The sequence below is a fragment of the Phalacrocorax aristotelis genome, chromosome 4 (assembly GCF_949628215.1).
Source record: "Phalacrocorax aristotelis chromosome 4, bGulAri2.1, whole genome shotgun sequence".
NCBI lineage: Eukaryota > Metazoa > Chordata > Aves > Suliformes > Phalacrocoracidae > Phalacrocorax > Phalacrocorax aristotelis.
This window is the reverse complement of record NC_134279.1, coordinates 36,109,997-36,254,175: the sequence shown is the minus strand read 5'-3', so window position 1 is coordinate 36,254,175 and position 144,179 is coordinate 36,109,997. Positions and strand designations below refer to the sequence as shown.

General features: G+C 39.8%; 3 protein-coding genes across 5 annotated transcripts; all 3 read right to left on the bottom strand.

Moving 5' to 3' along the window:
* Positions 1–35,930: 35,930 nt before the first annotated feature.
* Positions 35,931–56,015, bottom strand: RBM46 (RNA binding motif protein 46). Its single transcript, XM_075090989.1, has 5 exons — positions 55,811–56,015; positions 52,868–53,029; positions 47,701–48,168; positions 45,517–46,299; positions 35,931–37,464 (listed from the first exon to the last, which is right to left on the bottom strand). The coding sequence occupies exons 2-5, from the start codon at positions 53,016–53,018 to the stop codon at positions 37,439–37,441; spliced, it is 1,428 nt and encodes a 475-aa protein (XP_074947090.1). The 5' UTR covers positions 53,019–53,029; positions 55,811–56,015; the 3' UTR covers positions 35,931–37,438.
* Positions 56,016–67,509: 11,494 nt separating this feature from the next.
* On the bottom strand, positions 67,510–72,202 carry LRAT (lecithin retinol acyltransferase). 3 transcript variants are annotated; one of them, XM_075090988.1, is made up of 3 exons: positions 71,595–72,202; positions 71,053–71,140; positions 67,510–69,544 (listed from the first exon to the last, which is right to left on the bottom strand). In XM_075090988.1, the coding sequence occupies exons 1-3, from the start codon at positions 72,147–72,149 to the stop codon at positions 69,513–69,515; spliced, it is 675 nt and encodes a 224-aa protein (XP_074947089.1). In that variant the 5' UTR covers positions 72,150–72,202; the 3' UTR covers positions 67,510–69,512. The 3 variants fall into 3 exon arrangements, with proteins under 3 accessions (XP_074947089.1, XP_074947087.1, XP_074947086.1); XM_075090986.1 differs by having other exon boundaries at positions 67,510–69,712; positions 71,595–72,201; XM_075090985.1 differs by having other exon boundaries at positions 67,510–71,140; positions 71,595–72,200.
* Positions 72,203–75,964: 3,762 nt separating this feature from the next.
* On the bottom strand, positions 75,965–141,951 carry LOC142056347 (uncharacterized). The gene is made up of 20 exons (XM_075090984.1): positions 141,540–141,951; positions 141,118–141,218; positions 140,661–140,730; positions 139,630–139,760; positions 137,831–137,919; positions 135,022–135,121; positions 133,666–133,709; positions 132,441–132,518; positions 122,822–123,018; positions 120,444–120,508; positions 115,636–115,742; positions 112,623–112,734; positions 106,406–106,508; positions 94,883–94,922; positions 94,316–94,367; positions 90,945–91,056; positions 86,055–86,138; positions 84,396–84,519; positions 78,995–79,085; positions 75,965–77,920 (listed from the first exon to the last, which is right to left on the bottom strand). The coding sequence occupies exons 1-20, from the start codon at positions 141,706–141,708 to the stop codon at positions 77,846–77,848; spliced, it is 1,944 nt and encodes a 647-aa protein (XP_074947085.1). The 5' UTR covers positions 141,709–141,951; the 3' UTR covers positions 75,965–77,845.
* Between the last annotated feature and the right edge of the window lie 2,228 nt (positions 141,952–144,179).

Here is a 144,179-nt window from a genome sequence, read left to right as displayed (position 1 = left end):
TTCCGTAAAGGCCAAAGAGGCAGATAATGTTTAAGATTATGTTGTTTCTGTGTGTGCGCACAGATTTTCCTCTTTGGTCCCAACAGATTTCCCACTAATCTCAATTCCAATACATTTCTGTTAATGAATCATATGCTAAAATCCCCCTATCAATCTTACAGCTATGAAGCAGCAAACCTAGTCTGGCACAGTAAATCATAATACTCAGCATCTGAAGAGATCAGTCACAAAAAGAGACAAGTAAAATTCAGAATCACAGTTACAGAAGTAAAACTCCTGACATTTCTCCCTCCCGCTTCTCCAACTGCACCAAGTGCGAAATGATTTAAGGTCAAGTCCTCACTAGGCAAAGCAGTGTATGCTCAGTGTAGCGTGAAAACCACCACATTCATTGTGACAGAACCCGTTTAAGGTGAAAAGATGAAAAATGTCAGTAAGCGCAATTTTACCAGAGAAAGAACAACTAATTCTAAGGAAGTTCAGGGCTGAATTGTGCTGTTATAAAGATGATAACATTTGCCTCAACAGAAGCAATGCAGAAGCAATTGGATCAGTTCATTATCCCCCTTATCTGCTACCTCAAACCTCTTTCTTGTTATTTGCCTTCAAATATTACCATTTCTTTTCAGCCAACTAGACATGAACTTCAGGCTACTTCCTGCAGACATTAAATACATTTACAAAAAAAATTGCCAACAAAAGTCTCAAAAATGTGAAGGCCGTCTTTATTCTGAGTGTTTAACAAGGAACTACTTTTGCCAATTTATTTTTACTGTATTGTTGTCTAAGATGGTTTCATTGGAATTTTTTTCCTTCTGTGACCCTGTACCCTCTATTATTTTGTGCTTCATGGGGTCTGAGTGGATGCAAGGAAAGCGCACAGCCCCTGGGTGAGCGCTTATGTGCTCTAGTAGTACCTACAAGTGAAGCAATGAACGATGTCCGCTGGCTTCCCTAGAGTCTGTTACGGAAGTCATTGATTTCTTTACACAAGTAGCAAGCGGTGTTTGGGAAAAGAAATAAATTCTTCAGCTTTGTCACTTAGGAGTGAAACATGCTTTATGAAGAGCTTGGTCCATGCTTGAGATTTATCCTGAATTTTTTTTCCACTCTGAATTTTTTGGAACGTCAGTATTAGTGAACAAAATTCTGCTTCCCTCTTGATCTGATGTGAATTATTCTTAATTGGCTGGAGACCTACAGAGAGGTTCCTGGGCATTTTTGCACCTCTGTCTCTGCCAAGAGATGAGAAGAAGTGCTCTGGCTCCAGCATTTACTGGCAGAAGAAGACAACCATCACCCTGCTCCACCACCAGTTTGAGATGTGGTGGCACAGCCTAGCTGTGTCCTCCGCATGGTCTGCTGGCTTGCCACCTCACACACATCAACTTTTGCATACCCAGCTGCTGTGCCAGCTTGGTCCCTGCTGTGCACAAGATGACAAACCCAAGCTTAGGACATTCATTTACACCCTCCAAGAGCCATATGCTGTCTCAGACCTATGGACTGGCATCTCTGACTTACACGGGTAAATAAGGGAATGCTGAAGCCTAGCCCCCGCAAACCCGAAATACCCATATTCCTTGGTGAAGTTGCCAGGGTGTTGCAAATGACCCGCTTCTTCAAATCCTTTCCCATCTTGCTGTGGTTCACATCCTATGGTAAGGATGAACAGCAATAACATCCTCATTTATATCTCTGCGCAGGGGATGGCCTTGTTAGCAAATTACTTTTGCAACAAAATGTGATTTAATTGGACCAAAGAAGCAATGCAAAAGTAACAACAACAAAAAAATGGTGTGATGCTTACACCATTAAATATTTCCATATGGAGACACTCCATTATCTCTAGAATGTCTTTTCAAAGGGAACAGAGGAAACAACATATCCAGAAGTTTATTTTTCCTTAAGTGATCAGTGGACTTTGGGATTTTTCTTTGGTTCTTAACTTTATATGTGAGAATTCAGGATATTTTAATAAAACATGACATTTTATCTAGAAGAAGAATGATTTTACTTTAAAAATGAACCTGAGACCTTTTTCTGCTGCACAAATCCCTATAGTTCAGCATCCTGAATGTACCTTTTCTGTGGAGGGGTCAGAAAGTCAGGCTCATTTGTAAAATAATCCTGGGCAAAAGAGGAATCCCAGAGGTTTAATTCAGTCTTTTCTTAACTACGCTGGGAGCTGGACCAAGCCCTGTCCTAGACGAGCCATGGAAACAGACCCTCCTTGCATGCTTGTGCCTCCAGCAGAGGCCTGGAGCGACCTTCTTAACGCAACAGATTCAGTACCTTGAGCATCACAGCAGTGACTTGAGCACAGAGGAACCCTGGATGTAGCTGGACGTACTTTTACAATACAAGTTAGCGACTGTTGCGCAAAGCACCTATAGGGACTTGTCTTTCAGTGGATGTCGTTTAGGTTCATTCAGTGATATTCATTAAATGTTCTGAAGGTTTTGAAAGAGGCAACATTTTTCTTGTTATTTTGTCTTGCTTTCAGGACATGATTAATTACTGGCTACCTGTTAGAGCGTATGTGCTAACGTGTCAAACTGGCAGCAGTGTACAAGGGAAGCCTACCTCGACTGGCTGAACGAGCGCTTTCCCAGACTGTAGCGTGCAAAATGGAAGTAAATTGAGTCTGCAGCAAAAGTGCCTTCTGACATACCAAACACCTTCAGACTGACGAATTTTACCTGCTTTCTTTTCCTGTGTCAGGCTGCCACTTGAGAAAAGGTGGGTGGTAATTAAGGTAAAATCTAAGCAGGAACAGGCCTGCACTGACTCAATACCACTCCACTTCAGAAAAGCTTGTAGCCACATTGCTGCAGCACCGGTTCTGTGAGGACATGACGGCTAATTTAACAGTTAATCTCCCCCTCACTGCCCTGCTGCAGTTTCCAGGGCTGGCTGGCATCGGGCAGCCGCGGTGTGCAGGTAGGACAGGCACCCAACAGTGCTCACGCAGGTGTGGGTCTTCATGTAAATCACCTCAAAGGCTTCTGGCGTGGCTGGCACAAGAGGCTGCAGAGACTCCTATTTCTCTTTATGGGGTCAGCTCCTGGCTTCTTGGTCTAGCATGGGAGAGGAGCACAGCAAGAGCAGTAAAATGCCTTCTGTACAAACCTATTTAGCTGACATCATCATATCACTAACAATATCCAGAACATGCCTGTATGATTTTCAAGGAAGAAACAAGAGAAAACACAACATGGAGGAATGAAAGACACATCCATGGGAAAAAAAAAAATTGTGGTAAAGCTGTTACTAACCGTGTTGTATCAATCTGCACATCTAAACCTGTGAGCACTGAAAACAATGAGATGTAGAATGAGAGGCCAAGTTTTTTGTTATGTCTTATGACCTATCGATTTCTTATTAAAAAAAACACCCAAACTTAAAACACCTTAGAAAACACCGTATTTATTGCAGAACTTCCATATTTTGTGTCATTGGGATATTTTCATTCCCTTATCAGTGATTTTAATTTTCTGCCACATAATACTTTCTTTCTCTCTTCATTCCCTGTTCAAAAGTAAATATTTCTTGACTAATAACTTGTTCTCTGCCCTTCTCATTCGTTTGTCTTTCTATAGGGAAAAAAAGTCTGTTGTCAAAACACAAGCAATGGATAAGCCATTTATAAGCAAAGTGGACAGGCCGCCTAGAGAACACACTTCAAATTCTTATTTTTTTACCAAAAGGCTGCTCTTCATCAAACAATCTGAAATACTGACTCAGAAGTAATTGATTCATGTCGTAAACTTTTTTTTTCCTAAAAAATTTGACACTTCAACACACCTGTGGTCCAAATGGAAGGTGTTCTGAGGTCATCATATCCAATCCCAAATCCTCTGTTTCCCTGTGACTGGCACTGTCACTAAGCCATTCCACTGCATCTCAGTAAAGGGAGAACACTGAACTTCAAAAGAAAAACAATCGATGTCACTATGAAGTAATAATTTTTGTTAGAGCAAAACTTTGAAGATGTCTGGATTCAACAGACACTGCTGTTTATATACAGTATCCACATCCGATAATTTTAGTCAGGCAAAGAACTTCTGTTAGTGAACCTGCACTGGAAGAGATTAATTGCCATCCTATCACCCATGTGTCCTCTTTTGCATTATCCTATAGCTGGCAAGGAGCAGGCTTTGCTTTGAACTAGCCACTGACATTTGTGTAATGTGTAGGTGTTATCTGTCATTTCTGTTTGCAAGACCACCCTGGAGAGTGGAAACAATAAACTCCTAAGTCTCCAACATGAAGTTCTAATACAAACGTCCATGGATGCTGAAGTTCTGTTCCTTACAAAGCATATTTCAGAGAACAGAGCAGATTTATCAGAACTCAGCAGAAGCAGGAAAAAACGTAAAAAGATACAATCCACTAAATAGTTTTTTTAATAGTCCTGATTCTTTCGTTGTGACACTAGCTTAACCTACTTCTGAGAGCCTGTGGATGCCATAAATACTTCACAGGTACTGATAATTTCCTCCAGAATTACACAGTAATCACAGTACCTTTTCTATTGCTTTGAACACTTTTATCTGAATACTACTAATTCTTGCATAATGACCTTTTTATTGGCAACGATTTTGTCTAAGCAAGAATCAACACCATGTTTTAGCAAATAATTAGACTACTCAACTGCTAATTACAATACTGCATCAATTAAACTAACTGGACTCTTTTGCTAAGTGTATGTATCTGGAATCTTGGCCCTTTATATTCTTTTTTGTCATGTTTTTATAAAAATTACTAAGCCACATATGTGTGTATATATATGTACATATTTCTATCCGCAACAGTTAAGCAATTCCATTTGCCACTCTTAATAGACAGTCTGCAGTGATGGCCCATATGAAGGAAATAAACATCAGTTGCATATTGTAAAAGCAGCCACTTGAAAAAACGTACAGCAATCAAAGGACAGATCAACCCCAGACCAAATTAAGCCCCTAGGAATGATCAGTCCAGACAAGCAAGTGACATAAGCTATCCCTAATGCACTCTTGGGAGAAGTTAGGCAAGCCAAGATAAAAAATAACGAGTTACTGACAGTGGGAGGGGTATGCTAACAATACGTCACTCCCTCCACAGGAGTCACTGGAGATGGATCTCTATGGTCCATGTGGAGCCATCAGCAGCAGCCCCATGCGAACGCGGGCTTGGCAGGCACTTTCTGAAAAACAGTTTGCAGGAGGAAAGCATGCAAACCGGAAAATGAGAACCAAGGAGGGCAGAAGAGAGGGTTTCAAGACATTTTGTCCTAGAACGAAATCTACTCTTTTGAAACATTTCATAAATATCGACATCCCACTCCCCCAAGAAAAAAACAAGCTGACAGCAACAACTGGCTGAACACTGGTCTTTCTAGAAGCAGCTTAATTACAGCAACTTTTGATTAATGTCATAAATAGCAACACTGACAGAATCAACTTTGCTATGGGTTTTTTTGTATTCTACATAAAGAATAAGCTCTCTAACACAAACCTCATTGAGAGCCTGTTGCTGAATCTGTCTTCCCAGTTAAAAAATAGTGAAGTCAGCTGTGAGAAGAGGAAAACAAAATGCTTACTATAACCTTGTGTTTCTCCTGGTGCAGAAACTCTTTACAGACTCCATGGCAGTCAGTTTGTGGCCGAGGATTTTTACCATCAGCTGGTACGTTTATGGATTGCCATAAACGTGAAGACCAACAAAAGATCTGATAGCAGAGTCGTCAGTACATATCCCTGTACATGGGATCTATCTGGATGCTTAAAAATCTAGTATGGCGTTTTTTGAAAGGATTTGTCAGGGCCCTTGGCTGCCTCTAGTGGGACCGTGCTCTGCCATGGCAGCGCTGCCTGGCCCTGCCTGGCCCTGCCTGGCCCTGCCTGGCTTGCCACGTGGCTGCCCTTGCCTCCCTGCTCGCCCTCCCCTGGGGAGCAGCCAGCTCTTGCTGCCCTCCAACAGAATTTTGTATTGAGATGACTTCAAAACATCCCTTTAAATGTCAAAGCACTTTCCCTAGCTGAACATGTTATATGGCAACGCATTATTTCTCAGCCCTTGGTTCAAGGCCAGACAGTGCATTTTATGGTCAGTGTGGGAAAAGGAGCAAGATTTTTTTCCTGCTTTTTTTCTGCTCTGCTTTGCTCCATAAGCAGAGCAATTACTGTCATGCACCAGAGAAGACTTTCCAGCTGTGGAAAGTCCCACAGGAGAAATTTTGAGGAAGAAAATGCCCCTAGAGTATTCTGTTAGTGGGTTACTCTGCTCACTGCACCGCCAAGACAGGTAATTGACCCTTTGTGAAAGAGCCCTGTAGGGCTGAACTCCAGATGTGAGAGCTAGAAGGACATGGAAACTTCTGTAGCATTCACATGCTATCAAATAACTGACCCTCAGGTATCTCACCTGTCCCCCTATCTCTGGTGGAAACACGATAGCAGACCTGGCCATTCCTCTCTTGAGGAGGTCCAAATATGGGAGGAGAAAAATAAAGCATGGCGCTAGCAAGTGGAAAAATTCCTAAAGATATTTCCAAGAAATCCACTGAATACCGAAGATGTGTTAGGCTTCTGACAGTGGCTGTCCACATCCAGATGATGGTACAGGTAGAGTATCAGGACTGTGTGATTTACAAAATGGTTTCTGAGATGTTTCAGCCTTGGGCTCTGTGTTGATTCACTGCCTATTTCCTGACCAAAGAGCAGTGCTCAGAGCAACACCTGATGTGCTTTTCTGAGGACTTCTTACCATGGGGCCATGACAACACTTAATTAGGGGGGTTTCAGTGGGTTTTGCCCAAAGCCACTGTCAGAATATCTCGGCACTGCTCTCTTCAATGATTAGAGATACTGTGAGGTTTTTTCATGCGTATATAGATATATTCACAAATACAGATATATCATCCAAATTTATGGTGTTTGTAGCTTTGGCATAGATTGAAAAGCCTTGTGATAGTGTTAGATAGATGCAATTTGTCACTCAACTCCTCACCCTGTACCTACACTTGGGTCCCTGTCCCATCTGCCAGGGACACCACTAAGCATTTCAAATCACTCAGCAAACTCTAGCAGCTCCCATCAGAATCATGTTTTCTCCTTCCTCTCCAGCTGTGCAATTCACACACATCCACTGACTTTCCTTCCCTCAAAACCTCCTGGCATGAAGGCTGGATTCAGTCCATAAGCAACAGGACAAGGAAGAGCTACTGACCAAAGTGCAATTTTTCTCAAAGTTTTCCATGACCTGTAAGTCCACGTTGACATTGTGTCACCTGTTATTTAGTAAAGGACAGGCAGTGGGACACTGGCAAGCAGAGAGGAAAGGCAGGGGAGGGCAATGGTGCAACTAGAAATGATGCAGTGAAGAGTCCTATCTCCCGCCCGCCCTTTCTGGCTCTAAGCACAGCCTCAAAACCTCTGAGGCAGCATGAAAAATTAAGTCAGCAGTAATTTGTAGGGGAAATACAATTAGTGCATTAAGGTTATTTCACTAAATAATCCCTTTTTGTTCCATCACAATAGTGCCTTCCCTGACCTCTGCTGAGAAGGATTGTAAACTCGACAGGAGAGGGACTGAAAACCACTGCTGAGAGTTATTCGATGACTGTTTTTCTGCACAGAAGCTCTGTTGGAGAACTGTGCCTTTGGAGTAAAGGGAGCACACAGCTACCACCCTTTTAACCTTTCAGAGAGGCTGTGGAGAATGAAGTGCTGCCAGCAGGATACCTGAGCACTTTTCTGCATCCCAGGAATACTGAGGATATTTTCTGTTGTTGGGGTTTTTTTGTTTGTTTCTTTCTTTCCCATACGAAATTGCAGATTATTTTTAACCGGTAGTATGATCACAGTTCACCTAACTTTGCCATGTAGTGCCCGAGCCCACAGCAGTTGCTAACAGCAACAGAAGCCTAGGGCGACCCTAGAGGGTAGCCATGAGACAATCAACAAAGAGAGTATTACATCAAAACTGTGTTGTCTTGCACAACAATCTTGCGCATCAAATCTGTGTTGTCTTAAGATAAGTTTGTTCTTTAATTCATTGACATAACTCCACAGTTACTCTGCCAGCTTTGTTGGACTACTTGTCCTAGAGACAACATAAATTTCAGAGAGTTGAAATAATTGAATGCCATGTCTAGTGCAAAGTAAGTTTCAAACTTCATACGGGAATTCAAAATGTTTTAAGGGAATGTTTCAAGAAGTGACTATGTTCTTGCAAAGAGGTTGATGGTAATGGCTGTCTTCACACTACAGGTACCGCAGATATGATTATTTTTGCGTTGATAATCCTTTTTCATAGAAACAGTAGCAGAATCATGGAAGAAACCGAAGAAGTTCAATGGCAGATACTATCATTATAAATACCAGGTCAGCTGTCCCTTATAGGATGCTGCATATTTACTCTCCCTGTGACTGGCATCTGGATCTCAGTTTTCTCCAGCAGCACTGCAAGTTTTCCCTGTGGCTTTTTGAATGATCAGTTTAGCTTATAAGAACTTTCGAAGTAAGATCTATTAAATCAACTACATGAGAAGTGATTTATCATAGCTACCTACCACCTCTTCCTCTGCTAAAACACTGAAATAGATGCACTTCAGAGGAAAAAAACAGATTACAAATTCCGGCAGAAGGAACATGAGACAAGCTGCCCTCAGACACAGGAGTCCAACTGTAATTGGCAGAAAACCTTAGTATTTAGCATATTTACTACAGTTTACGTTTACTTAAATTTTATATTTATATTTATCTAAACCATAGTATTTTAAAATTGTATATTTATTTAGCTCTTATTGTTTAGTATATTTATTTATTTAGTATAAGGCATAAAACCTTACTATTTCTGATCTACATTAATAACTATTCCTCTTTGTTAAATATTTTCCATCACAACTACAGTAAAACATGTGAGTGACCATGCAGTCCTTTCACGCAACCCAAAGCCAAAGAATCCATCCATCCACAGGTCCCTGCAAGAGCAACTTAACTCTTTCACTGTTATGAATCTGTTACCTGGAAGGGCTCAGATACACTAAATGACAAGTAACGATTAAACCTTAAGGGCAAAGAACGTAAATAAATTTCCCCCCCAAAAAAATTGAGTGAATTCACCCATTCTTACTCTGAATTTGAGATTCAGAAGGGGAAGAAGGAAAGAAAAGGAGAGCAAGGAGCAGGTAGCACAACTTGTACGCACTGCTGGGTACGGGAGCATACTCGAATGGTTACCAGGGAACCACTGGAGTACTGGAGATCCATGTTTTAGCTTGGTTTATGGTTACTCTTCATGTAAGCAAGCCATAAAATAAATAGACTTGGCATGAGAGCAGTGAATGTTATTTGCAATTAGTGGGAGACAAACAAAGGGGCCTGGGCTTTGCCTATACCTTGGGCTAGGACTCTAAAACCTGTTTCTTTCTTACAGAACATGGTATCAAAAGGCTTTCTGTAAAACGAGAAATTCGTAAGAGTTAATTCCTGTGGACCCGAAAAACGCTTGAAATAAAATCCTCTCACCAAAGATGGAGACCGCTTGTCAACAGAAGTGTTGATTAATGATCTGTTTCAATCAAATATTCAAGCCATTCTTGTCTAAACTGCATAAAGATAGAAAAAGAATTATTTAAAAAGCTCTATGTGTTTCTTGGCAACAGATTATTTGGTTTGGCAGAGTGAAATGCATTTTCATGGGACCTCTGATGGAGCTTAGCAGGAAGGTAATACACGCAAAAGTCATTTGACTCGGCAGTATGAACTAAATGGTTACAGAGTGATGAATGATAACACTGCATTTATTTTCATAGTTATATAGTATTTATATTATTTATATAGTACCTCTTAAAAATAATAGCACTTTAAGATTTTCCGCAACAGAATCCTAAAAACTTATAGTACCTGTAGAAACACAGTCCAGGGCTGTACCAAACTGTTCAAGGGGAACTTATTCTTTGGTTTTTAATTCCATGAAATTCTGGGAGGCTCGAGGGAACAAATGTATGTTTCCTTTGTATTTCCTTCTCCCAATTCTTGAATGAATAAATGGTAAATAATCTTCCAAATACGACAAACACTGGACTTCACTGCACTTACCATGGAAATGGTACGGTAACAGTATGGTACGGTATGGCAATGAACACATGACATGATCATGGCTATAAACACTGTGTGATCACGGATACAGTTACACACATGGCCAAAGCAGAAAATCTTTGAAAACAGATCATTAATTTATTAATATATACTCCAAATAAGTAACTTTCAGGTATTTGAATATAAATATTGGTGGTGCAATAAGGCTTAATGATCTCCCACATTTCTGAGTAGCTCATTCCAAGACCGTAGGACTTTCAAAGAAATCAAACCTCTCATTACAGTGGGGGATTCAACACTAGAGGCTCCTTAGGTCTCCCCCGACAATGTACCTTAACAAATAGGTATCACACATTAAAAGGACAGACAACAGCCAAAACTATATGCCATCTCAGCCTTTCAGATTGTATAAGGAATGGCTGGAGATGTTCACTGAGAGCAACCTCTGTGCAGCAGTTGTTGAGAACTGCACCAATGAGAGATGCACGCTGAGTAGATAAGAAGAAAAGACATCACTGATTAAAAAAGAAAAACGAAATAGAAAAAACCATTAAAATAAGAATACCTCTCATCTGACTCCAGGAATTTGCTTATTAGCTCAGCTAGACAATTCTAGCAATGAAAAGCCAAAAATCACAAGCAACTTCTCTGGTCACTGAAACTTTAGGGTCAGGTCTGTTGTTGAGGTGAATTTACTTCACCTGGGTCACGCAAGGGAGGAACTGCCTCCTTGCACACCAGCGAGTCTCTTCGACTTAATAACAGCTCTGCCACCAAAGCATTTTGTAATTTTAAACCGATCAGCAAATTTTGCAGAGATGTCAGAGTCCCTGGACTCCAGCAAACCCTCCTGTGAAATTTAAACTGTGCACACAGAGTGCCAGAGAGCAGTCCAAGAAGAGGGGTGGCAGCAGTCTCTGTGCTGAGACACACAGCGCTGCAACTCCTCAGAAGGGCCGTGGCAGGCGGGATCGATTCTGGGCTCCTAGGGCAAAATGAAAACAGGCAAAAACACATTTGGGATCAATCCCAATGTTTCCCTCAGCCTGAAAATAAATATTTCACACCATCCTTTATACTTCAGACTTCAGTATTTCTTCCCCCATTTTGCTTTACAGATTTGAATCAATTTGACAAATTTGGTCTCCAACATTTTTTTAAGTTAAAATGTTTGATAGATAAAATATTGAAAGAAATGTTTTTATGTACTCATTTATGTCTTGAAGGAACCCAAATCTGCATTTTGATAAATAAATTTTGCATCTAAACCATTCTCACTAAACTTGTGAAAACTAGTCTAGCCTGCACATTAACGCTGACTTTCTATAAACACATAATTTAAAATTAAAATTTTAAAAATTTAGATTTTTTTTTCCCCGCTATGTTAAAGGAGATAGTTTGTGTATTATTTAAATGAATGACACATTACATAACTAGTAGAAATTCTATTATGTTACAGTTTGGGAAGAAAACAGGAAATACTGAAACCTCAGGGGAAATGCAGATAGCAGAATGTAATTAGTCATATTAGTTTCTGGCCAAAATATTAGATTTTATATCTAGGCACTTATTAAATTTTTTACTAAGTGATAGCAACTGGCAAAGACTTTCTAATTATATCCAAAAGACATCAATAAAGATGTTTGGCTGTTGCACAATGTTTTATACCAGGCACTGCATTTTCTGAAGTGCTGAGGAGGCTTGTGATGGGTCTCAGGAGATGAAGCATCTTTTGAAAATCCAACATCCATTCTTGAGCCACTCTGTTCTCCAGCAACAGTTTGACTGATTTGTGATATCTGATGCAGATATGTCATTAACTCACAGCAAGAAAATGGGAACACTGCCCTAAAAAAAGGAATATTGCTCAAAACTGGCTTTCAGTGAAGATGCACAACACGCTACCATTGGCCTCTGTTCATACTCAGCACCACTCGCTGCTTTTCCAAGAACTTCATTCCAACTGAGTGTAATCAGACACCGGAGAAAGACACCTGGCTGGTCATTTGCAGATAGTTTTCAGATATCGCCCACTAGTGTTTCTACCAAAGTGAGGCCTTGGCTCTTCCTCAGACCTGTTCTCCTGAAGGGAAGCTTTCATACCTGTGCAGCCACAGACCACAGTTGCTAACACTTGTTCATGGTCCAGCTGCACAGGGCAGTGGGGATTTTTCATCTAGTGCTGGAAAGTCTTTCAGATACAGCGCAACTACCGAAACCCCTGCAGCTGCTGTGGACACACCTTGGAAATGTTTCTCAGTCTGCTTCCCTGCGCAGGGCTGGGGAGCACTGGGAGAGTTCATGACAGAGCTGGCAAACAGCTTATACTCCCAGACCAGAATTTTTTCAGAATTAATTTCTTTCTGAATTTCGTACCGATAGATTTCTCAATTTTCATTTATCCTAGTAGATTAAGACCTAGTCTTAAGCAAATGTTTTCTCTGGAACAGATGCCGGGAAGATAAACTCACTTTATGAATACTGGTAGGCATGCCCTGCATAGCAAAAGACCCTTTTTTCCCTATCCAGAGACTAAATGTCCATTTACCTGGTAAGTCTTCATTAGACCTGGATGGTACTGCTTTACGGACTTTTATTTGTTGGGAAACACAGATGTTGATATATCTTACCAGCTTCATTTTTCTTCTTATATTTGTAGTTTCTTCTTTCACAGACTTTTCTTCAGACTAAAATAACTGTACTGAATGCAAAGGCAACCTGTGTAACTGATATAATTTCTATTCTTAGTGGTACTGTGAAGAAATATACATAGTCAGTGCTGCTGACAATATTGAAAACATACATACGATCATTTCTATTGGAAGGAAATCGGATGCAAACATATTAATGGCACTTCAAGTATAGCAGGGCTAAACACCAATATATGTAAGACTAGTTTAGGCCTTCAGACAGTGATGCATTGTCTTGTCTCTTTTTCAGACATACAACGTAAAAAAACTGGGCTAGCCATAATAAATGCAAAATAATGAGTGTCCCACCAGAATTCCTTGAAAAGCTCTTGTATAGAATAATCAGATTGCCTTTACCTATTTGAAGAAAGTTCCCCCTATGTGAGCAGAACCTTAGGGATTTTTTTTAGTCAGTATTAGAATTTCCAAACAGACTACCCAGAGCAGCTATCCCTGCTGAATAACACTGCAGCTTTTCCATGAACTTGGACCCAAAATCTGCAGTTAATATCACCATTTCCCCAACTCATAGCTCTGGGCAGAGGTACTAAAGTATACTAATTTGAGCTAACTCTGCTACAGTATTTCATGAAGAAAGGAGTGTTTTTCCGCTCCTTTGGCAGGTTATTTTAAGGTGTCAGTTCAAATTTTTGGCACTGACGTCAAATCTTTCTGCAGAAAAGCTGTTCCTATTCTCCACAGGGCTGTTAAATGTAGAAGCAACAAACTTCATCCTCCACTAACTGCAATTTTTCCACTATCTTATTACTATAATTTTCCACCATGCTCTTGACAGCTTTGTTGGCTGTGCCTTACCAGAGGAAAGGGGTCTATTTATTTGTTTTGTCTTGATGACATTTTCATCACGAAGGAGGAGGCGGCCTTCGGCACACACAGCTTGCTTTGGAGCAGAAAGGAGAGGAGCGGTGGCCGTGGCTGTATTGCGAACACATACATAACTCACAGCTGTATATTTCATGGGAATAATAAATCTAGTAACAGTAGTAATAATAATAATGACAATGATGTGTGCAGTGACATTTTACTATGCAGGAAGTTTTTGAGACCAACCTTGATTCTAAGCATCCCCACATGACACTAAGAAATGCCCCTCAACGCTCCCTATCTGGAAACGTCCTGTGAAGAGGAATAAGGACACAGATCTCTTCTCACAAAGACTGCTGTCTTACTGCAACAAACGCCTCTATTTCAGTGTGTCACTTTGTACAATAAGGTGCTGCTAAATGGCAGTCATACTTCATAAGCTCAGAAGAGTGAAAGTAGTAATACACCAATATAAAGCCATTCACTAGGAAAATGCACAATACAACAAACCTGTTCTCCATGTTTAAATGCCTCACTCCTCCTTTGCGCCTTACCCCAAGGACTGAACTGCTCTGGTACAGTTGATGATCCAATTACACTGGTAATCCCAGTTGGAGCAAGGCACTCGGAGAAGCTCTGACTTGAGCTGCCCAGGATTCAGGCTCTGTGTCCAGCAGTATTTTCCTTGCAGCGTAAGTTATTCCTATTGTGTCAGCTCAGGATGTCAGGAAAGCAAAACATTTAGAAATGGGATGTAATCTCAAACTTACCATCATAAACATTTGGGAGGAGAGAGCCAACTGCTCGGCTTTCTCTGTTTACCCAGGAATGAACCTGACATCTGGGATTTTAAAACCAATTAATCATGGCTCCAATCACTTTTGATCAGTAAGTAAATGTTTAATTCTGGTCCATCCTTTGTATTACTTTTTAGAAAGCAGGAGGCAGATTTTTAAAGTGATTTTTGTTGGTTGGATGTTTGGTTTCTGGAGCTATTGCCTTCCAGAGACGGCTGTCTTAGAGGTCTACGTGTGCTGACAAAGGCAAGCACAGTGAAATTCCCAGACACTGAACTGCAATGTCTGTCCTGGGGAGGTGGTTGTTCTCCTAAAGCAGCAGCAGATCACTCTACCATTGTATTCCTCAGATTTCCAGCCTTAGAGAAGGATTCGAACTGCAGCCCCAAAAGGAGCTCTCCCTCCTCAGAAGGCATTGAGAGATATGACAGGAGAGACTGGACTGGTTAGCCTTAGCTCCCTCAGCAAGGCAGTTTGAAGGAGATTTGCTGAACTTCCTATAACCAGGAGCTCACAGCTAGTTCTCCTTGTGCAAGGAGAAGGTTTTAATGTCTTTTCTTGGCCCTGTATATGCACAATATTCTGAACAGCTGGTAGGATTAAATGCTTACCATTCCTTTCTGGCAACACCAACAGTTTTTGCCATCTCTATGTGAGCTGCCTTAGCTTTATAACGTTCAGTATTATAATTGTCTCTGGGAGCTAAAAGATGAGTGAAATGTTAGCCTTCATAAATGACCATTTTCCAAACCACTGTGCCATGAAACAGTTACTTAAGCTAACTGGGGAAAAATGAATGGAAAAGACACCAGGTTGGAAGTTCAGGTGAACTTAAAAATTAAAGAGTAGATGAGTGAAAAACAGATCATACAATTATGCTGTAAATGTGTCATTATGTTCTGTTGAACCAATACCTCAGTGGGACAAAAGCCCTTCAAAACTATGCTAAAGAGCCCCAGAAGAAACCCAAATGTGTTCCAGATTCAAGTTTATACCCATAATGAGCCTGATGAGAGTTTGCCTGAGCAATTAAGTGCAGGACCTTGTTTTAAAAACGGTTATGACAGAGGATGATACTCTTCTGCCTATTGAGGGATCCTATGTACTGAAGCTGTAACTCAATTATCTGTGAAGCTTTTCAGAAATCTTCAGCCCTGCAGCAAAATTTAGCATGGATTAACTTCCAGCTGGGAAAATAGTAAGTGGAAGTTTTGTTCCTTTACATATGGGAGAACAAATACGTGGATATTTCTACATAAAATAGTAGCACTTTCTTTTCTGCATATAAATAATTGCTGATAACTTGATGTAGGGGAAGGAGCTAATGATTTTGCAACTCGGCCCTGTACCTACAACACTGCGTACCTAATCTTTTGGCCTTGCTCATGTATTTAGCTTCACTCCTTCAACCTTGAACCTCTTCTGTTTGCTGAGAAAACAGACTAGAAAAGCAGAGAAGTGACTACAGTGAGCATTTTCATTTGAAATCTCATTTCTAGGTTGCTGCAATATTTGAAGCACTGTAATGTTAGAAAGAAAAACAAAGGCTTGGAGTTGAATACCATGACCTGTTTCAGTCTTTTTGAATTATTGCAGATCAAAACCCTACGTAGCCACTGTGAGTTACACTGGAAATGAGCAAAAACAGCTATTGCCTTCTCCAGAAGTTTAAAATAATGTCTGTAATGGTTCCAGGAGAAAAAAAGCACTATGCCAGGTCCTTGGCACCAAAGAAGTTTTACCTCCCTGAGGGTCCTACAGGACAAATGACCCATTGCTGTCACCTGGGGCTTGGGGCAGATCAGGATCCAGGCAGGGGCTTGGCAGGTCTAACAGCTTACAGCTGAGCGAGGGGGTGAGCAGGACCCTACGCTGAGCTTCTTTGCTCCTTGAAGAGGAGAAATCACAGAAGCATATTTTCATATTGTACTCAGGGGATGTATGATGGATGTGAGTTCTTGGGAGCTCTGTCAGGTAAGGTTTATGGGTTTATGTGACTTATTTGAGTTAGCTTTGATGCTCAGTCCTGGTAGTATGATAATGTACATTAGGTGTCCTTGTTTCTTGTGGTGACTGGGTTTCACTGGTGCTTTAAATCCTATCTGTAATGTTTACCAGCAAGTCAGTTCTCACTATTATTGCTAGTGAAGAACATTGTAAGTGACGTTCTCATTCATGATATGGTCAAGCTGGTGGTTAAATTCTGGTTGCAGAAATCTTGTCGATGAAAGTGATGGGGGAGAAAATTAGAGCTTGTTTGTAGCTGACTAGTTTGAGCACAAGGTACTGGTAGCTTACTTGAGAAATATGAATGTAGCTGAGAAAGACTAAAGGACTGTGCTTTTTTTCTTTCATGGTTGTACTTTTTAAGCTGTTTTCCTAAGCTATTATGCTTGCACCTGAAAGTTCGTACTCTCATGTGGGAGGAAGCTATATGGATGACTAAGTCTGAAATGTAGCCCCAGAATATCCCCCTCTCTCAACATCTAGGGGTTCTTTCAGTAGGTGCAGGGAGATCTACTGCTGGGAAGGAGAGGAGAACAGAAAATGGTCTGCTCTAATATTTTGTCGAACTGGGGGAAGCATTGTGGAAAAAATAAAGCACCTGTGCAAGGGGGGGTGGGGGAGGAAAGTAGAGAGTGAAACAATCCACATACTTAGATTCTGAGAGGAGGAAATGAATTATATTCACCAACACCCTAGCTGATACTAACACAGTGGTAGCTGATTACAAGAGGAAGCATTTATGTTAATGATCTTATTTTGTGATTCAATTTTCTTTCAACTCTACCATCTGTTTTAAAATACATGTTTCTGTTAGGACACTAATAAGTACATGTGGTTTAATGCTGCATGCTAGTCACCACTCGCTCTCACTGATTTAAATGCAAATTGTATTTTGCCTGAATCTGGTCTGCTACCTCTGATGGTCCCTGCTTGTATTATGGTATCTGGGAAATGCTAAAGGGATGGAAATGCTCATGGAAAGATATGTTCATGTGTCTCTTCTGTTTTATTTGGAAATGGTCTGTCAAAATGTAGCTAAACTTTGTAATGTTTAGAATTGTGTTTTGAGCTGGGGGACCCATTTTTAGCAAGCAAGTATCTGGCTTTCTTCATTAGCTGCTGCTTGGCAGTTCTCATGATTAAAGGTGGCACTGTTTGGGCATTTCCTTCAGTTCTATTTAGTTAGAACCAGAGAAATTTAACTTATAAGTCTTCCAAAATGGGAAGTCAATTTGTTGGTGTAGTGTGAAGTTTCCTCCCAAGCAAGGAAGGCAGTCAGTGGTTTTGAACAGTTTAATGAAGCTCTTATCAAGGGGGTGATGGTGAGTGCTTTGCATTCAGGATTTGAGTGAAACTTTTAATACCTAAAAACTCTGAGGGTTGTGGCACAAAACTAGTCTGAAAGTGGAAGTTTTCAGCAACATCACCCTTGCCTCAAACCTGCGTGTTTAGTACTTAATGTAAGGCTTCTCTGCTCCATGATAAAAAAGCTCAAGTGAATGTGTGTGCATGTAAAACACCTACTCATGTGGCTGTCCAAACTGATGTCATGGAATAGGCAGAGAAAAGGTGCAAATGTGGGGTCCTCAGCTCAGCCATAAAAAAAAGACTTTTCTTTTGTAGCCACGTGGATCCCCATCACATTCCTTCCAGAGTCCATGAGAAGCAAAAATGGAGTTGAATGTTGAATTTGGCTGGTTCCTGGGGATCTGTATGATCACCTCTGCTAAAATGAGCTAAGCTTAATTTCATAGAATCAGGGAATGGTTTGGGTTGGAAGGTACCTTTAGAGGTCACCTAGTCCAACCCCCCTGCAGTGAGCAGGGACATCCCCAACTAGATCAGGTTGCCCAGAGCCCCGTCCGACCTCACCTTGAATGTCTCTAGGGGTGGGGCCTCCACAAGCTCTCTGGGCAACCTACTCCAGTGTTTCACCACCCTCACTGTAAAATTTTTTTCCCTAATATCCCGTCTAAATCTATCCTCCTTTAGTTCAAAACCACTACCGCTTGTCCTGTCACAACAGGCCTTTATTGAGTGACTTAATTTGTAATTTTTTGCTCAGAAACAAACAAACAAAAAAACCTAAAAGACAAATCAGGGACCAAGGGGTGGTGTTGATTTTGTTTTCTCAATAACAAACTTGAAAATTATTACCACTTACTGGTATTTCTGGTAATGTCAAGATGAACTGCGGATGAGCAAGCTACAGTATTTTGTCTTCCTCCCCGTTCTCGTCTTAGCCTCACTGCTGCCAACAGAGTAGTACATGAAAAATCACAACCCCTAAATAGAAGTTAGTGCTGCAGGTTGGACTCTCACTAGAAAATATATTTTTGTTTTATAGCAGATGCTGGCCAGTGTAAAAATGGGAGTTAATGTTAATCTTGCCCTTTTAGCTTTGTCCTAGTGCCAGATACTATAATAATGATTTGTTTAACCTAACTTAACAAACTTCAATACATACATATTTTTAATGTTAAGATCTTTAATGTAGTTTCATGTGTGGCCTTTCTTTCTTTGAAGATGGCTGTTGAGGTGATAGTTTTTTAATCTGAAATGACAGCTGCACTAGCCAGGAGAGTTATAACAGCTTTTGTGCAACTGAAAAATAGACACATCTTCCCAAAATGTGGATTTGAGTGACCTTTAACTCAATTTTAACTTATTTGATTTCATAGACGGACATTAATACTAAGCAGATGAAGAATCCCTCCAGATCTGCATTTTTATATCTTTTTAGTACCAAAAAAATTCATCGTGACTAAATTCACTTTTAGTATAGTAATACAAATTAATCAGAAATTGCTACCTTTCATTCTGGATGTTATATATCATATACAAGTTTTATGTCTTCAAAACTCCTTATTTGCAAAGAGCATTATATGGGAACTGCTAATCCTCATTCCATCTGTTTTATTAATAAACTATAAATATTCACTCTAATCACGCCATGCTCACTAAGGGCCTGATCCTGAGAGATGCTACGTATCTGGGACCAGATGGACCACTATTGACATCCTGCTCCAGTGTCACTGTACAAAGACAGGGGCACGTCTAGTCCTACAGTGGGGAAGTTTGAGGAAGTCATGGAGGAAGAGGATGGCTGGAAGCTGCACTGAAGGACAGTTCACCCAATACACCATTATCCCCTGTCTGCTCTTGAGTTGTCCCTAAGAAAGTGGGAGCTATTGCTCGAGATGGGATGGATGACATTGCATGAGAAGTTCTGGTGGTGGCCGACGCTCTTTTTGAAACAAACTAGAGGTAGTCATAGGCTCGGTAAGTCTGAATAAGTGCCCTTGTTGACTGAGGCAGGTTGAGCAAGACAGGACAGGGATCTTCTCTGTGTGTATGTGACTCTGCTGCTACATTTGACAGATGGTTCTGCTCAGACAACTTGTAAAGACAAATAGAGAGAACCTTGGGAAGGTGGGAAGAAAACAAAATGGATGAAAAACACTAAGTCCTGTGTTCATCAAACAATTTTTAACTTTTAACAACCACCTGAAAGAAAACACTGAAACTCATAATAACCTTCAAAATCATGCACTTACTGCAATATTACCAAACTCTTGAGAAAGACCCCTCAAAGAGCACTAAAATAATATACAATACGCTTTGTAGGTCTTGTTAAAAATTTAGTCTTCATCTTCTGATTTTTGAGATGCCAGAGTTCCCCTGAGCCATACTTACAAGATTTCTTTGTAACTAGCATCAGTAGGAAAACATCGCTTCATTGGTTAGACATTTTTTCCTCCCCCCTCCAGCCGCCAGATCTCAAAGTAAACCCCATGACAAGAAGTTTCAACAAATGGGTGAAAGTTGGTGGTGTTGGGTTTTGAATTGGTGATGAATGCATTAGAAAATACGAAGGTGAGTTTGTTCTTATAGTACAGTAAGGGCAGCAAGATTACTGCCTGCAAACTTCAGTGGGTAAACAGCTATGTAACTTGGAGAGTGGTGTCAGGAAAAACACAGGAGTAAAACTGGCCACTGGTAAACCTTGGTTGCAAAATGCCAGAAAGTCCTAATGAGCCCTTGCCATAGTAACGGGAGCAGCAGTGATCCTCTTCTAAGAGGAAGGTGACTTGGCTCACAGAGGGAATGGAGCTGAGCGCTCTGCTTCCTCCGAGAACATCTTAAGAGGGTTCCTGGTCTTCCTAAAAAGAGAAACCTCTGGCAACTGCCCAGCGGTGTTTATTTGAAAACAGCAAGGCACTTCTAAAATGTTTTAACTATTTCATTTTAACTCCACAGTAAGAGACAGTGAAATTTTCTTTGAGACATAAACCGATAATGATCTATACAGTACTTAACCATGTACCCAATAAAAGACGTAATTATATATGTTAGATCGGGTCTTTAGTTAGTGTCTCCCAGATCATGCTGGGATGCTGGCCAGGCATGATTTCAGGAAATTTAAAAGGGACCAAAGAGAAGTAACTTGAACTTGCTTAATTCTAGCTTGTGGCTGCTTTGTCCTGTGTTTAAAACATTAAACACTTCACAGTCTTTTGTTTGTTTGTTTTTCTTTTCTGGTCATCTCAAAGACCTTTTCTTTGATATAACTTGTGAGAGAAGAAACAGGATTTGAACCATGCCCTCTAAATGAAGACTTGTACAATAGTTTCCTACAGATTACAATGTAGTAAAATGCAATTAATATTTTAGCGTGACTCAAAAATGACCTTTCCCAGTCTCCAGCAGCAGGCTTGCTCTCACAAATGTACTGCTCTGAAAAGCTGATGCGTGTGCTGGACACACCAAAATGAAAAATATGAGCCAATCTCTCCCCCACACCCAGTTCTCACTGAACTATTACAAATCATTATGAAAAATGGTGCAGGTTCTCAGACCCTCGGGCTTGAGGTGTGCTGCTTGTTGGTGTGTCAGTTTACTGCAAAGACACCCTTACACCTTTCTGCCTTACATCCCTCGCTGGAAGCTAGTCTCTTCCACACAGACACCAACACCACCATCTTACCAACTCCTCACATCCACCCTCCTCTCTCCCCCCTCCCTCCTCTCCCCCCCCCCCCCCCCCCCCCCAAGCAGTTAGGTAGGGATGCAGTTCATAACTTTTTTGATACGTTAGGAGGAGCACACAGATGTGATTTTACATGATGTCTTGGTTTTAAAGATTGTGAGACTTGCTTTAATTCAAGTCAGGGTAAGGTTAAAGCAAACAAAATATTTTATTTATGGAATTCACAGAGCTTACGGAGGTTTTTGAAGACACAGGACAGAAAGGAAAAGAAACTGCATGCAGTCAAGATGTTACATGATGGAATCTTTAAAGGCTTCTTCTCCCACATCCCAGTGAGAAGCAGACTTACCTGACATGCATTGCCAGGACTCCTGCTGCGTTGAACATTCTCTGTCCTCAGGCAGCAACCACGGGAGGTATGCTCGGATGGGGGGCAGGGGGAGGCCTGATAGTTTCTCATCCCTTTGGTTCATGCCTTGATGGGAGAAAGGGGTGCAAGGGTGTCCTTCAATCTCAAGGCTTCCTGCTCTCACAAATGTTTTATTACCCAACTTAGTTACCCTCTGGAAATGCTGGTGACACTGGGCGTGGCCAGCTGCTGCCATCTCCCATCCAGGCAACTAATGGACTCTGGCTTACCTCATGTGCTTTCCAGTATTGTGGCCTCATTCAGGTTGGATGGGACCTCTGGAGGTCTCTAGTCCAACTCTCGCTCCAGCAAGACCAACATCTAAGTTGGATCAGGCACTGGGCATCTTGTCCAGGGGAGTTTTGAGCATCTGCAAGGACAGAGATTTGAAATCCTCTCCAGCCGTACTTTTGCAGTGCTTAACCATCTTCATTGGTGGGGGGCAGGGGGAATTAGCTGGAATTTTCCTTGCTCCTGCCTATGACCATTGCTTCTTGTATTCTCACCATGTGCTTTTGAGAAGGATCTGGCTGGAAGGGGTCCAGAGAAGGGCCACCAAGATGACCAAAGGACTGGGAAGCTGCCATACGAGGATAGGCTGGGAGAACTGGGTTTGTTCAGCCTTGAGAAAAGGAGGCTCAGGGGGGATCTCATCACCAGGTACCAGTGTTAAGGGGCAGCTACAAAGAAGATGGAGACTCCCTTTTTAAAAGGAGTCACACGGAGAGGACAAGGGGGAATGGACACAAGTTGCTCTTGGGGAGATTCCGATTGGACACAAGAGGGAAATTTTTCACAGTGAGGACAGTCACCCATTGGAATAATCTCCCCAGGGAAGTGGTTGACTCAGCCACGTTGGACACTTTGAAGAGTCAGCTGGGCAGGAGGGTGCTGGGCCATCTTGTCTAGACTGTGCTTTTCCTAGAAAGGTTGGACTAGATGATCCCTGAGGTCCCTTCCAACCTGTGATTGTGTGATTGTGTGACTGTTTCCTGTCCAGCCCTCCCCACACTAGCAGGCTGAGGATGCTCATCTCCCTCCATGGCTCCTCATGCATTATGTGCTGCAGCTCTTGACCATCACAGTAACTCTTCTCTGAACTCCCTCTCTCCTGTGCTGGGCAAATGCAGCTGGACACTGTTCCAGGTGTGGCTTCAAGTGATGGGTAGCAGGGGAAAAATACTTCCCTTGAGCTGTGGGCTAATTCTTACCTAACCCTGTATGAGCTAGCCTTAATCATCACAAGGATGTACTGTTGACCTGTTTGCCTGCCTGAGCTCTTCTGCAGAGCTGGTCCCCAGCAAATCCTGTGCTGCATGCACAGCCAGCATGCTGCAGCTCCCCAGCAGGACAGAGTTTGCTTTCCAGTTTACCACATAATCCTTTTCCCCACATGCTGAATCCCATTTTGCCTGAGCCACATTTTCATCAGTCACGTACTACGTCACTGTGTAGTTAAGATTAGCGCCTACCTTTTGCCAAGGACAACATTTGACAGTAAGGGAGTACTCCAGAGTGATACTGGGCGATTTGGGATGACTGAGCTCCTCCATCCTCTTGCTGGCATGCTATGTGTAAATAATACGCATTTGATATAGTATTCATGTATACAGTAGTTTGATAATGTTCCCTCAGTAGATCAAAAAGCTGTGACTTAATCCTTTTCCTAATGTAGCGAACATTTGACAAGTTATTGTTGAAGCTGAGTACTATTTATAGGTTGTTTTACTGTTTAGTTCTGAACTCCTGGTGACTAACGATAAAAATGATACTGTACAACCATCAAGTATTTTTAAATACTCTCTGGTAGGTCTCTCCTAACACTTTATTATTTTTTTCATGATGTAAGGAGTGGGGAAACTTTAAAGCAGTTGTATCTTTCCCTTTTTTTTTTTTTTTTGGGGGGGGGGGGGGGGGGGGGGGGGGGGGACGACACACGACCAGAGCGTATTTTTAATCCAATGCCTCTTTAAAAAAAAGATTGCATAATAAAATTTCAACATTGAAATATCAGCTCACTGAAGTCAACGGTATTTTTGCCAGCAATTTTGTTCCTGAGCTTACTTTACACTCTTTTTCCACTGAGAGAAGGTTGAATCAGTCAGAAATGCGAGTGTGTTGCCTGTGGGAATTCAGTTTGTTATAATTCAGTGAAATTCTTCCTTGAGCCAGAACAAGTCACTGCCTGTCTTGCCTCCTGTTTTTAACCCTATTTTTAGCCTATTTTAATTGCATAAATAGGTTGACGTTGTGCAGGTGTGATACCAGAGGAATGCCTCCACAGTGGCAATATTAGACTATAAGATGCTACAGCCAGTAAGTGTGGTTGTTGCCACTGGGATTCAGCCATCAAGCTGGGAGGACCTTTTCCAATTTCCTTCACAAGTTAATGGGAGGTGGGAGGTAGAGAAACACAATAGCATGAACCCTGCCACAGAACGCAATGTTACCCCTTCTTTCCTCACTGCTTGCATCCCATGAGTAAACTCCTCCACGCTACAGCAGCAGCTGTCCTCTTCCACAGCTGGAGGTACTTCGAGCCCAAGGAGAGTGGACTGAGAAGTAGGGAAAGGAAAAGAAGCAGGGGTCGGCTTTACTCCTCAGGGTACAACAGCTTGGATAGGTTTCCAGTAACCTATTTATGGCAGACTAAACATATAGAGAGGAGGCAAGTTATTAAGGGCACAGAGCTAGGACTCACCAAGCCACACACATCAAAAGGCTGAATTTGCAGTACCTGTGCTGAAACCTATCCATCAAATCTTTTTGGCTTGTGTAAGTATTCCTGATGAAATTTGAGGGCCAAGAGAAGAGGGAGATGCTGCTGCTGCTCTGTAGGGGAGCCCCTGGGAGGTGCTTCCTTCTCCCTGCCTGGCACAAGCCAGCACTCTGAGCCCAAGGATGCCCCGCATCACCCACACGTGCCTTGTTTTTCACATCACAGGCTACTGCAGAACTACAGTTCATCTGTCTGGGCCAATTAAATCAGATCATTAAAATGGCTTTTTTTTTTCCCCCTCTGTCAGATTAATCTCTTAGCCACAGTGTTAGAATTATGACTTTTTTATTCATCTTTTAAAAACTCATTTTCTGTGCCCGTGTCTTGAGACCGCGGTTCAAAGTACCAGCAGTGTAACAAAGAAAGCCAAGCTGCTCCTGCTGGAGAGAAGCCAGGGGAGTTATTCAAAACATAGTGAGAACTGATAGGATCTGGCTGCCTTAGTGCCTTGAAAGGCATTCTTAATTTCTTTTAAAACTGGAAGTTAGCCAAATCCCTACCTTTTGAGGAGGCTGTATGGCTGGAAGGAGAGTTTTTGCATGTTTACAGCCCTTTGCTGCCCCTGTGGCTCCCCAGTAAGGCTGCCCTTGGCTGCCCCAGGGACCTGGTGACAGCAGCACCCCCGGCCCCTGCTCAGGAGGGTAGCACCTTCTTCCTGCCCCAGGTTTTACCTGCATAGTTTAGGATGTTGCTGGCATTGTCCTCTCCCTTGACCTTCTCTGTTAAACTCATCTTCAATGGCAGTAAAAAAAAAAAAATTCTTCAAGCCAAGCCTTGCTTCTTTCCCCTTTGCCTCTTCTCTACCCTGCCTGGGCATTTCAGGATATGAAAATACAAGCATATGTCTGAAGTTTATTAGGTGTGCACACCTTTCAAAACCAGCTGTTATTTTGAACATTTGATACCAAGTTTTGGCTGTGGAGGTGTTCCGCTGAATGCAGGCTCTGATCCGCCACAGCTGAACAAAGCCAAGGCAGACTCGAGACTGATCTTGTCCTTCCATGATACGCATTCATGTGTAAAAACCAACGAATTAGTTGCAGCACAGAGGCTCTGTTCAGTGAAAACCTATTCTGAAAAGTTGCTGTTGCAGTGAAAGTCTCTGATGATGATAGCATGCATACGTGCTTTCGAGGGGGGGAAGGAATATTAAAGAAGTAGCTCATATTCACACGAGAACCTGTTTCTTGAAAGCCTCTAAAATTCTTCACTTATTATCAGGTATTGCACAGTTGGAGATAAAAGTAACTAACGCTAAAAAAATCAGAATATCTTTCATAAAGCTGTAAGTTAATTTAATAATCAGAGCCTTCATTGTCTTGGTAAATTAAATTACTATTCGTTGTCTTGTCATCATAGGCTGATATTAATAATGACTTACATATTGCTTTCTGTCTGGTACCTTGCACACACAAGCGTTCACCATGATACCACGTTTCATCTTTCATGTAACTGCTGCTATCAGTGCTGTTATTGAGCTCGGCTGCCTTCAAAGCCTAACCTGAGCTACTGACTTTGCTCCCGATTTCCATTAGAATTTAGTCCAACAGGGAATGTGCAATCATACCAGAAATTCAGTTTAATGATAACAATGTTTTGAAAACAGCGTTGGTTGAAAAGTAGATAGTTTTTTCCCTTGTCAGGCTTGCGCTCATGTTCTTCCCAGCTGAGGTGTAACGTGCCTCTCCAACGCAAGTCAGCATGTGGTGGGAAACTTGTAGTGCCAAAAAAAACAGGACCAGAAATTTCTAGAAGAACCTAACACAGAAATCAGAAGCAAGCCTCCCATTTTTTTCCCCATGTTTGTAGTTCAGTTGCACGAGACTTTAAGATCTGATTTAGATAGGATTTTACTAAGAACCGGCTTTAATGTTTCAAAGGGATGTTTGAATGACTTCATGTTGCTCTCCATAATTTTCATGTGTGTCCACTGGAAAATAAACTTCTCAGGGCTTTTTTTTTTAAAAAAAAGCCTGCTTCACCAATAACATTGACATTCTGTGAATTAAATAGTTGTAGATTTATCTCTTGATCCCTTATAAAATTAGTACTTAGTCTAATACTCATATTTAGCTTTCATAATCTTTCCTCAAACACTTGTCCCTCCAGAACCACAGTCCCTTTGATGCTTTTCTCTGAGCTCCATGTGAATGTCTTTGTTTTGGATTACTTTTCCCCAGAGGTAACAGTGTTCATATTTTCAAGCCAAAAAAACATGTTATTGTCTACGGCCTGGAACTGTATATTTTTCCATAACTGGAACATTTCCAGGTTGAGGATGCTTTGTAACTCTAATAATGCGTTTATTTTCTCATATAGGTCAGGGCTTAAGACACTTGTGTTGCCAGATACATGCCCCAAGTATTTTTTTCTGGTTTGGGTTGGTGTTTGATTTAAATGTTACTTGTTTACAGCCAAAGGGTTCCCAACTCCGAACTTACTGAGCAGAACAATTACAGAGGCTGATCTACCTTGAGGGCTGGTACGGGCTTTGCAGGCCCTCTGTTATCTCCCTCAGCAGGGGATCTGGGATTATCCTAGCTCCTCAGCACCCTGCCTTTCCTGCAGTCAGATGTTTGAAACCTCTCTCTTCCCTTCTTTGAACTTGGTGCATCAGGACTGTGTCTAACCCAGTCCAGGTAGCCTAACCTAATGCCTTTGAGCATGGGGAGCATCACACAGTCCAAAAAGGTTGGAAGCTGTAAATAAATTAAAACGTAGAGGCAAACGAACGCATGTCTTGTTGTATACCGACTTGTTAATTTGTACACTAAAAATAAAAATCCCACTCTGACTAATTGGACATCATGCAGGAATGTACATGAAATAGGTTGGAGATAGCGCTGCTGCTCTTTCCTGGGCTAAGTAAGAGACCGGCAGAAGCATTTGCAGTACAGCGGGGTCAGCTCAGGCAAGTGAAACTCTGCAGGATGGAAGGGAAATCACTGTGAAGCTTTCCCTCTTCCTTAAACAAGTCTTGCCCTACTGTCATAACCCTGGGTCTGAAGGGTGAAAAACTTCAACTGGATATCACTTAGCCACTCATTACACAGGAACGAAGTTTACAACACCAAAACTAAATAGCCATTTCTTTCTGTTGCAAATTCTGTTAGTATGGATGGTCCTTCATAAAAATAGTTCTCTGGAGAAGGGATTCCCAATGTGCTGCAGGAGCTTTTTGATGAGAGCAGCTAACGTGGACAGTGTGGAAGTCTGGGTGCGTCCTCGGTTAGGGAATCCAGCATAGGAGTGTTAGCAGTGATCTGGGCTTGTGCAGTCTGCTTCCCTAGCTCGAAATCTCACTTCAGAAAGCTGTTCTTCACTTTGGGGATTTTTACCCCATATACCTCTGCCACCTGGGGAGCAACTGAACTATGTACTTCTGTATACTTATCTGTACTCCGCTGCTAACGTCCTCTTGCAGTCCTCTAGTTCATTTTCAGTAGAGATATTGGTTACCCTTGCCAGAGTTTGTTTTATCCATCCTCCATTCCCTGTATCTTCCAGAACAGACCAGATAATGAACACGAAGACTTTTTCAGGTGCTTAATTAATCACGTTTGCACACTTGAAATTATTCTACAAAGATACTGTACTACCACACTACCTGCTTATTAGATATATTAACATAAAATATATGCAATAATAATATGGGGCCATTTTTCCACTGAGTAGGTATCTTCTTGCCAAAGAATTTGAGATGTGGTAGATGTTTTACCCCCTTGGTAAAACAGCACATGTAAAAGATTACTCATCATGAAAAGGACTGAGATTATATTCGATACTTAGCAGAAGTCTGTAATGTAAGCTTCTAACAGCACTCTGTTGCAGGCTCTGTTAAGGATATGAGAAAACATAACCAGTGACAGACGCAGCTGAGCTGGCAGGAGCCTGTGCGCTAGTGATGCTGAATCCATACTCAAAGTGATATTCTGGTACCTTATCTCAAAAGCACCCTGAAAGATGGACGTAGTCTGTTTGGAAATAGTCTGGAAACACACAAGAGGAGAATATTTTGATACCAAACAGTGTAACTGAGAGCAGTCAGCACTGCTTGAAGTAGAAGAATCGGAATAAATATGCTTGAGGGGTGTGCTGGGTTTTGTATTTCTTTTTAGAGAAAAACCAATGTGAGCTGACAAGGAAAAAGCAGCAGATAGTTCTCACTTAAATACAGTAGTAGACTGAAGCCTGTTGTGGAAGAGTAATTGATGAGCAAGGCCAGGTTGGATGGAGCTCTGAGCAACCTGATCTACTTAAAGATGTCCCTGCTCGTTGCAGGTGGGTTGGACTAGATGATCTTTAAAGGTCATCCATCCCTCATTCCAACTCAAACTATCCTATGATTCTATGACACAGAAAAATATCTGAGGGGGGGAAAATGCCAAGCAAGGTCCACAAAATGATGAAGTAGCAGTGAAGGGAGGCGAATCTAAAGCCAGCTGCTGAGAAAGGCAGCACAGTTTGAGATAACAGCTTGCTGAACTGTCTCGGAAATCAGGCCAAAAAGAGCAAGCTTACAATATAGTGAAAAAGTTGATCACAGTTCACTTTCAGGAGCTGTAATACATCTCAGTCTTATGTACAGTGACTAAGATTGTTTGGTTAGGATATTCTTATTTATAGTCAAACATCTACTTATCCTAGCATTTTGAAACCTAATAATCCAAGTTTTTTAGAAGTTATTAAACAGTTATCCATGTAATGCAATTAAAAATGCCTACTGGTACTCAGATCTTTATCCCTACTTCTCCCAGCTTCTCTGCAACTCCCTCCCATGCAACAGTAATTAAATTGCCTTTTTTTTTTCTGTTAATGAACTGTTAAACTGCCAACAGTGAATAAATTTAATGTAAAGTGGAATTTTTTAAGTGTTTCCCAAAAATCCTTCATACACTCTTTCATAAACTTGCAAACAAGATACTGACACGAAGCTTCCTTGAGTTATACAGTTCCTTTTCTTCAGGCTGCCGGTACATTCTTCATTGGTTAGATGCCTCTGCTGGCTCTGGTTTGACAAATGGTATATATGATGTGAGCACATAAAATATGAATATCTCTACTTTGGATGGCAAAAAAGAAAGAAAGAAATAGGCTTTTAAATTACTGCTAGGTAGTTTGTAATAATGAGGCTGTTAAAACCCTGGAGGAGTTTCTGATCAGGCTGTCCTTTCCACCAAAGGCTATCACTATCTAGAATTTTCTGACATCTTGGAAGCCTAACATGTATTCACTTCTTCCTGAAGCAGAAAAGCTGCACAACTAGTACAGAGTGAGGAAGGGATGTAGCAGGCTTAGCACCAATATAAGGACCCTCAAAATATGCAATGTGATTTTTTTTTTTTAGTTTTCTTCCCCTAATGCAGTATTCTCCCTATGCCAGTGGACTGCTGAAAATTTAAGGAAGAATAGCTTAGAAAAAGTCAAATCATACCTATGCAAGAGAGCAGCTCCTTTCCATTATGAAATACTGGTATATCGTGCAATTGAAATGGATTTAACAAGCGCAAATCCAATACAAAATGGAAAAACTACTTTTCTGGCAAATAATTCTAGAGTAGGAGAGCAAATGTTTGGCAGACACACTGCTACAGCAGGATTCTTGTGCCAGCCTTAAAGCAGCTATGCCTGCTTGCTTTTAATAGGGTTTGAAGTTTGGGGGAGGAAAACAGGAAGCTGAGCTTCCAAAAGACTGCAGTGTTACTCTATTAGCTAGCTTTGTACAGAAGCATTTGAGAGTTCGCTAAACTCCTGCCCTAACTGGCACAGTACGCACTATACATGCCTTACCCCTAGCATTAGAAGAGTCTACATAAGCATTAGTAGAGTTGTTCACAAAAATTACAAGATCTGATGCTCTTAAAGAATTCCTGTTCTACACTAGGACGGACAGATTTTGCACGTTGTTAGATTTTTTTAAATACATGTATTTGCCCAGACAGTCCCAGAATGACTTTCTCTGACAGACAGACATACTGTCCTTCTGTGAATACTTTGCATCCACATTCGCCCCCAAACTCTCCAGTGAGAGCACCTAGCTCCAGCTCCCCACAGAAACTCAAGAACCATGGGTCACCATCGGCTCAGCTCAAGGGACCCCATGAATTGTAGGAGAAATCAAGTATTTTGGCATTAAAGTACTGTATCTGTTCAAAGTTAGGAAACCCTGATCCAATTTAAGTTGCAAGGGTCGGCACCTTTCAAGAGTCAGGCTCTGCCTTTCTGGAAGATGTGCTTTCATCAGATGTTATTGGGTTTGCTCCAGGGGCACGTAATGAAATTCAGTGATGTATTTGGGCTCCTGGACAAACTGGGTGATACGACTGTTTCCTCTGGTCTTAGTCAACCACTTCCATAGCTTAAATCCTTGACTAGGATGAACGGATAAAATAAATATGATTTCATGAAAACCATATGTTTGGGGTTTTCAAGGAAAAATATGTAGTGAAAGTTTCATCAAAACATATGCCTTAGTGTCAAAGAGGGTTCAGGTAGCTGTCTCTCATGAATGCTGCTTTGATAGTGGAGGTGGGTTTTTTCGCTGTGATTTTTTTTCCTTTTAAAATATTTTTTCTACTTCTAAAATAAACCAGAACATTTAAACCTTTAATCAGTGTTTCTAAGATCATATTTTTTACCATAAGACTTCATGTTTGAAAGATGCTCACCACCTCCCCTTAGAAAGCTAGTGCTACAAATGAGCTGTCATCCATCTTCTGACATACCTCTGTTGCCTGCGTAAAAATAACCTATTAGCAACCAAACATCTCCTTGGAGTCTAGGAAGAATTTGAGCTTTAGTTGCCTAAAGTAAGAGAGAACTAAAATTAGGCACTTAGACATCGTTGTGTGGTCCTCAAAATCTATGTTATCCTGCAGGCATCTTGAGTTTATTTTTTTGCATGCACTGAAGCCCTCCTTTGCTCGGTTTCTGAGGAACCTGAACAACTCCTCCTCAGCCAGAACCTCTTAATTCCTGAAAGACCACAACAGCTTCCTCCTCTGAGTCCAGTTAGACCTTCCCAACAGATGTTATTCTGCCTAATCTTCCTGAGGCTGTTTTACCTACACTAAAGGTGCAGATGTTAAAGTACATACCTACAAACACTAGTGATCACTGTCACTTTTTTGTTTAAAAAAAAAAAAAAGGGGGGGTGGGAGGGGGTGTGTAGCAAAGGCCACTTCCCTCATCAGTCTGAATCCCACCTACTGCTCTGTTTTCTCTAGGAGTGTGCTGCAAAGTTCTGCCTGTGAAAGGTACTGGGAAATCAGAAGAAAAGTTCTTCCCCTCCCTTGCTGTTGTATCTGTAGAGCTGAGCAAGGGAGACATCGGGTTTTGGGACAGAAGAACCCTGTTGCTGCCAGGACCAGCTGAGGCACTTGGCACAAGTAGGGAAGGTCCCATGTGTTGCTTCAGGACTGCCCAGGATCCAGGAGTTCTGTCCTCTCCTCCAGAGGCAGAAATCAGTTCTGCAGAAAGTAGTACAGAGCCAAGATGGAAGCATGCATCCAGGGGAAACTAAGAACCTCCAGGGCCATTCTTTTTTAAAGTATTTTTTTTTCTTCTTCGTTAAGGGTAACAACATCAGTATGGCAGCCCAGAGGTAGACTCCTAAATCATAAAAGGGTAAAATTTAAGATGCCTCTTTTGTATTTCCCATTGATTTGATAAGTTTCCTTTGCTCAGAGAGCTATTTTACCCCTTGAAATGTTGACTTCTTAAAAATCGCGTAACTCAGTGAATGCCATTCTTGACATTACAGACTTTTCCTTTGCTTACATATAGAGACAGTTCCAGATTTGACAAAGATCATTTGACTCAGTATTTGTTTTTCATACACTAGTGAATACTTCCCTCTGCAGGAAACTGTAAGTCAGTAGCAGCCATAGCCATATATATAGCCATAGCCTGTGGCAGTGTAGAAAAAAAATGTTCAAGGCCTGAAGTGGTAACTCATATAGTTAAATTTACTGAAATGGGTACTTGTTCCTTGGCAAGCTGCCCTAGTGGTACAGTCATGTTTTACATTAAGTCTTCCATCAAGGTACTTCTATTGACTCTCTCATAGATTTCCCCGCCCCAGTGGATTTTGACAGCAAAAAAATAATCTGCCACTATCCACACAGAATATTGTAACACTGGTGCTTACAAATATCACCCTCCTTGGACTGTCAGAGGACAGAGGATCATCTTTTATGTCAGTCATACTCTGCCATGGCTTTCTAAAAGAACCCAACTTCCAACCTGAACTGAACTGTAGCAAACAGATCAGCCTCTGCGAGCCACGCTCTGCTTTCAAATATGCTTCTGGTTCCTGCGCTGCTTAATTTCAATTTCTGAGTGACAATTATTTTCATGACAGCCATAAACTCCTTTATGTCAATGCTTTCCCCTCCCCATCTAAAAATGGCATTATTGTGCCTTCTTTCTGAAGCACTACAGGTTTTAAAGTGCAGGGTACAATCACTACTGTTTGCTCTATAAGCCAGCGCTGTACTCAGTGGTTATTACTCTCGATTATTCACCTCTTCCAAGTCTAAAACTTTATCGGTAGCTTAGTTAAAAGTAAAGTATCACTCCATTCTCAAAATGTAAGACTGGAACAATCTTGGTTTTTGCAGGCTGATTTTTGCAGATATTTGTGTCCTTACACTCCTTGAAATTTCACCCACCTTCAAGCACTACATAAGATTTTCTTTCAATTCCCATGAGCAGGTATTTGCATTCTAGAGTCCTAAAAAATTTCACCTGGTTTGAAAGTGGTTACATCATTTAATTGGTCTATTGCTGCTGTTTACATTTTTGGATGCAGAAGAACTTCTTTTCAAGAAACAGACCAGCCTTACAAAAATTAAGCCCTTATGCAGTAAGGCCAAAGCTGTGTCAGTTAGATGGAAGACCATTCAAACAAAAATTAAGCTATTACTTAGGTATACTTAGATCACTTTTGGCAATTAATGCTTCTCCATAGGAGTTCTGCAGTACCTGTACCTTTGGAAAAGACCTGCCCTCATCCCGGTCCCATACACCTGGTGCCATTTCTCACACCCAGTGCCATGCTGGTGGCAACACAGGCTCTGCCTCCCAAGGAGGGGAAGCGTGTTGGTGATTTTATTCCTGGTGCAGCCTATGACATAGTGAGGTGGGCAAGCCTTTTCACTCTTCTGACTCAGGCTGAATAGTTCCGCCACAGACAACTCAGAACAACAATTTAGAGCTGTGGTGGCTGGTAACAGCCGTGTTAGCATGGTAGAAAAACTATGAGGCCTTGAGGAAGGAGCTCTAACTGACTGCTCTAAACCTTCCCTTTTCTTGGCTGTTTTCGAGCCTATTAGGGCTCTTTCTAATTACTAAAAAGTAATATTTAAGTAAATATTTAAGATTTAAGTAGTGCTGGATCACTACTTGTTTTCCTTCCTCTGGTCGTCCATTAAGTTAAACACTGAATAGCACAACAAGATGCTAAACTGGTCACGTTTGGTTATGCACAGCAACTGTGCCAAAAAATTCACTGAAAGAGAAAACTGGTTAACTCACTTATTGGGGGTTGCGTTTACCTCAAGACTGTGTTTTAACCTAGTAACTCCCAGATGACTTGTTCTTTAATAGTGTATCTTATTTGAAAGAAACTTCCATTAATTTAGTAACTCTTGTTTGTGTTACTAAATAGAACACTACCTCTTGATGACAAACAGATGGAGTTGGGGGGAACTAAGGCTACTGTTTTATTTTTCCCCATGAAAAAACAGGGGTTGGAAGATAAAAGCTGCTGTCTGCAACGTGCTTGTTCCATAACATTGGCCTTACTATCTGGCACCAACCACAAGGTAGTAATAATAACCATATTTAGGAAAAAAAAAAGCAAGCGAGATTAAAAAGGTACTGTAAGAATAAGGACCACCTTTTCTTACTTAGGACAAGTTTTTAACACAGTGGGTTTAGCACAAAGGAACAAGACTTTGTTTCACTAGTCAGTAACTTGTGCTTTCAGAAGGACTTCTAGTTTCTACACCAATTATAGAACAGGACAGTATATGGATTCACTTTTATCAGTTACACAATAGTACTGTAAAAATATACACAACACCATGTTCTCTCTGTCACAGCGTTTTTAGAAGAAATACATGGGGTTTGTTTTTTTTTTTTCAAAGGTTAACAAGCTCCAGTGAGACCATAAAAACATGAAAAATATGCTTCCAATTTCGCACACTGATTAAGAGATTTTAATTATGTGTTCTAAATAAACTTCAAAACCCCTGAATTACAGCTACTGATTGCTACTGCTGCTTCAGCTGCTTATTTCTTACACCTTTGTTCTTATCTACAAAACAGACCAAATTCTGTCTGAGGGCTGCATTTGGCTTACATCCATCCTCTACTCATTACACTCAAATGTTTGATCATGGTTTTGTACAGTCACACTTCTTGGGAATACTGAAAATAACTGCCAAGGCATATGCTCATGTTAGTAATGATGGGAGTTGCTAGTTTGCAGCAAAACTTCTTTTTGCACAAGACTGCTTCGAAGATGGGAGCATGGTGAGAAATCTGACCAAGTATGTTACACACCTGAAAAATACAATCCCACGGCTTTCTACAGAACTGGTCAGTACCTCCTCTTGTTCACTGGTAAGTCACCTCTCCTGCACGTATCCACTTTAATGCTGTGCAATCTTTGTGCAGCTCATCATACAGTCCCCTTAACTAGCGGACAATACCAATTCTACCTAGATTTCCATTGGAAGTATTACAGAATATTGTTGCATTAAATCTTTCTTGCACATGCGAAAAGTCTACCATATTTTCAAGGTGTCACTAAGGATGCCTATATGAAAGAACTTGCAATAAAAAAAGTGAGTCTTAATCAAGACACCCAAAAAATAAAGTTCATTTCAGCACTCTGTAGGCTGGAATTCTCACGCTGCCAGGCACAAATACTTTTAAATTTGTTCCCCCATACCTTATCAGAACTATACTGTTTTATTCTGTCGCAAACACTGATTTTTTTTTTTTTTTTGTCTTGGCCTCAGCGACCACTTAGTTTAAACATGAAGTAAAGCAAGCCCCCTCTTCTTTCTTCCCAACAGAGTTTCTTAGGAAATTATAAAAATTGAACAACTTTCAAATGCGACAGACACTACTAAACAAACTTGCTTTTTAAAAATTACTTTTTTTTGTTCCAAGGTTTCACTAAGCCACTTAATTACCCTTCCTCCTGTTCAGCAAAGCACCTGCACTGCAGCCTCTGGCCAAAGCTTAGTAGTAAAGCAAAGTCAATCCTGCAATGTAAGTTTGTGAAGGTACCATGTGTAAAATAATTTTTTTTTTTAACAGACAAAATATTAACAGCATAAATTTAATATAAATGTTAATTCAAGTACAGAAGTCAAACGCATGATTCCAACATTAAAAACTACAACACTTAAAACAACTATGTAGCTAATATCAAATGCAAATAAAATTAAACTGCTATAACTGCACCTAAATTAACATCAAAAAGGCTTTTTAATATGCTAATGAAACACGTTTAACTAAAATATGTAATGGTCCACAATAGTTGACTGCTTTCAAGAAAAATTATTCAACTTTAAATCTTTCCATTGCATTGTTTGCTGTCTACATAATATTCCTTTTTGACAAACACTTCAGACGAAACAACTTAGAACCAACATAGGTCAGGCCCTTAGACTCTTACCATATGCCACTTTGCCCATTCCTTACCCAGGAGTAGAAAATATGCATACCAAACTCAAAAAGCAGGATGATCCGCTGTATTAGTTTCAGATTTTAAAAAAGAAAAAAAAGCAAGCCTTTATTTTTTGTCATTTAATAAATTAAGCACTTTAATGAGAAATGCTAAACGGTGACAATAAAAATAAAGGTGGCTCACTCAAAATTACATATACCCGATTTAAAAACTTGTAAACTATTTTCAGTTTGATGCTAAACCATGTTTTTTAAGAAGAACATGGCCTGATTAGATAGTGAGCAATCTGCTGCTCAACATGGCTAGCAGAGGCATGCAGAAGTGCTGGTTATGAGGGACAGCCTGGATAAGAGTAAGGCCTCTTTGAACACAGAAGCACACACGTGCCCCAGCAGAGAAGTGCTAACAACAGGAAATGCACCTTAGTGAGCTGTACATAAAGTACATGTAATTTGTATGTGTCAAGATTTTTTTTTTTTTTGCCAATTTTTGTCTCAAAGAATTATCTAAGGTATTGAACCTCAATGTTATGACTACAGCAATATATCTCATGTAGCCTGATGGTACATTGACATAAAGCCCTTCAAAACACCACTCCTCCATTGATGTAATGCTATACCAGAAGCAAAGACTTTACTGCACATGTTCTTCCTGTAAAAATTTGCATCCACTTACAGAGTGTGGTATTTAACTTTCATATTACATATATTTCTGTATGAAAAGGCAGGGTTGCCAGGGTGGTGTGGTTTTGTTTTTCTTTAATGTTTGCTTAAGATTCATTACTTACAACAGAAGCTGTAAAAATTCTGCCTGCAACTCAAAATACGAGAGTAGGAATTGTAGCAAATTATTCCAACACTAAAAATATAAGCTACTGCTGTATAAACTATAACAGGTAATAAAAATCTTTTAAACAAATTATCATTTAAAAACAAATTTAATCACGCTAACCAAAATAATTTAACATTTAATTTCACTAATCTTTAAAGTGAAATGTTTAATGCACACATGTGCTTTCAAGACTTATTCATCAATAAACATGAAATGTGAATTTACGGTAATTACATATCAGTGTGGTGTTCTTTTTTCTTTCCTGGCAAGATCCAAAGCAACAAATTCCAAACTTTTCTTCTTCAGGTCAACTCAAGCCACATAGGGTGTACAGTTAGCTGCAGAAAAAGGGAGGGAAGCGGGGAAGAGAGACTTGATTTCAGCAAGCATACTATGTTACCTATTCCAAGATATAAGACTTAACTGTTAAGGAATTTAAGATAATAGTGTAAAGAAAGCATTCACAGTCTTATGCCAATGCTGCATTCTTCCCATTCCTCTGCACCCCTAACACTAACTCAAATCATTAAGGACTTATTTAGTCAACAGTTCAAGCAACATCAAAAAGGACCTAGTGAAAAAGAGAAATGAAAAATGAGAACATATTATCTCAGTTTCTTTCTCCCAAAAGCCTTATACTTTAAAAAAAAATTCTTCAGCACCGAACATAAGCATTTTCTCAGCCAATATGTATATTTTCAACCAAACTTTACAATAATGACCCTTTGCCTCACCTCCACTGAACACAAAATATTAATGAAGAAAACTTTAATGTACATATTAGATCACCCTTCGAGTTGTATTAATTTGTTACAGATACGATACATATCATAGCAGAATTCTTTCATGTTGCATATTTAACACTTTATATTGGGGTGTACTGTTAACTAAGTACGAAGTTATGCCAGACACACACTGCGTAAGCAAAACCCAACCTCACTATGGTCATCCATTGACTAGAGGAAGGCACTGAATTCAGTCCTGTTTTAAAGTGACTGACTGCTGAAGTCATTCAAGCTATTTCATGGATAAACATCATCCAACATTGTTGTATCTTTCTTACTTATTTTTCTCCAAGTTCTATGCAGGCCCAGATTTACAAATTTATGTTCCCTGTCCATAAGCAGCTGCAACAGCAAAATAACTGAATCTTCAGGACAGATACTGGATGACTCAGATTAGACGTTTCCAGCAGTAAAGTTAACACCAAGCATGGATTTAATGCCGTTTTCAAACTGCTTTATAAGCTTTTAAAAACCAATCTCATGACACTCGGAAAAGATGGTAATCCCCATTTTAAAAAATGAAAGAGGCCTCAGAAGTGACAGACATCCACACTTAAATTCATCCACAATAGTATATTCAAAAAAAGGGAACATCTGCCCTTGTACCATAAATGGGAGAAAGTTAATAACACATTTTGCAAATAAGAGGAGACATCAGTCTCCTTCTTTTACATTAAACTGACTACCCAAAGAAATAGTCCAAGTCACCAATGTAGTAACAAGTCTACTCCTCAACATAAATTTGAGCCCAAGCCGGAAACGCAAATAATTCAGAAGTGACTGAAAAATTAATCAGAGTCATTTTAGGACAAAAACCATAACCACCTGTTGTGCTGCACAGTCCCTGTGAACATCAGACTGGGTGATCCATCAGCAGGTCTACAACAGTAGAGCTATCATTTCCTTTGAGAAAAAAAAAAAACCCACAACAAAAAAAAACTGGACAGAGTATTTCTGGGAAAGTCTTCTCAGAGCAGTGTATGTGGGGAACTAATCTTGAGACCAACTTCTCTAACAGCCCAAACAGTGCAGCTAAAACAATGTCTTTGAGGGGGCAAACCCCAAACACAACCCTGGGAGGTTCACTCACCTCTGCTATCCCAGTATGCTGCATTCAGGGACAGCAAAGTTACATATGCTTGCTCAGGGGCCATGATAAAAACCATTCTATATAAAGTTACATGATAAATATTTAAGACTTCTAAATTCATACTGGTAAGTAACATCTTACACTACATTCTGAGCCTTTCTAAAAATCACTAACACCACCCCTCTGCCCCAATCACCACTTATCTGTATTTACTAAACAAACAAAGCCAGCAATTTCTGGGTTTAATAAAAAGATCTTTCTTTTTATACCAGGCTGTTGCTTGTTCCAACAGCAATATAGTTAATTTTGATAAAGCAAACCAAGGCAGTGCTGAAGTAAAGAAAATCCCTACAACGAAAACAGTAGAATAAAAGCATTTCACTTGAACTGTAACACCTTAAGTTTAACATCCAAAATCTAGGACAGCAGTCTACTGATACATTTGTTCTGAGACCCAGATGCTGAGCACAGACTCCTCAAGTAGTTTATACAAGTTTTAACCTTGACTTGTAAATTGCTACTGCATGCAGTATTTAAGAAGCTTAAACAGGTACATTCATAGTAGTAAGATACAATGCTTGCTCCACCTGATTCAGTACAGTTTACTATATACATTCTATGTAGTGAACTAGAATTAAACTTATTTATGTGCTATAGCTAGTTATTAAAATGATCTTTTTTTTTTTCTTTTAAATACTTTCTGTGAAATACTTTTAAATACTTTCACCTACTTAAAATTAATTTCTTAAATTGTGTCTCACTGAGATGCCACATGGAATAGCATGTGTGACTGAACAAAGAATACCCTATTGTGGAATACATGTCTAAAACCTGACAGATCCCCAGAACTGACAAAACTTTACCAAAACTTCTTCGCTTCTTCCCCATCACCCCGAAGTCAGACTCAGTAGGGAGAGAACTCCCCAGGACTCAACCTTTGCTACAGAGGGACTGATCTTAAGGACTAGAAAGAGGTTCTGACATCTTAATTTCCTTAAACCAGTGGAATTCCACCAGCAGTAAGTGAAAACAAACAAAAAAATCCAAACAAACAAACCCCCAAACCCCAATCATTCTCAGAAAAATGTTCTGCTTTTCCAGGGTTCAGATGTTTAGTCTCACTAAAGAAAGGGAGGTGGAAGTTCCTCTACAATTCAGAGCACATCTATGCAACTTCAAGTTCTCTTCTGCCTATACTTCGAAGTCACCTGGATGAGCCAACCTGATTCCATAAGCTACAAAGCTGCATTACTAATGCAAAAGCCCAGAATGATCAAAAATGCCACGTATTTTGGGACTGACTCTGCACTAACACTGCTTCTGGACCAGAAGTGGAATGTAGTCTGTGTTAATTAGCACAACCCTACAGTCTCCAAATTGGAGCTGCCTCACATCTAGTCGGGCTCCAGGACAGGCAACAGCAGGAAGTCTTATATGTTTTTCTAATGGGATACCACAATTAACAGCCAAGCACCTGTTTGCAAAGTGTTTGCAAACAACACTAAGGTGCTGTATAACTTATAAAGAAAACTTATTTGTGTTGAAGTGAGATTCAAATTAATGAAAAAGGTATTAATTTCTTCCACGGGCCATTCAGGTTTGCTCCTATTCTGTTCCCCGCACCTCTCTAACATTCACCTTCTTGACCTGGACAGGCTGGAGAGCTGGGCCCAGGGGAACCTGATGAAATTCAACAAGAGCAAGTGCAAGGTCCTGCACCTGGGGAGGAACAACCCCATGCACCAGTACAGGCTGGCGGCTGAACTATTGGAAAGCAGCTCTGTTGAGAGGACCTGGGAGTGCTGGTGGACAACAAGCTGACCACGAGCCAGCAATGTGCCCTTGTGGCCAAGAAGGCCAATGGTATCCTGGGCTGCATTAAAAGGAGTGTGGCCAGCAGATTGAGAGAGGTTATCCTCCCCCTCTACTGTGCCCTGGTGAGACCACATCTGGAGTACTGTGTCCAGTTTTGGGCCCCCCAGTTTAAGAAGGATGTGGAACTCCTTGAGCAAGTGCAGCGGAGAGCTACAAAGACGACTAGTGGGCTGGACCATCTTCCACATGAGGAAAGGCTGAGAGACTTGGGTTTGTTTAGCCTGGAGAAGAGAAGACTGAGGGGGGATTTCATAAATACCTATAAATATCTAAAGGGTGGGTGTCAGGATGATGGGACTAGGCTCTTTTCAATAGTGCCCAACAACAGGACAAGGGCCAATGGGCACAAGTTGGAACACAGGAAGTTCCACCTCAATATGAGAAAGAACTTCTTTCCTGTGAGGGTGCCAGAGCAGTGGCACAGGCTGCCCAGGGAGGTTGTGGAGTCTCCTTCCCTGGAGACATTCAAAACCCGCCTGGAAGGGGGTTGAACAAGATGATCTCCAGAGGTCCCTTCCAACCCCTGCCATTCTGTGATTCTGTAACTTCAACATATAGCTCTGCTCCCCTTCTCACAAATCCAGACATGTAATTTCCTTATATTTAAACAAGCCTGAGTTTTTTCACTTCCTTGATCTGTTCATGATTTATCTAACAATATTAAAATACAGCTTATTCATCTTTCAGTGATATCACAGCTTTCTGTATTTTCTCCAAGCATCATTTTCAAAATATTCAGGTGACACCAAGTGGTTACTTGCTGTACTGCTGTCAGTTCAGGACTACTATATGCAGTAACAACCAAGTATTCTGTTACATCAAAGTAAATACAGAAGTATGTACCACCAAAAAAAGCCAACAGAGTGCCTTGATATTATTAATCATAACAGTCCAATTTTAAAATTCTATAAAAGCAGCCCTTTGTCATTCACTTACCTTAGTCTGCTTATATGCTTTAAATAGAAAAAAGAACCTGTACACATCATCAAAAATTAAGTGGGCAAAAAAATTAAGTTCCTGTAAGAGAAGATAATTACCAGAAGGAATAATCCTGTGACACCTTTATACACTCATGCTTATAGTAAGTTGCTTCCAGGAAGAAACACTCAGGCTTGTCTCAGAATTACTGCCACTTACAAAAAAAACAAACCAAAACAAGCCCCCCAACAACACGGGCATCCATGCAGCACCATTCAACATGCCAAGCCATACCACAGACACTTCAGTGAAAAGGAGGAATCCTCTGTCACATTTAGCAACTCTTTTTTAGCCTCAGATGTTTCTTTCAACATAGTGTGTACATTCAAAACAATTTCTGTACATTAGACAGGGCAAAGAAAATTCTATTTCTATTTCTAGACTCCTTAGGGCTATGTTTCAGTATCACGGCAATGCAAGCATCAAAAAGAGGGTTTTTATCAACGTGAGAGAGGTGTATCTTTCAGAAGTCAGCCATGTATGTTTGCTTTGACTCTGCATGCTGTGTAAGGGGCCAAATCTTCAGAAACAAAAATGCAGAGGGGCCATCAAAAGAAGAAAATTTTTGTAGTTCGAGATAACAAGACAGCACTACCAGGACTAGGCCATTAGGTGGACAGCTTTAAAAAGCAACTTGGGATTTGGGAATTCTGCTAAGGAAGAATTCACATTAGTTATGATTAATGGCACACTGAAGTGCTAAAAAGCTTTAAAATATAAAAATCTCAACACATACTTTCTGCAATTTTTTTAAACCTGTTTGCATTTTGGATTTGACCACAGCTGTGAATAATCATGCTAATTTTTAACTGTTCTGATGATTCTTTCCCAAAGCAGTATAGGAAAGAAAATATTATCTTTAGCTAATGCTATCTGTAAGCCATAAAATAGGCAGGTAGGTAGGACAAGCATAGAATCTGAAGCTGTCTTCATTCTTCTTTAAAGGAGGAGAGCCTCACACCACTATTTCAAGTTTAGCATCCTTTTTATCTTTTGCGTTCAGGATTACACAGATTATAAATGTATGGCCCTAATTTTCATACAGTCGGTCAACCAGTAAAATGCCCCCACAGTATGTAAAAACCAGGCACAAATACTTAGCTCTCTTATTATTAAAAATAAGTAATTCTGATCACTTTGACCATCTGAAAGTATCGCCTTCAAAAGGTGACCTACCAATGCAAACCAAACCATCACTGCTGAAGTGGAGACAATGTATAAGGCTTTGAGTTTTGGAGATTCTTCATCTTCTAAGACCTTCTGGGCATGCAAAAACAAAACCAAGGAGAAGCAAGATTCTAAGCAAGAAGAAAAAGCTTATTTACATTTCAGTCATGCACTGCAAAAAAAGGCATCACAGTCAATCCTGAATAAATCTGCTACACACTGCATCCAAAAGAAAAAAAAAGAAAAACCTTACCACAACCTAAGTATCAAACAGACTTCCAGAACAAGTGTTAAGTAGCAGTATTAGGAAGAGGAGGATGGCAACACTATTTTAACAGTTTGCTATCCGCAGTAGCTTTTCCAATCCACCAAAACTATAACATGTGAGAAAAGAACAAAAAAGAAGGGGGGGAGAGGTGAATACGGGGAACACAGGGGAACAGAAAAGTCTTTTTTGAAGCACATCAGGAACAGAAGCAGTCATCACTAACACAGTAACCCCTTTAAGTTACTATTTCTGCTTCCATTTCCCTGAAAATTTTGTTTCACTGGGCCAAAACAATTAAGTAAACGCATTTTAACAAATACTTCTTTATCTGTTCTCATTTTTCCTCCTTCCACTCCTAAAGCAAAATCAAGCTTTAAATCTTGTGGACGCAGTCCTGGGCCCTGTATGCATGCACAGCTAATCAGAAAAGGATTATTTACTGTATTGCACAATCTCATTGTGCTTCTATCCAAAGCTGCACTACACAGGACCACCAAGTCTGATGCCCATGCACAGCAGGCACTATCCACAGAAAACGCCATTCCTTTCAAACCTGGAAGTCCATGGCTTAAGTAGGCAGATATTCTAAACTAGAATCTGAAAAATCACCGCAGTCTGCTAATAAACTAAAAAAATAGTAACTGAAGCACAAGCTTCTTTTAAAGAAGTTGCCTACCACCACTCCAAAAACCAAAAAACTCCTTCCCACACAACTCTGGTATTGCTCCAATTCTAAATTAGAAAAAAAAAGTCACCCAAAAGCACTACCACCACCCAAAAACCCCCAACTTTCTACACACAATTAGACAAGAAACTAGTATTATCTGAACAAGCTTATCACCTTCAACACAATTCTGCACAGAAAGAAAAAAAAAAAAACCACAAACCCAAAACAGCCAAACCTCCTACTCTACAATTCATCAGAAACATTTTTTTGTAATGACAGAAAAATATTTATGTTGTTCTACAAAAGACTAGCAAGAATTAATTTCATGATACAGCAGCTACTGATCTAGTCATGCTGAAAGAAACCATGCAACAAATACACAAGAACGTTACCTCAGCAGATCAGAGAAATTATGTGATGTTTTATAAGACTTGCAGAATTACAAAGATCAGACCTATCTCATCTTCAAATATACCAGGATGTAAAAGCCAGAAAGAGAGAAAGATCTAACTAAGCAGAAGTAAACTGTTCAAATGAACAAGTGGAATAAATTATATAAAGCTTTGCCTGGAAGTATGAGGAGTTTTTAAACCATCATGGTACGGCTCTCTAACAGCCTTCAAATCTGAGTACCGAAGAGATGAAATTCTGATTTCTTTAAGGATGAAGTTTGATCAGATGGTGACTAAAATTACTCATGAAACAACCTGGAACTAGAAATTAGTTTTGTGTTCTGAATATTCTAAAAATGGGGGGCAGGTACTAGATGGCTAAAGTGTTACGTTTTGTATTATTTATGTATTTCACTTTTCGGAGCAACAGCGATAATACTGTCAGAACTGCAGTGATCCATCTTCTTGTGAAAATTACAGATTTTACCAGAGCTTTTTATAATACAAAACTTTCCTTTTGCTAGTAGTTGCATTCTAATTTTAAGAAATTGAATATATATGAATGAAGATGCTAGACTTAGAAAGTAATTAAGAACAACTCTATCCCTATTTTCTCCCATTTTCTGGTTAAAAAAAAAAAGAAGAAAGATGACTAAATGACATCACTCTTTACCCAAAGATAATACATGTACAGCCATGTAATAATGTCTTCTATAGCCTCAAAAATGTCTATAAAGAAGAATCAAAAAAGCCTCCCAAAACTATTCAGCTGAACAGGGATCTACCACTTCTGTTTTCCTTATTGATAATAAATCAAGAACACAGACAGCCTTGCAAATAAAATTTCAGCACCATGATGATCACACAGATGACCTTATCCCCGAGTCACTTAACATGTCATCTAGGTCTTCCTTACAAACCATTATGGTAGATAAATGAAAGCAAAAATGACCCCAGCATTGCACTGAAGAGAAGTTTACACAGTGTTTCTTCAGTGCTCTCACCTGATTGTGCAGACTCAGCTGACTACACATGAAAAATTCTTGTGTAGACTTACACTTTATATAAAGATACATGCACAAGCCAAGATACATACACAAAGAACAAATTTTAAAGTAACTTTTCTAGCTTCAGTTCTTAAGAACTAACTGAAAGCATTTATGCTTACCTAGATGTAGAAGCGTGAACTGTGCTGCCAACTCCTTTGCACCTTCTACTGTTGTACAGAGTTTGTCTGGCATGAAGTAACTCTGGGAACCATCTGCAATACTAGAAATAAGCACCTTGTACACCAACAGTATTTTCCCATCCTGACTTGTGGTTGAATATAAGTAGTATTCTGGTGGCGCCCAGTTATTTTTATTGCAAAAATAATCCAGATGCATTGCTGCAGAACTGAACTGACTAGATTTTAAAGAATACATGCTAATTGGAGTAAGCTTTATTCCTGGAAAAAATGAGTATGTACATCTTTCAACTTCAGGAAGGCCTGGACTGTGCTGACCATTAAGACGAAGTGAAAGATTTGCTGGTTTCCCTAAGGATTTTTGATGACCATCTTCCTTGTTTGGAAACCCTAAGAGAGTTTCAGAACCGGGACTTATCTGACCATTAAAATGTTGCTTCCAAGCACCTTCTTTGTTAACTGGCTTTGCCAGTGTTACCTCAATACTAGCTCCATCAATGCACTTTCCATTCATTACAGACATAGCAGCAACTGCATCTTCTCGGTGGAAAAAATGAACAAAAGCATAGTCTCTCAGCTTCTTTACACGTTCAACTACTCCTGGCTTGAACTTGTTGAATTCAGCTTTAATTGTGTCCTCTGTAGTAGACATCATTAAATTTCTTACATATAATACTTTAACTCTCTGCATTGTTTCTTCATCAACTTCTTTCTCTGGGTCTGCCCAGTCTACTTGAATAGTATGACCCCAGAGTTGGAATGTTCCTGCAGCAAAGAAGATTTACATCAATAAGAAACACACAAAGGAAAACAAAATCATTCTTATCAACTACTTCTAGAAAAAGCAAACATGATACATGCGACTTGAATCGGTGTTTTTTGTTGCCTCCATCTACTCAAGCAAAACACATAAAATATTACTACTTGAAATTATTAAAGAAAATAAGCCTCTGCAAAAATTAAAAATGTTCCGTTTATTAAGCACCATAAACTGTCAATACACAGACTTTGCAATTTTGTGACGTGCATATACACACATATACAGTGACCACAAGCAATATATTATTTTATTAGTTAGTAAACACAGCATCTTCCATATTAGTTACAACCTTAAAAAGTAAGGTCAACACCTGGAAAAACTCATCTAAATGCGTATGCACTAGCACAAGCCTTACTCTATGTAGGAGCAGACACCAAAACCATAAACTAAGAAAAAATAAAGACCCACCTTGTTACTCATTTCAAGCCAACATTTTGAGTATCACACAACTAGTTTATTTTACATTCAGTGATCTGCCCATGTTTCTCCCATTACTTTGCAAAGTCTCAACACTCCTTCCCAACACTGTCAGTGATTACCACAAATCTTTTCTATATCATAGCCCTATAAATATAGGGAATTTTGCCATTCATTTCAGCAAGACCAATGCTGTATTATCTATTTTAATGACTTCACTTCTCCAACTAGATTATTTAATTTCCTCCCTATTTAAGTTCTCTTCCATTCTCTTCCAGGATTTCCCTTTTTAACTGTACCTTTACCTATTCCCTCTTCTTTCAGTATATTTAATCCCTTCTACTTCCCTCCCCCTCAAAAGGCATAAAATAAGGTGCAAAGAGGAAGTCATCTTCTACTTGTTAAACTCTTAGAATTATTTTCTAGTAAATATTAAAGACCTACTTTCAAACATTTTAAAATGAGACATAACAACATCACTCATGACACTCAAAGAAAACAAGGGACACATTCCAAGCACTATATTTTTTAAGCTCAGCTTTAAGAGAATTCATGTGCAAGGACTGGTGCATGCAAATGAAAACTGGACATGTGCCCAAGCAAATACCTATCTTGGTGTAAATTAAAGTAACTTGTGTTTATAGAACAGATGTCTGCTCTTTCATTCTCAGAACTGCTTACGTTTCAGCTTCTTTAAAAACAAAACAAAAAACCTGCATCCCAACAAAGAAACAAAAACCCCTAACTCATGAACAAAAAAAAAACCCAAACAAAAAAAAAAAATCCTCTTTAGGTGAAAGACACTACTGCAGTTTTGTAACTCCTGAAATACATTAAAGAAAGGAAAACAGGGAAACTCACCACCCCCCACAAAATGGAGACAGGCACTCCCCCAAAAACCCAAAACTATTAATTACAAATAGGTTTACCTGGGATTAGCCGCCTTCTAGCCATGGCAGCTGCTCTGTGAGATTCATATTCTACAAAAGCAAAGCCACGATTTTTAGTTTTGTCAGTGGCATTTGGATAAACAATGACATCCACCACTCCTTCTGTAAATTTTTTCATTTCATTCAGTATTTCTTCTTTCTTCTTTTCTTTTGGAATTGCTCCAATAAATAGCCTGCAGTTGTCCAAGCTTACGCAGACGCCAATAAATTTCCCTGGACGTATTTCATAATTATTAAGAATCCTGATGGCTAGTTGGGCTTCCTCTTTAGTAGTGTACATCACAAAAGCATAGCCTCGATTCTCACCACTGAATTCCATCATCAGTCTGAACTCATAGATCTTTCCAGCTCTCTCGAAAACAGGAACTAATTCATCTTCATACATATCACGAGGAATCTTACCCACAAAGACTTCACACCCACGAGGTGGTGGAGGACCTTCCCAACCTTAAAAGAAATTGTCCAACAACAATCTTAGTACAAATGCCAGATAGGTACACTTTCCCCCTACTCAATTTGGTGGTGGGAGTTATTTAAACTGAGACTAAAAATAAATAAAACTGGCATATTCTCATCTGTTATTTTATTCTTATTTTTTGCTATGTTTAAATATAAATTGCGGGCTTATGGCATTTTTAAATTTAATTCTGTCTTCTGTTTCTTTCACTGGAATCTTTACGACAGCCCACTGAATCTAGATTTATTTAAAACACCAATAGGTTTTCTAGAAGAGTCTGCATTTCAATCATTTTTTGCCCCTTAAAATTATGTATCAGTAATTAATACAACTGATAGGTGATAACTGAGGAAGAACTTAAGCTGTATTCTCTAATATTGTAAAGCTGCAAACGTTTCTCTGTACTTTTTTTGCCCATATTTTACAAAATTTTGGTCAGGGTCCCCAGTGCAGTATTTTTTTTTCCTTGACATCATTAAAAAGGTCCAAACATTTTGCTTCCACCTTCTCCATTCATCCACTGAAACAGGACTCTCTAAAGAAGGTAGGATATGGAGCCATCCTTTCTTCAATAGCCAAAAAGACTGAACACTCTTCCTCTAAAAAGAGGCCCCAGTTTTCATGGGCTGGAGCTGGATGGTAGGAAAGAAGAAATAAAATAAAAATCCACAGAACAAGTCAGTCCCTAGTTCACATCTAAAAGATACAGGAAGAACCATGCTTCTGTCCTTAAGCCAAGGACATTCATACACTCTTTTACAAAAAAAAAAAAACAACCCACAACAAAAACTCTGCCATGTATGCTTTACTTTTTTCTTATATATGCATTATCTTACAGATAATGTAAAAATGCATACGTACATTTAATATTATGGAATTACAGCCTGCAAATATGGTACTCCATTTTCCCTAAATAGGCATTTAAAAATTAAACCTTGGTGGTTTTTGGTTGGTTTTTTAAAACAAATTAGACAAATAAGGCAGAAGTTTCAAAGGCAGACACACCGTTAAATCGTAACTAACAGCTTTTTTCTAAAGCTCTGACAAGAAAGTTTCTCTGCAGTAGAGAAATCAAGGAGTACGAAGTCGGCAGGGAAAAAAAAACCAAAATTTGGTAAGTGAGTACTAGTATGAAATGACAAAGCATAAGAATGCCAGGTACAAAAAAATACTGTTGACAAGTTAAAACAAGAAGATAATTAAATATTTTACTTTGGCATGAAGTTCAGAATAAATTATATTTAGGTGATTTTGTAATTAACTTAAAACTTTTTCCTTCATGTAAGTATCATCAAAGAGCACGTAATTTACTCATGAAAAAAACTTTTAACACAATTGGGAAATTTTTGCCTTCTCACAGAATAAATTTTCATCTATAAGCTGTACACTAAGAGCTACATGGTACACAAGGAAACCACCAAGGCATCAGAACTGACATGCATTTGGAGCCACACTGCCATGGCTTAGCTAGGAAAAAGTTTTGCTCTGTTCACACACAACATCCATTATCTTTACCATTTTCAGCTTTATAAACACTTATGACCACCTCAGCTGAGTTCTGACAGGACATGGCAAGTTACACAGTTTGCAAGTTAGTACTGCCATCACATCATGCCATCCAGTTGCCCACATAAAAAAAAACCATAAACCAACAGTACATCATTTAGGAACTCCAAAGACAAAAGCAACTACATACCTTCATCAGGAAAAAAGGGTGGAGGCTATGCTTGATTGTGTAGGGAAGTCATGAAATTAAATAGCAATGTTCATTTATTAACTAGACAAACTTTTACCATCATTCTCAGCCTGGTAAGTAAAAGCAATCTACCATTCACAAAGCCCACCTTCTAATTTTAAAGCTGCATACTAACTTAGTATTACAGCACATTACTGCCAACTAGGAATAAGTTATGACTCTTGACTTAAAGAAAATCTGGCCTGTGGCATATTTGCCAACAAGCATTTTTAATAGAGCAAACATGGAAACAGTTCACCAAAAGCACCATTCCTCAAGTAGTTACCAAATGACCAGGGTTTCCTTGACTGGGTACTTGATTCATCACTGGGCAATAGATTATGGGATTCCTTTTTCTGCAACAGTTCAAGTAATCAAACTGCAATCAACATTATAGTTATAATCCTCCCACTGTTAGTGAGATCCAGGACACCTCAAATTTTCTTCCACGACTGACTTACCTAATGACATCATTATGTCTATAACAACAGCACCCAACTAAAGCAGTGAAAATCACTTTCTATTCACTTTCTTAACTTTTTTTTTTTTTAAATACACTCTACAGATGCGTTTTCCACAAGTGGCATAAGTTGAACAAGAAGTAGTCAGCAACGCCCTGCAGTTCTTTCAGTGCCATTTTCAAAATAATTTCACAGGGCACCATTTGCCTATTTTACGTAAGGCAGTAAAAGAGTGTACATAATTTTAGACAGGAAAAACTGCCAAAGAGAAATCATTTTGATGCTGCTGTATCTTGAACTACCTGTAGCAATGGGCAATACAGTTCATGCTTACAAGATACAGGACTTATAAAGATACAGGCCACGAGTGAGAATGAACTGAAAGAGTGGCACAAAGATTCTTCCTTCTTTCTGCTTGCCTAAGTGCATAATTTGACTTAGAAAGAAGCGCTGTTGTACTCCACATGATACAACCAGGACTAATGGCAAAATTCTTGTACATTGCTGGTGTCAACGTCGACACTGGAAAGATTATTCAAAGTAGAACAAATGTTTCATTTTAAGGCATTTGATCCATTTCATCAGAATAACAAGAAATACTAAGATAAAGGTAACTGACAGTGCTATTACAGAGAATTACAGGTACTACATATTTCATCAAGAAAATTTAAAAAAATTATTTCAGACTAGAAATAAAGCCCAAATTCAGCAGGAAAGATGCTCATCATCTTAACAAGATAAGTGTAGGAATACATAATCCACCTTTTAGAGTTCTCTAAATCAAACCCAGGTACTTTTTTGAAAATGTGTCTTAGCCAAACAAAGTCATCAAGCTCAACAAAAAACAACTGAGCAGAGAGTAAGTGTTTAAGATACACAGAAGTTCAAACTAAATGATCTAGAAGCCACTTATTGTCTTACCATAAGTTTTAACTCTTGAATAGGGGAATGACAAAAAGATAATTAGGAAGAAATGTATATACCTACTGAACTACTCCTCCTCCTCTGTTCACGTGGCTTCACTAAAAACAATAACAGACCCAATCATTTGGTCTTTTATCCATTTATTTCACAAACTTTTAGCCTTTCCAGCACAAGATAAACCCACTAGTTTCCAGCACTCATACAAGAATGCATTAAAATTGAATGATCTTGCAACATCTTCAAACAAAAACACCGTAGACCAGTCCTGCTTAAAACTAAGAGTCATTTAAATTTATTTTGGAAAGCAAATTTAAAGTGCTGAACAAAGGCTTTTCCTTGCATTACCTGTGAGTGTTACTCATTTTCTATAAACTAAATCCGAAGCAGCAGTTTCAGCAAACTTATTTGAGCAGGGGATAGAGCTATTTCAATAGATTTATTATTGCTAAGTTACTTCATCACAGTATCAGACATGTTTTTGAAATAGCATTTAATGCACAAGAAAAAATTAAGTCTTCTGAAGCAGTAGCATCATGAAAAGTGTTTACTAAATTCAGTAGCCACTATTTCCAAACTGCAATGTCCACATTCCATATACTGCAGGACTTAATTTTACTTTTTGTCACTGACTTTAGTGGAAATATAATTGGGCATACAGAAAAACATCTTAGGGACAAAGGTTGTTTTCAATGCAGCAATTCTCCAGTTCAAGTGTGTAAGTCTCCCATTTGCACCGTGACAATAAATCCCAAACCACCATAAATTAACCAAGAAGATGACTGTAGTTTTTACAGCATCAATATAGTCTCCATTATTCTCTGAGACTTTTATCAACCGTTATCTGTTTACACATGGATACACACTCAGCATTTCTGTTTTCCTGTGTATTAAATGAAAGAACAATAATACATTAATAATAAACCCTGACTGTCGTACTTTGCTGTTAAAAATACATCCAATGAATGACAAAAATTCCAGGAGCTCAGCATTTATCAGTTTTTCTTCTCAGAATGAAAGGTTGGGAGGGGGAGGTTATGTTAGACATGGAGAAGAGATTACTCAGCTCTGAAAACAATGGAGTTAGATTATCTTCCCTGGTGCTATGTTAGAGAACAGAAGTTTGTAAAAAAAAATGCTTTGGCCAACACAAGTGGTAAGACAAGAAATAACGCAGGTTATGCCTGCTATCAGCAACTTGTTTGTCCCTTCCATGCCACTAAACATTTTCAAGTGTATTACTGGTCATATGGAACACCCTAGTGTTTCCAACTCCACAATTGTTTTGCTGACAACTTCAGCAGCTCTTAAAGCTGTGACTTCTTAAATCCATGAAGAGCAAACGTTCAACATAGTCCAGCACAAGAAATCTTAAACTACTGAAAACTGTAAAGTGTAAAGTGTATCAGGATGCTGTATGTGTTGTATTTCTTACACTCTTTCCCTAAACATCTACTACTGGTCACTGTCAAGACACAGGCCACAGGGCTACACAAATTTTCAACCTGATTTGGTACAGCTCTCCTTACAGAAAATAAACTCCAACCTTGTAATCTCAAAAGAAATGCTTACCTGGTGGAGGACCACCAAATTTTCTTTGCCCATTTTCTTGAACCATGCTGTATCCAGTCTTCTCCATCAGGGCCAGTAGCGCAGCCTCATTCTGAGTGCCACTTCGGATTTTGCCACATCCATTTGCTGCAGCTTTATTTTCCTCATGCATATCTGCAACAGCTTCAACAGAACATTGCAGATATTTTGGTTGAGATAAGTATACAGAAGCTACCAAAGCACAGAAAAACAACTTATGCTATACTTGCCTATTTACTGTGACTTTGTTTGGCATAATGCTTCAATCCTACATCCAACTACTATCACCTATATATTTGCTTTCAAAACATTGTTCTGTAGCTGTAATTATCTTGAACTTTAAACAGCAACTATATATTCTATATACAAATTTTCATAAGTGGTACCACAACTATTTGCTAATTATGCTGCCCTTACAAGTACAATAATGCATTCTTTCATAAATCATGTTATCACGGTTGTATAGAGACCTGTATGTTACTCAGTGACAAGTTCCACTTTCTTATGACTACATTTTATAGAATTACCAATGGCTTTAAAACTGTATCTTAGTAAAAAATACTTAAAAATACATTAAGTCCATGCCTAGTTAATATGAAGAATTCAATTCATTTGGGAACAAAAGTAACCAAATTAAAAACCAATATATAATAAATCTAGGGGGAATGTCTTGCAAAAGTAAGGGGTTGAAATAATCCCACCTCTGGGGTCCTTACTTTCATGCCTTTATCCATTTTCACAATTTCCAAAACTAAAAAAGTTTATCAGTGTGGTTGTTGCTGCTCTATTCACTATTTCCCTGGCATGCCAAGATCTTGTACAACAGCTTTAGGTTTCTGTCAACTAGCTGATGGGGGGGGTGTGTGTGTGTGAAAAATCACACCAAGGAACCCATTTGGTAATTAGCAACTTTACTAGTTAAGTAAAAAAAAAAAATTAACTTTCAAGTCAGATTTTTTTTTTCACTGCCTCTTTTTCCTTGCCCAATTTTTATCTTCTTTTCCCAAGATGATCTGCCTTAAGGTCTGCAATACTTAGACAAGCAATCTGCAACACTGCAATCCTTTGCCCAAATGGTATGTCCAAGTGCTATGCCACTCATTCTCCAGAAGAAATGCTGCCCAAAAAATCACCACCACAAAAATAAGCTGCAACTCTTGATTGTTCTTTAATGTCCCTTATATTTTCAGCTTGCTTTGTCTTCAGGCTTAGGCTCCAACAGTGTCCTGAGACCTCAGCAGTTTATTTTTTCCAAGAAAAAGTTAAAACCAGCTTCAATTTCACACTGATGTTTCCTGTCAACTCACTATTATTTGCTGAACAATGAGGCTTCCTAGTTAAGGCCTCAATTAATAAAGTATCTGGAAAGCAGAGAATAAAGGAAACGAAATCAAGGACAGTAAAGAGTGCATAAGCATTCACATGTCTGTCTCTTCATTGGACTTCCACTACTCAAGGTGTCAAGAAACCAGTCATCTCAAGCACTGCAGTAAATTCAAACCTGCTGCACTAAACTGAACACTGCCAAAGGGCAGGGCAGATGAGTTCAAAACCAGTTACTATTGCATGTTTTTTCTACAGTCTGAAGTCACCTTCTCTTCAGCTTGTCATTTCTGGTGCGTTTGTACAAACTACACTATTACTTTTAGCTTGACTATCCAAACGAGAACCATCATCTACGCAGATTATTTTTTTTACCTGACAGTTGACTGTATAACTCCCTACCACCAGCAGGCACAAGAATTAGTAAAAATAAAGCCATACACAGTAGTTAATGTAGCAAATGTTATCCCACCCATCTCTTCTACCTAAAGGTTTTCAGATGATTGCTGGTCACACTAAGCAAGCTTTTGCCTCCGTCCTCAAAACATTAACCACCCCCATGGTTGCTAGTCTTTATTCTTCACTTACACATTCCACTGAAACTACCCTGGTATCTCAACTTAAAATGATTTTGCATAAACTGAAGTTTTTTGAAAGATTATACACTACACTTATGGAGTGATTAAGCCCCCTCCACTGCCACATTTATGCATGTCATGCAATGAAACTACTGTCCAGAGGTGGACTTTTCCCCCCTGCCAACAGCTTAGTCATTTCAAACATGCTTTTAATCAAAGTAATAAAGAAACTATTCTTCAGTTCATTCCTTTCACAGCAGCCTTCATATGACATTATGAGACTCTACACATCCCTTAATTAGAATGATGATAGAATAGGCACACTGCAACTTTTCCATCCTAGAAAAATAAGCCTTTTGGTGCAGATACAAATATTTTGTCCTTCCTATCAAGCTGGTATTCATTTTGGAGCAGGAATCTGTGCAAGCAACCACTCTGGAGAAGTTCAAGTTTTTATGACACCCATCACTGGTCATTAAAAAAGGCAATCCCCAAACAACTCCTGGCTTCCTCAAAATAAGATTCCAGCAAGGAAGCAGGGTAGAGCACAAAAAAATGCCCTATGAACAACAGCAGTAACAGCACGATTCCTGTCTGCTATAAATGGTGTCCCATCACCTTTCAGCAAGTTAATTCCATTTACTGTGCTTCACAGCCTATAAACTACATGGAGATTCTGTAATAAGGAAATCTCTTGGCAGTTTCAGACCTAACAAGGTATGGAAATAAACAACAAAGTTGGGGCAAGGGAAAGATAAATCCATTTCCATTTTCCCTTTTTCTCAGCGAGCTTCAACATCCAGCCAAGAAGACCGTTATCTGTAAAAGCAGCAAGGGGACACCAGATTAAAATCGTGCGAGTTGTTGAGGGTGCCCACAGCGCTCCCAGAGAGGCCAAGAGGCACGGAGGAGCTCGGACGAGAGACCAGGGACGGGCCCCAGGGCGAAAACGCCACCTGCGGAGGCAGGACGGGCATACGGGACAGGGAAAGAAACGGGAGAGAAACAGCCGCCCCGGAAATACCCTGCGCTACTCCCGCCGACTTGCACGTTGAGGGCGGCCGCCGCGGCCCCTTCTCACGCCCTCGTCCCGCAGGCCGTCTCCGCCTTTGCCCACAGCAAGGGCCCGAGGCCGCCGCTATCCCCAGGGAGGCGAAGCCGCACCGGGAGAGCGGATCGCGAACAATATCCCCACCGACGCCCCCCCACCGCCACCAACCACCGCACTCGCCCAGAGCTGCCGCCGCCACAGCTTTCCCTCGCTCTGCCCCGCCTAGCCAATCACCAAGCGGCCAGGGTGGGCACAGGCATAATTGACAGGCAACGCTAGCCAATCATAGCAAGGGAAGGAGCAGTGCCCGGCAAACGAGCTTTTTTAAAAGAGGCGACCGTTGGAAGAATACTGTCGGTGCGTGTGGCGGGGTGGGGGACGGGGGCTGTTGGAAGGTCGCGTGCTGGCGGCGCCGCTGCCTCAGAGCCCCTCCTGAAGGAGGTTTGCTGGCTGCCCGCCCGCCGCCGCCGCCCTCCTCCTTCCGAAAGGAGCGCCATTTCTTAGGCTCGCCATTAGCTCTTAAAAACTTGGCCACTATATTTTGTATCTTTTTGGCTTGTATCCGCTCGTAAAGGGTGCATTTGGGCCTTTAGAACATGCTCCAGTGTGTGCTTGTGCTTCAGGGAGCACTCACGCTTGTGCAGGTCCATGTGGAGCAGTAATACTTAAGTGAAATAGGCCTGTCTTCAATCCCTGCTGTTCTAGTTAGTATTTCAGGCTCTTAGAAATGAACCACGTTAGCTTAACAACAGCCATTAGCACTTCTCAAGCCAATTGGGCTGGAGGACTTGTGGTTTTAGCAGGCTCCTGAACTCCCATCAAAACCACTTAGGGGTCACAGCTGTTGGGCTGCTGTGTGGCACTCTGATGGGCCTGTGTCAAACGCACTGGGGTCAATAAAGAGTATGGCATTAGTTTGAGAGTTCTTCAGCTTGTTACCAAAATGTGGCCCATTTCCCCCCCCATTTCTAGCAAATGAAAGTCTCTCCAAGCCAAAATACTTTAACCAAAGACTCCTTCCTTTCCCTTTTCCTAAGATTTAAATGCTCAACTGTACTGACTCGTAAGGCAGAGAATCGCAGAAACTTTACCTTGGGGACATGCAAATTCATCTTTATTATTAATATGTTACAGGGCTTTTAGCAATCTAGTTTTAAATATGTACTTCCATAAAATTGTCACAATATCATAATAGACATTTACCTATTAAAGTTTGCTTATATTTCAAAGAGAAGGCTTATTACCCTTTTATTAATAATGGCATGATACACTACTAATGTATTTTACAAATTATATGTTTCTATTTAAAAGTTCTGAATGGCCAGCATACCAAAGCTATTGCCTTCGAGGTTAAATTTTATTACCTTTTCATTTCAGGTGCCTGCTTGTTTTTTGACCACATCTAAATCAACCACAAAGCCTCTAATAGGAATGAATTTGGGGTATATTAAGTTAAACAAAGTTTGGGGCTTTTTGACTGCAGTTCTGTGTCCCTGTTACCTTGGAAACTGCTTGCTCCCTGGCAAAGAGCTCCATGCGTCTCAGTTGTTATTGCTGGTGGGAAATACTGAAAGAATGCGGACAATCTTTTCTAAGTGAAGAAAAAAAAAAAGAACAAACCCACAACTCCTCAGCATTTTCTTTGCGTTTCGTGTAAGTGACATCTTACTGGATGGGTTACTATGAACAGCCATTTCTGGAGTACAACTGACTGCTGGAGCTGAACAGCGGCTCAGCTGGAAACATTAACCCATTCCAGCACTTAACAGCAGAAGGTCTTAAGGAAAACATACAAAGTTGTCGTCAGGTTTTTCACTTTACGACATGACAGGAATAAAAGAGAAAACCAAAATAACCAAAAAGTATTCAACAGCTGCATTATCATCACTTATTAAACATCAAAGACAGACATAGGAACTAAAGACTTACTTGGTTTTCTTGCTGACCCCTGCCACTCTAAAAGACATTAATGATCCTTTTCTTCCTTTGTTCCCCATGCACTAATTGGGTATCAGAGTTCTCACTAACCCCCTGCCCACAGGTGCTAGCTGCTTTTTTCTCTCTGACAGTCTAATTGTTCAGTATAATTAAGTTTTACTAAGGACAACTGTTTCTATCCTGTATTTGTCTTGGATTTTGCTGTAATTCGTGATAAAAGTCTGAGATTAATATTTCTTTTCTAATAAGATTTACAGGGGAAATATAATATTTGTATTCAATCAAGAAGTATATCTGATAACTTCAGGCCTTCAAAAAAAGAGTTTGCACACCTGAAAGCTTCTCATGGCTAAACCAAAACTATTTTTTCACCTCAGCACTCTCTGAAACATTGCTTTTCTTGTATTACAACAAGCAGAACCCTCACCAAGCAAACCCTTCAGTCAGTCTCCCATTTTAAAAAGTTAGACTTAGTTACTTTTCACCTTGAACACAATGTGTAATTCTATGAAGTTGGAACAGTCATAGGGGATAAGCTGCCCCTCTCCTCCTCCAGGTAGGCACTTCCCCCAGTGAATTCCACCTTGTTTTATTTTCCTTCGTGTTCTCTCACATAGCACTTGATTGCATTGGGCATTTGAAAGACGTATCTCACTCATTTATCGGTAGCCATCATCTGGATAAGCGTTGTAATAGGAGGACAAATAACATTTTAATTCCCTTTTCTAGGAGTGACGACTGTTCACAGCAAAGGGACAGTTTTCACAGTTGTGATTTCTTTCTCGCTCCCCATACCTATATAAGTACTGCTCATCCGCATTAATGCCATATTTTAATTCACTTATTTTTAGTGAAGATTTACTAAAGGATAGGAAAGAAAACCAGGCCCAGAACAATGTTTGTTGTTTATCACGGTATTTAGTATTTTACTGCTTTATTGAATCACTACCTTAGTAGAAAACTGTTTAACTTTTAAACCTGATAAATAGAAACCTACTTTATGATTATTTTACAAGAGTTACAGCCTCATTTACAAAACGCATTTGGCACAAATTCTGGTTAGAAAATTATTTTAAATTGCAAATAATATGCTATTTGCCCTAAAGAGATATATAGTTCCTACTAACACTGAGTTAGTTTCCTCACGAATGTCTTTCTGAAGCTGTCACAAATCTGATGGATGAGGAATGAGAGCAGAGTCCTGCCAAGATTATGACATTTATTCCTTTGGCTAAATTTGAAAATGTGAAAGAGGTCCTTTTCCTACATGTTTTATTTTATAGCACTGCACTAGACAGTTGCTTTTCTTTTCCTTCAAAGTTATTTTAGGTAGCTGCAACACAGAAGTCCTTGATGTTTTTTAACTTCTGTTTCACTAGAACACTAGCAAGCCCCAGCATATATATTCCTGGAGTGGGCTATTACTGCAGTTGTAATATACTTTAATAGAAGTGTAAGCTTTTTTGGTCAGTGTAAATTTTACCACGGCCTGGAGCAGGAAAAGAGGGTACATAGTATTTCTGCACTCTGACAGGTTTGATATGTAGGGTAGTGGAAATACTTTAAAAGGAAGCAGACGTCCTTTGAAGTTTAGACAAAGGTCTCTGTAGGAAACCTAGACATAAAATGATTGTAAATCTGATTATAGTAAGCTGTCTAGAAAGACTTAATTTCAGTCAATCAGTCCATTTTATTTTGGGTCTCATTTTATCAAGCAGCTGCGATGCCTGTTTAGTAGGATCCTCCTAACAAGACATCCTATAGCCTAAAGGGTATTTTTCTCAAAAGTTGCTGGTTGCTCTCGTTCAGCTTTTTGCCTCAAAAGAGCTAGAATCTTTTTAAATTATAAAATTACAAAATCTGATATTGATGGAATAAGCATTTGGGGGAACAGAATATTAATTGTAGAGAAAACATCATACAGAATTGTTGTGTTTTTTTTTTTTTTAAACCTCTGAGACGCACATGCCACATGATTTTAACATGCAGATATGCAATGAGTAGGAAAAAATGGATCCTGAAGCATGTTCTGTCTTCACTTAGATATGAATATCAACAATTTCGCTGATGTAAACTGAATTAAATCAACTTTAAGCCAATATTGCTGAGTGCAGAGTGATGTAAAATGTGGATAACTAAGTGTATAAAATCTCTTCGCTCGTTTTTCCCCTTGTTACCTCCAGAACTATTGCTTTCTTCTGTCTCTGTATCTCTGTCTAAAAACCTGGACGCTGTGTGACATAGCCATACCTTTAATCACCAGGCGAACCAGCAGTTTTCTGGCAACACAGCTAACCCCCAGAGGTAAGGAGCAGAGGGGACTGCTGAAAAAAGTAACACTACAAAGGGTTGGTGGAAGAAGAGGTGAATGTCAGGAAACAGAAGGGAAGAAAGAGCAGGAAGGAGGGAAGGGCCAGGGGAGATAGAAAGTCCTGTCCTGCAGTACTGTGGTCTTCTGATGCTCCTCTGGTACAGAATACTTTCCCTTCTGCTTTTTAGGCAGACGTTTTAAATTAATTCTGTAATGGCAATATATCCTCCGCACATCTGTACAGCAGCAATTAAAGAGGTTTGGAGTTTTTAGTGTTTGTGAAAGTGGCTACTGCCCCAAGAACCTTGAAACCAAGATTTTCTTTCCACAAGGATGTGAACACCAAGAGCTACAGAGCAGGCTTCCTGTTGTCACACAGCTGGTGTCCCAGTCCTCAGCGGAGGGCTCAGAAAGATCAGAGACAGTCCCCTTTCAGTCACTGCTCAGTTTTTTGTTTCTCTGCAAATATTGTCAGAAAACAATTGGATTTATGGTAGCTTCCCTGAAAGCCTTGGAGCATGTTTCAGCCTTGGAACCAAACAGACATCAGACATCAAACTGTAAGGTCTTTGGTCATACCTCATCTGACCTAGACATTAACTGGAAGTTTTCCAGGGAGGATAAAGATTTTTATATCACATTACCTTTTGAAGATTTAAGAGTTCTGGAAATAAATTACATTAAGTGCAACAGCAGAGAACAAGATTTAGGTTTTACTTTTCCTAGATTTAAGTATTTAAAATAGTTTAACTGTAGTCTGAAAAGTGGAAAGAGTCCACTCTTTTCTTTAGGCTGTTCATACTTGGCTTGGAATTCCAGCTTATTCTGAGAATCCTAAAAGGCATTGATTTATCAAGCTCACATCCTTTTAATTTATAATCCAGCTGCTGCGAGCTGCTAACTAGCTTTTAAGTCAGGAAACTCTGGACTGTCAATACCAATTATAGTTTAACAACTTACAATGCTTGCATGTAATTTTCTTTATATTTTTCCTGAGGCTTTAAGGATATAATGCTATGCTTGGAGACACAATTAAGAAAGTCTGAAGCAATGTAACCTGTGTTTTTGTGTGTTTCTTTCATTTATATATGTATACACACACACATATTTATATGTATTTGTATATTATACACACCTAGAATCCCATGACTTATCTTTGGGGGTTTTTATGGCATTCATTACACACCACTAATGGAATGATTTTTAAATGCTTTTCTGTATCTATCGTCTTTCCTACAAAGCCTAGTGACACAACCAAAACTGCGATGAAAACTAAAACAAGAATCACTACATTGTGGGCAACTAGAAACAAAATCAGTGTTATGCAGTTTAACTGTGCCTTCCTGATTTCTGGTTGGATGTTACAACGGTGAAACAGGAATTCAAAATCGACATTTCTAAGCCTACTGAGCAGGTATGTCAACTTAGAAAATATCTGATTTCCCCGTTCTTTAAATGCGAGTTTCATAGTTGACTTCCCAGTTTGCTGAGGCAGTGCATTTTCCTGAATGTTAGAGAGCCACTAGGTGGGAGTATGTTATCTTAAAAGAAGGTTTGTCAAACCTGGCTGTTTTTCTTTTGAGGGAGCTCTGCACCTCCCGTTTCCCAGCACCCAGGAGATGCTGCAACACTGTCCACACCATGCCGAGTTGGTGACCGATTTGGGATTTTTTGATGCTCGTGTCCACACTGGATGATGGGGAGACACCATTCGCCTTCCTGTGCCTTCCACCCAGGAGGACTCGAGCAGGGGCAAGGAAGGCAAAGGCTCACTAGAAGCACCACCCTTCAAAAAGTGGATCTTTTACCCAAACAAGAAGCACAAGCGCTCTGCATAAGCCAGTTACATCAAAAGCCCCAAGGACCTAGGTTAAAATAGATTCAGAGGATCACCTTGGTAATGTAAAAGCTAATAATGAAAAAAAAAAAAAAAGCTCTGTTAAAATATATCAAAAGCCAGGCATTTGCCAGAGAGAAAACTGACAGATGATATAGAAAGGGCCTTTTGAGGAACTAGCATATGAGGGCAGGGGCAGGAGGCGGGGGCGGAATTGTGGCAATATTCAACACAAAAGTGGTAGAGAAAGTTTTCAAAGTAAGCCAATTCTTTTTTACAGGCAATGGAGCCTCACATTAATCCTAAACTGACAGGTCAATACAATAAAAGGCGTTTTAGGACAGATGAGTAAACTCAAACTAACAAACTGGCAAGGCTGAGTGTAATCAAGTCTAAAGAAACTCCAGGATGATGTTGTTGGTCTGAAAGGTGTAATGTGTAACAAATTCCTGAGGGCAGCCATGGTACTGGAAGGGTGGTGCCAAATGAGCCACTTTCCAAATAATTACAGCACAGATTTTTGGAAACTGCAAGAACTCTGACTTCCACATCAGGAATATCTGAGTTGTAAGACTGTAAGTGGAAAAATGAATACAAAATGATTATTCATTGTTCCCTGTAGTACAAGAATGGGAGAGACAGCTAATGAAGTCATCAGGCAGCCAATTTAAAATAAAGTGCTTTTTCATATATCATAATTAATCTTGCCATAGAACCTTGCAGAGGCCAGACAGATAAGCTAAAAAAGGAGTAAGTGAAGTTCACATAGGGTAAGAGTGTTAAACATGATGAAATTAATGCAAGCTTTAAAGCTGTAAGTTTGTGACTTGTTGCTTATGGAAACCTTTGAGAATACATCAGGACTCTGTCTGCACCCGTACCCTGTCCCCATGTGCTCACTGTTGCTTGTTGGTGGAGAATCATACAGGGCTAAACTGACCTTTGGGTATTGCCAAGTTCATTCCTGCATTCCTGTGATGCTGAAAAATTCGGCCTTCCATCTGTAAGCTCAAGGCTCTCAAAGGAAGATAAGTTGTTAACAGTGTCTGGTTGTCTTGCTGGAGCTCTGGACTGAGAGTCCAGTTTTTCTAAAAATTAATGGGAGTAGTTGTGTTCACAGAAAAAGATCTCAGAAGCCAGATGAAGAGTGCGTTGTCTAGACCAGCAAAAAAACTAGGGAGAAACACTGGTGGCAGCACAGAAGCAACCATCTGTAGGCAGCTATCTGAATAGATTTGAAAAAAAATACAAAAAAAAGAAAAAAGCTGTACAGTTCATGACCTGTAAGCTTCTTCAAATCATAATTCAGTGTAAAGTTCATAATGATCGGGGGTTCATTTCTGAACATAGTTATTAAATTTCCACAGGTACAGGATGTTGGCGAGGCCAGGGAATGGGTGGAAATACTTCATACTTTATTTTGCTCCCTATGAAGACAGTGACAAAGCTCCTGTTGATTTTATCTGGAAGAAACGTAACCCAATGATGCTGCTGCAGAGAAGAAGCTGGGAGTACTATGTACTCAATAGTAGATGTGGTGAATTACTGAGAACCTGTCCTAATGGGATAATTTTTAAATACGCAGTGCTAGTGAAGTGATTTAAGTAACTTCTCTTACCTTTTTTATTAGGATCAAGTGGGTTTTGTATAAACAGCTGTCTTGCTCACATCCCACGTTCCCTTCCTGCTCAATTATACAGTGAGCTCACAATTTATGTCACAAATCCAGTGTCTTTCCCATATGAACAGACTGTTGTTGCAGGCACAGATTTGTATTTAATTGCAGGATTGAGTACTGTCTGTAAGACAGCTTTTAACACAAACATTCCCCAAACTGAAAAATGCAAACTAGAAAGTTACTGAGGGAAAGTAATTTCTGTAACTGGTTTGGGTGGATATTTTCAGTTTGCTTTTTAAAAAAAACACTTTGCAAGTCATAAAAACCTCATTATAATTTAAAACACATTTCATGACTATGCATCAGGTCTATTGCCTGTGCAATTCTCAATGCTTTAACAGTATTAGGGTTACTGGAATTGCTCAAAGGCATCAGAAATAGAAATGCTCTGTTCCTCACTGGAATTTCAGTTCATTGGCCAAGGAGAATTACTGCTTTCTCCAGGGAAGTTTTTGAAAAGGCATTCCCAGTCTACGCCCTGTCTGTCCGTACATGATCAAATTGTCATTCTAAAATAGTTACTTGTACAACAGAGTGGTTCTTTCTTACATACAGCATGACCAAACCTACTTGCTGTCAGAAATTGGGAGTAATAACTAAAGGAAAATAAAAAGCTGTCTTTATCATGCAACTGTCAGTGCTAAATGGCTGATGTACTACTGCATGAAGAGATGTTACTTTTGCCTCTATTTGTCAGGGCCACATCCTAGTTTATTACACATTTGCGTTTCCAGGGGAGCTGAGTTTTGTGCATGTCCTGAGCTTGATGAAAGACTGAGAAAGGGACGTGGCAACATGACTGTGGGTATCACAGGCTACATCTTCATGTATACTTCAGGCATTGCAGCCTTACATGCTTGGCAACCTCGGGTAATTCTCGGCCCTGAGTGAGGCCTTCAGGCTCCTCTTCCAAAGCCAGGGAAGAGTTCGGTATGTTGGGAAGGACTCCTTAGGAACCAGCAAAGCTGGAACGTGTGTAAAGTAACCCATGAATAAAACGAGGCTTGGGATAGAATTTAAAGTTAGGGGCATGTCTGCATGATTCAGAGCTTTTGCTTCAGGTGAGTTTGGTACGACCACAAAACAGGACAGGATCATGAGGTGCTATCTGGTCAGGCTCCAAAAGTGAGAGACCTGTGATAGCATGGTGCTGAACCAAACAGCCTTCTTCCCCTTGGGCTAAATGCAGTCCTACATTTTTCACAGCTATGCTGTTTCTGGTTCTGGAGGCACCCAGGTCATCCTCAGCTCCAGGCTACTCCTACAGGGCACCACCACGTTGTTCAGACAGACCCTAAATGAATGTGGTTGCAACCAGGTGCCTCCCTCCTCCTAGGCATTCACTTGGAGCTACGTACAATCTTGTCTGCAAACAGGAATAGCAAATGCTCGTCTGTTTAATATCTAACTCCAATCTTTCCACCAGGGGTGCAGGAGACCTCTCATTATCTTCACACCCACATTTCTTCACTTCTGATCAAAATTAATTACTAACTTTTTACCTACTGTGTGGCAGTAGCAGATCCACCCCTCCCTGTGTTTCTGTGCAGTGCTACATGGAAATGTGCAGGTACTTTCTGCAAAATTGCAAGGAACACAGGTGCAAATCTGGGTCGCGTCTAAGACTATGCAGAAGCAGAAGATAAGGTGGCTTGGCAAGTTTAGCAGAGCATAACTGTTCATTGGCATGTATTCTTAATTATGTAAAATAGTATACCTCCCTAGCCTCACAGAAAACTCTGGTTTCACACACAGGGAAGTTGCCTTCTGGTAAGGAACTCACATGTTATTTATTTGGTATGTCCAGTGGAAGGAACCCACAACCTCATGCAAATATTAAACAAGTCTTGCAGCTGGCCAGAAAACAGATGATTATTGTCATAGTTATAGAAATGGGAAAGAATTAGAGAAACCAAAGGGAAAAGTTGGAGAGGTGTCTGCTTTAACTAAAATAACGCTGCAGCAAAGCGTTGATCTAACCTGACAGTCTCTCCCTTACCTAAAGTTTTCTGAATGGCTCTAGTTTGTGGTGTGTCAAAGTCAGGAATGTTCCAATTAGGGTTTAGAAACCCTGGCTGCATCTAGGGATCTGGTTCCCACTCACAACCTCACTGGGCCACATAGACCATGAGAAGTGACACCCTCCTTGGAGGGGGCAAATTTGTGGAGCCCAAATAGAGCCTGTTGCAACACAGAGTGGCCAGAGTGCCATTTTCTCGTCTAACTCCAAGGCACAGGTGTTGCCTGACTTGATAAAAAAATTCAATAATCACTCTTCTAACCATGAGATAAAATTAGAAAAGGTGTGAAGGGTAGCCACCTCGTAGCCTTATCCAAAGTCTGGTGAATCTCCTGCACAATGGTCTGAGGTCATAGAATTATTGAATCCTTTAGGTTGGAAAAGACCTTTAAGATCACCAAGTCCAACCATTAACCTAGCACGGCCAAGTCTCCCAAATCCCCAGAAACACTGTAAGCATCACATTTTTGCACCCTCTATAAAATTGTATTGATATTTCTATTCAAAGCGCTGCTCAATCAGGAGGGGACTCAAGGTTTTGGGTAACAAATGGGGATGCCCACCCTAAAACACTGGCCAGGTTAATCAGCTAAACAAGGTCACAGAATAGGTTTGTGTATTTGTACATGGTCATCCATACTTCTGTTTGCACAATCCCAGATGCAGCCCCTGGTGCTCTCTTGGAGCATGCTGTGGGACAAGGCAGGCCAGGGACCACCACCCGCAGCCGCTAGAAGCGAAGCTATGCTGTACCAGTAAGGGAGTTGAGCTCCAACATGAGCCACAGTGTACCACCACATAGTCAAAAGATAGACGCCAGCCCGTTTGATTTAATAGATTAGGTTACAGGAATGGTGTACCTCTCAATCGAAGGGAAGGCAAGTTAGTCTGTTTAATCTCAGCCCTAACATGCAACCCCATCTCAGGTCCCCTAAACTCCAGCTGGGGACAGGAGAGCAGACACATCACTGTACCCAGCTAAGCCAACTGGGTCTTCACAGGCACGCACCTCTGCGTTCACTGACTGGTTCTTCAGCACACTTAACGCGCCCTGCCTTTGCAAGTAAGAGAAACCTATGTTATCTACCTCCCGCACTTTCATTGCCTTGTTTAGACCAAGCACCTAGCTGTAGGTGGTGTGATGTAGTTGTAGGGGCCTATGCAGCTGATTTGCTCCAAATCACACTGTCACAGAGCAGCCAGTGACTCTTCTCCCATTTGCAGGTATGCTATAGAGAAGAGGCAATTACTAAAACAAGGTCACAGGGCTAAATAGATTTCCTTAATGAACACAGAAAACATTAAAAAGCTACAGACCATCTCACAGAAAGGTTTCTACCCTGTGAGACACAGTGACTGTAAATCACCAGGTTTGTCACAGGCAGAACTGCGGTACTGCAGCCAAGGTAATTCTGATTTAAGCCTCCTGAAGGTCACGCCCCTTCCCCCCCTTCTCCTGCAGTCTCTGACCACTCAGGACCATATGCTAAACGTTCCCCTGGTTTCAGAAGCGAAGCTCTGCCACAAAACACAGCCCAGAATCGTTTTTTAAGAACTTATGTCAAAAATTAGCCCCCAGGTACTTTTAGTGATATATTCCTACAGCAGAGGAGATAATTTACTTTACCAGCACAGCTTTCTGAAAAATTTCTGTAAAGCTTACAGGAGAGTGCAATGCACCTCAGCAGATAGCCTCAAAACTAGTAAGCCTTTGGATCTCCATTTCCCACCAGTAAACCCATTTGTGACAGTTCAGTGCTCAGAGGGACCAGATCCTAAGCTATTACAAAGCATAAGGAGCAAATGGCTCCTGGAGTCACCTGAGAACTTTTTTAAAAAAAAAAATCAGCAGAGAAAGGAGATACTAAGTAATGACTGTCTAACACAGTTCTGTATCACTCAGTGGTGTGTGGCGCTTTATTTAATGTGAGAACATGCAATAAATAATACAACACCATATCATTTCTAGAGATCACAGTTCTAATGTTTCTGTTTGCTGCAGCTTGCTTTCTAAAACTTGCCTGGACGATGTCAAGTCACACACAAGTTTAATTCCCCTTCCCCATCCCCTCAGACTTTAACAAGTATTGCTATGATTTTGTTTTCATTAAAAGCCTCAGTGGTATTTATATGTAGCATTCTCCTTCAGCACAAGAGGACCCAAAGGTGAAATCAAGAAGGGGATGACTGTTCACCACAAAATGAGTAATCATTTATGTTCCAAGCTAAAATAAATACAAACAGAAAGCTCACTGTTCTAATGTCTTCATTTAGCAACTTACTTTTTCTTTTTTTCCTTTTAAACACAGGTTTTGTAAAAACATTTTGAGCCTCGTGAATGCTCATTTTATTTTTGTTTTCTTTGGAAAGCCTGAAGTGAAACGTCTATCCCGTTTACTCGATGTCTTCACTACTTGCCTTTCCCAGTGGCACAGGGGTGATGGCTATACTCCTCCATTACATATTCTGGTTTAACCACATGACTTTTCAAAACAGCCCCACCACTAAAGTGAGCTGCAGCTCTTGATTTACGCTCACCATCACTTACAGTTACCGAAGAACAATTTTGATTCTAAGCGCCCACATTTCTGAACAGCTGGACTGCTCCAGAGTTTTCTGTGTTTTCTCAGCTCGTTCATTTCAATGGCATCACAGCTGAGCTCAAGTCTGAAATGCAATGCTCCACCTAGGGCAAGTGCTTTTTTTCTGTAATTACTTGAGTAAAAATAAGTTGACACTGACATTTACCAAAATATTTCAGAGCACCACCACCACCCGCTGAGCTGAAGATGAGAATTCATGCCTGCTAGCCTGGTCTTTCCCCTCAGAGTATGACTGATTTGACTCATGCCCTACTTAACAGAATTTCCAGACCTCTGCTAGAATTATAGTTGGTAGGAAAAACTCCTCAACATGCAGCTGAATTTCTCTTTCCATGCCCATGTTATTACTTGTCTCTGATGAAAGGATACAGCAGGACATTCTAGACCATTTCACATTATTTCATCAGCTTAAAACTTTGCACTTTGAAGGAAGAGTCTCTAATACAGCTGGAGGTCTGCAAGGAGCTGCTTTCATTTCTCTCATAGACACCCCTATGAAATTCCCAGCTTAGTCCCCCAGTCTGATCTGGATGCTTCTTGCTCAACAGCACGAGCAAAGCAGGAGCACTGGTCCTTTGACAGTGAAGCTAGAAGCAGGAGCATTTCTCTGCCTTCCAACAATCCCACTTCTGATTGGTAACTGGTCATGACCCCGTTGTTTATTGTGTAAGTCAATCATAAGAATTACTGGAATTCTTATAAATCCCAAGTAAATAACGGGGGAAAGAAAAGCCCACCTGTAATCAGACACCATGTAAGTGCATGCTAATGGACTGTTCGGTGCCCTACTGGGATATGTTAGAGAAATTCCATTGCATTATGCTCAATTTCAAGAGGCCGGTAGACATTTTTAAATGGATAAATTCTATTTATGTAATGACAGTAATGACTACAGTTCATACCTTAAGAACAGCAAGTAAAAAAACCACACGGGAATTTATGTAAATATTACTAATGCGTACACTATGAAAAAGCAATTCATGTTAATTAAAAAACACCTTAATTTGAAAAGTTTACCAGAAACAGTTACACGGAGCGTTGCAATCTTTGAAAGCAGAACAGAAGTTGTTTACAAGGATCCAAGAGTAACTGATGCCCAGGTGCTCTGGGGCTGGGCTGGAACCTGAACATGTACTGAAAGCTGGGCTGAAATCCCCTCGGTTGATGGCAGCAGCAGTCATGCTGCTGTTTCTGTGAGCCTGGAATTTCAACCCAGTCTTTACATTCTTTGTCGGTTATAGTGGAGCAGCCAGAAGACAATTAGAGAGCAGCCAAGTAGACTCACAGTTCAACAATCCAATCTTCGAGCAGCTGTAAGGTCTAGGGGAAGGAGGAAGGGGTTTATAGCGCAGTTAAAGGGAGTCTCTCTCTAAAAATGGGGAAAAGTGGCAGTAGCAGAGCTGATGACAGGACACTGAACACCACTCAGGGAGAGAAGTAAATCAGAGGTTCAGTCCTTGGTGAAGACACCATCGTATTCGCCTTTGACTAGAAAGGAAGGCAAGCATAGCACATGAATGTAAGTGCATACATCACATACAAGGCATTCCAGGAGCTGAACAATTTCTCTGCCTACATCAAGACATTGCCAAGAAGAAAACAGCAAAGGTTTTTAGCACTCAAACAATGGGCTAGACAAATTTGATTTCAAATCCAACTTTACACATTCTTGATAAACAGAAAGGCCTCAACACTGAAGAGGAAACATTTTTAGCACCAACTGCTGGCTTGCAACCAAATACTTATTTGCAAGAGATGAGTCTAGAAAGACACGTCATCTTTCACTGAGAGGCGTCTTGTTTTAAGGCAATATCCAGAATGACGATCTAGCCACCACGGGAACTGCTCCAATGGTCCCTGATGCTTTACGGCACCCACGTGGGTCCGGCTGCTGAGGGAAGGTATGAACTAAGTTGGCATCTGTCCTCCTCCTCCCTGCCACGTGCCCTGCAATGCTGGAAATTGCTGACGTTTGTCACTAGCTGTCATAAAGCAAGCACGTTTCTTCCTGTATCCCCATAACCTGTCTGTAGCCGTTCGCATTAGCCATGCTAACCACTATCAGTAGCAAGTAAAACGTTGAGGAATCGCTGCCTTTCCTTACCTCTAACCCAATCAAAAAGTTGGTCGATATGATAGCAAGTATTTACGCCATGAATATGAACGAGAGATTTGCGGGCACTTCCCAGAAGGGAACTCAAAAAGGACTGGAGCCAATCCAGCCAGATGTGCTACTGCAGCAGAGAGCACCCAGCCTAGCGTTGTTTCTTCTTCTTTGCTGTCAAAATGAGTCAGTTTACTTACTTGTATCTCCACTAAAGCATATTTGAGGAATGCAGATAGTAGCTTCTGAATACACACTACGTCTGTCAAAGTAAGAGGTAAGCAGTTTGATGGGGTACTCCATCATAAGTTTTTATTAATAGTTATGGCACCCAGGTATGCAGCTAAGAAGTTGGAGAAAATGAAGGATATTACCAGAATCACCTATGGCTAAAGGCAAGGAGCAGAACTGCATTGCAACCCTACTTTTTTTCATGATTTAAGGGTGTGTTAGAATGTACCGAGATTTTCAGGAAATCTATCATTTGGCTTACACAGTAAGCTATGCCTTGTGCACTGTGTTCTAGACGAAGATGTATTTAAAAACGGCACACAAGGTTAAGAAACTTTACATGACGCCGATGAGTAATCTGTGCCTTCATAAATACAGTAGTATACATCCTATATACAGATGCTGGCCACGAGCCTCCGGGAGGGCTGTTAGCCAGCCATCCACAGAAAGAAGGGAATAAAGATAGTTGGGAGCGTGGTGGAGGGCGCCAAACCTAGGCAGAGTATTGATGCCAATCCCACAAGCACTGAAGCAAGGACGCTCCTCTGGTCCCGAATAATCATCTTCACAGTCTCACAGAACTGAAAAACACAAAACCCAAGGAAAAAAAAATAAAGTAAAAAGGGAAAGATCAGGGTCAGAGAGGAAAGCTGCAGCCGGGCCGCCCGCGCCCCCCGTCGCCCCCCGGCCGCCCCGCAGCACGGCGCGCGGCGAGGGGCGCCGCCTCAACGGCCCGAGCTTCCGCGCGGGTGCCGCCTGCGCCCGCCGGCACGCGCCGCTCCGCAGCACCTGCAGGGCGCGCCGCCTGGCTCTGGAGCGCAGCGCCGCTCCCCTCGCCGCTGGAAGGCGAGGGGGGCCGGCCCGCCGCGGGGAGAAGGGCCCTGGGCTCCGGCCGGGCGGGACCGGGCAGCCGCTCCCGGGGCCGCCCGGCGGCGGCCGAGCTAGTTTCGGGGAGCCGGGTGCCCGGCGAAGGGTGAGCACCGCCCCGGGCGCCGCCTCCCCCGGGGCTGCCCGGCGCCGCCGGCCGGGCCGTACCTTGTCGGTCTGGAAGCTGACCGGGGCTCCGTATCGGCAGTAGGTGACGAAGTGCTCGCAGTTGTTCCAGAGCAGGCTGTAGGCCGTGGCGCCCACCAGCTTCTCCGCCCGGCGGGCCGCCTCCTCGCTGCCCAGCACCTGGTCCTGGAAGAGCCGGTCCATGTGGTTGACGAGGATGCTGCCGCCGTAGGCGAAGTCCTCCACCGTGTCCACGCGGATGCTGGCCGTCTTGGTGATGACGCCCAGGATGAGCCGCTTGTTGGTCACCACCTGCTGGATCTGCCGGCGGTCGCCGGTGAGGGCGGGCAGGATGTCGGGCATCAGGTGGGCGACGCGGTTCTCCCCCAGGTAGATGCCGAAGTGGATGAAGAGGGTGCGGGGCACCTCCAGCAGGTCGCCCCGCTTGAAGCAGCTGGTGTCGTAGTAGCCGGGGGCAGCCGCCGCCGGCGGAGCGGAGGGTTCCCCGCCGGAGCCCGCGGGCAGGGCCCGGACGTGGACGAGGAGCAGCAGCTTCTCCAGCAGCAGCGAGGCCGCCTGCGGCACCGGGTTCTTCATGGCCGGCGGGGGGGGGGGGGGGGGGGGGCGGGGGAGGAGCCCTCGCTACCGCCGAGCCGCCCCCGCCGCCCGGCCCCGCTTTTCTAGGCTACCGGGCGGGGCGGGGCGGGCACCCGGGCCAGCCCCCCGGGTGAGCGGCGTGCGGGGAGCGCCCGCCCCGGGGAGCGCCCTGCCTTTACTGGGGGGCGCAGTGAGCCGGCTCGGCGCCCCCCCCGGACCGAGTGCCGGCCGCAGCGCTGCCCCCGGCGCTGCCCAGGTAAATGGGCGAGGAAAAAGCGGGTTCGAAGCCCTTCGGCCGCCGCCAGAGCCCAGCGGAGGGGCCGCCGCCCCCGATGGGGGGGATGCCGCCGTGCTCGCTCGGCGGCCGGGAGGGAAGGGGAGCGGCGGCTGCTCGGCACCCCTTTCCTCCGCGGAAGAAAACAGGTCCCCGAGGAATGGGAACGGGGTGGGGTGGGGTGGGGGGTGTGTGTGTGTGTCGCATTTATAAATTAACCAGTCCGAAAGGTCCGCCAGCTAAGAAAGAGTGGGAAAAGGCGGAGAGGCATACCCGTGCGTTTTGTTTCGTGCTAATCCATTATGTAAATGGATAAATCCCGGCAACAGAACCCACAAAAGAGCGGCCCTGTCAGGTCAACAAAGCCGCCCCGTCTGAGCCTAATAAGTTTCAGTAGCCAGGCAAATTCCCGCCCCCCCGGGGACCGCGGGATGATGGATGGGGCAGGCATTCATCTTACCTGGGAGATGACGGGGCCCGGGGAGCGGCAGGGGAGGGGGCCGCCCGGCTGCGAGCCCCCGCCGCCACTGCCCGCTCCGGCTGCAGGGGGAGGCCTTCGCCTCTGTGAGACACGCGGAGTGGGGAACGGGGAGGAAGCAATGCTGCAGTAGTAGTTTGTTACGAGCATCTCCTCCCCGTCCCAGGCTCTAAAGATGCCAACGTGCCCGATCTGTCGCCGTGCAGGGTGTGGACGCTGAGGCAAACATGGCAACGTTCGCCATGCCCAGTACGAAACAGGGAAGCAAGAAGAGGAGTGCTAGTGCACAGGGAAGAGGAGGCTTATTTATCAGTGAGCCAAAGCAGGTTTTCCACTCCTCAGTGAGGAAAACATTTCAGGGGACCAGGTTACCTCACTGCTCGCCAGCAAGAAATGATGGCTGTTGTTGCCCTCCTGTTTCCTCCTGCTCTGAGCAGAGAGCAGCTTCCTGGGGAACTGAAGGTTATCCTAACCTTGCTTCACCTGCAGAGAGGGGCCCACAGGAACCTCCTTTGGTCACTGATTACAGGCCAGAGCCCCAGCACTTCTTACCAGAGTGATAAGGCATTTGGGATTTTCTCTGGAAGGTCTCGGCCAAATTTTTTACACAACAGAGGCTTAGCCCTCTCAAGTCCCCTACTTCAAATCATGCCACTTACAAAAGAGAAAGTACCTCATAGATTTGGCTCACGATGCTGATAGGAGCTCTGAGGATTAGCCACCAGCCACACGTAATTATGTACTTAAACCGGCATCTTTTCAAATCCAGGTGTTTAAATATATTTGGAAGGTTTGAAGCTTTTGCTTACACTTACTAGTAACTAAAAACGGGGAGGAGGGAGAGCTTTTAACTAGTGCATTATTTTTAAGGGATGGGAAAAATAAAAGATTAAAACCCTTCAATGTGATAAAAGGTCTCACCTGTTTGGAGATGGTCACAGCAGCTGGTCCAGAGCTGAAGCATGATGCCACAGCTGGACGGCTATCAAAGTCTGCACAGAAAAGTCCCGGCACAGAAAGGTCCCATCATCCTCCAGGTAGGAGGAGCAGGGGTCCTGCCCTGTGCTGCTATCTGAACACCCCCTCCCCCTTTCCCAAAGCTGTCAAGGGAGGGTCTGGATGGTCTTTGGTGAAGTAGGTGTTAAAAGATGCTTCAGTCCCACAGTTCAGGTTTCTCTCCCCTGCCCAAAGCAAGGTGGAGGAATTCGGCTGAATTTCCTGGCAGAAACAGACATTTCCCAACGGGACCCTTTACTTGGAGGCATCTTCATGCCAGTTACCTTTAATATCGCAAAATCACCAGGGTCCATTTCAAGTCAATCCAGAAAGGAAACCAGGATGAAAATAAGAAGAATTACAACGAGGAGACTCCAAGTCTCACTGCATGGGAGGGTTTCAAAGAAAAAAGGTGAGAGAAGGGACATTTCTGCAGTGTAATCTCCCCACACCTGAGGCACTAAGGAGCCTCTTCTCTTCACCCCTCCCCAAACCCCAACGAACAAGCGCAAAAGGCGTTACACAGCAGATCGGCCTGCGAAACAACTTCGCTCCTCCAGCCAACACAGTTGCAGCAAGTGAAATCCACCCAGGTAATGCTTCGCCACTACCTTGCAACTGTTGTGAGCACGGCTGTGCAAAGCGCTTAATAGAGCGTAACAGAGTCATTTCTGAATGGAACCATTCAGGTTCTTGAAAGGCCATCTGCAACCCAGCGCTTTCCGCTCCCAAACCTTACGGGCTGCACTCCCTATTACTTTCAAACTGCCATGATGCAAACCAAAATTTAAAAGGTATACTTACAATTATTTTTCCTCTGCTCTGAAGGGGAAAAACCACCCCCTCTTTCAGTGGAAAACCAGTTTCACTGAAGATGGCCAAACTGAAAATATACTTTGTGCCTCAAAGACTTCAGGCACGTTCTTTACCTTGGGTCACTTTTGTATGGTAACTTTTGTACCTTTAGCACACAAATCGCAGTGTGGAAAAATCACTTCAAAATATTAAATATAACACAGCAAACAGTAAAAGTATTTGTTTGGACTGCCAGGTGCTAGAGGACAATTTCATGATAAAAAACCCATGATGTATTTTCGAGAGTGAGGTGCAATGCAGTAAGAAGGCTGCAAGAGGTAAGAGAATGCAGCCTTTGTTTTGTAGTGCAGATGAGCCACAGCACAAAAACTCGCCAGGTAAGAGGTATGAGCCAGTTTTCCTTATGCTGACACTCTAGGGCATTAGGTGGGTCCTTACTTTATGCGCTAGGCATTGCTATTTGCATCCTGCCTGCACAGCTAACGCAGTAGGGAAAAAGCAGGAAAGAAGGGCAACTGGAAGGGTAGGTTCTTGCCCATCTGAGGAACAGCCCAGGTTCAACAAGCCAGCAAAGTGCATTTTTTTAACTGACTGAAGTTAAAGCAACGCGGACTGCAAACGTGCTCACCATCAAGTACATTTTACATTTTACCAAACTTTTCTCAATCGCTCCGTCTCTGCCGTAGATTAGGAAACAAATGCAGCTTTAACAAGCTTTCAGGGCAGCTGGGATTGCTGGAACAAGTACAGGTTCATGAATTCAAAACATGTTAAGGAGGTCAAGGAGGATAAAGTCTTTGGATAGGGATTTTTGGAGGCTATAATTTGCAAGAAAAGTATCTGAAAAGCAATGCCGCTTGGTTTAAGCTGGTGCACTGAAAGAAATAATGAAAACATGTTTGTGAAGGATGGTTTCACAGCATCCAAAAGGGTGCTTCCAGAGATAAAAAAGTAACACCTTTGTATTCCCATATCCACTCCATTTGAACTCAGCGAATCTTTTCAGCAAATTACAGCTTCTACTGTAGAGCTGTAAATGACCAGCTCTCTGGAAAACAGTAAAATTTACTTTTTCAGTTTTTGTATTTAAAAAAGGCTAGGGACAGAACAGACAAAATCTGAAGGAAGAAGGGAACCAGCGCCACAATGCACGAAATCGCAGGCAAGCGAAACAACCTCAAAACAAAAGAACCTTTGAACTACGTATCGCTCTCTTCCAACAGAAGAAACAATAAAAATGACTAAAACAAATTTATACTTCATAAATGTTCACTTTTATTCAAAAGTTACTGCATACACATTTACAGAGTCACTTAAGCCGTGTATTGAGTGAACTGCAAATATTTACTGTAGCCTTTTTATCCGTGTGCGTTTGCTACCAAGGTCTACCGTTTTTTCATTTCCTCTCAATACCTTTGTCTGTTTTCCTAAACAGGCTTCCAAATTATTAACAACAGTTTTCTAACGAACGATGACTGTAAACATAATAAAAACAGCATGCCATTTTCCCTTTAAAATTATGAGTTGGATATTTTCCGCAATGAAGTAATGACTCATTTTTTGTCAACCAGACTGAACCATGCTGTACACACAGACAGTACCTATGACTCGCTAAGAGAATAACATGTTTAGACAGATAGAGCGTTCACGTACGACACCTTTAATTCAAACGAACAAAACCACAGAGAAGGCAGGAACCACTCATTGTATAGTCCTCATTAGCAAGCAACAGGCCAGGAAATTAGTAGTAACGGTAGCACAGACTGAGATTTAGGAACAACCGACAGGTAATCTGTAATTGTCACCAAAACTATTTTCATCATTTTATCTGATATTAGTAATGTCTCATTTTGTCAGCACTAAACAATTAGTACAGTCTCCCCAAAATAAAGGGAAAGATTAATTTCTGAATATAAAATGCCTGAACATGCAGAGTAATATTTATATGGCTTCTGTGGAGGAAATACAGACAGTTATTGGGCCAGAATTTCCACCTTGATATTGTCCCAGCAAGTATGATACGGATTTTTAAGTCTGTGCTTAATCAGGTAAAGAAGTTTAGGACTATCCTAATTTGAACATGCTAGTAATATTGTGCAGGAAGGAAGATGGGGAGGTGATAACTGGGAGTGAGGGGACGGAGCACACTGCATTCACCACAGTATTCCTTCACAGCAAGAGACAAACTTTTCTGTGGGATATTTGTGGACCTTTCTGTGGAAGAGCAATGCGAATGACAGACAAGCAAACTTAATCCAGGCAGGACTCTGCTGCCCAACATGAGGAATTGGCAGCCAAGAAACAAAACGAGGTATCCCTCCGCCTCCTGGCTCCCCTTCCCCCCTGCCAGGATTGCACCGTCACAAGAGAGAGCGAGCAGGTGGACCAGCTCACAGCACTCTCCCTTCCTCATCCTCAAATTTATTCCCACGCTGCGATCTGCGATTTACTACTAGTCAGTGCTTTCAACTGATGGATTAATTAGTAGGAGATGTTGGAAACTGTAATAATAGGAGTCAGTCATTAATTGGACAAATTGTTGGAAGTTTGATGGATCACCACCAAAGCTCAGCATTTACTACCAGTCACTCTATAACAGTAACAATGATTACTTTTCTTTATTGCCCGGTGGGGATAGCTGTTCCCTGGTACCAGACAGTGCTGGCTTCATAGCGATGCACAGCAGGTTACCCAGCCTCACCCTAGGCACAGGACACACACAGTTGGCAGGAGCTCAACTATATCAGTCCATTTAATTTTCAAATAAAGATTGAGAGAAGGAAAAGAGAGATGCACTCAACAGGAGGTAATTTCCATCTTAAAACAAAAGATTATCTTGTCTAATAGTTAAATGTTATGTTGCAATTTGATTAATTCTATTTTACAGGAAATAAATTAATTCTTCATCCAATGTATTATCTGGGCAGGAAATGTTATCAGTCACAGACAAAGCTATTAGTCTGGTATTACTCAAAACATTTGCTAATCTGTGCCATATAGCTAAGCCTCTGAGAGATAACTGTCACTAATTTCTACTCTGACTTTTAAAAATATCTCACTCAAGAAGCCAGTTCTTGTTTATAACATGTTTTTATACCACTCAGTGTTAAAAGCATAGGTATTAAACACCTGTTACTCTATCAGTGATTTTAAATCAGGAACATTTTTGATCTGGAAGTCCAACAGCATCTGCCCAAGTGCTTTGCCCTGTAAGAAAAAAACCAAACAAATCAATGTTTCATTTTACTAAGTAAATATACCACCTTTGTAAATTAAGATTTTAAAAATGGTTCAACAGGGTATTTTTCCTATAATCAGTGTAATAATTCGGTATGTTTTGTAAGTTTTATTAGTATCTTTACATATACTTGTATATAAATTTTGGGTGAGTTTTATCAAGCCTTGGATTGTAGGTGATCCAAAGTTATGTTTTCCATTTATTTGGCTTTCTTACTTGTGAATCAATGTAGTTAAGTAAGGAAAACTATACAATTGAGCTTTCAAGCACCTAAACCTGAACAGATTGAGTAGTTTCAGTTTGGTACACCTAGTGCTAAAATAAATTTTGGGGGGCTCAGTTGTGCTATACGATTCATACATAGCATCGTCTTATTTTGTGAACAGTCTTCTTGGCTGTGCTGAGATGATTTGTACACTTAAGCTTTTCTCAGCCTATGGTGGCAGAACTGTGCTTTGCTGTAGCCACAGGATTGCCACATTAAGTGGTCTCATCTTCAGGTTTAGATGTTTCACATATTTAATCCTCAAATTGTACACTTGCAAAAAATGTTAGTTTCAGATTCCCATAATATGGTCAACACAAAAGATCTTTCCATCTATTTTTCAGATTTATATTGATGATCAGTATTTTAACTACAGGAGTCATAGGCTAAGCTAGAGGAGTAGTTGTACAGTTAATGGTTCCTGTATGTACTAGTAACCACTTAATCTGAATTGTCTCATAAATCTGCACTCTCCAAAATGTGGCAGCCTTTTTGAGAAGCTAATTTTGCCGGTGCATCTAAAACCACAGGTAGCGCATCATAAACTGATTTGAAGACACTCTTATTAGTTTCTTGTGCATGTCTTTTTCACCCGATATTCTAAATCAACTTTCTACTTCCCTATGCTGTTTTCAAACCTTAAAACAATTAAGTAGATAATGTACATTATAAAGAGTCAAAACCAAAACCTTACAGTTCCAGCCCAAAAGTTGGTTATATTGGGACTGTGTAATACATAGCTATAAAAGATAGCTACATTAAAATCAATGATACATGCCTGTGGGTCACTTCTTAGGGATGCTACGCCGCCACCACCAAGGGAATTCTTCAGAACGAAATTTAATCCATGGATTCCTGGCAACTCGTATCTGTAAAATAAAACCTACACGTTGTTTCTCACAAGATTTTTTGAGAAACACTTGTACAGAACATGAAGCAAAAGACACCATTCAAAAACTTCACGCTTGTGATGGCATCCCCTACTGCTGAGTCAAGACAAAAAGCTAACTGAAGATTAGCCCGTGCCCTTCCCTGCCTTCTTGTTCCCTCCCCTTACTCCAAATCAACAGACCTTAACAGTTTTAAAGTAGGACCATAAAGTCGTCATTCTGCTGTTATTCAACTTCAAAACTCATTCAATTCTAATGAGGTGGTTTTCTACTTTTTCTAAGTGTTAAAGCCCACATAGAAAGCTCCATAGGCAAGCGGTTCAACATCTAATATGAACTCAGGGAACACAGTGGACAGAGGGAAGCATTTTTAGTATTTCCTAGTTCTGATACTGAAAAATACAATCGCGTAATTCCTGGAACTCACTTTTGCTAACAAAGGCCGCCAGCTAATTGGGAAGGCATCCTCTTTATTACCGGGAACTACCTATGAGTCACTATATCAAACTGTTGTGACCAATTTCAGATAATTTTATAACACATGAAAAGCAGAGCTATATTTCAGTGCTTTCTTGGAGCCATGTACTTTGTTCAGATAAAACTTTATTTTAGTGTGACAGACCTATTTTTCTGTTCCATTGCTTCCATGTTTCCATTTGCCTCTCCTCTTGCACAGTTTTTTAGTGTTTGTCATCCTTCCTTGTATTCTTCTTGGTTTTCTTCGTTTTTGCTTTCCTCAAGTATTTTCTTTGTCTAAGGACTCTATAGCTTTCTTTTTTTGATAGGAAGGGATTTAATCAGAACATCAGCAAGACATGAGGAGCAATGGAGAACGACAATATCCAATTCTTGCTCTGTCTCCAGATGTGATTTAAATCACATGAGTCAAACGCTTCCTCCAACACCACCTATTTTTCTTTAGTCATCTATCTGATCTTCCTACGTTTGGGGCACATTCTTCAAATCTCTCCTCTGAAATAGCTGCAATTTCTTGCAGTGCTCTTGTACTGCCAATTTTGTCACTCTGAGGTTTATCTTTTTCAGCTCCTTTTTAGCATTGTGAAAATTATGGCTGTTGCTGATATTCACAGCTCTGTATGCCCTTCTATCTTGGTCATACGACCCAAAACTTTCATGGATAGAGACATGGTCAGCCTATGATTCTGCTCATCGGTCTGGCAAACATTTTAGTTCTCATTATGCAGGCAGTAATCATGGAGTGTCTGTGCCTGTCTCTCAGGTAAGGAGTTTTTACTGGTTGCTCCTTCTACTTGTCCATTACCACACTCTACTTCAGTATTAATACTATTAGTTGTTATTAAGAAGAAAACTGATGTTAGCATTCCATTGACCTTCCGTGAAAACTGGTTGCCAGGCAACATTATCACACTTAAAGGCAAATCCATTGGGAAAGCAGGCAATTTTGATTAATCCAACAGTGCCCTACTAGGCAACAGGAATATGAACAATAAAGCCATTTCCACAGTAAGTCATCTACATAATTTACTAAATTTAACAGCATAATCAACTAGACAGCAGGATCAGAGGACCCCACAAAATTTTCAACTAAAACCTCAATATAATTACCAATAACTGTATACTGTGAGAGCTAGAGATCTACCAAAATACTACACTGACAAGTTTTACTCTGAAAAACTGGCAAAGACTTCCAGGCAGCAAGCGATTTCACAACCGGCAGATCTCTCCACGAGAGCTAGACTAAACGAATATGTATTCCAGAAGATAGTACCACAGCTTTCAAGAGAAGTTTCATGAAAATCAGTTATTTAAAAAAAACTCAGGAGAGAAGTTGAAGAGTATACAAAGCAGAAGCAAATGGAAAAAAGAGTGGAATAATTCAATTTCACTTTCTCCAGTAATTCTGGCAGAGGGAGCACGTAATACAAGCAACAGATCTTAATTTGGAAGGTCACAGAACGGCACATTCACTTCAAGTACTTTGAGGAAATATTTACAGTCAGATACTCTAGCTGAAACTAGGATTACAAGTATACAAAGGGCAGTGTTTTCAGTATTTTAAGGCCCGTTTGAAGCACCTGAGCATCCAAAATATTTCTGCACAAAAAATATACTCCCACAATAAAAAAAAAAACAAACCACTATAACCATCATAATAGTCTTAAGCAACAGCAACATGTCAACCAAAATATTGGCATGCATTTACCCAGCATAATTAAAACAATTTAACTTTACTTAACTGACATCTAAAAGGAAGAAAATACTATCTAATTCTACAATCAGAATTTTAAGACCAGCTTTTAAAAAGCACAGAAAACAAATAAACCCTTCAAAGAATACTAAGGCTGTGACAGAAACCAATAAAGCAAGGGAAGTTCCCTGTTCTAGCTGAACTCCTATGCTTACGCACAATGGGGTGCCTGCTTAACTATTTCCTTTAAAGCGTCGTCTGTACATATTCAAAGTCGTCAGGTTTCCCTGTGAATTTCCTGTTAAAATGCATGGAAATAATAATGATACAAAAATTGTTCACTGCATTTAAATCAAGAAAAAAGAGTATATCTCCCATCAGAGGAAAACAGGAACTTAACCCATAGGCTGAGAGAAGTATTTGCATATGAGATATACTGTAGAGAAGTAATTCCCCCCCCATAATAAATATACATACAAAAAAGTAATCTAGAAGCATCAATATCCACATTTATTGTTCTTCAGTTTTTAGTAAAAATATCCCATAAGAAGGAACCAGCTGCCATATTTTTAGTTCTGAGCACTGGAATGCTCTCAGAACAAAAAGAAGATAACCATATTTCAGAAGATGAAACCAGCAAATTCTCACACGATAATTTTACCATCTTCCTTAAATGACTGACCTAATGCCACTAAATGAAAAGTTTCTTATTTCATTTCTGAAGGTTATCAGATCTCAAATTTTATAAGTCTTGTATACAAAACACCACACAGATAACCTAGTATTAACACAGAGGGCAAGATGGCTAAAGGAAAAAAAAAACTTAACAAAAAAAACCCACAGCCCAAACAACCCCCCAAAACTAAGCCAAAACCTCCCAAAAAACCCTTTCACATGCAATATGATCTTCTAGCTACTCATCTTACTACAGCACTGATGCTATTTTTAATGATGGCACCAGTCAGAATTTGAGAAACTAAGATCCTTTTCTAAACTTCAAGCAAATCTCTGTCTGAATACTGCTATCTCTTCCTTACCCTCACTTAGACTGGTCTGACCTTTCATGCTGAGCTTGTGCATCACTCCTATGCCCAAGAAAAACTGTGATTAACTGTTAAGAATGTACTCTGCTTAGGGGGAAGCAATTGCATAGGTTTGGGGATTTAGGGTATGGGGGGAAGGGTTGAAAGACCATCTTTTGTTACTGTGTTACCTGAAAATCTGAAAGTTTGAGTTTTCAGTGTTCTCTATCAAAATGATCCCACCTTTTCTGTTTAGTACCCCTATTTAAAAGCTTTAATTAAAAAGAATGAAAGGCAACTGGCTGACAATCTCAGTTCTGTAGTGAGTTAGAGCCATGGTTGGTATGTTTTTAGTAGCTAAACTAATACATATTTTTTTAATCACTCACAATTTAAATAAAGAAAATAAAGGAAAATAAAAAGAGCTATCTTACTCCTTCATGACAGTTAAAAAATAAACAAGTAACTTAAAAAGAAACTATACAATCTGAAGCACATGAGCATAATCCTTTTAATCCTAAATATTTCCACAAAAGGATTTATTCTTTTTCCCCAGTAGTTTTTCAATTCACTCACAGAGCTCCATTATCACATCATTAAAGGAAGCCAAACCCAGGAACAGATAATCTAATTAATCAAAATAAATTGGCTTCATCCAGACACAGCAAATTTCACCTTTTATTTATGAACATAAACAGCATCAAGAAAAACAATGAATCGATTTTTAAAAGTATCATTAGGAGGCACGACATTTTTGATGTCTTCCTTTCTTTTCTCTGTTTCAGAGGAAATTCAATTACATCTCTTGGTATCACAATTTATTAGATACATAGAATTGTTAGCACTTATGAAACAGTGGGTGAGATCTGCACTGAGCTGCTTATGAAGGCGAAGACCAGCACTTACAACTCAACGATCAGGAGTTAAAATAACTCCAAGCTCGCTCTGAGCTTTGAGCTATACTTTTCTGACTCCAGCTCTTTGAACAAGCCAAAAGACTGTTAACAGTTTATCCATCACCCATGGAATTATATAATGGTTTCGACAGAATCTCCATATTTGCAGAATAACTGACTGTATCAAAACAGGTTTTAGAAGAGTGAATGGTTTGTTGCAATATTAAGCTTTGGTTTGTTTTTAAAGAGAGACAAAGGTTTAAATCTGTTGACTGTTTCATTGGATAACCTTAGGAGAATGGGAGCCTACCACCTCATGCTACAACAACAGAGTATGTCTCACTTGCCAGTTCCCAGGAAGGACCCTGAGCATCAGACGAAGACACCATGAAAACAAAAATGTTATGTATGCTGTGAGCTGGCAGAGGATATTCTTTTGTAGATGAACACCAGGTAAAAGTGTCCTGTTTAGGATGTATTCTCTTTTGTATTTTAAAAAGGAAAATTAGCTATGTGTGTTTTTGTGTGTGTGTGTGGTTTTTTTTTTTTTTTTTTTTTTTAAATATTCTGGCTTGGTATATGTGGCAAAAAAAGTGGGTGAGAGTGGGGTACTCAAAGGAATATTTTCTCTAAAGGGAGTGAACTTCATAGAGATTAAAACGTTTTGCAGAGAAAGGGATAGGATGTTTCTGCTGGAAGATCAGGTAAGTTTGGGGCTCCAGTCACACTGGCTGTGTGAATGTCTTCCAGGTGGTGTTTTAGGGATTCCAAACTCTCAGATCTGCAGCGGCTCTGAGGCTTGGGAAGCTTCAGTTACTAAGGCTCCTACAGCCTCCAAATGGTTCAAAGAAAATGGAGAGATACATTTCTCAAAGGACATTGGAAGTTATTGCTATTTTGTAGACATTCTGTACTGGAACAAACCAAAAGAAATATCCCCAACACTAATATGCTAATTCTGGGAGTTTAAATGCCTTCACTTAACAGATTCACTGCCTTTGTGCAGCTTCAGGAGAGGCCCAAGTTCATGTTTTTTTCAATGACTATTGCTCAAGTTGTAATTTTAAAAGGCAAAGAAAGATACATAAGAAGAACTGAAGACAATACACACAGGTTTGCAATATTCATGTTAACATACTTTAAGATAACTTCTGGTATCATCATGTATCTACAACTGTGGACTGAGCAGCAAGCTACTCACCTTGTTACTAGTTCTTCGTCAGGTTTTTCTCTCTCTAAAAGGTGTTGGAAGTAATTCTCCAGGGCTTGAGCGGTTAAAGTTTTCTTGAGGTATGGATAGTAGAGGGGATGCCGTGCTATCACACCTGTTAGGTATAACTAGTGTTAGGTGGAATAAGAGCTGTTAAAACCAATTTGCATTTAGACTGCTCAAAACAAATTTGAGATCCTCCTCTTAACTGAAACTGTACGTACGGATCCTCTTTAATGAGCTCCTGAACAAAAAACCAATTGTACGACAGCTTTTTCTCTGTCAGTGGAGAGGTAGTGTGGAGAGTGACGTGAAAGAATGTTCCCAGACTAAGTGATTATTGGACTTTTTCTGGCTGCAAAAAGTCCCTGCCAATGAAAGACATGTGCAGAACAACATCATCACAACAAACAACCTACATGCAGAGCATTTATGTGAAGAGAACTACAAGGCTTGGACAAGTAATTGCAATTAACCATAACAAGGCATGATCAGTGACTGAAGGTTTGTTCCTTGCCCCACTCCTTGCATGAGACCCTGACGTAAGTGTGAGAAATCACAATTACATTTTTGTTGCTGTAAATATGCTTTCATAAGCTTCAGGTAACTTTAAGCTGAAGCTGAGGTTCCACAGCAGGATCAGGAAAGCAGATCTGTGTCACATGGATCTCTTTATCTGTGGACTTCAAAGCTAAATTAATCTTAGAGGTCAAGTTTGTTGTTGCTATTGTTGTTCCTCAGTAAAGCAGTAGGGTCTTTATGTCTGAGGAAGCCTATTAGCTTTGCATCATTCATGATTTGGCAACAGTGGTCAACCACAGGGGAAGGGAAAAAAAAAATAGAAAAAAATTAACATTCCTTCATTCTTCAACCCAAAAAAACAGTTTCACAAACAAGGACAAGAAAACTATATTCCTAAATATAAATGAAGAAAATTAATCAGTTTTAGCACGACAGCTAATAGCAAATCAAATCCCAAACGCACCTTTAATTCATACTGAGCTTTGAACAGCACACACTCTCATCTTCCAACAAGTAAGAGAGCCAATTGTTGCACGCAGAAGTAAGGAACAGAAGGAATTATTAAACAATGCAAGAAGCAGCACAATCAATGTGAAGAGACTGCACACTGAAATATACCATTTCGATTAACAATACAATTAAAAATGTTCTCTTACATCCAAAACCACCTTTGGTATTTCCTAACACTGTCAATGTTTTAGCCATATACATGTTACAAAATTAATGTATGGAAGTATTATATATGATTAGACAATCAAGAGATTATATTACATACACATGAAGGAGTAGTAACTAGTGTGTAAAAGAAACCTTAAAAAGGCATTTTTTAACTTTGGGGAGCTTGACTTTGCAACCCTAAACAAAGATCTTTCTTTGTAGTGTAACATGCAAGACTTTTTCTTAGTACCTCAGATTTCAACAGCTGCTAAACAGGAAACTACAGAAATTTCATTGGTAAAATGTGTGTTTTATATGGATTAGTTTTTGTTTCAGCAGAGACACAATTAAAAAAAAAAGATAAAAATCAAGCGATGTGAGAGACTTCAAAAAAATTAAGCGCAGCACTTGGTACATAACTCTCATTTAAGAATCTTATGTCACTTCAGAAAGCAAGAAAAAGAAAAATACCTATATTTGCAGAGTTGCCTTTGTCTCCACTTCTAGTATAGGCAAGATCTTCTAAGCGGTAAGTATGTGGACCACTTGGCAGATCTATACAATATAGAAGTGAATACATTACATTTTAATGATAGCTACAAATAATAGTACATTTTGAAGAAGTAACTGTCACTAAGTGTATACTTTCTGCATTGTTTGTAGTACTCCTGAAAACATTTCCAAAGCTTTCTTCCCACAGGGACACCTAGAGAACATGAGGTGAAGTTGGGGGCCACAATTATGAAACTGATCTCTCCTGCTCCCTCTCCCAAATCCCTTTTACCTTTTTACAGCCGAATGCTGTGGCAGGCATCCCCTCTTCCACCACCCTTGAATATGAAATTCATCTTGGTTTTAGCAATGTGGTATCTCTGAAGGAGGCATAGCAGCTACTTTTCATTTCTTGACTAGCTGATAACTTTTGTCCCCTTAACAGACAGATCTCTCTGCTTCCAGTGCAGGTGGAAAATACATGTAGTTGCTACTGTCCTGATAATTCTGTAATGTCTCTTTGTTCTGATAATGTCTGTAGAAAACAGTCACAATTTAAAATGCCTTTTCATGACGTGTCTCTCCTACACACTGTTGTAAGTTACTTATTCAGCTGCATAGAAGAAACACAAGATTTCTTATTCAAATTACTAATTTTGGAAATATCTTAGTATTATATAGGACAAGGTCATAAACGCATGCTGTATAGGAAGCCAGTCGTCATTTTTTTAACTTGTTGATGTCTGAGTATTGGACTTTCAAGCCTTTAGGAACATAGAGATTGTTGCATTTCACTGAACCAAGTTCACATTAAGTATTATTTTTATCCATTTACATATCAAAAAAAGCAAACCCACTCCTGCCCAAATCTAGAATTCAATTTTGTGGGAACCATACAGCTTGTATGTGAGGTTTGATGGTTAAGTTACACAGTCCAGACCTCTTGCAATCACTGATTACTAGTAGTAGGCTGTCACCGTCTAGTTTCTGTTCCCTAAAGTGAGAGATGAAGTGTTTACTTTGCCACTTTCAGTTATTCACAGATAGCAGCAAAATACTGAAATTTAAAGCGTAGGTTATATCCCAGTTATTAGGCAGTGAGAATATAGTAATTTCCAGCCACTTTTGCTTCTGATCCAACTTCCCTATGGCCATCGCAGCTCTCCCAGCGTCCCTGGCTTTTCAGTCCCAGCATCTCTAACAGACTCACCTACGCTCCTGACTCGCAGTAGTCTTCTCACCCCTCAGCTGCCCTCTCCTCTGTCCCTCCTTCCTGTCATTCTCTCATCCTTCTGTACCTAAGTGGCAGCCCTCCCCCCCTCTGCTCCTTGGGCACCACTATGGGGAACATTCAGAGCAGGGAAGCGACAGACTTCCTGCTTTGCTTTCTGTCACAACTGCTGGTGCTACAGCTACTGGTGTCAGCCACAGGAAGCAACTGACAAATGTCCAATTTTTCATATTTTTTTGTAAAACACCAAATAATTCAGCCCTGTGCACATGCTTGTCACAGAATTCAGTCTAATGTGTTCAAAACTGTCAAATTTTAAGGAATTGAAGAGATGGTCTTGTAAACCAATTAAGTTGGACAAACTTCACATTGCAAAACACAATGCAATTTGAAAATGCAGTCTACCTTTTCTGTATTGTTATTGCCTCTGCTAAGGATATAAAGCTACTGTGGTTTGGTTTATTTATTTATTTTAGGGAATAAAAGACCCAACACTATTATGCTCTAAATGTGCCACGTATGGAATGCTGGCCAAAGGCAAACTATATTAAGTACATCTACACTGATTTCAATTCAACCACAAGATACCAATGAATGTCTAAGTTATACTTAAAAATAACACTCTGGTAAGTCCCAGTGTGATTTAAATTAAAGTGTACCTACTATTAGGGCATGGATAGATTGCACTTTGTGAACTGCATCAAGTGATGAGGTAAATCCAGCCCTAGCCAAATCGCCATTACCTTCAACTCCTTTCTGTCCACAGAGAATTGCTAATCCTCAGACATGAGCCAGACTGACAAAGAGCTTTAGCAAAGCTGGGTAAGAAAGAAATTATGTCCATGTCCTGCTGGCTGCAGTTTTTACTGTGCCTATCAGAAAGGGAGGCTGCAAGTCTATGGCAGCAGCAGCTGGACAGACCTCAAAAGTTCATCTGGGTATAGTGTGATACATACTATGGATGACAAAAATCCCTCACTCCAACACTGACACGTAATTTATATAGTGTAGCTTAGTTCATGGTACTTATTTGGTTGAAACAGATCAGGCAACACTTACAAAGAGTAGCTTTACTGGCACATTTGAGTGGCATTAAGAGGGAAAACAGTAACCAACAACTAGGGGCTCACCACAGCAACCTCTTCTACTGGCACAGCTGGATCCGATCTTTCTGATCCATCTACTCACACCCCAAACAACATATCAAAGTTAAACTGCTTTAATTGGGACTTCAATTTTATAATGTAGATCAAGTTGCTGTCAAAGATGAGCTGAAAGAGTGATTATAGTTTAGTCTGACACAACGGTTCTTCACTGTTAGTCATGGTAGCACGAAATTTGAACTGGTGAAAGCATGCAATGAAGGAGTTAACACTGGAGGGTTGTTTTGAGCTTGATGCTTACAGTCTTTTCCATGTTCATTTCCATGAAAAATGCAAGCAGGAACATGCCATGAAAACTGCCAGAAAATATTAAAGGTTGTCTTTATTTAATTGGGGAATATTATTTTTGATTAAACATCTCCGTCAAGAGAAGTAGTCCATCTAAAGCTCATTGTTGATTTTGGACAAGACTACCACACTTCACAGACCACAGAAATCACCTTATTTTTAATAGGATTTTTTTTGGATACATGAGTCAAGAAAAAAAACGGTAGCGTTTCTTCAAGGTTGAAGTATGACGATGTTTAAGCTCTGTAAGCTACAGAAGTCTCTTCTCCATCAGACATTTTACACAGGCAGTCTTTGACAGCCCCCCTTTAAACAAAACCAGTTCAAGGCAGTGCCCTGGTGTTCTCATTTACTATTACCCTAACTGATTTATCCTTCATGATCTGTTTATCAGGAAATTGTTTTCATTTAATAAACGTCTTAAATCTACAAAAGAATTCCCTTCAAAGCTAGGCCAAATGGTAAATTCAAATTCCACCCTCCCAGAACCACATCTAGCAGCATTTCTGAAATCCATTTTCGCATATTTCTCTTATCTGTCCAAAGACGACTAACAGTCCCTCACACTTGAGATAACCACAAAACTGAGAAAAATACTTCCCTCCTTATTAAATGCTGACAGAAAATGTTTTAGCAGAATTTACTCCTCCTACAGTACTACCCATTTGTCTATTTCTCATCCATGCTGTCCATGTGTTAAGCCACAAAAGTAGGTATTTAGTCACATGCAGAAAACATTTCTGTTTACAACTAAGGGCAAAAGTTTAGAGATCCTTCTTGGGGTAAACAACCAGAGTAGCTCTGCTGTCCCTCAAAAGCAGGGTTTTGCCTGAATAAAGCCTGAAGAATTCAGTACTTAAATGCTGATGTCAGGCTCTTCAGAAAGTTTTCTCAAATGATGAGAAGGCAAAAGGGAGTGTAATTGCTTTTTGCTTCTCCAATATTCAGCATTGCAGTCACCTTGAAAAAAAAAATACCAGGACCTCTGCTAACCCCTGTATTAAATGGAACAATAACTTCCTATTCCTTAACTTGCCCAGTCTGATAGTGTGAATCTCCCACTGTCCTCCTGGGAACTCCCAGGTATCAGGAGATTCTGGTGTGACATTAGATTTGTAGCAGACCGAAGAGCTGAAAGTATGAGTTGAAGTTGTTTCTGCATGACACACAAATCATTGCACTGAAGAAATGTTCGAGTTGATGGGGAAAATCAGGCATCCAGTATCAGTCACTTTCAAAAGGCAATTAACACAGTCATACGTGTACTTCACAATTTCTCTACATGATACAGAATGTTCCCTATTAACTTATAATTAGTTGTTACACTATTCTATTACCAGTTTTGAGAAACACAACTCACCTGTTTCTGGAATCCAGATTAAATCTTAACATATTGGTGCCTTCACAGCATTAATTTTTTTGAGTACACAGGCTTAAATACCTGAATTACTCTTTCAGCATTAGTATTATTTTTAGAAATATTCCTGGTGAGCAGGAATAAGGTAATAAAGATTTTGTTTAGACCAAAAAGGAATTATGAAGTGTGCTATACATTAAGAAATACTGTGTATAGTTCTGCCATTAGAAAGAATATAAAAATTTTCAAGTGTCTAGCAGTTTCAATCATCTGTAACCTAGTACCTAGCTTGTGTGAAAAACTGATTAAATTTTCACTGCAGACGTCCTGACCTGCTCCATTCAGCTCACTATTTGCTCTTCTCAAGTTTCTTATTTTCTTTCTGCAGAGAATTTAGTAAGAGAAGTCTACCAGCAACACAGGAATTATCCTGGTGGATCATTAACCTAGTGTTTTCTTTAAAAGTCACCAGTTCCAGGTTGATCTAAGTGTTCTGTAAGTCTGTCCTCCATTCTGAACACAATTATTTTGATGTAATGTAAAACCAACTATTTCCAGGATTAACAAAGTAAGACTGCAGTATACTTTGAAACCACGTTCCAATTTCAAGCCAGCAGCTGCCTTCAGTTGTGTCTAAGGCTTAGGTTTTATTGAGTGATGCTAACCTCCTTCCTTCCAAGAACAGTAGCTTAAGTGTTTTGCACCAGACTTAAAAATATATAGCATAAAGAGGTAAAACATTTGCATATTTCACAGACAAAATCTAGCACATGACTTTCCAGGGACAAAGATGGCAAGCAATACATTCGCAAATAGAAAGATGAACTTACCTTTCAATTCACTGCTAATCTTAGGTGGATCAAATGAAACAGCCTCATCTGATGTAAATGTGAGATCTTCCTCAAATGTCTCAACATGCTGTCCATTTAAAAATAGGCTGATCTGCAAAAAATTACCCATTTTCAAACCATCAAATTAGAAAGCCAGTGCAACATGAATAAATAAAGCATATTTCCAATTAAGTATTGATCTGGCACATTTTCAGTAACAGCTTTACAGATAAGGTTCCGTTATTCCCTTTTAAAAAGTCCAAGTAACAATAATGATCCATTATAAACCTAAATGAAATCTTCATGTATGCCAAAAAGCATAAAAAACCAAATGCTCTATCCAGTTGGGTATGCTTTAAAGGAAGACAAATCTCCCTCTCCATCTTTCTCTATGTACAGCAGCACTACATGGAATTTGTGTCACCACTCTTGACAGTCGGATTCCGAAACTTGAAAGCTTCCAGCTCTTCCATGATGTAATCCCCTTTTCTTCTTAATGCCACTGTCCATATTAATGACAAACTTCTCTTTGGATCCTATATTAATCTTCAAATACATTTTGTGAAAGCAACTTACAAAAAATAAATTAATACTGGGTATTTTGCATTTATGTTGAGATGAAAATATGAAATAAAAAAATGCCATGCTGTTCATCTTGCATGATGAGCTCTCTCTACCTGCCCCTCCCCCTGCCAAAGAAATCTGAAAAAAAAAAAACCCAAAACATGGTCAACTGTGCTACTTCATTAGCTGATTGGGCTGTTCACTTAAGATGTAAACAAAGGTTTCTCTGGTTTCATAACACAATCATGTAGGAAAAAAAAAGCAACTGCATCCATTTCATCTGCATTGGAGGACTCCCAGTACTAAAGACTCAGACATACCGTCAGGTTACACCACCACAACACCACACACCAACTTAGCTGCAGCAGCTATCAGTGCTCAGTTGTCAGCAAACGCAAGATAGTTCTACTCAGCCCCCTGTCTTAAGATTGTTCTTAGAGAATAGCTAATAGTGACAAAGGCCTCCAACGCTCATGCAAGATGAAGATTAAAAAAACAAGATTTCAGAAAAGCCATTCTTGCCTTCAGTAGGTTTGCTAGAATTTTTCTCCCTAGGGAGAAGCTTTAGGTTACTTTTTAAACGTGAAAAAGCACACATGGAAAATAACTACCGTTCACATTGTAAAACCACTAGTGATCTACGACAAAAACTGGGACAATTGCACAAGAGCAGTGGAAACAACAAACAAAATATTGAATCCAAACTGACACCCAGAAAGGTATTATCAAACACAAAACAAAAGAACCTACTGTGGCAATGGTAACATATCCGAAAATCTCCTTATGGAGTTTTTTGGGTTTTAGGTCAAATGCTGAACTAGAGCAACTAGACTCTTTGTAATTGAATTTCCAGTCTAGAAAAAGTAGTTAATTCATACCTTCCTTACTCTGTAATCTCTAGCTAGACCATTGTTGTTAATACATGGCTAAAACTTTGAATCCAGGACCTGAATCACTTAACACCACACTTCTACATAACCTTTAATATTACTGCAGTACAACAGCGATAGGTCACATGGCATTTTGTTAATAGCATATCAGTGCATTCATCAGATTAGTTACTTAGAGCAAGGATTTTGATTTTCTGCATTGAAAAGAGTAGATGAGACAGTGCTTTCTTCCCTTGCTAAATTAGATTACTATTTAATCTCAACAGCATTTTACCAAGCCTGGAACACAGTGCTAATTAGTAAGTTTACACTTAATTTGACGAACAAAACAGTGGTAGGCTAAAATTCCATGAAGAAGATAATTTCATATCACAGTTGCCAAAGAAAGTAATTTGTATAAAACAAAATATAAGTGACAATAAGTACTTGATCTTTTTTAAATAACAAGAAAGCGGGGTGGGTGGGTGTTAAATGCTTTTCCACCATGCACAGTTTATAAACTTAGTTTTAATAACTAAATAGCATCTCCTCTGTAAAAGTAATCTTAAATTATTTCCCACTAATGCAGAGTACTACTCAAAGAAAAATGAAACATTTGGGCTTATTTGTGCTAAGCACTGCATGCACGTTAAAAATGGAACACTCCTTTTCTGAAATGCTTAGAATGCTTAAACTGATTACCGATAATAATTTTACAAAGTTGTTTTTTTAATCAATTGGGTTTTGTTTGTTTGTTTTCTCCCCTCTAACACACTTGCTGCCTGTGCTCCTAAGGCTTCCCTTCACCACCCTAAGCAGAAGCCTGACACAATACCTGTGGCCTAACGTACACCAACATTCTGGCCTTTGGCCACTTTCTTGATGGTGAATGAGTGAAAAGACTCTGAGTGAGAAGCATCATTATTAGGATGCCTTGGGATGAGATGGATGCAATAGCTGAAAGTCAGTTAAGGCCTCTGAAAAAGAAGGGCAGCCTCCAAAGGATAAATTAAGTATCTGATGGCATTCAGAAAAGCAGAGACCAACATTTGTAAATCCAAATATTTTACGTTTTCAGTAAAACCAGTTTATTCAAGTTTATCTTGAAGACATCAATCTACACAGAGGTACATGTGCAATAGAAAAGAAGCTGGGTTCTAGCTCAACGTTTCATCTTACACTCACTTATGACCTAGGGCTGCCTAGTCATCTGAACCGTAACTTCTCGGACTGAAAGAAACTATTGTTATGAACTGAATAGGGCCACAGAGATAGACCTTATTCACGGGCTCCTCCATCATCCACTCATCGCAATAGTCTCACAGGCTTTCACAATTTTATAGCTTTTGTAACATAGGTAAGAGCAGAAATTACTACTCCCATTTTTATAGACAGGGCATTTGAAAGGAAAAGGCCCAACTCTCTGTTAAGGTAAAATCTGTATGAATCAGAGGAAATTCACTGATTTTAATAGTTGTTTCCAGTAGTCTATACAAAAAAGTAGATAACCACCCCATTCCCGTTTACCCACCCCAAAAGTCAGATGTGTCCAGGTTCACAAGATTAATGTCCAACTGTCTGAACACCCAATCACCTTCTCTTTAAAGAGGGACCATTAACTTTCAAAAACCACATAATTTTCACGAGCACTCTTTGCAAATGCAGCAAAACCAATTCAAATCCTAGGAACATGAAAAGTTCAGTTTAGATGAAAGATACTCCAAAATTCGCAGCAATTAAAATGTAAGGTTGGCAAGTTTGACTGTTGTAAAACATTCTGTGTGAACAACACTAGTCTCTGTGAAAATATTTTTTTAATCAAAGTTACCAAAATACTCTGCAGTTTTAGGACTCAAAGTCACTGAAAAATGCCAGAGTCAGCAGAATTTTTCAAATTACTTCAAAGAGTCAGAGCAGACTTTAAGCAGTAAGTCTTACCTGAACATTGCTTTTGGGATAATAGAAGAAAAATGGCTTCAAAACTGGAGATCTAGACACACAAAACAAGAAGACCAGAAATTAATGAAAACATCCCATCATACATCTTTAGAGTACTCATATTACAGGCAAACACTTGGGAAAGTAAGAACTATTTAGCCACGATTAGCGATGGTTTTCCAAACAATTTTGGAGTGCAGAAATTCCTTAAATTTCATTATTAGAAAAGTAAGATTTTGTTAAAAAATACAGAAACACACAACACCCCACCCCTCCTCCCAAAAAAACCACACACACACAAAAAAAACCTACAAGAAAATTTTGCAGGGGAGTAGGCAAAATAGCAAAAATATTTTCTATTTCTATATTCAATAATTCAATAAAGAGTTTTACCATTTGCATATGTATCTTGTAGCACTCACTATTAGCTCTTATCAAGCATAGTGTGCAACGCAAAGACTTCAGTTGCTTCTGTGGTTGCTTTTCCAAGGTGGGGAAGCTTGTGATGGTGAGTGGCAGAAACACCACCGTCACATGTTACAAGTTAATGATCAGAAGTTAACTTACACTCTGGGGCGCCCTCCAACAATTGCAGTGAGGCCAGGTGCTGGAGGGGGAAATTAAATTCACAAAAGAACTGTTAAAGCCATATTCAACACACTAGAGCTCATACCTTACCACAACTTGAATCATTCCTATAATGCAGACTTAATAAGTATTATTAAGGATAATAAGGTTCTTAATAAGGTTCTGTGACTTAAAAAAAAGAATTTGTTTCAAAATGTGCAAAACAAACTGCTTTGGAAGAAGAACCTAAAGATTATTTTGTATACCAATAGTATCCAGGCAATACATTTGACAGAAAAAGAACTTAGCTTTGGGTTTTTTGTTGCTGTTGTTTTATTTACTTTTAAAGAGAGCAAAGAAACAATTCCGATCTGAACCATGGTTTGTTTTAATACTTGTTTAATATGACTTTTTCTTATTAGATTAACTGTTTCAGATTAACTTCCATCTTCCTCTTTAGCATTATCACTGGCTAACTTCACTTTTTTTAAGGTGCTGGGTACTGCAAATCCCATTCTCTTTGATACATAGATAATTTAGGGGCATAAGTCACTAGCATGATCCTAGATTTGCAGTAAGTCAGCACTGTGATTAGACTCTTGTTTATTCTCAATATCAGGTTGCCAGGCTTTACGACCATTAAACCCACCTACTCAGCTCAGTATTTCTGAAAGAAACAGTTCTGCTCTCTCCATCCTCAGCACAGCTTCCTTCTGGCATGGATAGTATGCATACAGGATACATCAGAGCTCCATACTGCATTGCAGGGGAAAGAAACTCTGAAGTGTATACATTAGATCAGTCTAAGAATTAAGTTTATTAAGCAGTCCCTTAGAAAAAAATGCTGTGGAAAGGTGCCCACATGGTATATTTACCCACATTAATCCTTGCTAAAATGGGTTTCATGCTTCCTCCAGCTGTTAATTCTGTTTGTACTCCAAACAGACTAAAAGCCACGTAACCTTGCCGTTGTGGTACTAAGCTCACACTGATAACTTCTACTTCTCAGCAGCCTGTTTTAGCTTGGGTTCAGTGCCTTGGTAATGTGGACACACATCAGTGGCAGAAGAGATGGTACAACATAGCACAGATTAAATCTGAGTCTTGCCATATTCACATTCATGGGAAGTGATCTCTCTGGAATAGTGGTTAACAAGGTGTTTTAATGAAGTTTTCAAAGAGGGATGCTGTTATGTAGTCCTTGTATTGATCACACTGCTCTATAATTGGAGACATATTTGGAATCACAAAACTAAAATTCAGCGTATATGTGAATGACCGATTCAGAGATGGTAATTATAGTAACTAAACCTAAAGTTATGGAAGAGGTCTTTTGCCTAAGGCTAGTCCATAATCACTCTGCCAGCTTGGCCAGGGTGCTACTACAGTACTCGCACATTATAACTAGTTCACAAGATAAACAGACTTCACTGGCTACATTTTTAGCCAGAGGCTGGAAAAAAACCAAACCAACCAACCAACCAACTTCAAAACACAGCAACCTTTAGAAGGTGCTACAGTTAGAACAAATGGAAGGGATTAAGGGTGTTAGTATTAACTCCCCCTTCCTCCCCCACCCCCACCCCCACCCCCCCCACCCCCCCAAAAAAAAAAGCGCCTATGATGTTTTTTAGTACAGGAAAAAAAGAAACCCTTCAACAACAACAAAAGCCATTAATACCCACCTCCCTACCCATTAAGTTCTGCTGCAAAAAATGCGGTAGTGGATAGAATGTGAAAGAATCCATTAGTCTTACACAATTTTAAATGATCTAGTGAAGATTCAGCCCTATGCATATTACCCGTGGACTCTTTCAAGCAGAAAACTGCCATTCAACATTAACTACAGTTATTTTACTGAATTACATGTCTAGTTTCTTTATTTAGGTTGTTGGAGAGGAGGCTGGATATGGTAAGGTCATGTTGAAAATATAGGATCATAAAGTTAATTTTAAATTATCTGTGGATTGTCAGTCCCATGGCTTGCTTCCTGCTAGGCAGCTGAACTGCTCATTAAGGATACCAGATTTTGCTCTGACATCAATTTCAACTTCCTGAAAGCTCTCAAAGAAAGCTCTTCACTTGCCTGCTCTCACACAATGGAACTTGGCTCCTACAACAAAGCAGTCCTTTAAACACTGACAAGAAAACAATCCACCTAAGAACAACCGCTGCTCATACCTTGAGGCTACAATAACCTTCTACTGGTGCTTACTATTGCTAGCCTTGCGAAGTTCTCCAGCATAAGCTACTGTAACGGCAGATCTGTCTCTGGAGATAGTACAGCCCACCCCTGCACATAAATGCAACTGCAGAGCAAAGCTACACCAATATCCCAGTTGCAATGTTATTAATTTCTATCTTACAATTATTCAGTCCTTTGTTTATATTAACATAGGTAAGATGGGAGCACCTGTGAGTATAATTTAATTTTAACTATACGCAATTCCTATTTAGTCTTCAGGCAGAGAAGATAAAGCAAATCTTAAACTGATTCTTGATTACAATCAGTGATTTGTTATTTGTGTAAACAGCACTAGAGCACAACACCTCACTTCAACCCAGGGCTCAGATCCCCATTACACTTCTCCAGTAAAACAAAGCTGGCAATGGAAGGCGAAGCACAACCAGGTAAGAGTGGGCTGTTAAATTAACTGCAATCAACTTAGATCAACTGTTGTCCCAAGACATCATCTTTAAAAAGATCTATTCATGCTGTGCTTTATGCATACTTTACATTGCGTGCTTAAATATCTGCACAGATGCTCTCCCTCCTTCCTTTCTGGAAGAGACTTATAATTATCTACAATGACATGAATAATTTGTCATACTTGTAGAGAGTACCAATCAGGCTGCAGTTATCAAGTTGCTAAGATTATCAGCTAAATTGAAGCTGTTGATGTCCTTTCCCAGAAACTTTACACGATCACTTTTTGCTGTCAGAGCTCCGTTCATTAGTTCCTCAAGGCAGATAAAGTATCACTAAGCACAGCGTCATCCTATCTGCCACCAGTCGCCCTCTTGAACAAGTTGCTTCACTTCAAGTTGACGAACAACTCACCACCACTATCTGCCTGCTCTTGTGCTCAGAATGGCACAAAACTGATGCACTGCAAGATGATCTGAATGCCTTTAAGTTGGAGACCTTCCTTTTAATCTATTTATATTCTGTTCATGTTCATCTACAGGTACAGGATTTGTCTGGCGTAATGATCACACTAAGTATCATCATTTTTATTTTGCTTCAAGAGTATATGATCCAAAAGCCCACCACTTCTGAGATTGTTTTCCCTCTCAGTGTCTGAGGACCTAACCTGATAACTACAAATTCTCCAGGTGGCCTTGTATTTAAAAGAAAGGAATCAGTACTGGGGATTACACCACTTGAATTCCACTAATTTCATTAACTCCCAAATATATGGCATGATTAGAGAAATGGCAGGTACCAAGCCCACTAAATTTACTTCTTTCTAGGTGACTAAGCACTGGTATAGGACCCTTCCTTTGGATTCTGTGCTTAAAGGTTTGAATCTACACTGAATCCACAAAATAAAGAATCAATTATTTAGCAAGTGCTGCTCTGGTTAATCTGCACCACTCTTCATGCAGTCTTAACCCTTCTTTTCGTTTTATGACTCTTCCCTCTAGCCTACTTTCAATCTTACCCATTTTCAGCCCTATTACCTTATGAAAAACAAACTATCATCCTCTGTGTGTACATGGATATATATTTTCATCTGCCAGGTTTTCTCCTTTGTGCTCATCATTCCTCCAGCACACCTGCAAGATCCCAGAGTTTGGGTCCAATGACAAATTTCCCCCAAATCTGAAGGATGGAGAGGAAATCTCAAGAATATCAAAGCATGCTAACACCCCACGACCATCGCCCCCTCCATATGATTTGGCAGCCATGTGGTGACAGATATGCATGTAGATAATACAAGATGAAGTCCACTCAAGATATACTCTTCGATACAGCAGTTCAACCATTTCTGATCCTCCATGTGTTTTCACTCTCCAGCTGCCTGTCAATCTTTTTTATTTTCTTACTCTACAAAACTCATCCAAGAATAGGCTTGCAAATACCAATACTTTTAAAGGTCATGTATGATATGCTGGAAAAGACAGCAAGTTTCTGATAAATTTCCTCAGTAGTGGTAGCAGGCAAACAAAAGAGCACTGGGAAAACCACTGTTACTCTGTCGGGGCTATCACAGCTTCCCCCCCGCCCCATCCTTTGTCACTCACAGTTCTCCCCCACACCAGTTCTGATGTTCACACAAGCATTTCAGGGAGTGGATCCACTGAAAACCAGCTTTGGCAAAAAAAATTTGCTTAAAATCAGCCCAAACAAGCACCTATTTCAATATGCAGAACCACCATGTTCTAATACATTATAATCTATGCCATAGATATGGCACCCTGCAAAACATCCCATGGCAGGAAAAGCTCTGGTTGGAACCCACGAGCAACCTATGAGACGCAAATTTCCAGCAAAACAAGCTTCATTTCTTCCAGCTCTCGTCATTCCCCACTGGATTTTCTGATGGTGGGAGAGCCTTATGTTTTGCCCCCTTAATAGTTCCTCCATCTTATTCAAATCCTACTTTAATGGCCAGACCCGATTTTGGCTTCTCACTTCTTGTTCTTTAATCTACTTCTGTCAAAAAAAAAGTATTTCTGTACAAACCTGTAAATTTTCAACAGAATAAAACATTACTCAACATATGAAAGAAAGATACAAAATGCTTCATGCAGTCTAACAAAATGTTTTGGAGGAAAAAAGCATGAAAATGCTCTGATTACTGGAAATCTAAAAAGCTTTAAGTGCTTTAAATTCAACAGGTGACACTATTTTTTTGGAATCTTCACTGGGGTTCTAAAATTCAATGCCTTTTGCTCACCAACTTCCAGTTTTTGACCCTAAGTGGTTTGTCTCTTATACTTCTGGTGACTGAATTAGCTAAACCAAAAGGTTATTAATTTATTTACCACATATTCTAAGGAATGATATATATGATATATTTCTATGTAAAAAACAGACAAAGAAGCCTACTTCTCAAGCATTAAGTGATCGAACTAGACAAATCTGAAATCCAAGGTTTTATACTCAACAGTTCTTACAGTATAGTTGAGTAGAAGTACAAAATACATGCAGCCTTTGTTTACAGGAGTCAATTATATGATCTTAATTATTCTATCTATGTCCTCTGAATACAGCAGATAAACTATCTTCTACAATATTATTCTCAAAAAATGGGGACTGCAGTAAACTGTTAGAACGAGGACATTTCTGGAAGTATCTTCCAACACGCTTAGGAGATCAGTCATAATATTTACATATACTCAAGAACTTTACAATCTCAAGTTGTATTAACCAGCTGTCATCTTAGTGTCAAACTCCGGTCATTTTAATGTGAAATAAGGGTCAGCACATGATTTCAGCTATTAGTAAAACATTTCTTAGCTACTGAACCCCTATTAAACTACAAATGCCAGTTTCCCACAGCAAGGCTCGAGCCTCTTCTACACTATATTTTATTCAGAATAAAATATCTGAATTAAAGAAGAAAAAATCCACACACTACATCAACACAAACTATTTAAATGCTAAGCATATGGCTGACCAGACCGTGTATAATGAAGACATTTTCACCAAGTAGTACAAACCTGATCTGTGCTAGCTTTTATGAAGTGAGGGTGAATTTCTATAGACTGGGCAATGCAGAACTGCACTGAACTCCCACAGGCTACTACAGACTTAAAAATCTGAGTCTGTGTGTCTAGGATTCTTCTCTGTCAAGTATAGAAAAGCTCACTTGATAGAACAGGAAAGTAGTTGTGAAGACCCTGCTATTAAGACTGAACATTACATACACATTTAAAGTTTTTATTTTTTTCAGGAGACAATACATGCATAAATCCAAACTTGCTAGTTGCTGTTAAAAAAACTGGCTATTACAAACTTTCAAAGTACTGAGGAATAAATAGCATACTTTTACCATTTGAAAGTTTAACAAACTCAGGTGTTAACCGTTAAAAAAAAGATAAAAAGATTGGATTAGGCATGTTTGGCCTTTTTCTTTATTTTTTTAATAGCTTGTGTCCCTTTAAACCCTTCAGAAAAGCAAAATTCAAATGAAAACTGAGTATGTGTTTGAACTTGCAAACTAAATACCATGCTCAACAGAAGTTTACAGTAAAAGCCTTCCATACCAAACAGAAAATAAACAACAAATCACTCTATAATGTATGGCATGTCTATATACAGTAACTTCAAATTCTTCTCCAGGCTTAAGAATCTGATCTGCAGTTTTAATAATACTTCAGAAAATTTCTCTGCAAGTACACTCATGTGCCCCACTGGTCTTCAACAAAACTGATGGGAATTCAAAAAAGTATTAGGAAAAAAAAAGTTAGAAGTTAGGGAATAGCTATGAAAAGCTCAGTCTTTCACTTTTGATTAGGAAAGGTTTTTAAGAGATGCCACCTTCTCTAACTTCTCTCTTGCAGGTCTCACTCTGTCTATATTGAAGAGTGAAAACACATGCATGGTTCAGCCTGTTCCAACATATAGTAGCATTCCTTTATCTTTTCTTCCTGACACAGAGGATGAGATTTCATAAGAAACAGGAAATTTCAAATCAGCAAAACACCTTGAGGTGGTTGTCTTTCTACTGATTATCAGAAGTAAAGATCTACGGTAAATGAGGTGCGGGGGGATCCAGCACTCCCAAATTGATCAGAAGTTATACAGTGCTCTCCTTCTATGAGGCCTAAGTTTTATTATCATTTACATATACAAATACACAAAATCGTTTTGAAATAATCGAAGCTGCAAACTGAGACAAAAATTAAGAAATAATGCCATTAAGACTTTAAACTTATGGGAAGAGCTAAAAAGCACATCTCTGACACTCAAGACTTAACTTCCTAAGTTTTAAGTCTCTGCTGTGAAGCATTAGGAAGATAACTCCTAAAAAAAAAATAATGTTGAAACATGCTTTTTAATAAGAGGAAGAAAAGAATTTATTTTCGTCTTACTGTTGTTCCCTGTAGTGTCTGAAAAGCTGTAACTGAAACCTCCCTCAGAAAGTTTATCAGGCAAATAGCTCAAAAAATTTTGACTCAAGTCATTTAAGTTTAGCCTAAGTGAAAGCCACCAAAACTAGGCTTTTAGTACTGGCTATTAAAGAAATTAATACCTCTTTTACATACAATTTATAATTCTCATATTATGATACTATTACCAAAATAAAACTGCCTACCAAAGCTAGCAGAGACCTCCACAAGTAGCAACTAGCAGGCTGAAACAACCTGACGAAACACCAGAAGTGACTGTGCTCCTGGATTTCATTTCAAAAGATGTAGCTGATAAACACAGGTAAATCTAATAGCCTAGGCTCAATGCTGCCTCCCACTCAGATATGAGAGTACTGGAAATTCCCACAGACTAGAGCAGGAGCTCATTGGACTCCCCGCCCTTAATCTGAACCATCAGATCTCCTTTCTCTATCCTCCTTCTCCCCTACTCCCCCCATTTCTAAATTTTAGCCAGCCTGGTCCCCATAAATATGCTAGGGAGTTCCTCTCTAGAGCTAAAGATTCCTGGATGAAAATTGCTATATATGAAAATTATTATCTGTACCACTCTCCACACATCACAGAGTAAAAAACACCAAAATGCCGGTCTGGTACAGACCAAATAAGTGTTGTTTCTTAAAAGTCACTCTCAAAACGTCCAAAAAAATAATGGAATGAAGTGCTCCTGTTCAGGTGACATCACCCTACAAGTCAACAACTCCTCCCTTCTCCTTGCTGATGGTTATGAAAGATTTATAGTTTGTTCCTGCTTTTCCTTAGTTTTTCATTAAAAGAGTATACAAAAAAAAGACAGAAGAGTTATTTGCAATCATTCTTATAGTCACTACTTCTCCTGGAAGAGAACTAACACAGGGGAGCTGGAGGGGCATGACGAAGCTGGCAATTCTTGAAATGCAGGACTTTGCTGCTTAAAGGGTGCCTGTGTTTTCACAAAGAAAAGGCACACATGCTTAAAACCTCACTTGGTGTGCATCCGTCCCCACAGCTGCCACCACTTCGGCAGAACAAAGCCACACAAGGTTACATCACACACAGACCCATGTGGGATGTGAGAAAGAGCTATTTCACTCAATGCTCAGGAAGTGGTGCAGCACTATACAAAAAGGGACCTCAGGGGCTCACTGCATGGGATATTCGAGTTCTGGGTTCTTCTCTGCCTGTAAGAGTGACCAAACTCCCATGGAGCACGCTCTGCCTCTCACTGAAGCTGTTACGCTTTGGAGAACAGTAATAATTTTCGAAATCGGCCTGTGATACAGAGGTGGAGGAAAAAGCCGATGGCAAAGGGGGTGGGAAATTAACATCAGGTCCTGTTGCTAGGGAATTCACCTAGGACAACAACCACCATCTTAGTTCTGGCTTCTGTTCCCCAGATCACTTATACATCGATCCGACAAGAGTTTTAATTTAACTATGGAGCTATTTTAAGACAATTAAGCAGTGGGCATTCCTTGTTCTGCTCTTCACAGCAAGTTCTGGCAGCCTACACCACTGTCAGAAACTAAGCATCATTAAGCTGGTTCAGTTATTAGTACACTGCTAATTATTGTTTGGCACTATTGCACATTTTTTTTTTCTAAGTCTCACTGAAGAAAATAAGAAAAGAAAGACTCTTCATAACCACTGCCTTAAAAGTATTCCACATCAACAAGCAGCCTACCAAGCATTTCAATCCCAAATCTGACCCTTCTCTACATACACAGAATTTATCTGTGCAGGTAACATGGGAATCTACCAGGCAACAGCAACTGAAAGAGGTGACTGTATGAAGCAGTCTCAATATATCTTCAAGAAATTTAAACAACAACAACAACAAAAAAAGACTATTCATGGGGTTGTTCAAGCACTTTGAAGCATGTCAGTAAACAGTTCTGATACCCTCTGATACTAGTAATTTACATTATGTAGGCCAAAACCATTGTTGCAGTCCTGTACCTGGCAAGCAGAAGTGCTATTTATCACCAGATGCCCCAGATGATTCCAGAAATATGCTCTTTCCCATTGCTGCTCATTAGCAGCAGTTCTATGAATTGAAACAGATAATTTTTTTTTTTTTTGAGAAAAAATGCTACAGGATGTACTAAAAAGTTTAAGCTGTTCTTTTAGGAGACAAAACCAGCACCCCTACCATCATTCACACAGACTGCCTAACCTGATTCTACACAGGAACGCATCTGTTTCGTCACGAAGAGCCCAGATAACATGAAATGAAAGCTTGCCAGCCACCTTAAGACACAGATGTTCACATATTCTGGTACCTCAATTACAATACTGGACATACTTCACCTAGCCCAGGAAGTGCAGATTGACTTTTTTCATTCTGGAAAGAACAGTGGTGAAAGGGGAAAACTGAAACCTTAATAAACCTAGCACTTTCAGACTTCAAACAAGGCTTACATACGCAGCAGTTGCTTTATGAAAGAGGCACAGCTTAAGAATTTGGAGAGACAAGTACATGTAAGATCTGAAGCTAATGGACAAATAAGTAAAAATTTTAAAATCCACCCGGCTTTCCTTTGTTCAGAAAGATACTTGCTAGAGGACTGTCTATGCACATACAAAATAAGGAATAAGTATAGAACGTTACTTTCAGCTATGTTTCATAGTATACTTGAATAATGAAAAAGGAGAGGCTACTTCAACTATGAGTCCTTAACTAGTTATAGAAATAGTATCTTGGTCCACTGAAAATACCATCTTTCATTCATTAGAAAAAACAGTCTCTAGAAGCAACTTACATCTATGCTAAATGCTGACCTACTAACCAGCCTTCAGAATTGCCACATCTTTAAAAATTATCTCAATGAATATTCCCGATTAGTTCTACATGATCATATTCTATCTTGTAAAGAGAGAAAAAAAACATGTACTCTATAAACATCTTTAAAAAAACCCAACCAACCAACCAAAAACCCAAAACAAAACACCCCAAACCCAAAACAAACCGCCACAAAACCCCCAAAGCAGCCCACCCTGCAATAACTGTATCTCTGCTACCACTGTAAGGACTACAACAAACACAGAATGTGCATGTACACTTCCACACAATTTTGAATTAACTGCTAGGCCACACCTAACCACCCCTCCATTCATCAGGACTCTAGATCTGCTATGCAAGTTGCAAGATTCAGGTTCAGCTCATGTAACTTAATTTTGAGGATCTATGTAAATCCTCAATATATTCTTCCGTAAGATATGTAGAAACCATTGCAAAAACATCTGAGCTCTAGTCCTCAAAATAAGCTGTTCAAATTTGAAATGGATAATAAAAGTAGCATGAGTATCCATAATGTAAGCAGCAAATCACAACATATTAATGTGCTGCTTACAACCGAGATGGATACAGTGGTGACACAAGTGACCTGGAAGGAGAATAGAAGGAAAAATAAAAATAAAGAAGAGTTTGCTCAAAATAATCAAACAGTAAATCCTCCTAGAAAGTGAAGAGAATCTAATGACATTTACAAAGAACAAATGTAAAGATTTTTTTTGAACAAACCTTTGGTAAAAAATAGAAGCTTTGATCATTTCACATTAGGTGACCTTTATGCAAATACTTAAAATATATACTCATAACTAAGATGGACTTAATTAAGTCCCAGTATTTTGACTTTACCTCACAAGTCAATTAAAAAAATACATCTTGCAATAGTTGCGGTACACCACAAATTCATACAAAATCAAATGTTCAATACAGATTAATTTGCGGTTAGACTTAACGGTGCAGGATCAAAATTTAAGTTCAATAGTTAATACGCACTGCGAATAAAGAATTAGATGCAGGTCATTAGCATTCTCACTGCAGTATCATATTTAAGAAGTTTTGAATTATATCTGAAAGTTTAATTACCTACACAAGCAGCTACACATTAAACATGTTAGAAGTACAGTAATATCTAAATAAATCTTTTATAGTAACATCAGATAACTAAGTGCTGAAGAGAACCTTCAAAATCCTCAAACTGTACAGCTCTTCATGAACTGCAATGTTATAGCCAAAGACTATAAATGTGATAGACTTGACAGCTGGATAGCATTCGTAATGTTTATTGCCAGTGAGGTCTAATAGCACTACTGAGTTCTAATAACATGGCACAACAGAATAAGACATGGTTGCACATCAGTGTAACCATGGGTAGAAAAACAAATACAAATGAGGAAAAGGAAAAAAAGCAGAAAGGGCCAGTAGTGGCAACAGAAGGATAAAGAGTTTCAAAGGAGCAGAAAGGTGTTGCTAATGTCCGCAGGTCCCATTCTACATCAAACAAACTTTTTTTTTTAAAGAAAAGATTTCACTATACACAGTGCAATGAAACCTAACACAACTAAGTCTTTGAGTCCTAGTCATGCTCAGGAGGAAAAAAAAAAAAAAAAAAAGAGAGTAATTTAAGATTCTTAGATGACGATGTGAATATTTACCCATGCCAGTTCCAGCTGGTGCAACCTCTCTGGAGAAGATTTCTACAGCCTCTTTTTGCTTATGGTGTACAGCAAGCCAAACAACAGCTTCCCGAGGACCCTGCTTCAAAAAAGTAGGAATTAGATTAGCTTAGATGAAGACCATCACTTAAATTTACCAAACTGAAAAATAACTGTAGCTCAGCATTCAAGTTAAATCTAATGGAAATTTTTAGTGCTCACTGCTACAAACTACAATTTTCATTCAGTGACTTTTCATCCAGCATCACTATGATTTTCTGTTAGTCTTTCACTACCTTTTTTATTTTGCTACCATGAAATCAACTATTGGATATTTCAGACTGCTAGGACACTATGCTGCTTCTCCAGCGTCCTCAAAGAATCAAGTACTATAACGAAGACTACTTCGTAAGAAATTAAATACTTGGCTTCACTCTCAGTGGAACTGGCAAACAAAAACCCTTCTCTTATTTTAAGTGCACTGAGAATACTTTGGGGTCAAGGTAGAGAGCCAGGTTTACTTCTCTTAGCATCAAGAAGCAGACTGGCTCACAGAAAAGAATTCAAACACAGTCCTTGGGAGTTAAATGGGAGAACAGAACTTCAAAAGCCACCACCTTTCCAGAGAAGAGAGCAGACACTCCTCTAAAGGTAAACCCAACCAGTACTCTGCTCCCTACTCTATAAGTCAACTAACACACCCACCCTTACAGGTAAGGACTGTCATCTGTAATATCTCTCACTTCAAGATTTTCTCTTAAAAAAAAAAAAAAAAAAAAATCTCTCTTTTCTGCCACTGAAAGATCTACCACTGGAATCAAAACGCTGGCAAAAGCCTTAGAGTGAACATTAGGTTTTCACTGGAGGCAAAGACTACATTTATTCAAGAATTTTGCATCCACCAGTAAGAACCACCTTGGGTCTACCTTTGAAGTACTAAAAATGTGAAACCTGCTCAAAATACAAGTCTACCCCTGAGTGTCTCTTGTCTCAAAGCACAAGCACGAACATTTCCATCATACATATGAAATGGGACTGCACAAGGTATCAAAATCTACTGGTCAGGAGTTTCCCCACACAGCACTACTTCCAAGTACAGAGTTCTGCAGCAAGGTATTTCTTCTCTCTGGTAGTCACTCTCTGGAAGTCAGCTTTTTTGGTTAATGAGCACGAAGAGAGATTCTAAAGGTTCTTTGGTAACCTTACATTAAATTCTTGGCTTACTTAAATCAACGTAAAATTCAAAAACTGTGGAGTTTGACTACAAGATACTAGGGGATTTCTGCCAGTGTTTATATCCTTTATGATGACAGGAAAGGATATTGCATGAAAGCATGAAAAATGTACCAAAGCTTGGGTTTTGTTTTGTTGGGGTTTTTTTTTTGCCATTCCACAGAGCACAGAGGACTTCCTCTCTCTCTAAATGCCCTGCCTAAAGAATTCTTATAGATTTGGTAGCTGTTCTACTAAAAATGTAGAAAAGTAAAGGAAAATTGAACATATAGCTACTTAGGATACTGAAGAGGACATTTTCCTAGAAGAAAGGAACGACTGGATTTTGGAAGATCCAAGCCTATAGCAAGATCCACGTTTGCTACACCAGGAAATGAATATACATGACTAAATAACCCATTTGTAGTTTATTCCAACTTTCTTCCTCGCATATAATAATTTCTGAAGCATTTAATAGCTTCCCAAGTGTGTGTGAAATCATGAAGAATATTTTAAAATAACATTTTTACTCCTAGTGTAATACTTCTAACAGGTTTTAGCAAAAAGCCTGTTTCTTTACAAACAGAGAAATCAGTGACACTTCCGAAAGCATCAAATACCCAGACAGGAAGGATACAGATGCTTTTACAATTCAACAGCCCCGATTTCAAAATGCAGGGGTTGAGGTGTGGAGCAGAGGGGACATGGTTTTATTTGGTCAGATGAAAAGAATGGAGCCATGACTCCTTGAAGAAGTCCTCCCTCCTCTGGGCTAAGGAACAGCATCATCCTACACAGCACCTAATTTTTTAATGACTTAATCCTGAAAGGGCAGAGGAACCTTTTTTCATGCTAATGGCATCCTTCCTCTAATACGTAGGAATAGGAGAGAGAAGATAAACACCTCAAAGTTGTTATTATATGCAGGAAGTTGTCAGATTCAGAACTTAATTAAATGTGTGATCGAACAAAACCACCTCTCATACTTCTTGCTGAATGTTTTGACGTTTATTCACTACCCAAAGTTGAATGGGTGTCCCCCAATTCAAGAACCAGAAGTCATGTCAGAAACGGTTCTAAAATTACTTGAAGTAATTGTCAATTTACACAGCTGGCAGTAAAAGACACTAGACTATTATGCCTAAAAAAAGAGAAAACATTTAGTCATCAGAATCCTATAAATTTAACAGTATCACAACAAAACAGTCTTTCCTCCCCTCAAATTTTAATACTTGACCCAGCATTTTGAACTTTAAAAAAAAATATGTTTTTCTTCCTCAAAATAACCTGAGAAACTACACGCTGGATCTGAACTCCTAAATTGCCCGTCTTTTAACACATCTCCTAACTCTAGTGCTACTTATTTTAATCACCCACATTTCTGTAAAGCTGCATTCTTTAAGAACATTACATAAACCAGCAAATTGAATATTAGCTTTTGAAATACTGATGTCTTGTATATTAGTATCATCTTCCTCTGTGTATACAGTACATTTTTCCCAAAAGCAATATCACCGAACATGTCAACATTTGAAAATCTCAAGTCAATTTCAGGAATTTAAGTAACTTCAGCAATGTAGGAACATGGATATATTTCCTAGTGGCAGCTGCTGAAATAGTGTTTACGATGAAAGTTGTAATATGCTGCACCAAACATTCTGGCTACTGTAAGAGTGTCCCAAAAAGGCTGTTACATTTACAGACTACTAAATCCTCTATTCAAACTCAAATACATGATACAACCCCAACACGAACAAGCTCACTTATGCCAGCTTATACTAAGGGAGGAAATCTTCCTGACTTTACAGCTAGTGACTGGCTAAAACCCAATAATGAAGGGCCTTCCTGTTTTACTATGTTTAAACCCAAGTCCTAAATATTCTGAAGTTGAAAAATTATTTTTCTCTACTTCCTATTCTAGTGGCATTCCCACACAGAGGCACTCTGAGGTACTGCGATGGTAAATGTAATTGCCTTCATCTTAAGTATCCCTAAGTAGTCATACTCACACCAAGACACACACAGTTCATTTCTCAGCCTCCAAGCTACCAGCCTGGAAAACACCCGCCACAATACTATAATGTAGGAAATCCTGCAAACTTGATTCACATTTTTATTAGCTTATCTTGATACTCATGTAGGCAAACCCTAAAAGTTTAGCAGAGCCAAGATAGGAGAGATTATATTATTCCAGCAGATCATGTTATCACTGAAAGGACAGAAGTTTCCTTCCATGAATACAGGAACAGATGCCATGATCAATATAATATAAATAAGAAACCAACCGGTTTCCCAATTTAAAAAAGTTTCACTGGATTGTTCTAAAAATTGCTACTACACCCACAAATTCAAAGGCATTTGTTTTAACATTCAGTGTTCCCAAAGCTACCAAGAGGCTCATTAAATTACTACAAATAATAATTAATAGGAAATAATCTTGCAGAAAACATGCTTATGCATTCACATCTGCTTCCTGGTTCTAAATGGAATATTTAAGACATGGTACAGTTTAAGTTCTAGGTTTACTTCCTCGCCCACAAATGCAAGATACAATGGTCTATGAACACAATAAGCTGAATCCTGTTCTGAGTGGGTGAATCCAGGATCAAAACTGGATATATAAAGTAATTTATCTTACAGTGTCATAACTGAAACAAAGAATAGCAAAACTTCATCAAGTCTTAACAATGTGGTGTAATTTGGTTAACAAAGGGTTAGTAGAAAACTAACAGACACAGCACATAATAAACTAATACCTGGTGTACTTTTAACTCTTCACATGAAAGTGAAGTATTTCTAAACCATGAACTCACTGACACTGTCATAACCCATTCTTCCTCCCCAGCAGAAAACCACAGAGGAGGAGGTATTAAACACCACTAGGGTTACTCGGTACTGATTCAGGTCCCTTTCTTGCTCATGCTGGGCTGCTACTGACAAAGCAAGTTATCAGAGTGCCACCAACCACCATGTAAACAGGTGGGGAAGAGTGAGAAAGGAAGCAAGCCTTTCTTGATTTCTCAAGGATAAGTTGTGTTGCCAGGAACAGTCAATACGCCTCCACAGAGCAGCTCAGACTACAGCATACAGGCCTACATAAGCCTGGGATATACAGTGATTTCAGAGTTGCAAATGCAAACCTTTGCATCCAGCTTGACAGACCTCTGTTAGAGTTTGTCCAGCTACACGAGACATCTACATCCAGCTACACCAGACTGAGTTCCAAATATTGTCCAACTTATCCTGTCTTGGTATTCATGTAACTATTTGCTTCTCCTCTTTAAATTGAGATGGCAGAATCTTCAAAGCAGGAACCGGTTTCCTTATGTGTTAATATACTGCCTAACATAACATAACATGGCTGTGGTTTTGAGCACTGTTACTTGCAACCCAAATAACCATGTCTAATCTTGCATGGAAAGATGTAGTAGGAAAGAGCGCTTAAGAGACTACATTATTCCTACCAGCAGCCCCAAAGGGCAGGTATTTTCCTTTGGATTCTAGGACTTTGTTTTTTAAAATGGAAAAGCAAACCCCACTCTCCACCCTTTTTCCTCAAGCTTCTGGAGCTGCTTTCCAAACTCCTCTGGTTAGTTTCTTCAGAACTGTTGGAGGAACCAGGTGAAAGGCAATAGAGTGATTTCTTGTATTTCAGCCTCAGCTCTCACATCCTATTTCAGGCATGTGCTTCCAATACATATAATGGAGATAACGCTATATTTACTTTTAAGATGTAGGAATTGAGGCTGAGGAAATATAGAAAATACTAAAAATACTAAATTCTATTTGGAAAATTTATTTAATGTACCGTAAGCAAGGCAAACGGAACAATAAAGGAAGGAGAAACTGCTCTTTTTCAAATAATCATTCACTCTATACAATGGGACAGAAAACTTTCCGTGTAGCAATTTAATTAAAGAGTGTATTACAATGCATAATCATAAGGTGCTGGTAAGAACAGAACACAGACAAGTTCAACATCTGGAACATCTGTTCCTGTGTTTCAAAATTTTGATTCTGCAATCTCAGCAGCACACTTAACATCACAGGTTTTATGGTCCTGAAAGGAAAAAGACCACATTATAAAGCTAGTTCAATGAGGCAACTCTTGCTGCTGTGCAGAATGAAACTGAAGTTCAAGCACTAAAATTAACAGCTGCAGATACAACTTGTCCAATTTCTAAGAATGCTTAATTTACTATAGTAAGAAGTTAACTGTCTTTCTCCACATCACGTCCTTGTTTCCTGTACATACAAACTGTCAGCTATTTTAAGTGTTGGCACTCTTAAGATCAAACTCACAGAGCTGAGTTTTGCCACGTGTACCTTAAGAGTTTTGCAAGACTACCATAGACAAAGAAGAATTACATACTACTGTTTTGGAACAAACTAAAATGTCTAAATATTTAAAGTGCACATAAGTGCAGAAGTGCAAGATTTACAGTCTTCTTCCTTTAAAAAGGGCTTTCATATCCCGTATTAGGAAAACAGACCATGCATATCACAGCCATAGTGGCTATGGCCACCATTCGTATTCTTACGTATGGATTTAACAAGTCCCAGAATACAATTCAGGATTATATAATTGAAGATTATTTTGAAAACAGTACTCACAGACAGTTTTAAAGTTGCACAGGCAACAAAAATTCTGCCATTTCCTGACTCAACAACCTTTATAATGTGGTCTTTTAGAGTTCTATCAAATGCAGTATGTCTACATCATAAGAACTTGTTTAAGAAGTACTTCTTCAGATGAACAACATCAAAACAGACTACAACATTTTTGTAAGATTTCGTATCAATGCTCCTGGAAGACCCAATACTGCAAAGATCCTGTCAGTGTTAATTTTGTACACTAAGTAGTGACACACTGAATTCTTTGCAAGACGATGGGGTGAAATTCCCAAGATGATAACGACTTCCTTTAAAGTTGTGGTAAAGATAACAATATGGAGAGATTAAAACAGGTCAGTAAAAGTTTAAGAACACTCCACTGAATACTTACACCATCTATACTCCTTCTAGCATGAGGTCCATATGTATCTTCAGACCCTAAAACCTGTATGTTAACTGCACTGTAATCTTCATACCCAAGCTGACTGAAAATAAGACGAGTCCTGCAACAAATGATTTTTTTTATTAGTAAACTGCCTCAAAATTATTATCTGAAGTAGCCCTGTGTGGTCCACAGGAGTTAGCTCTGTCGTGTAAACTGGGCTATGAATACTTTACACTAAACAAATATATCTGAACACTACAAATCAAGCAATTACACACAAGGAATTTATGCCTCTGAATTTATCCCTAGGTTTCAAACTGAGCTTTTTGTTTATTCAAATTATTTGAAAGATGACAGGCAAAGACAAATACATGGATTTCAGCTCTTACTTTTATCTTTAAAACAAAGACAGCTTGAAATGTAATTACAGTATATGCAGTCTTGCTGTGTTTCATTCTGGTAATACAGTTCTTAACTCCGACTCTGCTACAAGGCATTGTGAACTACCAATAAATACATGAAACTATCTCATCACATCACAAGCACCAATGAAGAAAAAATAAAAATCAAACTGAAGAAGGAACTTTTATTCAAACCTTAAAGGTATTTATTTGGGATTAATAAATACAAGACTCAAATGCCAAAAAGTAGATAAAGTTTTTAAAGAGAATGTTTCTTTATCACTTGTGCCTGTCCAGTCTGGCACTGAAATCCCTCAAACTCTTTCTATAAGGATATTTCCACCAAAAGCATATTGTGTCAAGAGTGTACAGAACTTAAAATACAAAATGTAATTTTCTAACTGTTGTAAAGAGATGAAGGTGGGCCATGTATCACAAATGAGGCCATCTTGATTTTCATGACCACAGACAGGTACTTGACTTAAGGTACCTAAATTTGCAAACCGTGTCTGTAGTAAGTTATTTTAAATTATTTACCTACAAACATTACAGTTAGAGATACTAGAGTTCAAAATACATTCTGTGGACAATTTTTAGCTCTTTCATGTGTCTTTGCAATGCAACAGAGAACCATCAAAAAATAAAAGGACACCAAAGACTACTCCAAAAAGACTTCTCCACACACATGCTGCCAAATCTCTCCTGCTTTCAAAAATTAACAAACAAATAAAGCAGAAGCATGCAAGAAAGAAGTGAAAGAAGTCATATCACAAGCTGCCAAAGCTGCTTGATGTCTTAGGCTGCCAACTAACTTGACTTGTACAACTGAAGCACCTTATATTTGTGCACCTTATTCTGTACTTGTCACCATTAGACTAATGGGCTGAATTTTATCTAGAATGGACTGGAACCTGGCTATCTGAAAGATCATCTCCTTGTAACGTTCTTATGCAACAGGACTTAGTGGAAAGTCAGAGCTTCCTAAAGAAATATAGTTCAGAATATGTACTTGTTGATGTGTGCGCAGGATTCCTATTGGTTAAAGCTTAGTAACAGGGGAATGTTCTGTATTTTCACTTGCTTAATTGAATAATTACTGGGTTGTGCATGTTTACAGAAAATAAAATAATCAGCAAAGATAAAATTACCTCAAGGGATTAATATCTTTCACATGTAACAACAGATTTTATTTTCATAATCTTAATTGGGAACACACTTTTTAATAGGGCCTGTAGCAACAGAACAAGGGCTGATGGTTTTAAACTAAAAGAGGGTAGATTCAGACTAGATGGAAGGAGGAGATGTTTTACAGCAAGGGTGGTGAGGCACTGGAACAGGCTGCCCAGAGAGGTGGCAGATGCCCCATCCCTGGAATCATTCAAGGTCAGGTTGGACAGGGCTCTGAGCAACTTAATCTAGTGCAAGATGTCCCTGCTCACTGCAGGGGGGGTTGGACTAGACGGCCTTTAAAATGTCCCTTCCAACCCAAACTATTCTATGATTCTATCAGATTCATGTAGTCTGGTCTGAAATAATGTCCAAGAGCAAACATAAAAGGGAAAATATAGCATTCTATTTCCAAAATAATCACCTAGCTTCCAAAACGATTGCTTTTTGGGGACTTCTAAATCCTTAAGTCTTTGTATTTAACAGCTCTTGAAGGCTTGGGGTTCCCCCCCTCCCCCCCTATTGATTTTCTCAGTAGCTCTTAGACACGTACACTTTAGCATTCACACCACTCTGTAGAAAGTTATTCCATAGCTTAATTACAAATCCTGTTTCAGCCCACTCATCTGCTACATCCCTTGAGGGAGGTCACAGAGCTCCTTCATCACAGCGCCGTACATGGGCACATGAGCAATAAGTCGCTCCATGTCCACAGTAAACCTTGCATTTCTGACAGGTGTTTTTCCTAGTGTACTTGCTGCGTGGGTCTATAATAGGATGGGGGGTAAGTTATATATAAAACATGGCACAAAGAGATAGATATCATAACTGGAAAGAATGGGGCTATTGGAGTAAATGCTCAGAGACTTCCGTGAGGATATGGGATTATATTTAAGAAGAATCCCTCCTTGCCCAAACATACAGGCATGACAATATGACTAAAGGTTTATCAGTCTGTTTTACAATTGTAAAATTGTTCTAGCAAACAAAATCATTAGTCACATTTTACAAGGTACTAAGATAATTTTATTTAAAACACAAACTTGGTCAACTGCCTGCATAGCAGTAAGATTTTCTTTACAGAAAGAAGTTCTGTGAAAAATCAGTGAGAACTAGTTTCACATGGGTTTCTCTCTGGCACCTAATAAATTTTAACCGGAATCACAGCTTTTCCCTCGTTAATTTGGGTTTCTCTCCACTATCCAGCCCTCTGTTTTCAGCAATATCTGAAACCTTTCTTGCTCTGCCAGACTTGGCTGAAGTGCAGTTATATGTTGAAAACACATTTCCTAAACAGGCTACATAAGTCTTGCAATGTACTTGTAACTGGAAGATTATAATCTTCCAGGGTTCTTACAAGGTTAATATGGTTGCCATCGTATATCACAGTTCTATTTTCACCATCTCTGAAAAGAAAAAGCCAATACCCCTTCCAAGACTCAAATACTAACCTTTGCAGAATACTTTCTGCAGTGCGTCTTCCTTTTTCTACTGCCTTTGGACCTCCCACTGCACAGACAGCAGTAGCTCTGAAGCCATCAAGGTAAGTGGCATTTACCTAGGAGTAAAGGAATTATAAAATTACATGGTATTCAGTACCAATATGCTGTAAATCACTCCCTGACAGTCATTATCCATACATTTAGCAGAAGCAGAATAGCAAGAAACCGTAATCATCACCACAAAAATTTACTCCATTATTTAAAATTCAAAATTCTATTGGAGGAAGATTCAAATCTGCAAAACTCAAACTCTGAATCACTTCTCATTGTCATCCTTAAATTTTCCTGTGCTTATTTCTTTTAGTGCATAGTACACATTCTGGTGATGAAAAGCTGAATAATCTATCACAGTGAAATAGATCAGACATATGTTTTCCAGAAGTATTAAAGTAAATGTGAAAAAACATCACATGCACACATGAAAGAACATGTTATACATGCAAACATTTAACTAACAAGCATCTTACTAGAGTTCCAGTGCTACAGGTGTTTAACAGAGCTCTAATACAGTTCAAGTAATGACCATAAATGGTAGAAAAGCTTTAATAGATACATCTAAACTAAGCCAGATGAGCATTTTCAACATTTGTTATCTAACCTAAAAACAAAAGCAGAAACTTAAGAACCTGTTAAGACATTCAGCATAACTCTCTAAAACTAGAAATGCTTTTCCTACAGTAACTTTTCAAATACTTCACCCAATCTACATTTAAATGCCCCCAAAAAAGGGTTTCAGCTATGTCTTTTGAGAAGCTATTTCTCATCATTTTCCCTAAATTTTACCTTATATCTCACTTTCTCTTATCATTGCTTTACTAACCACACTTCACCTTTAATGCAGCAATTAATCTTCCTCTACGCTTACTGTAAAGTTATGAATGATGTAACACACCCTTAAAATACTTCTAGCTTGATAAAATGCCCATTTAGTCACTTCCTAGCCAAGTTAAACACACTAAATTCATTTCCTAAAAATTACTTCTAAAACACGTGTGCAAAGCATACGCCCATTCATCACTGACAGCCAATTAAACAGTTTCAAAAAACAGAAATCTCTCACAGGAATGTAACTTACATATTTTAGAATCTCATTACAGTGTTTAATAGACAAAATGTAAGATATATTAAAAATATTCCTAAACACATACATTCCAAATGTCCTACTTAAGACATAGAATCATATAGTCATTAAGGTTGGAAAAGACCTCTAGGATCATCAAGTACAACCATCAACCCAACGCCACCATGTCTCCTAAACCATACTCTGAAGTGCCACGTCAACATGCTTTTTGAACACCTCCAGGGACGGTGACTCCACCACCTCTCTGGGCAGGCTGTTCCAGTGCCTGACCACTCTTTCAGTAAAGAAATTTTTCCTAATACCCAATCTAAACCTCCCCTGGCACAGCTTGAAGCCATTTCCTCTCATCCTATCACTAGTAACTTCGGAGAAGAGACCAACACCCACCTCACTATAGCCTCCTTTCAGGTAGTTGTAGAGAGCCAGAAGGTCTCCCCTCAGCCTCCTCTTCTCCAGACTAAACTCAAGCTTCCTCAGCCGCTCCTCATAAGACCTGCTCTCCAGACCCTTCACCGCCTGCTTTGCCCTTCCCTGGACACGCTCTAGCGCCTCAATGTCCCTCTTGTAGTGAGGGGCCCAAAAACTGAACACAGGATTCAAGGTGTGGCCTCACCAGTGCCGAGTACAGGGCACGATCACTTCCCTACTCCTGCTGGCCACACTATTCCTGATACAAGCCAGGATGCCTTCTTGGCCACCTGGGCACGCTGCTGGCTCATGTTCAGCTGGCTGTCAACCAGCACCCCCAGGTCCTTTTCCTCCAGGCAGCCCCCCAGCCACTCCTCCCCAAGGCTGGAGTGTTGCATGGGGTTGTTATGACCCAAGTGCAGGACCCAGCCCTGAGCCTTGTTGAATCTCCTACAATTGGCCTCAGCCCATCGATCCAGCCTGTCCAGGTCCCTCTGCAGAGCCTTCCTAACCTCGAGCATGTCAACTCTCCTGCCAAACTTGGTGCTGTCTGCAAACTTACTGAGGGTGCACTCAATCCCCTCATCCAGATCATTGGTAAAGATATTAAAAAAGACTGGCCCCATCACTGAGCCCTGGTGAACAAAAGAAATGACTTCTCAAAACTTCTCAGATAAGATGGTGAAAGGACATAACTGAGGTTTGAGATTTTTAGTGGATGAACCATGAAATGGACTAAACAAAAGAGAATGACAGATTGTCTTTTTTACATAGCAGTAAAGTAAAAATAAGGGGGTTTAAAATTTATTATTATTATTTTTTCTTGTTGTTTCAAACACGACAAAAACCATATTTTCAGAATAAAAAACTCACACTTATTCCCAGATACAGATAATGCAGACACAGATCACTCAGAGGAAGGAAATTTAGTGTTCCAGCATTATGTAACTAGAACACTTGAACTAATATGTGGGTGAAAAAAAAAGATCAGCTTTAACAGATGCCTTTAAACTACAACCTCTTTCCCTGCAGCATCACCATCAGGAGTCTGGTAATTTGATAATCTCAATTAATTATCAGTGTGCAAACAAAGTAATAATATTTAATGGAAAAAAGATTTAAGATGAAAACTGGAATTCATAAAACTACCAAGAGTTTAGGAGCCTATTTCCATGTTCAAAGTGCTACAAGGAGCTAAGCTTATTCAAGTGCAAACACATGCCTACTGAGATTTTAGTTACTATAAAAAGCAGTTGGTGGAAAACCATTTTATAAAGCATTTTATCAATACTTTTGTACTGGGATTGCCCCAGCTCCAGATTTACCACTGACTCTTTGTAGGAGCACAGAGAAAATCCTTAATGATTTTATCATTAATCCAGTGAAAAAGGATCTGGGGGTGCTGGTTGACAGCCGGCTGAACATGAGCCAGCAGCGTGCTCAGTTGGCCAAGAAGGCATCCTGGCTTGTATCAGGAATAGTGTGGCCAGCAGGAGTAGGGAAGTGATCGTGCCCCTGTACTCGGCACTGGTGAGGCCACACCTTGAATCCTGTGTTCAGTTTTTGGGCCCCTCACTACAAGAGGGACATTGAGGCGCTAGAGCGTGTCCAGGGAAGGGCAAAGCAGGCGGTGAAGGGTCTGGAGAGCAGGTCTTATGAGGAGCGGCTGAGGAAGCTTGAGTTTAGTCTGGAGAAGAGGAGGCTGAGGGGAGACCTTCTGGCTCTCTACAACTACCTGAAAGGAGGCTATAGTGAGGTGGGTGTTGGTCTCTTCTCCGAAGTTACTAGTGATAGGATGAGAGGAAATGGCTTCAAGCTGTGCCAGGGGAGGTTTAGATTGGGTATTAGGAAAAATTTCTTTACTGAAAGAGTGGTCAGGCACTGGAACAGCCTGCCCAGAGAGGTGGTAGAGTCACCGTCCCTGGAGGTGTTCAAAAAGCATGTTGACGTGGCACTTCAGAGTATGGTTTAGGAGACATGGTGGCGTTGGGTTGATGGTTGTACTTGATGATCCTAGAGGTCTTTTCCAACCTTAATGACTATATGATTTTAATAATTAAAGTTCTGAGGAAATGCAAAAAGATGACAATATTGTAGTGAAATTGCAGGCTGCCTGTCAAAAAAATAAAATAAAAATCAATGCTACATTATATTAGGTGAAAGTTCAGAAAATTTCATGTTCAGATTACACTCCTGTGATACTTTTGAAATACCAAACCCCTATTTCATAAAGCTGATATGAACGTGACACTAGAACACTGACAGATGTAAAAAACTAACTAAGGGCATGAGAAAAGTGACCTGTGGTATACTACTCAGTGCTAAATAAGCTTTGTCAGTATGCTTCAATTATTGAGCTTTTAGAGAGCTCTTTTATTCTGATTTTACAACTAACCAAAACGACACCTGCTTTGATATTATTACTTATTTTTGAAATACTGTGTCTTTAAAAACTGAAACTCTATCTTACGTAAAATTGGTTTTAAAGGTGTCAGAAATATTTAAAAAATGCAGTAAAAAGTTTCAAAGAAAAGTTATGCTCATACATTATATTATTAAAAACAGGAATACTAGCACGATCCCCTGCTTAGGTTAACTCACTTTTGATATGGCTGTGCTAAGCAGTTAATTTCTGATCTCAACCTTGCTTCTGTAAAAGCCAGTTTTGCCACTAAACAAGAAAAGGATCCAGCCCTACTGGTGCTTCACCAGGACTGTATTACCTTAGCATCCATTCAGGGACTGGGAATGGAAACCACTAGAAGACTACAGTACCAAACATGAAACTTCACAGATTTTACTAGAAGTGTGTTTTTCTTTCAACGGAATATTTCAGGAGACTATCAGTCCCATTCTTAATTGCTTTCTTGATAGATGTAGTTACTCATTACTTACCTTTTGAAAACTAATTAGCAGATAAATTTCACAATTAAATAGAACAAAATTAACATGCCAGTATAAAATCAACAAGTAAAAAAGTGCTAGCAGGCTAAGATGTTTTAAGACTTATTATTACTACTACTACAAAAGAACCATCCCAGCCTTCTCTGGAGGTTTGTGGATATGCCTGTTACACACAAAAACATGTTTTTATGTATCAAACAAGATTTATCATTTTTAATTTTCCCCCTTTGTTTTACTCTCGGGGAAGGGAGGATGAGGAGTTTAAAGTGGTAACAGTTTTTGGCAGAAAATATTTCTTATTTTCTCAAAAATATAAAGTTTTGTAAATCAAAAATACTTTACACTCCACAGAAAGAGATAATACCTTGTAAAACATTGAAGGAGGCAATCCTTTTGCTCCGTGCACTTTCACTGCCCCGCCGTCAAAACCTACAGTGGTTTTAAAAAATAAATAAATAAAAATCAATATTTAAGCTTCTTCAATATAACTTCAAAGATATGTTTTGTGATGCATATTAATCAAATGCACTTAATTAAAAAGCAAATAATTGAAAGCTCTACCGCCACAGAAGAGAGAACCTTTCACAAAACAGTCCTCCCTGCCTTAGAAACATAAACAGCAATTTGGTGACTAAATTTATGACTTCAGTGAGCCTTTTAATAGAATGCTTGAAATGTTTATTCATGTACTTAAAACATACTTAACACAGAAAGCAGCCTTAGGACTTCAGACCCAACAGTTATTTTCCACTTAACAGCCACTTATTGCACACACAGAGAGCATACAATTTACTGTAGTTGGCTGGACTGGCTACAGTCCCTCACTCGGTAAGGAAACAAAACAAGAAAGATGAGAAACCAGTGAGATCTTATTTGCCGATAGCTTAGTAAGTGAAGGGATAACTTAACTTTAGCCTTCTTGTTAGTAACAGAAACAGAACAGTCTGAATATATGTTCCAGGGCAACTACCACGTTCAGTATTAAGAATATTAATGCCAAAAAGAAACTGGAGAAAATAGCTGTCAGGGCACCAGGTTCAAGCCTGAACTGGAGAAAAATCAATAGGTGCAACTCCTTGGAAACTAGCAGTGCAGGATCTGGACCTTATGTCAGACAGACAGAACTATACTTTAGCTCACTTGTACCTAACCTGTCCTTGCAAACATTTAGGAAGCAGTTCAAAGCTTTACACAAATACTCAGAAGAGATCAAATTGGAACATATCTGAAAAAGTGAATGTGACTAGCAGAAGTTTCACATGCCACTCAAATACTATCATCACTTTCTCTGCCAGATTGACATACGGTTAATTTAGTTCTCTCAGTACATAACAATATACCTAGAGTCAGGATGAATATCTATCTGGTAGAGTTTTATCTTCCAAGTGAAGGAGTAATACAAAGAAAAAAAACCCTCAAAACAAATATCATCCATTGACAAAAAGAAAACCAGAAACACCTCTCAGTTCAAACACTGCAAGTAATCCAGCAGGACAATAAAATCAGCAATGTAAACAGCAAAAATAGATAGCTTGCCTGGTTTTACTGGTGTACGTGTCAAAGCACTTCAGACTAAAAATATTTATGAAATCTGCCCATTTTCCATCTGTTATATTTCTAAGAGGGCTAACTGAAAGTTCATGTGAAAGATGTGAAAGTTCATTTTAAGTTCAAACATGTCATATTGGGTCATTTGCAAGCCAGAAGTTCATAGGAAGGTTAGGGGGTTTTTTTGTTTGGTTTTTTTTGTTGGGTTTTTTTTTTTAAAGACAAGTGGCTAAGAGCAGCAAGCTGGCCTTATCAGACTGCCACTTGATTACGTGCATGAGCAGAAGGTTCACTGTACAATTTTACAGCAGTTTTACATTTGAAGCAAAAACACTGTAGCATCAAAAACATTTGAGTTTTATCACAGCAAGTTTTTGAGATTTCAGTCGTTCGACTTTTATAAAAACACTTAGCCTACTGTCACAGATAAGTTCCATTAGAATGAAAAAGGATATATAAAACAGATGCAGTAAGAAACAAACTTCAAATGACTGTAGCTAAACATTTTTCCAAGCTGTCTTATCCAACCTACAGATCTTCAAATCTGTTAAGCCTGGGTTTTTTTGCTTTTAAAGGTAAATCCAGAACATACGTTATATATCCATCTCTAGGCTACTGGCTGCTCAAAGTTTGAAGGATAAAATATGGACTTTCTTGAATACAGGTTCTCTGGTGAAAATCCTGTACCTAAGCATGCTTCTATCGCTTAACATGATCCAATTAAATGTCTAAGAAAACCACCATTACCAGGTAGTGCTTTGAAAGACACAGCTTTCCATTGTTACTAACATTTCAAATGCCACGTGACAAAACATGTACAAAAGGTACATTTATTTGAGCAAAGGAAGTCAGCTGCAGTTTAAAAAAACCACTGAAATAACAGTGGAGCTGTCTCAATGTTACTGACACAGAATACATAGTTTGAAGACTTGGTAGGTACAAGGCGTGCCTTAAAAAGTAAAGCGAAAGTCAAAGATTTGAATTAGTCAGCCAGCAAGTTAAATAAGAGCATGTTTAAAATTTCTAAAGAATTTCTAGCCAAAGTCCTTAAAAAAATCAGTTTAGTACAGTATCACACTCTGAGGAACTGATTTAACAAGAAATAGGCAGAGAGAACGTGGAAATTAAAGCAACTGCTTTAGTTTTATAACCCTGTTCATTGACACAGATCTCTTAACATGTAAGAGAACTAACCTGGAACTTCGGTGATGGAAACTTCGGAAAAGTCACACGTGACATCTGGTAAAAGGTAGCGCTGAGGATTGCCCAATTCATACACTAACTGTTCAGCTACAGTGCCAAAAGAGATTACTCCCCCTGTGTCTGGCGGCTTGGAAAGAATAAAGTCTCCTTCAGAGGAACATTCTACAATGGGAAAGCCTATGTTGTGCCTAGAATGTGAAAAACATTGGAAAAACCCTGTAAATACAAAGGGAAAGCCAAAAGAAAAATGAATCACAACATACCAGAATTTTATGGTAATGACTGATTAAATAAAACTGATCAAGGAGTTAGAACATACCTAGCTGTTTCTCCAGAAACATACACAAGAAAAAGCACTGAACAAACTGCTCAACCAAAATAAAAAGATGCATTTTATTGTCCAGTGAAGGAGCGCAGATATAACAACAGATACCAACAGTAAACAGATAGAAGTGGGGAAGGACACTAGCGGAAATGGTTAAAGTAAAAAGAAGCTGAAAGTATTAGAGGACTACAATTAAAGAGGTAAATTCAGAAGAAAAATGATTGCTAATTCTAGCTTAGTTTAGCTACAACAGCACACACAGCATGATGGTGAAGACATGCAAATACATCCTACATGCTGGATTTGTAGAAAGGCAGACAAAGCAGGAAGAACAGACTGTGCTGGAAGCCTCAGAGATGAAGGGAAGTAGGCAACAGGAATAATCACACCTATTAAGGACAATTTCACATGTTAATAAATTATACACAGAAAAGTTATAATCAAGTAACAGAAAGATATGAAAGATCTTCAGACCAGAACAAGAACAAAAAGACAGAATGAATAGAAAATTATGAAGCATAGCAAAAAGAAAAGCAGTATACCACAAAATTATAGAGATGTCTGTAAATGAAAATATTCCTCCTCTTCACATTCTCACAAGAGTAATATACAGAAAGCGATCAAATAGCTCATAGTAAGAGGCACACACTGGTAATTACAGTAGCAGGGCAGAATTTTCAGGGTTATGTGGATGAAATCTAGATACCTGCTTTCCCAGTTAAAAGGCTTTTATTTTATTTACAGAGAATTTGAGCAAAAGTAATGACTTAAAAATTAAAAGTACCCGAAAATTAAAATAGACCCTTAATAAAAAGGCTACCTGCCCCATCCCTCTCTCACAGGAGGTTGGAAATTTGCGTCTCTGGGACACTTTACTAGCCCAAAAATAACACAAAAAAGAGGAGTGAAGGAGATACAGCCCCTTGGAAAAGCAAGTGTGTTCTAGAAAGGTGGTGAACATTACCATTCTCATTAAAGTCAATGACCTCCAGGACCTTCGTACATTCTTAAAAATCAGTCCATCCCTGAAATTAATTATTTTTGGGTGCTAGTGGGAACAATGTGCTGAACATACAACCGAACTGGTTAACAGCAAAGGTTAGATGAACACAGTTTGTATAACATAAATCCACAAAGTTTTGAAGAAGTCAGCAAAGAAACCAGTGAACTCTTAAGTGACATTTGTAAAAGTTCATGGGAGTTTGAACAGATTCCTTATCATCAGGAAGCTTCAAACATAACCCCGTTATTTAAAAAAAAAAGGATTAAGAGACAAGCTCTGTTACCAGAGATCAGCAACTTTAATACTGATAGTGTACAAAACTTAGAAGTACAGTAGCTGTAAGACACCTAGAAAAGCCCATGTTGAATCAGTAAAGACTATACTTCATTCGACTGGTCTCTGAAATTATTTAAACCACTAAACAGACCAAGGGAAATAAAAAATCCCACCCTGGTGAATACAAAGAATTGAATGGAATTGACAATTTTCTATACAAGGTTGTTTGGGTTTTTTTGGGTGGGTGTTTTGTTTTGTTTGGTTGGTTTGGTTGTTTTAGGGAAGAGGAGGGAGAAAATATGATGGCAAGAAATACGTAACATTCAATAATTTAAAGTGCGACATAGGAAAAACAACACCCAAAAAACCTCTCAATTCTTGGTCTCGAACATTAATGTAGGGTAACAGAATAACAGATGTAATTATCCCAATTTTACAGGTAAGGAGACACACAGGAAGCATCATGATTTGCCCAGTGTTACCCAGCAGGATCAGTGACTGAAAAAGGCTAGAATTAAGGAGCTTTTACCCTCTTGGTGCCATGACCCTATCATCTATCTGTCTTGCCTTAAGGCAACAGCACCAGGTGCCGTGCTAGCAGGCTCAATACAACTTATTTGAATCACTTACCCAAGTGAAATCACTTCCATTAAGACAGATTACCCAGTGCAGTCTGTCCCACTGCAGTGACAATTGGCATCCTTGCTCCACTTTGATCTGTCATCAGCACATGCAATTCTTACAACTCATTCCCACACCCACTTCCCAGTGATTTTTTTTTTTTTTGAAGGAAGAGCTAAACTCTAGACATTCAACTTTCTACTCTGAATTCTATTAACATTGATTAAACTTCAGTTTGCCCATGCTTGACCCTCAAAATACCCAAATGATTAAATAAAACCAAACAACCCAACAATATAGTGAGACAAAGAGAAAATTCACCCCCTAAAATGGTTAAAATCTGGCAAACAAGTCATTAAAAGCAGACCAGTCATGGAAGACAGCAGAGACAGCATCAGTATAAACAACACTATTATTCAGGTCCCTTAGTATGCAAAAGGAAAGACAGACTCTGATTTCCCTCTTATCTTAGGGCCAAAGTCAGAGGATCTATAGGGTAGAATTTTTCATGCTGCCAGAGTAGCTGGAAGGAGACCATATAGGTATGAATGTACTTTCTGGAACAGCTTCTAAATAGCCTCTAAAGTTGAGACTTACTTGCTATACAAAAAAAGACAATCAGCTCTTAACACTTGCAGTGAAGTGTTGACCCAAAGCCTGTAAGGAAATTGTACGAAGGAGAGAGGACATTCTAACACACACAGAAAAAACCCAAACAAACAAACCACAAAAGAAAAAACAAACACACCCACCCCCTTATAAATTAAATAAATAAAAAGCAGCAAATGGGAAGGGCAAAAGTCTTCCTAGGAAAAGCATGCTGACACAGGACACTAGCACATCCTAGCACAATAAGAACTTTTAGCTATATGTTAACCATTCTGGAATCCACGACCCAGAAGGTCAGTGAAAAGACCACTACAATCAGTGATTTACTCTTTGGTCATCTCTTTGATTGTCACTCTGTTTCAACAGTCAGCGAAGGTGTCAAGGAAGACTTTTTGCCTTTGCCTGAGATAAGCGCGAGGGACGTTTCCTCCTCAAGATCCAACACCACCCAATGAATTTCTCTGAACACTCAGTTAGTTGTAGAAGATATGTGTTCTCCCAGGTCACATCAACTCTAAAAGCTTCCCTCACTTTTTAACAATTCAAAACAGAGATGCAATGAATTGAGCCCCTGGATTCCATCTGTATTGTAACTGCATGAATGGGAAAATGTATTCATTCTACACTACCTTGTGGAAGATGCCAGTAACAACCTACATGAAAATATGCATGCTTAACAGAAAAATGTATTTTGTGTATTGCTAAAAGATGTTACTTAAAATTAATTTTCAGCTTGGAAACGAACTGGGCTAAGTCATCCCTATGGCATGATTCAGTCAAGTGACAGCTACTTAAGCCTGGCATTAGAGCTCACTAGCAGCAATAGGTACCTGGATGAGGTGTTCTAACACATACCACAGGTACTATGATCACATCATCACCCTGATCAGCACTTCTACTGAGAGAAGTAACAATTTGCCCAATTCACTAGTAGGTTTCACTGAATGACTACAGACCATATGACATCCACCCTGTAACATGCCAACTTTACACTGGCCATAACCCACAGCCAAGTTGTAATTTTGTCCAGTATAGCAGCAGTTAAACCACAGAACTATGAACTTCAACTTCAACAGCAACTAGAGTCATGGCATCCAAAGTGTCACCCTTCAATAATAACAGAATTGCATCATTTTATTGATAAAATCCGCTAGTAGGACAGGGCAATATCAAGCAATGTAAACAATTCTGAAAGGACACTACTAAAACAAATTCTTATTAAATTATATGATTGTGTAATTAATAAAATACAATACCGCATACTAAAGTACTACTTTTAAAACATTTTGAGCAGTCCTTTTAACACAGAGTTAAAAATACAGAAGTAATACATATCGGTTTGTGAAAGGAAATGACAACTACCATTCTTTTAACCAAAATATCAGTTTGGATTGTGTGTTTGGTATTTAACAAGTAAGTAAGTATATGCCAGAGCACTGAATAAATCCAAGCTAAGATTAAACCCCAGAATACCCCTCCAAGTTGGGGCTAGGTGCAAGTTAACAGTTCACGCACATTCTCACTGACTGGCACAAGGGTAATGAAGTTCCAAAACTGGTTTTGCTGCTGAAGCCACCTTCTCAACCACCACCTACAGCTGCTGTCTTACTCTAATAGGAATAAGGGCTATGAAATGGAGTCTTCTGTCCATTCTCTGCCTGCCAGTGTCTTCCTCTTGGATTAAATGCTTCCATGTAAAATGCTGTTTTTTCTTCAGTTTTGGCTCTCAGAACTGTTACTATCTGTGGGCATGTCACAGGTGATAACATGAACTGTCTAAGCAGAGAATTCCTCTCTGTCTACTCTGGGACAATGCACTATTCAACCTCTGCGTAGCTATGAAGATAGCCCTCCTTCTTGTTTTGCCATGTATCTTATACCATTTGCACTACAAAAGTGAAATCCATGATCAGTGCTGGGTCCTGTTTGATTCAGGGAGAAAGACATTGTCTGAGATAAAAATGGGCATTTCTTCCCTCATAAGGTGCCAAACGCCTCAAGTATCTCATTCTGGCCACCATTGGTAGACTGAGGAGATAACTGGCAACAAAAGGTGGGACAGTTAGTGTAGTACATTTACTTGCAGGGGAAGATGCTGCAAGAAAAAACCCAAAAAAAGCCACAGCAATGGATAATGCATGGAAGTGAACCAGGGTCCAAGAGGCTGTCGTATGAACTTTTAGCTTTACAGCTAATGCAATTTCCTGGGATGTGACTCAATGAATGTCACACTGAGGAGAGCGTTAAGCCAAGCTTCTCAACTCCCTAGGCATGTATTTTAACTGCAGTGCTATTAGGCAAAAAGTAAAATCTGCTACCACTTCTATCAGTGATTTTACAACCAATTCAAAACTGCTAACATGTCAGGCAGGATCAGCACAAACTTAGGGGTAAGGTATATGCATCTCTTTACAAGTAGGTTCCAACATGTTTCCTTATTTCTGCTGCAATTCAGATTTTGGCAAAATCTACTGATTGCATCACTTATCTCCTCTGACTAGGGCATTTCAGAGTATGCATTGTATGTAAACTCTCAATGCCTAGACAATTTCAGGCCAGACATGCTGCCTGCTGTTTTCAGCTGCCTGGAATAAACGGCGGTACAGAGAAAAAGGCATTCCACATTGCTGATTGGAACTTGCATGTTGGATTCTGTTCAAGTCCCAAATTAAGCAATCTGGATCCAGCCTTTAAGAGACTACAACTATTGACTTACCCTTTTGGTCATTCCAGGCCAGAGGATTATGCAGTCTCAACCATTGTACACTCTTGGCTTAGGGCAAAATGTCAGTGTTTATCACCTCCTCAAAATGATTACTCTACTGATCAGCAATAGTTTATTCTCTCCTGCATTTCAAAACAAAACAAAACAATGTACTAATCACCCATTGGCACTAAATAATAGTAAGGGACAGCAATGTCTGAGATTAAATGAAATACAAAGCTGTGCATTATTAATATAGTTCTGGCATCACGCTTCAGTTTGACACGTTGCGTGAATTCCCTGTTGAGTGCTGTGCACTAGACATTAAACAGGGAGCAGTGACGTATTATCACTTCCGACCATCTGCTGACATATATTACTACACAAATAACAGAAGAGGAATAAGCGCCTTTTTTGATAACATTTACTTAAAATCAGCCATTTAAGAATGCATATTAGTCTTCTGTAAACTGTGAACTAGTGGTTTCTTCCATTTTCTCTGCTCAACATCAGAGAATCCACACAAGACATTGAGTCAAGCAGCCTTCCTCACTGGAAAAGTAAATGGTGTCTATCCCCTCTACCTGTCTGCCCATTTTCATGAAAACTGGACAAAACTTTACAGCTTCAAGATTCCTGCCTTTAAGTCAAATACATTAACATCATTGAGCACAGTTAAAGAACTCCCAGTGCCTTAGGTCAGCAGACAGAAATCAACTAAGTCTGGCTTCTATCAACTAAAGCAAGCTGGACAGTCATGAGTCGGAACATGTGTTTTACTTGTTTTACATTAAAAACTTACTTTAACTAGACAACAACAATAAAAGAAAGAATAGCTTAGGTTTTAATAGCTAACCATTCAATAGCCACAATATAGCCACATGAACACTCCTGAGACTTAAAGCACCCTTTTGCAGTAGAACTTAGCTCCCAGAAGTAGTCTGCATCAAACATTTCAAGAAAATTAAAAGAAAAAAAGGAAAAAAAAAAACCCAACACAAAAAACCCAAGCCCCAAACCAAAGAAAAGAAAACCCAACTAAAACACTATGTTGGATGAATGAAGTGGATCCAACCCAGTACCTCAGTACTCACAGACACATGATAATATATGCATGGAATGTGAGCTCTGACATGCCTGGCTTTATTTAGTTTAATTAGGAGTGCTCTTGTTTACATAGTTAATTATTTTTGCTTATGCATAAACAACAGACAGATAAGCCTAAAATTTTATAAAATTATTCCTTTTTTGTTTAAAAGTTCAAAAAAACTCATGCCCGTCAGTCCTTCTTAGCAGTACGCTTACACCTTTTTTCAGCAGCCAAAGACAGAAGACCAATGTGGATTACTGTTTTAGGGAGGAAAAAAAGCCCCAGAGACAGTCAAAAAATGACCCGAGTCTAATCAAAGCCAAACCTACCCGCTGCAGTAACATTTGAGGAAAAGAGAGATTGCCCTCTAGTGTTTAGTCACCAGAAAACAGCCATAAATGTTCTAAAAGGTTTTAAGCTCTAGCGTAAAGGTCCAGTAAATATTTGTAGAGCTGAATGGTAAGTGGTCTTGGCTGCTTGAACGCATTCATGGCAGTGAGAAATTTGTATGTGAAAGGTACTTCAAACACCTGACTTGGCTTCTTCTCCCCACATCTACTGACTTCATTGGGCTGGTTTGGATTTAACCTGACAAAAATCATGGACACTAAGTTCTACTGAGATCTAAATGACACACACTTACTTTCAGGTGACTGCTAAAAATGTAGCTTTTCCTAAATGAGAGAGAAATTATTAATAGACTATAGCCAAGTAACTTCTGCAAACTCTGTCAGAGCTCTGTTGGCCTACTGGCAATATAAGTAATTTTGGCAACAGCAGGTATTGCATGTTTTGGTCAATACTGAAACTATGAATTATCATATTATTACTGTGTGTTCTTATGCAATGCATTATCTGCGTGACTTGAAAACAGATTCAGACTGTCTAAATACCAAAACCCCCACCCCATCAAGTTTTCTTAACTTAAGGGGTCAACAGGTTACTACTAAGCTATCAAACGGAAAATGTGTTTTTCTGCAGCCCAAAAGCTTTCATAGTATTTCCCCTTCATGCATTTGGGCCTAAATATAATAACCAATTATTTATTGGGGGCAGGGGGAAGCAGCAAAGCTCTCTAACAAATCTCCTCCCCTCCCTCCTTCCCCCTTATCCTAAATGGGTGTGCTGGACCACAAGTCCACTTCAGTCAGTCTTCCACTCTGTCTCTTGAAATATAAATTAAAGCTCACGCGTTATTTTGGTTTTATTTTGACTAGTTTTAGTAGTTTATCATACAGGCTGATATGTAACACACTTTTATTTCAGAAATTTTGTCAATTACATGCCAAAGACTTTTTCAATTTGCAAACAAAACCACTAGTTTTAAGGCACCATGATTAACTCTTTAGTAGACTTAACCTGAAGGTAAATATATTGCTCTTATATTAGCACAGATACAATCATGCATGATTCAGAATTATGTGCACAGATTGATGGGGACAAGGTAACAGAGCAGTACTGGGTGCTAACTTTCTATATTCTTTAGTAGCTATTCAAGTTAGCACCAGTCAGCTCTAAGCCACAAGACTACTATGATTTTATACACAGTTACATGATTTTTAGATACCCAGATGAGTGTTAGCTATGCATGTACAATGTATGTATACTTGTCCGTAAAATTAGCTACTCCCACTGCAGTATCTTACAGCTTAATATACTGAAACTTCCTTTTATACATCAGAATAGGACTAAGATTAGCAGTTACAGTTTCCAAACTGAACAGTGTCTTGCCACTATAAACCCTCTCATTCGATTTCCCATTGAACACAACAGTGAAGAGTGAGTGCAGTTTGTTCAGGGCTAGCAGATTTCTAATACGTCAAGTGACGTGTCTGACCCTGTTTCTTTCAATACCGTACATGTCTTCACCTGTAAATCACCAGTGTTCAGGAACTCAGAAAAACAAAATCTATCTTTCAGGATCACACTCTGAATCAGAAACAGTCACTGTCAGAAAAAAAGCTTGGCAGCCCTAGGGAACTAACTCACTCAGGAGAGCAGCTCTTCAGATTGCAGGGCACAGTGTCCTGCTGCTTCATCCACCTGGACTACAGGCTGTCCCCTATGGCCTCCTTCCCAGGGCCAACTTGGGAGCAGGAACACGCCCAGTGAATGCCACCCTTCCTTCCTGCACCTCTCCCACTGCTCTTCAGCCATTACCTCCAAGTAAAGGAAGCACTGCCTTTCTCACAACACAGGACAAGATTTCTCCCTCTCATCCCAAGGAAAATAGGAATTGACTGCAGCCCAAATCACTCATTGTATGCAAAACATGATCCTGGACTACTTTTAAACTACTCTTAAAAACAAGCTGGCCAAAAGCAGGCTACATTAGTCCTTCCTTGTGGTACTTCTCAGCATGCAGAAGGACCTACTTACATTAAAGTCTAATTCAGTAAGTCTGAACACAAGATACACATGTAACTTTTTGAAAGGACTGACAGCTCAACACATTTGCAGAGATGGGGTCACACTGCAGAGATCAGGTCACACAGCAGGAGAGGACTGTGGCATACATCCATCCCTACCAAAGCAAGTTATATGAAATTTGTGACTGAACAGTAGGCAACCCTGATCTAACTGAAGGCTGATGAAACAGCATCCAAAATATGCATATTGTCTTTTCCACTACAGTCATACATGAAAGCCCATAACAAATCTTCCCCAAAAAGCAAATGATAAAAAAGGAAACAGAAAAAATAATCTAAAAGAAAAAAAAAAATCAAAGAGCTGATTTTTTTTTTTTTTCAAATCATCTGCTTCTCAAGTTAACAAAGCAAGCCCACAGTTGACCAGAAAGGAAAACTGCAACAGGGAGAAGAGACCTTGTAGAAGACCAACATTAAGGCGGAAAAATATCAAGAGGCTCATATTGCCTCCTGCAAAAGAATAAAGTAGAAGCAGTTTTCACAACACTGATATAGCCGGAAACGTCATCTTTGGTCCTCTACAAACATACATGCTGATGTCACAGTTACCTACCAGTCTGGTACTGCATGCCAATCTGTGAATATTCCACCTGTACACTGAGCACCACATTCAATGAGATGACCTGCAAGGCTGGGAAAATGGCATTCAAATAACTAAATGTTCTGTAAAATCAAGTTTCACAAATCCAGCTTTAAAATATAATAGTACAGTGGAAGTAGAACTAAGTAACAGAACATGGTATTTTTTTTGCCCATAGGCATCTAATACATATATAAATTACACATTAAATATAACACAGAATTCTGAAAGATGAATATAAGAAGAGTTCAAATGAGTAACTTTTAAATTAAGAAATAAATTAATTTCCTGGGAAAAAAAAAATTGAACACCTAAAAGATTACCTGACACCAAAAAACAAGTTTCATTGATCATTTCAAGAAGTCTTAATCTAAATTCAGTATCTTAGCAGTCTGCACTGTGTGTAACTGAATATACAAAGCCCATTTTTAAATGAAGGGTTGTAGGATCTCACTTCCAATGTAAAGGACAGAATGGTTATGTATTAGGTTTTTGGACTCTGATTGTGATAGTCCATAAACACTCAATAGAATTACAGGGAAAAGCCTCATCTGTCGGCCCCAGTACAGTGCAGCTGGAGTTTTTCCTCCACATTTATTCTCAAGCAACAGGAGGTCCAAGCATACTACTACTGGGTATACTTGCGTTACCTAAGTAGTCACTCATTTTTATGGACTTCAACACAGTCAGATAATGCAGAAAGTTAAATGAGGTTCCTAACCTTTGGACTTACAACTAGGGTTTGCAAACAGGAGTACTGTAATAGAGCTTCTGCAAAACCATACAAGGATGCTGACAACCGATGGAATCTCCTTCTGTGCATCTCTGAGGATAAGACCTGCTACTATCTCAACAGTGATGGCCTAACGCAAAAAGCTGGGAATCACTGGTCTGTACCATAAAATTTCCTCTCTTGACAGAAAAGGGATAGGAAGAGAAAATTAAGTTGTTAAATAAAATAATTCACTCCTTTCCTCATTTTGTTATTTTAAGTTGGTTCCAGAATGAAGTTCCTGAAATTTAAATTCCAAACGAAAGAGTATTAAGTGAGCCCTAAAAAGAACCCAAAACCTAACAAAAATATTCAAATAAATGAATTCAATAATATGCAAAATCACCAAGTGTTTAAAAAGTCCTGTTATCCTAACATTACATAATACGAAATATAAATCTACCCGTTTCTTCTTATATCATTTACCTTCCCGCAGCTAGCAAGTCAAAGTCATCTCTATTCCAGCCAAACTAGAAGAAAAATACAAATATGTTTTATATATAAGAGTTTCATACAGTACAGACCACTGCACATAGGATGTTCATTGCTTTGAGTAACAATGCATTGGATATATTTTTACTAACTGCAGAAATCTAAAGAACAATAATTGGCAGGCACTGTATGTGGATTTGAGTTGCTATACAGTACATTAGTAAAAGAGCTCTGATGTATTTCAGTTTTCCTCTTATTAACACACACAAACAAATGCAAATTCTCAAAGTCACACCCTCTTCAAAACAATAGGAAGTACAATATTCATATTTTCAAAATTTGTATAACCCAGAGGTTTAAAAGTCTGGCACCTATTTTGTGTCATGTAAACCAACCACTATGTTTTTTCAACTTTTCAAATTAAAAGTTCCTGGAGTACTACCAGTCATCCTTAAAAACTGGAAGTATGTTTTCTGTTTAACTAGAAATTATTTTCTTCCCCAAGTTCAACATAGTGCAAACAATATATTCACTGTTTCTTCTTTAGAACTTTGCAGGAATCTCCCTACAATCTTTTAATAAATTAGGTAAGGCCTCTCTGGAGTAGATGATACACACACACAGTTATTTAGAGATGGTAAACTGCCAGGAATAAAATAACAAGCCATAATGGCAATTATAAATGGGAAATTTCAATTCTAGATTAGGTGATGTTTGACAGGAGTGAAGTCAGAAGAGTATGAAGTTTTAGAAAGGATGTTTGTAGCTAGACACTAACACATACCCTTTATATTTTTTTAAATATGCATCAAAAGAAAGCTTCCATATTTCACCATGTGTGGTCATTCACAAAAATGTATAATCTATTCAAAATACTTCTTGTATTATATTCTGCTTCTATAACTTGTTGAAATTCAAGGAATTAGGGAAACGTTGCACTGAAACTCAACTACTTAAAATAAAAATTGCTTACCCATTGAAAAAGACGAGTGTTTTAGACCACCTCATGTGCCTGCCTGCCTCCCTCCCCCCTCCCCAAAATCCAAAGTGCTTTACTACCGCCACCTTAAAAAAAAGTAAGGGTGAAACAGTGGTGAAACATGGTAAGACTTCCCTAACTTCACCAGAACACTTTTCAGCTTCATGGTACACAAGTTCATAAATATCCCTGCTATAAGTTTAGGAGAAGTGAAAGCTAACAGCTTTTGATGCATGTAAGGAAGAAATATTTAGGGTGCTCATTATTTTTAATTTAATATCTACGTTTTCATAAGAAGCAAAAATTGACAGTGACTGCGGAATATTCATTTACAGATGTTCATTACCATATGGAAAAGAACATGTACTTACAGAATGAATGAGTGGTCCTAATACTATCCCACTGTCAACGCATCTACCCGTCACAACAATATCGGCTCCAAGGTCAAGAGCCCTGCTTATTGGTCTTGCGCTAAAGATGACCAAACACAACAGTAAGTACTTTTACGTTTTAAAGCATCGTTTAAAAAAAAACAAAATCAGCTCCCTGCCATACATAGGATAAAAACAACATAAAAATCTCATATGAAATCAATGAAATCGACTTTTAACAACTAGTTTGCCATTTTGTATATACAACAAGAATATTTTAAAACACAATCTTCAGAATACCCTATCAAATTCAGGTACCTAAATGATATAATTGAAACATTTGTCTTGATGCTCAGAGAAACTGTCCTGTACATAGTGCATAGAGGGTCACTTCTATTATCAATAACAGAAAATCTAAGTGTTTTTCAGAGATTCGTTACTCATTTCATTTGTAGATAGGTGTAAAGACCAATATTCTTCACAGAGAAAGCTTGGTGACTTTGCCCTCCAATTTTAAATCTTTCAGGTCAATTTCTTTAAGTGTTTTTAGAACTTGAAATATCAACCAACTTCAAGAGCAGCACCGTGCAGTCATTATTTTTGAAGAAACTCAGGCAACAGATTTTCCAGATTGGTCAAGTAAGAGTCAGCCCAGTCAAAATTAGTCAGGTTTGAAAATATGCACCCAGGTGAACTGCTCAAGCTTATACACTTCAGTGAGGAAGCTTTGACCAGAGTGTGTGGCTCCTGGCTTCTAAACCCATGCTATCTGCCAGATCCTTCTATTCTTCATGAAACAGGCAGACTGAAAACACGTATTACATAAACTGTGTCCCTTAAGGAACAAAACCAAGAGCAGTAGAGTTTTTCTACAGTTTCTATAGACTTAGCCCTGTTTTTGTCAAGAGTTAAGTTAGAAGACACAGAAGTTTTCTTAGTGATGTAAACATAAAATACAAGTATGTACTTTTTTTTCCCCCCAAGGCTACAGGAACCAAAGGATGCTAGCTAGAACAACAAGCAAATACACAGCATACAAAAACAATTTACACCTCAGGGTATAGTGTTAAGTAACAGTCACACGTAAAAAGCACAAATGGGGTTTCTGCATACGTACATACAGGATATGATAGAAAAACTGTGTTACTACCTTTGAAAAGCAGTAAATAAAGCCATTTGGCTCTTATTGTAAAAATGCACATGAACTCAGTCCACAGAACTAATAGCTCAAAACAGGAGAGACAGAAGAAACACTTCAGGATCGATACCTCAATGCAAATTTTTCAGATTGAGTTTACACACTTGAACCAAGAATCAACCTGTAAACATGGTCAGATTCGGGGAATTAAAAGTGAATGATCTACAGAACTTACAGATTTTACCCAATACACTCTGATGTTGACTTGTTTTACAGTCAGATATAAATTTATCATTTGCTTTACAAATAAGCATCCACTGCCAATACTGTCAAAGAAAAATGTAACTTATGAAACAACTAATTTAAGAGGCTAGTAATAGCTTTACATTTCAATGCAACTGAGATTAAGGGGCCCATAAAAAAAATACCACTTTCATCAGAAAACCAAGGGTCCACTGTTCTAGCATCTGTCAACAAAGCAGAGGCAACAGATTTTTAAAATGCCTCATCCTCATACTAGTCTGCTTTTGTCCTCTCTGCTTTGATTTGCATTCCTTTTTAAATTTTTGAATAAATCATGCATCACCAGAATTGGAATGAACACTTTCTCAAAACTACAAATATTAAACATTATTTCTGAGATTTCATTTACAGGTACTCATGATCTGCAAATGTTGCAAGTCAAAGTTTAAAAAACAGAAGATCCAGCACTGACAGAAAACACTATTTTAATTAAACACTTTTAATTAACTTTAAAAGCTTAATCTATTAAAAGGTTCTCATTTTACAGAGAAAAATGTACCTAACATGCTGTGTTAGGTACAGCCATACCTTGCTATCTGCCAGTAATGCATTTTTGGGAAGTGCAATGATCATTTTAAGAGAGAGAACACAGCAGTTTTTCAATAAAGATGAACATAAGAGGGGGACTGTTTGCACAGACTTTAGAAATACACCAAACAAAGATACAGGAGGCATGATAGGGATGACGTGGAGGATGGAGAAGCAAAGACAGCATCACCCCGATTATCAACTGGGAGAGATGCTGGCTTTTGGGAACACCTGACCATTGTCCCATTTCTCAGACCTTCCCCTTTGATAGACCTGACTGACATTGATTCATCTGAAGCGGTTGATGGTGACAATGCAAATGCGACTGTTCGAACAGGGAGGTAGAACACCGGCATTTAGAGATCTATAGCAGGCCTTTAGCATCATAACGCAGGCAAGGGAGATCTTTCAAAAACAGTGATCCATCCTGGAAAAACAGCTCCCAAAATTTCAGTCGTACAAAGCCTGACACAGTGCAGCACAGCCTAATGGAACCTCCTACAGCTCTGAGAGCGCGTCCCAGTACTTCACTTCCTTGGTTGCACTTTTCTAGTGACAACATCCTAAACAACTGCTCCATGCAGCAACAAGGTTGTTATAATTAAACTATTTTGCCCTGAACTAAAACCTGTGGATGTAATGCTAAGAAGTCACAACTGGCAAGGTTCTAAATTAAAGTTTATTTACAAATTACAAACAAATTTTTTTCCCGTTTGCCTGAATAATGCAAAGGTGAACCTCACATACTAGGTGGTTCTACTTAAAAAACAAAACAATTTAATGTAGTCAATGTGTTATTTTTTCATAATTAAAAAAACCCAACTTGTTAAGATAACTCACCCAAGATACACATTCATGCTATGAATGCTCTCTGGAAATTGTTTGCCACTCTCTAAGTCAGTGATACCAGCTCCTTTTAGGTTCTCTTTCTGTCAGAAAACAAAACACCAAATCTATGAGTATTTTGTAGTACCTACTGTAAGCCTTTTATTAGTATAAGCCAATAGATCCACTTCATAGCAAGTCTAAGCAAAGTATGATCATTAAAATTAGCACCAATACAGATCAGTTGAATGGCTGGAAGTCCTACACACACTTTTAACCCTAGTTTTCCAGCATACAGAAAAATTAGTCTTTAAAGAATGCTAGTCCATTCACAGATGATCAGCTACAAGGAACTGGTATATTCCCTGGGATTTTAAACTGTCTTTAATTGCTGTAGGACTGAATAAATCCAACTCTGCAAACAGAAATGTGTCTGCCGTAATGGCAATGGTGGCATGGCCAGAAAACAAGGCTAATTCTGCAGCTCCAGGTGATACTTAGAATACATTGTGTTTCCAGAGAGGTAGGTAGCAGGGTGGGTGTTTTTGACCATGCATTAGGCAACTTGGGAAACTAGTAGATCCAGGGACCAGTGACTGCATAGACTCAATGTCTAACGCTAGTTACAGGGTGGGGGTCTACAGTGTGGGGAAAAAAAAACCTTCCACTTTGAATTAATTTGGTATTCTATGGTAAGGACTGAAATCCTCCAAACCACAAATAACATTTCCTAGTGTAATTTACAATGTTTGGTATCAACATAAAGAGCTGTCTGTAGGCAGTAAAAGCTGTCTCTTTATTTGTTCCTCTAAGTTATTTACTGACAATAGCATAGAAAATAATCAATTTCAGATCAGAAACGTCTGTGCCAAGGTCAAATAACGATCGTTTCCACTGTTGTACTAGTAATGAAATTCTGGACCACTGATGATAAAGTAATTTCAGTAGGGCAGAAGTTTGTTGAAAGGAAGTCCAAGTGCTGCCCATAATTTGCAAATAATGAATCTTACTTGACCATCTTCCACATTCAATAGCAAGCAAGGAGTAACAGAGCCTACACAGATAAATCTTCCAAGTTACAGGCAGAGATTTAACCATAGCGCACACCTATCTCTTCTTAACCACTATCAACATATAAACTGTTCTCACAGTATCTTTTCAGGTATGGTCAACGCTTTTTCAGAATCAGACTCCACACATAAAGTATCATCCTTCAAGTTAAAAAAAAGCCACGTATTTCATCTCTAGATTTCAAAGGGTTTTTCTAAATATAAAAACTTCAATCCTCCTACTTAACATTACATTACTGGCCATAAACTAATAACTTAAAAACAGAAAAACAGCTACCTGTAAACAAAATAACAACAGGAAATGCCTGTAAACTACTGAAACAGCTAGAAGGCGTGAACATTCTGAACATGTGGTTAATTACACCACATTTAAATTTAAGGGATTTAACACTCAGGATTATTTAGTTTAGACACAAACAATAAGGCACAGCACATCCTAGCTTCTCCTGAAGAACAAGCAGATCTTAGATCAGATTCAGAGTTTGCTTCAAAAAGATAAACAGCAGATCCACAGCCTTATAAAATTCATCCCCATCACACACCAAACATAAGATGTGACAAGATTTGTTTTCATGCACAAAAAATTAAAGAAAATGAAGTAAAAATGTTTAGATGCTTTTCACAGCAAAACGCAACTGCATATTCACAAAGTAAGTTCCTACAGGACAGTAAATGCTACCTTCAGGCTATATAGACTAAAATAATTTCTTCAATGTTATTAAGCCTTAATACAAAGTAAAATACCTCACTCATTATGTCATCTCCAGCAATAACAGCTATTTTCACATCAACACCTGCTTTCTTTGCGACCTCTTGAAGGGCAGCTGCACAAGCAAGTGGATTCATTCCACCAGCATTACTGACGACACGAACACCTGAACAAAAAAGACAAATTAAGTTCAGCAGCATCAACAAACTCCTGTATTTTAAAAACTCAGTGCGCTGAAACATAAGCAAGACATCACCCTTGCAAGGTGTCAGACATTTAACCAACTAAAATACTAAAATCACATTAAAACACGAACACTATTTAATCTGTGAAAGGACTGGAATAAGCCAATGCAAAGCTGCTTACAGAAAATGAATTGTTATAGATCCTTCTCATCTTTCCTTTATGCATGGAAGGAAAAAGTGACCAAGACGACATACATCATGAGGCAAACAGAGAGCATCAAAACAACTCCTACAGGAACAGTATTTGACACCATTCATTCAATATCCATGCTCTCCAAACAATGACATTTTAGCAGAAATATGCACCTATAGGAGATAGGTGCATATTTCAGACTGTGTTAGCAGGGTATTAGGGTATTGGACGCTTAGATGTAATTCTCTTTCCCAAGCTCAGAAAGCTGCAAAGCTATACTAACATAAACAGAAAAAGTGATCAGAAAGTAAGCGATATTGGAGAGCTACATAGGAATTCCTGAAAAACTTTTAGATTGCATTGAAAACATCTACATCCCACGTTCTAACAAAGATCTGTAAAGCAATCTTCCATTCACACATTAAAGCTACAGTAAGAAATATGTGGATATAGGTATATATTTATAACTATAGTAAGCATTTCAAATTAACCCAATTTAAATGCCACTATCAGACATGCACTTCACATCTACTACAATGGCATTTTGGGTGATGTTTAAATCATTATTTCCAGAGGAGAGCAAAACAGTAGGGTGAGAAACAGCTGTTTACAGGAATAGTAACTATACAAAACCCACCTAAGCAATTGAGTTTATTTAACATACAAATTCACACCAAGAGTAGCCTACCTTTCCTGTGAATATCTTTTATATAGGGAGCCATGGCAGTGGAGACAAAATCCGGAGTGTAACCTAAAAGCTGAAATAATTAAAAGCTGCAACCATTTGTTACAGTTAAGCCAGCCCAATCCCTTTTCTCGGTTAACAGAACACAGGGAAGAACAGCCAGCTCTCAAAATGTTTGGATAACGTTATCTATAGGGAAGGAGGCGAATGCTTTTACTCGATGAAACTGAATACATGAGAGCAAACAGACACATGCAAGAAGCGTACAGAAGCAAACGTGCCCCCGTAACGCGGCACGTTTTAAACAGCCTCCCAGCGTGCCCGGGCCGGAGGGGAGCTCGGGGCCGCCGGAGCCCACCCGCTCGCCTCACGGCGGGGCGATGCCCGCCCAGGCCGGCCCTCTCGCCGGAGCCACCCCGGGCATGACCGGGCTGCGCAGCGGCTCCCGGCGGCTACTTACGGGAGACCGGGCTTTGGCGGCCGTCAGCAGCGACATGGTGATCTCGGAGAGATAATCGAAGACGAGGAAATCCAGCTTCCCTCCGTACAGCAGCTGCGGCACTGGCGGGGCAGGGGAGAACCCGCCGTTAGCACCGCGGTACCCCCGGCCCGCCCCAGCCGCCGCTGGGCTGGGCTGAGCCGAGCTGGGCCTTCCCGCCCCTGCCCTTGGCGACGGCCTTGCGGGCGGCTCGCCCCTCCCGGCCGTGCCGCGGCGGCCCGGGCCCAGCCGCTTACGCAACGGGGCTGTTTGCGGCGCTGGAAGGCACCTCCCGCCCGCCCGCCCGGCGGCCTCGCCAAGCCGCCTCGCCAAGCCTCGGTGTCCCAGCGGCCGCCCCCGCCGCCCCGCCACTTCTCCCCACCGCCCCCGCGCCGTCATCATACCCGCGGCCGCCGTGTCACCCCAGAAGCCCGAGGCGCATCCGATGCGCACCGCGGCGCCCGCCGCGGGCTCGCAGCCGCCGCTGCTGCGCCCCCTGCCCCAGCGGGGCGGACGGGCGGCAGCCCCCAGGAGCCGCGGACCCCGGAGCCCCAGCAGCGAGGCGCAGCTCATGGTGACGGCGGGCGGGATCGTGAGCGCCGCCCCTGCCTGAGGGCTGAGCCAGCCCCGGCCCAACCCACTGCAACTGCCGAAGTGATCGCTGGGGCGGGGCTGAGGGCTTGTGGGGCCGGTTGGGAGGTTATAAACCCCGAGTTTGCGTGGGGGAATAGTGGGAGCTTTGGGGGTTCCCGCTCGGCCGGGCTGCTGCGCCTTGTTCAACGCGTTAGCGGCGGGAGGGCTGTGGTGGCTGCATTCCGGGACGTGCCTAAATGGGGCGTCCGGTGTGGTTCTGGTGTGATAGCGGCCCACGCCGGACGCGGATCAGAGGCGGGTGCGTTTGGGGCTGTCGCATCCCTGAGGTGCTGCGGGGATGGGGAGGGCACCCGTGTCCCTGCTGAAGCGCCATGTGTGGGGTGGTGGGGTTAACCTTGAGAGCAGAAACCCCATTCCGGGTTGTGGTAATGTTGAAAGTATGTCAGACAGCCTGGTTATGAAATTTTTATGAAAACCTTTCCTCCTCTAAACAAAAAATGCACTTATTAAAAAAATAAGGCTTTCTGGGGAGTACATGTCTGTTTTGACAGGAAGGGTTTCTCAGGTCCTAGACTGAATTTGTAGTCAGTGAATATGAGGTAAAGGTCACTAAACCAGCAAATTCCCCATTAAATAAAAAGGAACAATTTCCCAGTCCTTAAGTCTGAATCAGAGGGCTGTCTCTTAACACCTCCACAGAGGGGTAATCATGTACAGGTACTTCAGAGAGACTCCCTGTCTATAGAAAATCCACATAATTTGTCTGATACGACAAAGATTGTGACTGAATCAGAGTCTTACATGTTAATCTGATGAAATAACTGCTAGGCCTCCCTTAACACGTATACTTGGATTCTAAGTGGTTTTGAATTATCTCTTGCAAATGAAACAATAATAAAATTTGGGGTCTTCGCAGGAATGCTGAAAAATACAACCTTCCATGTGATGTTGTCAATTATAAGTGACAAGAGGTGGTTTTGCTGATGTAAAAAGTAGCCATGTTGAAAATATTTAAATAAGTACTTCTGGAAGTTGTTGATAAATTTTCCAGTTAGACTAATTTCTAATTGCAGTTAGAAATTATTCAGTTGAGAGAAGACAAAATAATCTTAGAATCAGGTTCTTTATTTAGGGAGGTTCAATGTTTTCATATTGCCAAAAGGCCATGTAGCACCATCTTCTAACCTCCTCAGTGCCTAAGAAGTGATGAACAATTACTCTCCTAAGTTATTACACGGGCAGAACCAAGGAGGTCACAGAGAAAGAAAAGCTGGTTCCCTACACATAGAGAGGACCACACTTTTGATTATTAAATTATTAAAGTATTTAATTATTGTGTTGAAAGCTTGCAGGTTTTGAATCCCTATAAACTGGTAAACACCCAAATAATCACAGTGTGGAGAAAACCCCAATGTTATGTATACATAGCTGATTCCAGACAGCGTTGTCCTAAGTATACCAAGTATATTTATTGTAGCTCCTTAAAGAAAACTTTGAAGGAAGAACCAGAAGGAGCACTGTCTGGTACAAAATACACAGCTATCAGGATAGCCATAAAGACACACTGTTTCTGTAGTTAAATTTTAAAATGTCTTCTGTGTGTGTTTCAATATGGAATACGAGGCAGTAAGATATTGTAACACAGCAGGAAACACGGCTAATCCTCAGCAAGTCTTGCAGTGGTCTCAAATCCCATGGTGGAATTCAAATGCAGTTTACCTTCGCCGAGACTCCATAATCAACGTGCTGCGGTCCTCACTCACTCCTGTGCTTAAATATATCCAAAATAAATGCCAATCACTAACAAACATATTCATCTATAACCCGTGAATGTAAGTAAAAGTCCTGCTGAAATGGTTTGGGCCAAGAGCGCACGATGTAAAATCTCTGGATGCGAGAAGAGAAGGCTGCTCAAGCAAAGCGAACCAGAGGCCGGTAGATGGCTGTGTTTCACCACCGTTGGCACCTGCCTCGCGTGCAAAACAATCCCTGGCCGCAAAACGTGTCGTCTGCTCCCACCAGCATCCCCTGTGCTGTCTGCACTATGCAGAGAGGCAAACGTGTGCATTTCCCCCCCGGATGAACAAATGTATTTTATCCATAATAAGATATAAGTACTCACACGCACACGTATACATTGGTAGAATGGTCTTGGAGTCTAGAAGGTGCTTTGTTTTTTCAACTTCTTCCAAATATTTTCGTAGCATGGGTTTTGACAGCGGCTGCTCGCTGTTCTGTGATGGGCTGGAGCTTGCTTTGTCAGAAACCATTTTAAAGCCCTTGTAGAGCATGAATACAACTTTAGCATATTTGCATATGGGTGTTTACATGCGTGTGAAAGAATTAATATCCGACACAGGTAAGATAATAAGACAGTGCTGCCGTAATGATTAGTTCAGAGCCCATCGGTTCATACGTGAAGTTAGGATTGTTTTGATGAAAACAGAGGC

Coding starts and splice junctions, on each gene's coding strand:
- RBM46 (XM_075090989.1), bottom strand. CDS start 53,018: ATGCATGAGGAAAATAAAGCTGCAGCAAATGGATGTGGCAAAATCCGA. Junction 48,169..52,867: donor ATTTGGTGGTCCTCCACCAG/GTAAGCATTTCT, acceptor ATTTCTTTTAAG/GTTGGGAAGGTCCTCCACCA. Junction 37,465..45,516: donor GTTCACGCTTCTACATCTAG/GTAAGCATAAAT, acceptor CTTTTTCTGCAG/CTAACTGTACACCCTATGTG.
- LRAT (XM_075090985.1), bottom strand. CDS start 72,149: ATGAAGAACCCGGTGCCGCAGGCGGCCTCGCTGCTGCTGGAGAAGCTG. Junction 71,141..71,594: donor TCAGCTTCCAGACCGACAAG/GTACGGCCCGGC, acceptor TGTGTTTTTCAG/TTCTGTGAGACTGTGAAGAT.
- LOC142056347 (XM_075090984.1), bottom strand. CDS start 141,708: ATGAGCTGCGCCTCGCTGCTGGGGCTCCGGGGTCCGCGGCTCCTGGGG. Junction 133,710..135,021: donor TAGGACCACTCATTCATTCT/GTAAGTACATGT, acceptor TTTTTCTTCTAG/TTTGGCTGGAATAGAGATGA. Junction 123,019..132,440: donor TGGCATGCAGTACCAGACTG/GTAGGTAACTGT, acceptor TTCACATTCTAG/GCACAACATAGGCTTTCCCA.